This window comes from Hyaloscypha bicolor (assembly GCF_002865645.1).
Source record: "Hyaloscypha bicolor E unplaced genomic scaffold K444scaffold_184, whole genome shotgun sequence".
In the NCBI taxonomy this organism is placed as follows: Eukaryota; Fungi; Ascomycota; class Leotiomycetes; order Helotiales; family Hyaloscyphaceae; genus Hyaloscypha; species Hyaloscypha bicolor.
In genome coordinates, this window is record NW_020194686.1 from 390 (window position 1) to 139681 (window position 139292).

The 139292-nt window shown below is 36.6% G+C and overlaps 35 protein-coding genes across 35 annotated transcripts; 15 read left to right on the top strand and 20 right to left on the bottom strand.

The window, feature by feature from the left end:
- Nucleotides 1-8945: 8945 nt before the first annotated feature.
- Nucleotides 8946-10814, top strand: K444DRAFT_670494 (beta-lactamase/transpeptidase-like protein). Its single transcript, XM_024887634.1, has 6 exons — nt 8946-9284; nt 9342-9606; nt 9659-9767; nt 9823-9906; nt 9963-10454; nt 10529-10814. The coding sequence occupies exons 1-6, from the start codon at nt 9062-9064 to the stop codon at nt 10655-10657; spliced, it is 1302 nt and encodes a 433-aa protein (XP_024726887.1). The 5' UTR covers nt 8946-9061; the 3' UTR covers nt 10658-10814.
- A 275-nt stretch (nt 10815-11089) lies between these two features.
- Nucleotides 11090-11914, bottom strand: K444DRAFT_604416 (NAD(P)-binding protein; the record flags this gene model as incomplete). Its single annotated transcript, XM_024878809.1, has 1 exon — nt 11090-11914. The coding sequence occupies one exon, from the start codon at nt 11912-11914 to the stop codon at nt 11120-11122; it is 795 nt and encodes a 264-aa protein (XP_024726888.1). The 3' UTR covers nt 11090-11119.
- A 685-nt stretch (nt 11915-12599) lies between these two features.
- Nucleotides 12600-14774, bottom strand: K444DRAFT_548031 (DUF1446 domain-containing protein; the record flags this gene model as incomplete). The annotated part of the gene is made up of 6 exons (XM_024876343.1): nt 12600-13186; nt 13244-13590; nt 13642-14263; nt 14333-14515; nt 14568-14642; nt 14699-14774. The coding sequence occupies 6 exons, from the start codon at nt 14772-14774 to the stop codon at nt 12600-12602; spliced, it is 1890 nt and encodes a 629-aa protein (XP_024726889.1).
- Nucleotides 14775-15315: 541 nt separating this feature from the next.
- K444DRAFT_604420 (CoA-transferase family III) lies at nt 15316-17431 on the top strand. The gene is made up of 6 exons (XM_024878810.1): nt 15316-15637; nt 15699-15824; nt 15880-15971; nt 16029-16738; nt 16791-16952; nt 17012-17431. Exons 1-6 carry the CDS (start codon nt 15348-15350, stop codon nt 17369-17371), a joined length of 1740 nt encoding a protein of 579 aa, XP_024726890.1. The 5' UTR covers nt 15316-15347; the 3' UTR covers nt 17372-17431.
- A 718-nt stretch (nt 17432-18149) lies between these two features.
- On the top strand, nt 18150-20177 carry K444DRAFT_548181 (putative flavin-binding monooxygenase; the record flags this gene model as incomplete). The annotated part of the gene is made up of 5 exons (XM_024876356.1): nt 18150-18240; nt 18321-18440; nt 18525-18604; nt 18680-18998; nt 19060-20177. The coding sequence occupies 5 exons, from the start codon at nt 18150-18152 to the stop codon at nt 20175-20177; spliced, it is 1728 nt and encodes a 575-aa protein (XP_024726891.1).
- Nucleotides 20178-21204: 1027 nt separating this feature from the next.
- Nucleotides 21205-23865, top strand: K444DRAFT_648616 (trichothecene efflux pump; the record flags this gene model as incomplete). The annotated part of the gene is made up of 8 exons (XM_024885481.1): nt 21205-21508; nt 21581-21826; nt 21899-22048; nt 22125-22508; nt 22577-22635; nt 22691-22955; nt 23076-23459; nt 23804-23865. 8 exons carry the CDS (start codon nt 21205-21207, stop codon nt 23863-23865), a joined length of 1854 nt encoding a protein of 617 aa, XP_024726892.1.
- Nucleotides 23866-24207: 342 nt separating this feature from the next.
- On the bottom strand, nt 24208-25035 carry K444DRAFT_648617 (NAD(P)-binding protein; the record flags this gene model as incomplete). Its single annotated transcript, XM_024885482.1, has 2 exons — nt 24208-24568; nt 24602-25035. The coding sequence occupies 2 exons, from the start codon at nt 25033-25035 to the stop codon at nt 24208-24210; spliced, it is 795 nt and encodes a 264-aa protein (XP_024726893.1).
- Nucleotides 25036-25363: 328 nt separating this feature from the next.
- Nucleotides 25364-27848, bottom strand: K444DRAFT_670497 (uncharacterized protein; the record flags this gene model as incomplete). The annotated part of the gene is made up of 5 exons (XM_024887635.1): nt 25364-26369; nt 26441-27035; nt 27095-27145; nt 27197-27468; nt 27538-27848. The coding sequence occupies 5 exons, from the start codon at nt 27846-27848 to the stop codon at nt 25481-25483; spliced, it is 2118 nt and encodes a 705-aa protein (XP_024726894.1). The 3' UTR covers nt 25364-25480.
- Nucleotides 27849-30098: 2250 nt separating this feature from the next.
- K444DRAFT_548078 (uncharacterized protein) lies at nt 30099-32491 on the bottom strand (the record flags this gene model as incomplete). Its single annotated transcript, XM_024876348.1, has 7 exons — nt 30099-31072; nt 31122-31305; nt 31356-31457; nt 31505-31647; nt 31712-31982; nt 32041-32258; nt 32314-32491. 7 exons carry the CDS (start codon nt 32489-32491, stop codon nt 30099-30101), a joined length of 2070 nt encoding a protein of 689 aa, XP_024726895.1.
- Nucleotides 32492-33550: 1059 nt separating this feature from the next.
- On the top strand, nt 33551-36776 carry K444DRAFT_670498 (uncharacterized protein; the record flags this gene model as incomplete). The annotated part of the gene is made up of 9 exons (XM_024887636.1): nt 33551-33641; nt 33695-34005; nt 34064-34092; nt 34157-34613; nt 34672-35387; nt 35434-35688; nt 35749-36188; nt 36251-36484; nt 36545-36776. The coding sequence occupies 9 exons, from the start codon at nt 33551-33553 to the stop codon at nt 36637-36639; spliced, it is 2628 nt and encodes an 875-aa protein (XP_024726896.1). The 3' UTR covers nt 36640-36776.
- Nucleotides 36777-36884: 108 nt separating this feature from the next.
- On the bottom strand, nt 36885-37877 carry K444DRAFT_278678 (uncharacterized protein). Its single transcript, XM_024871544.1, has 2 exons — nt 37826-37877; nt 36885-37758 (listed from the first exon to the last, which is right to left on the bottom strand). Exon 2 carries the CDS (start codon nt 37555-37557, stop codon nt 37147-37149), a length of 411 nt encoding a protein of 136 aa, XP_024726897.1. The 5' UTR covers nt 37558-37758; nt 37826-37877; the 3' UTR covers nt 36885-37146.
- Nucleotides 37878-38603: 726 nt separating this feature from the next.
- On the top strand, nt 38604-39096 carry K444DRAFT_711266 (uncharacterized protein). The gene has a single exon (XM_024888240.1). The coding sequence runs from the start codon at nt 38665-38667 to the stop codon at nt 39010-39012; it is 348 nt and encodes a 115-aa protein (XP_024726898.1). The 5' UTR covers nt 38604-38664; the 3' UTR covers nt 39013-39096.
- Nucleotides 39097-43115: 4019 nt separating this feature from the next.
- Nucleotides 43116-44397, top strand: K444DRAFT_278696 (uncharacterized protein). The gene is made up of 4 exons (XM_024871545.1): nt 43116-43228; nt 43338-43755; nt 43800-44040; nt 44089-44397. Exons 1-3 carry the CDS (start codon nt 43170-43172, stop codon nt 43896-43898), a joined length of 576 nt encoding a protein of 191 aa, XP_024726899.1. The 5' UTR covers nt 43116-43169; the 3' UTR covers nt 43899-44040; nt 44089-44397.
- Nucleotides 44398-45352: 955 nt separating this feature from the next.
- K444DRAFT_670500 (uncharacterized protein) lies at nt 45353-48348 on the top strand (the record flags this gene model as incomplete). The annotated part of the gene is made up of 3 exons (XM_024887637.1): nt 45353-45795; nt 45847-48248; nt 48305-48348. 3 exons carry the CDS (start codon nt 45353-45355, stop codon nt 48346-48348), a joined length of 2889 nt encoding a protein of 962 aa, XP_024726900.1.
- A 370-nt stretch (nt 48349-48718) lies between these two features.
- Nucleotides 48719-49501, bottom strand: K444DRAFT_670501 (uncharacterized protein). Its single transcript, XM_024887638.1, has 2 exons — nt 49125-49501; nt 48719-49011 (listed from the first exon to the last, which is right to left on the bottom strand). The coding sequence occupies exons 1-2, from the start codon at nt 49347-49349 to the stop codon at nt 48730-48732; spliced, it is 507 nt and encodes a 168-aa protein (XP_024726901.1). The 5' UTR covers nt 49350-49501; the 3' UTR covers nt 48719-48729.
- An 865-nt stretch (nt 49502-50366) lies between these two features.
- Nucleotides 50367-52297, bottom strand: K444DRAFT_657653 (MFS general substrate transporter; the record flags this gene model as incomplete). Its single annotated transcript, XM_024886176.1, has 6 exons — nt 50367-51093; nt 51147-51292; nt 51372-51469; nt 51539-51700; nt 51757-52001; nt 52068-52297. The coding sequence occupies 6 exons, from the start codon at nt 52295-52297 to the stop codon at nt 50406-50408; spliced, it is 1569 nt and encodes a 522-aa protein (XP_024726902.1). The 3' UTR covers nt 50367-50405.
- Nucleotides 52298-61162: 8865 nt separating this feature from the next.
- K444DRAFT_548054 (ankyrin repeat protein) lies at nt 61163-61531 on the bottom strand (the record flags this gene model as incomplete). Its single annotated transcript, XM_024876345.1, has 1 exon — nt 61163-61531. A coding segment is annotated over one exon (369 nt), but the record flags the coding sequence as incomplete, so codon positions are not given.
- A 94-nt stretch (nt 61532-61625) lies between these two features.
- K444DRAFT_511107 (uncharacterized protein) lies at nt 61626-61910 on the bottom strand (the record flags this gene model as incomplete). Its single annotated transcript, XM_024873455.1, has 1 exon — nt 61626-61910. A coding segment is annotated over one exon (285 nt), but the record flags the coding sequence as incomplete, so codon positions are not given.
- An 8144-nt stretch (nt 61911-70054) lies between these two features.
- Nucleotides 70055-71098, bottom strand: K444DRAFT_670503 (uncharacterized protein). Its single transcript, XM_024887639.1, has 2 exons — nt 70684-71098; nt 70055-70589 (listed from the first exon to the last, which is right to left on the bottom strand). Exons 1-2 carry the CDS (start codon nt 70907-70909, stop codon nt 70210-70212), a joined length of 606 nt encoding a protein of 201 aa, XP_024726905.1. The 5' UTR covers nt 70910-71098; the 3' UTR covers nt 70055-70209.
- Nucleotides 71099-72658: 1560 nt separating this feature from the next.
- Nucleotides 72659-74903, bottom strand: K444DRAFT_657655 (uncharacterized protein; the record flags this gene model as incomplete). The annotated part of the gene is made up of 10 exons (XM_024886177.1): nt 74761-74903; nt 74618-74686; nt 74272-74563; nt 74152-74232; nt 73993-74037; nt 73471-73492; nt 73380-73431; nt 73326-73349; nt 72781-73196; nt 72659-72683 (listed from the first exon to the last, which is right to left on the bottom strand). Exons 1-10 carry the CDS (start codon nt 74818-74820, stop codon nt 72659-72661), a joined length of 1086 nt encoding a protein of 361 aa, XP_024726906.1. The 5' UTR covers nt 74821-74903.
- A 531-nt stretch (nt 74904-75434) lies between these two features.
- On the bottom strand, nt 75435-75814 carry K444DRAFT_622246 (uncharacterized protein; the record flags this gene model as incomplete). The annotated part of the gene is made up of 2 exons (XM_024882060.1): nt 75679-75814; nt 75435-75625 (listed from the first exon to the last, which is right to left on the bottom strand). The coding sequence occupies exons 1-2, from the start codon at nt 75722-75724 to the stop codon at nt 75438-75440; spliced, it is 234 nt and encodes a 77-aa protein (XP_024726907.1). The 5' UTR covers nt 75725-75814.
- Nucleotides 75815-77154: 1340 nt separating this feature from the next.
- K444DRAFT_711293 (uncharacterized protein) lies at nt 77155-78982 on the bottom strand (the record flags this gene model as incomplete). Its single annotated transcript, XM_024888241.1, has 5 exons — nt 77155-77326; nt 77378-77830; nt 77885-78140; nt 78186-78554; nt 78951-78982. 5 exons carry the CDS (start codon nt 78980-78982, stop codon nt 77159-77161), a joined length of 1278 nt encoding a protein of 425 aa, XP_024726908.1. The 3' UTR covers nt 77155-77158.
- Nucleotides 78983-110955: 31973 nt separating this feature from the next.
- On the bottom strand, nt 110956-111203 carry K444DRAFT_711295 (uncharacterized protein; the record flags this gene model as incomplete). Its single annotated transcript, XM_024888242.1, has 1 exon — nt 110956-111203. A coding segment is annotated over one exon (221 nt), but the record flags the coding sequence as incomplete, so codon positions are not given.
- A 590-nt stretch (nt 111204-111793) lies between these two features.
- On the top strand, nt 111794-112858 carry K444DRAFT_505672 (uncharacterized protein; the record flags this gene model as incomplete). Its single annotated transcript, XM_024873390.1, has 3 exons — nt 111794-111952; nt 112032-112182; nt 112239-112858. Coding segments are annotated over 3 exons (930 nt in total), but the record flags the coding sequence as incomplete, so codon positions are not given.
- A 1698-nt stretch (nt 112859-114556) lies between these two features.
- On the top strand, nt 114557-115272 carry K444DRAFT_278763 (uncharacterized protein). The gene has a single exon (XM_024871546.1). It carries the CDS (start codon nt 114703-114705, stop codon nt 115156-115158), a length of 456 nt encoding a protein of 151 aa, XP_024726911.1. The 5' UTR covers nt 114557-114702; the 3' UTR covers nt 115159-115272.
- Nucleotides 115273-116628: 1356 nt separating this feature from the next.
- On the bottom strand, nt 116629-118009 carry K444DRAFT_670505 (uncharacterized protein; the record flags this gene model as incomplete). The annotated part of the gene is made up of 4 exons (XM_024887640.1): nt 116629-117092; nt 117149-117293; nt 117848-117880; nt 117926-118009. 4 exons carry the CDS (start codon nt 118007-118009, stop codon nt 116629-116631), a joined length of 726 nt encoding a protein of 241 aa, XP_024726912.1.
- A 143-nt stretch (nt 118010-118152) lies between these two features.
- K444DRAFT_711298 (uncharacterized protein) lies at nt 118153-118906 on the bottom strand (the record flags this gene model as incomplete). Its single annotated transcript, XM_024888243.1, has 1 exon — nt 118153-118906. The coding sequence occupies one exon, from the start codon at nt 118904-118906 to the stop codon at nt 118382-118384; it is 525 nt and encodes a 174-aa protein (XP_024726913.1). The 3' UTR covers nt 118153-118381.
- A 978-nt stretch (nt 118907-119884) lies between these two features.
- On the bottom strand, nt 119885-121429 carry K444DRAFT_576684 (uncharacterized protein; the record flags this gene model as incomplete). Its single annotated transcript, XM_024877545.1, has 3 exons — nt 119885-120875; nt 120961-121013; nt 121064-121429. 3 exons carry the CDS (start codon nt 121427-121429, stop codon nt 120293-120295), a joined length of 1002 nt encoding a protein of 333 aa, XP_024726914.1. The 3' UTR covers nt 119885-120292.
- A 594-nt stretch (nt 121430-122023) lies between these two features.
- K444DRAFT_548186 (clp protease-like protein) lies at nt 122024-122795 on the top strand (the record flags this gene model as incomplete). Its single annotated transcript, XM_024876358.1, has 2 exons — nt 122024-122158; nt 122205-122795. The coding sequence occupies 2 exons, from the start codon at nt 122024-122026 to the stop codon at nt 122793-122795; spliced, it is 726 nt and encodes a 241-aa protein (XP_024726915.1).
- Nucleotides 122796-122894: 99 nt separating this feature from the next.
- On the bottom strand, nt 122895-123846 carry K444DRAFT_548189 (lysophospholipase-like protein; the record flags this gene model as incomplete). The annotated part of the gene is made up of 2 exons (XM_024876359.1): nt 122895-123731; nt 123781-123846. 2 exons carry the CDS (start codon nt 123844-123846, stop codon nt 122895-122897), a joined length of 903 nt encoding a protein of 300 aa, XP_024726916.1.
- Nucleotides 123847-124234: 388 nt separating this feature from the next.
- K444DRAFT_548034 (uncharacterized protein) lies at nt 124235-125426 on the top strand (the record flags this gene model as incomplete). The annotated part of the gene is made up of 2 exons (XM_024876344.1): nt 124235-124465; nt 124521-125426. Coding segments are annotated over 2 exons (1137 nt in total), but the record flags the coding sequence as incomplete, so codon positions are not given.
- Nucleotides 125427-125827: 401 nt separating this feature from the next.
- K444DRAFT_648626 (Metallo-dependent phosphatase) lies at nt 125828-127577 on the top strand (the record flags this gene model as incomplete). Its single annotated transcript, XM_024885483.1, has 3 exons — nt 125828-125842; nt 125897-126739; nt 126783-127577. 3 exons carry the CDS (start codon nt 125828-125830, stop codon nt 127575-127577), a joined length of 1653 nt encoding a protein of 550 aa, XP_024726918.1.
- An 858-nt stretch (nt 127578-128435) lies between these two features.
- On the top strand, nt 128436-129196 carry K444DRAFT_548123 (carbohydrate esterase family 5 protein; the record flags this gene model as incomplete). Its single annotated transcript, XM_024876353.1, has 3 exons — nt 128436-128669; nt 128718-128808; nt 128856-129196. 3 exons carry the CDS (start codon nt 128436-128438, stop codon nt 129194-129196), a joined length of 666 nt encoding a protein of 221 aa, XP_024726919.1.
- Nucleotides 129197-130702: 1506 nt separating this feature from the next.
- Nucleotides 130703-132589, top strand: K444DRAFT_638235 (uncharacterized protein; the record flags this gene model as incomplete). Its single annotated transcript, XM_024884225.1, has 4 exons — nt 130703-130839; nt 130890-131197; nt 131242-131583; nt 131631-132589. 4 exons carry the CDS (start codon nt 130703-130705, stop codon nt 132587-132589), a joined length of 1746 nt encoding a protein of 581 aa, XP_024726920.1.
- Nucleotides 132590-132710: 121 nt separating this feature from the next.
- On the bottom strand, nt 132711-134950 carry K444DRAFT_548086 (subtilisin-like protein; the record flags this gene model as incomplete). Its single annotated transcript, XM_024876350.1, has 6 exons — nt 132711-132783; nt 132837-132979; nt 133037-133886; nt 133936-134376; nt 134423-134686; nt 134739-134950. 6 exons carry the CDS (start codon nt 134948-134950, stop codon nt 132711-132713), a joined length of 1983 nt encoding a protein of 660 aa, XP_024726921.1.
- Nucleotides 134951-139292: the final 4342 nt, after the last annotated feature.

Sequence of the window (139292 nt, forward strand, 5' to 3'; positions counted from 1 at the left end):
AATATTAAAATCTAAACTATAATAATAATTAATTTTTATAAATAATTAATTAATTTATAATTATAAATTTAATAAAACTTTCTTTTTAAAAAAATATAATAAAAATATATAAAATATAATAAATTATATTTAAATTAATTTATTATTTATAATATTATTATAAAATATTTATTTAAATAAAAAAATATTAAATTATTATTAAAACTATATTCTAAGAAATAAGACTTATTTAAATAAAGCTTATATATAATATATTTATATAATATTTCTAATAACTAAATAATTATAAAATAAAATTAAATATTAAAAAAAAGCCTATTACGAGTTAGTAGCTATATATAGCCGAAAAGAAGGCAAATTAATAATAATTAGTCCAAGGGTTTATTAGTAATAATTGTTTCTATATTAGAAAACTCCTTATTTCTAGATACTAAGCCGGAATTCTCTCTGGCCTTACTAGCCGAAAACCTGAATATTATAATTAAGTTATTTGAACTAGAAAGGCTACTTTCCTTTATAGACTATTCTACTGCCGTATTATAAGCTATAATTAAGCCCGTAAGGGCTTTATATATCTAATATTATCTCTTATAAGATATCTCTAATAATCTAATATTTGATTAGTTAATTACAAATAAATAGATAAATAATAGGGATATTATACTCTTCTAGCTAATTAATCTTCTATACTAACTCGTTCTCTATAATATAACTAATTAACTTAATTACTTCTAGTACTTAACTAATTAATTCTCATATATTACTCGAGGAACTTATAGGAGCCCTGAGCCTTTTTATTAGGGGAGAAGTATTTTGAGAAAGGTATTTATACTTTAGAGTATATTATTCTTTAAGGGTCTAAATAAATAATTAGTTACTAATTTGGTTTATATATAGAAATAATTAGTATATATATTACTACCGAGCTAGTAATAATAAAGATAGTTAGATATCTTAACTATAAATATTACTTTTATTAGGTCGAGATCGGATAGCTCTTGAGCCTGCCTTTAATAATTCATACTAAGGATATAGTTATAGTCGGGTAAAAGCTTAAGTAGCTTATAGGTATTCTTCTAAAGTATAGCTAGTAGCTAGCTAATTATTAGTAAATAGTTTAGTAATAAGGAAATAATAAATAAATACTATTTATTAGTTCTTATAAATAATAAGAAAAGCGAATAGTATATATTAATATACTTTTATTTATTATCCTGGCTAATATAATAACTATATTATATATTATCTTTATTATAGATAAGAGAGATAAGATAACTAGTTAATAGTAATTAGTAAGATAATATATGGTATTACTAAAGGTAGACTTATATAAATAGCTTATTATAGGTATGGCTTCCCTGGCTAACTATAAAATTCTTCTTGAATATTCATATAAATATTAGATATAATATATATAAATATTTCTTTAGCAAGCTACTATTATTAATAAGATTACTATTAATTTAGCTCTAGCTAAAGAGCTATAAGTATATTAGTAAATTGCTTATAAATTACTATTAAATTATAAGTATATACCTTGTTTTTAATAGATATATAGGGGACTGGCCAAATAAGTACCGTACCCGTAGCAGGTAATAGGAGCTGGGTTAATAGTACTAATATTTTGGTGCCTTATAATAATTTATACTATTATAATAATCTATAAGTAGCCGGGGATTATAGAATATAATATAGTAAACCGGGAATAGATTATAGATTAATAGGCGGTAAACTAGGAGCAGAAAGCGGACTAGTAGGCGGCAAACCAGGAGCAGAAAGAGGACTAGTAGGCGGCGACCCAGGAGCAGAAAGAGAACTAGCAGGCGGCAACCTAGGAGCAGAAAGTAGACTAGTAAGTAGTAATAAAGGAATAGAAAGGGAACTAGCTGGTAGTAATAAAGAAGGAGGAAAAGAGTAAGTAACTTCTAATTAGGTATATACTATCCTATAAGCCTTATATATTACGTATATTATTTCCTCGAGATCCCTAATACTAGTATTCTATATAGACGGGGTAAGACTATATAGTATAGTAATAATAAGATATAAAAGAAAGAGAAAGATATCTTAAGAGATTCTATAATATATTTACTATTAGCTACTAATATATTAGTAAACTTGTATTATAAACTTATAATATTAGAAGATATATAGTAATTAAAGATAGTTTATTTAATAATAATAATATAATAATTCGGTATTAAAAAGGCCTAGAAGTAATTAATTATTAGTTAATAAATTATATAATATATAGTAATAATATTATAAAAGAAAAGGTTTAGAAAAATATACTAGAATATAAGAAATATATCCGTAAGCTACCGGGACTCCCTAAATAATTAATAGCGAATTAATAGTAAGAGTATATTAGATAAGAAATTAGAACTAGAAGAACTTATTCCGAAAAATATTTAAGAAAAAAGGAAAGAGTAATAGTATTAATAAATTAGGGTATATATATATATATATTAGTATTATAGGGTTTTATTAGTTATAGTTTATAGTCGGATATTAGCTTGTATTATATTCTTAGTTTATTATAAAGATATAAATTAGAAGCTTTATTTTTATTAGGGAACTTTATATAAAATAAAAGATATATATTTACTAGTAAATAGGCTACTAAGGACTAGTAATATACTACTAAGCGGGGTTTACTAAAAGGATAACTAGTTTATATATATTACTATAAATATATAAGCAGGCTCTTTTAAAGCCACTTTAATAATTAAATAAAGAATTAATAAATTATATTAAGTTTATACTTTATTACTATAATAAATAAAATAAATTAATATAAAATATAATACTAAATATTAGATTCTATAAAGTATTTAGTAAGTAAAACGGCCTTGAAATACTAGTAAATTACTAATATTTCTTTATTAAATTATTAGATTTTATCTAGATACTTAACTTACTACTATACCTGATATAAGAGATCTAGAGTTACCGAAATCACTGCCAAATCAGTATTAAATAGGGCAAGAATAGCTATATATTCTATAGATATCTGAGATAGTATATAGTATTCTATATCTCCTAGTATTATAAACTTCTAGTCTAGTATATACTAGTATTTCCTTAATAATTCGGGAAGGGCCTTATTATTACTATTAAGAGGCTCGTAATTAAAAATATCCTATTTCTCGTTATACTTATAACTATTCTCTTTCCTAAAGTCTATTTTAAATTATTACTACTTATAATATTACTCTATTATAAAAGTATTAGTTTGGGATATAAAATGCTTTAATAGCTAATTATAGGCAGGCTAATATTATAAGGGGAAGTTAATTATAGTTAGTAATAAGAAATTAATATTAAGGACTATATCTTGTCTTATTTATAATTAGGCCAGATAATAGTAATAAACTTATATTCAAAGAAATATATAATTACTATTATACTAAATGAACTTGGTTATAATTAGGCAAGAGAATAGCTAGTAAGTTACTATAAAGTATTTACTAATTAGTATATAAAACTTTTACTATTTAATTCTACTAATATAATATTCTATAATCTAATAGGTATAAAAGCTTAGGATATGAAATACCCGATCTTTCTAGCCTTTATAGTTCATTTCCCTAAAGCCCTATATATACTTTAGAAAATCTTAAATATATTTAGTCTTAGTCCGTTATATATCTATTATTGAAATAGACTACTTCTAATTATTAATAAAATACTCCCGAAAAGATACCTAATAAAACGTGATTTCTTTTTTATTTGCTTTTTCTTTAAACTCTGGTTTAATTATATCCTTAATAATAAAGAATATATTTATCTAATAAGTTTATATAATTATAATAAGAAAATATAACTAAATATATTATAAGTATTAAGGGTTATTTTTATAAAGCTCTAGCTAGTAATCTACTACCTCGATATATATTAGGCCTTCCTTAGATATAATAACCTCTTTCTAATTCTTGTAATATTTGTCCCGGATTATATTACTAGTATATATAATTTCATTAGAGAATTAGTTATAAAAAGCTAAGTAATCCTAATTAATTTGGTTAAGGTACTAATTATATTTATAAGTAGAAATACCTTCTTGGATACCTATTCCGAAAAGAGCCTTTCTCGAATATTGAAATATTATTTTCTAGAGATATTAAAATAATTTTGGACTTATAAAGACTAGTCCTATATTAAAAGTAAAAGGCAGTATTATAAGAAGTATAATTAAAACTTTATATTATTTATAAGGTATACTAAGTACTAGATTTATAATAGATATTTACTTAAAGGCTATTAAATATTTGAGAATATTTAGAGAAGTAAAATTAATCTAATATTTAATTAGCAACTTCTAAAAAAGTCGGTAATTAGTAGTAGTTAGCTAGTAATTCGAGTCCTAATTATTAGCTTCTTCTAAGTAAATTTTTAATTTATTAATAAAAGTAAAAGAAAAATAATACTCTTTATAAATACTAAAGAAATAATATATAATAAATATAAGTATATGGAATAGGCAAAAATGCCTTATAAAATAGATATTTTATATTTTTTTAAAAGTCTTTATAATACCCTTACTATATACCCGAATTATCTTATTAATATTTGGATCCCGGGCTAGTTCCTTTAAGAACTTACTAGTTAAAGGCTTATAATTTGCTATATTATATATTTCCTTAAAGCTATTATATATCTATAAGTATATCTAGCCTTAATAATACTTATAGTAATATTAGAAGATTACTAGTATTATATTAGTAATATCTCGGAATATAGTAATTATATAAAAAATAGGCTTTATAGACTTTCTATACTTGCCTAAGTTAGCCCATTTAGTAAAGGCCTTAAGATAATAGATATAAAGAAAATATATAGTCGGGATATATCTATTAGTATTAAGTAATTACTTAAGTAATATAAATTAGGTTAAGATAGTTTCTTTTATTAAATTAGTATAAATTCGGGACTAATCTAGTTTCGAAAAGTTAAGAACTAGAAATAGTATAGAAATAAAAGCATTTCATATTTCTAATAAAGTATTAGCCTTAAAGTTAAGTTTAGTATTCTTATTTAAAAAGTAAATATAAGTATTATAATATAGCTTATTACTATAAAGGGGAAGTTACCGAATAATATTATACTAAATTACTTATAATATATAACCTTAAATCATATAATAAAAAAGCATTACTTTAGCTTGAATATTATTATTATATATAGAACTAATATTCTCTTATTAGTATATCTCGGCTTTAAGTTTAGTATATTCCTAATTAAAAGAGATATACTAGTAACTTATTAGTAAAACGTTATAGAATATAGCTAGTAAAAGAATCTTATTAAACTAATATTAGAAAATAAAAAATGGGATACTACTACTATATCTAGGAAATATAGTCTTTTTTATAGGGTTTTATATAGAAAGAAAGAAAATATAAATACAAATATCCTTATAACTAATTATATAACTAAAGTAATAATAAGGCACTTTATAAAAGGCTATTTTCTGGACCTTGGGCTAGTCAGAATTTGTTATAGAATTAGTAATATTTATATATAAATATATAAAAGTAAAGATATTTTATTAAAAACAAGAATATAAGTTAACTTGAATTTCTTATTAGGTAAAAGAAAGGCAATTAGTATACCTATAAAAGCTATTAATATTATATTATCTTAAATCTTTATAGTAGTTTATCTAAGAGCAAAGTATATATAAATACGGGTAATAGTCTGAAATATTAGTTACTAGTTTAGTATTGTTTTCGTTATAATTCACTTATAATATATTAAAGTTAAGCTTATAAAGGGTACTATTATCTAAATCATTATTATTATTATCTATAACCTGGCTATTAGATAAATAGTTATTATTATTATTTATAATAAGACTAGTAAATATAGCTTACTAGTTAATATCCCTAATTATTATATATTCTTACTAGTTTATTATTTGCTCTAGATATAATAGTTTATTATTTTATTTACTAAGACTATAATTCGAAAGGAAATTACAGTATTATAGAAGTATAATATATTATTTAGTAAAATAAAAGAGATCTTATTTATTATTAGATTTGGTATATTACTTATTTATATATTCTTAGAAATTAAATAGATAATAAGCTAGCTCCGAAATATAGTTAATTAGTAGCCTATTAGGTCTAGTAATCTCGGCTTATAATTAAGCTTCTAATTTCGCCTCGTTCTTATTATTACTCTTACCCTTATCCTTAGTCTTAGTATCCTTATTATTAATAATTTAGTTATTCTTAGTATTATTATTATTCTTATTAATACTATTATTATTATCTAAATAAGGTATATTAGGGGTCTTTTCGGGAATAAAGTCGGGATTATTACTATTATTATTATTATTACCTGGAAGTAGTTAGTCCAGGAAATACCCGAGACTAGGCTAGTTACTATTTATGAAAAAGGAAATATTCGCCTGCGATTTGCTATATAGCTCCTGGCTATTAGGCTTTATTTTACTATTATATTCTGGGAAACTATTATTAAAATTATTAATACTATAATTACTATTATCTAGGGTTATATTATATAGTAAGAGATTATAATTTGGTAAGAGATCCCTATTCCGGTCTTATAAATTTAGAGGTTCCAGATTAGTATTCTAGTAAATAGTTAGTATTTAGAGAATAGATTATTAACTCCCTTAAGATTAACTAATAAGTTCTAATTCCTTATTACTTATATATTATAAATACCTAATCTTATAGGCTTTACCAAATTTATAGCTTATTTATATAGCAGGCTTTATAGAATATATATATATCTGCTCTTTATTTCTCGGTTATAAATGTCTAGAAGATTCGTATTTATAATAGATTTACGGGAATATAATTATTAATTCAGTAGTAATTAGTTAGAAAGTTATTATATTTTCGGAAGAGTTATAAGATAAGATAATACTTATAATACTTGGACTCAAATAAGGAGTCTTTTAGGTCTTACTAGGGATCTCTTAGGTTTCTCTATAATATTTACTATTAGGTAATTATTATTCAATATTTTGTTCTCGGATTCTTGTAAATAAGCGAATAGTAATTTCTTATTTAGTTAGTAATAACTTAGTACTTTGCCCTCAAATTCTAGTAGATTTATAAATAGCAGGCTCTTATATTATATAAGGCAGGCCTATACTCTATAATAAAAGTTTTATAGAATCGGATATAGATCTTTAATATCTAGTTAATAATTCTTATATATTTCGAGGTCAAATTAATAATATTTAGAAGCCGAGTAGCTCTATATTTAAAGTACTTATAGTATTTGAATATTCTTGAATATAGTAAAAAAGTAATATATATAAAGAGTTAGGCTATTATATAATTAGAGTTAAAGAGATTAGTATATCTAAGAAAGGAGGTTATAAAGAAGGAGGAGGTTATTAAGGAGAAAGTTATTAAAAAGGAGATTATTAAGGAGAAGATTACTAAATAGTATTTAAAGAAGCTAGGAAAAGGCATATATTAGTTATTAAATCTATAGCAAATAAAAGAAGCTTAAGGAAATATAAGTAAGTAAATAATAATTTATTAAATTAGGATCTAGAACTTGTTAATACTTTTCCTACTAGTATACTTATCTAGTTATATTACTTTTATATCTTGTTTCTTTCTTTTCTTTTTTACTTTTCTTTAGGTAAGGTATTTTTAGAGAATTAGATTTAGAAATAAAAGATTAAAATCCGGTAATAATTTGCTAAGAATTCGGGAGTAAAAGGCTATTAAAGAATTAGCTTATTTAGAAGTAATATCTAAAAAAATTATTATTAATTATACTAAGAGTAAAAGAAGTTTAGATTTAGGAAGCGCCTTTAGCCTTAACTTCTAAGTAAGTTCCAAACTCTTGGTAATAAATTTATTATATATATTATAATATATTAAATCCTAAAATATATACTTTTTATTATAATATATATAATTAATTTAGTACTTAATTTGTAGCCTTTTAGGGCCTTAAACTAATATAAAGAAAGTTATTAATAATATAATATTAGTTTTATTAAGATATATATATTATATATATTATGCTTTTTTGGCTCTTAATATATATATTCTTACTATAAAATTATAATTAATTTACTATATAACTAATATATAATATATAGCTATAACTTTTTAAAAACCTAGTAATATGTAATTATTTCGGTACCTAACTTATAGCTATTCGCCTGTTATTTATTAAGTTATTACCAATATTATATATATTATGCTTTTTTGGCTCTTAATATATATACTCTTACTATAAAATCGCAATTAATCTACTATATAACTAATATGTAATATATAGCTATAATCTTTTAAAAACCTGGTAATATATAATTATTTTGGTACCTAACTTATAGCTATTTGCCCGTTATTTATTGAGTTATTACCAATATTATATATATTACGCTTTTTTGGCTCTTAATATATATACTCTTGCTATGAAATCGTAATTAATCTGCTATATAACTAATACGTAATATATAGCTATAACCTTTTAAAAACCTGGTAATATGCGATTATTTCGGTACCTAACTTATAGCTATTCGCCCGTTATTTGATATCGAGTTATTAACTATATGATTTTGGTAAGGGAGCTTCTCGCTAATGTGTGTTTTTCAAAACCGCCTCGCTTACGTGCCCGCTTTTCAGGCATTTGACTGCTGTTCTATAGTAGTAAGTAGCCCGTATATATAGCCCTGAACCCCCTAAGTCACATGTACTAAATCCCTATGCCAGCTGAACCGATTACAGCTATACAGGGTATTAAGCTAGTGCACAGCCCCATGGCGTTCGGTTCCAGGGCTTACTAAGCCTATTAGGGGCCTCAGGCCCCTAATTTCAACACTCTTACTATAAGAAGAATTGGTCATCGAATCCATGCAACATCTCATCTGATCAGTGGGAGGGGAGCTTACAGAACGTCGGCCACGTCTACAAACTTCTTTAGTCATACCAAAAGATGCCGAAACGCCTTTGCACCATAGTACCGGAGCCCGATAGAGAAGAGAATTCTCCGAACAAGCCTTTAAACCAATAAACCAAAAACGCTCCATTCTCTGCAGATTCCAAGGCATTCCATGCATCTATTCTCTCACTTCAATACTGCTGGTATCAGTGTTTCAAAATTATTGAAGAATCATATCAAAATATTCTATTCAAATTCAGCAATTAGTGGCCGAGCAAGAAAGACAGCGACGAATAACATGGAAGCACTCACCAAATTTATCGATGAGAGCACCACTCCAGGTACCTCGACTTATGTGGCGCCTACAATTGTTGGCACCGTCATTGCTCCAGGCGGTATTTGATGAATTTCCAGCGCCTGAAAAGGTACGTAGAGTGACTGACTCCGCACAGGAAAGATTTTGTGGCAGCATGCAAGTGGTGTAGGTCATAAGGAAGGCGAGAGTGTCACAGCCGACTCGGTGTTCTGGCTAGCATCGCAATCGAAATTGATGTGCACGGTGGCGTCTCTGATAACAGTTGAGAGAGGCCTTATTGGATTGGATGACGATGTTGCAGAGATTCTTCCTGATCTAGCAGCCTTGGAAGTTCTGGATGGAGGAGAAGATGCCGATGGCATTCCGACCACGAAGCCGAGACAAAACAAGATTACTTTGAGGTAAGGCCTCGTGAACGGAGTACGTATGAGTCAGGTGTTGACTTGCAGCTAGGCTTCTGCTGTCTCATCAAAGTGGCGTAGGTTATGATGCCATGCCCTTTTCCATCTTCACATGGGCGCAGAAAACAGGGCTGGCTTTCACGACACTGGACTCTACACAAGTTGGTTCTGCCTGTCCAACAAAAGAAATAAGGTAGAATGGCTTACTGGTGATAGAAATCCATGAAGATTTGCCCATTAGCCTTCGAGCCTGGCACCAGTTGGTTATATGGGGCAGGTATCGACTGGGCTGGAGAATTGGTAGGGCAAAACAGTTCCCCTCTTACATCCAGAATGCTAAAAAGTGGCCTAAAAAGGTGGCTCGACTCAGTAAAACTACCCTTGAGGAGTTCTACAAAACCAATATCTGGAATCCTTTAGGTATGATAAAATCGACATATCATCCTACAAAATTCAGGGATAGCATCGTTCTTCCGTACCTCCGCAACGAAGTTGGCGAGCTCAAGCTCGAACCACTTCCCGTACCTATTGAGGCTCCTACTGAGACGGCCGACCATGGCGTCTGGAGCACTCCGAACGACTATGTGAAGCTGCTAGGTGCGCTCCTCGATGGTGGAGGACCAATCTTGAGCCAGAAATCGGTCGACGAGATCTTTACTCCGCAATGTTTGAATCCCGGTGCACTCATGGAGATGGTTCAAGGCCCTTATAAGCCGGCTCTTGGTCCCTCGATACCTGTGGATCAGAAGATAGATCATGGGCTGGCTGGGTTGATTAATCACACGGACTTTCCTGGTCGTCGACCACCTGGTGTCCTGCAGTGGTCAGGAATGCCAAATCTCATTTGGGTGAGTTTCTCCACCAACCTTTCGAATTTGCGTTGTGTTATAGATCATATCTGTGTTGCTAATCGAAGAGATAGTGGGTTGACCGAAAGACGGGTATCGCTGCAACGACGTTTTTGCAGCTCATGCCAGTTGGTGACACAATCGCTGGCGAATTTAATGTTCGTTTCGAAGAAGCCGTTTATCAGATTTTTGGGCCAAAGTGAAGCACTGAGTTCTCTGGCAGGGGAATGGGATATAGTGGGCGAGGGGCAAAATACACATGGTGGCTAGGAAATATCAATACGGGAAGCTGCAAATGAATTGTAGTACCCACTATATCCGTAGTTGACAGTGATCACCAGTAATTTATCTTATGCGAGCAAATTAAACCGCTGGCCAGGCATTCCCATAACGTTCAGATTCAATTTGAGACTTGCCTTGGACTCGGTTATGTAGCAATTGGCTCAAACCAATGCATCCCATGGCCATAATCTCATATTTGAATAAATACACTCAACGTAACTGTTAAGCTCAAATGGGTCGAGACTTTTATTATTTATGAAGTGATATGGATGTGATTAAAACCGACAATATATGATCTGATGTCGAAATGATGAATAGGAGAGACGAGCTCAACTGCAAATCTTTCAATAACTGCCCGCAGCAAAACACAGAGAATTCCTAATCTAAGGAAAGCCTCCATTAACGGGAATGACCTGGCCAGTAATGTACGATGAACCGTCACCCAGCAAGAACATGATCGTATCTGCCTGCTCCTCAGGCCGACCCAATCTGCCCAAAGGAATCATCGCCAATCCGGCTGTCAATGCCTCCCCCCTACCTTCTAGGTCAGACAGTTGCGCTCGCGCAAGTGGTGTGTCAGTCCCTCCAGGAGCAACAAGGTTGACTCGAATACCCTTGTGCGCCCAATCGAGAGACCATGAACGGGTGAGACCCAATACTGCATGCTTACTTGCCGTGTATGCCGTTAGCGTAGGCCAAGCGCACAGTGAGGCGCTGGATCCAATGTTGACGATGCTGGCACGCGTTCCCGAAGGAGGGGTCCCTGACCGACCAACATCGGGAGACTCCTTGTTCACCATCTCAAGAAAAGCGGTCGTTATGTTCCATGTCCCTATCACATTGACAGCCATAGTACGTTGGAAAGTCTCATCGCTTTGAATGTATCCATCGCCACCCGGGCAGATGCCCGCACTGTTGACGATGCCATCAATGCGAGGCGAGATGGCGGTGATGGCTTTGTAGAGCTCAGTCACGCTGCTGCGAGAGCTGACATCAATTGAGCCATGATAATGAACCGTCTCGAACAAGGCTTCGAACTCGGGGGGCGCAGAGGCCTTCAGGTCAATAGCGTGGACTATGGCAGATGCAACTGCGAGTTTCAAGACCAGTGCAAGTCCAATCCCAGAACCGCCTCCGGTGACGATGTAATGCTTCTGGGCAAAAAATGAGGTCGACATCACGAATGTTTGACGCTCGAATACCGAACTTTGGTGGCGATGTTGGTCTTCTGGAGTATAGGTGCGACAGGGTGACTCGTGTTAATCTGAGGATTGCTGGCAGATTTTGCAACGAGGTGAATCCATTGCAAAGATAATCTAGGATTCGTAACCTACTTGCCTTCTCAGTGCAGGCACTCAATGAGTCACATTAGATTAGTGATTAGAGGTCATTTAGTAAAGAGAGTGCTACTTAGTCACTAGATCAGTAGTCAGAAGAGTGGGGGTTCATAGTTGTGAGCACAACAAGTGCATAGTACTTCATATATGATGTCGGAACGCAATATCTGCATGTGATCCTGGGTAAAGCCATTGTCTCACTCGCGATGCGGGAGACTTCCGTCGAAGGACGCATAGAGTGGCGGCAGGACGTCGCAGCAGCCTGCTTCTTTCTTGACATTTCGTCGTGGGGTGAAATTGATGTTATGATATTTCAGCTGCTGGTGGTGATGGAATAACTTTCAGCAGATGACGTGGCACAACCCTGAATATCGGCCCTGGTGAAATTTCGAAAGACCTCGATTCAGAATGGAAGTACGAAATCCAGCTATAAATAGCTATTTCGCGGGAATTGAGGCAACTTCAAGATCATACTCAGATATCATCTAGAAACCCACCCTATGTCATCTCTCTTCTCAACTTCAATTTATGGCCCAGACCTGCAATTATGCATCAACACCTGCGGAACATCAACGACACGATCACGAATAAAATCTGCAAATCCCTTCCCCAGCGAATCCAAACGACTTGAACTGCTTACTCCTCGTCCCAGACATCCATAAATCACGAAGTGCACAGCCCAAATATGCGGAAATTCGACTCTTTCGATGAAGAACTCGTCGCTCCAATCTTTTGCCATGAGCTGCTTCATCCGACCAGTAGTAAGAAAGCTCCGAAACCATGGCCAAGCTCCCTCTTCTCGTACAAACAGACCGATATTGATATTAGATCCCTTATCACCTGAGCGTGCAAGAGCAATATCCCCCAGGCGTGCCTTTTTGGTTGGTCCGAACATGCGCAATTCTACTGGCGAAGTAGACTCGTAGTTCTCCCGAGGTAGGACTGTCTCGTACCGCGGTGGATGGCCGGCATTTGTCGAGCACTCAATCTGACCATCTGCCGAGAGGAACACGATCGACTCATCCAGATGATCTTGAGGAAATATTGCCGGGTAGAAGGCGACATAAGGTAGCGGTAGTGCCGTCCTTAGATCCAACGAGAGGTGAAAGCCTACTCATAGATGCCGGTTCTCAGTATACACATAAGAGCCGAGTCAAGGAATCTACGAACCTGAAAAATGCTGCATGCCGAACTCTCCGACCGTCTTGAGCAACCCAATTATGGTGTCTTGCGACTCAGCTTGCGCAAACAGACGGCAATAAGTCGTGCTACTCAACTGAGTCGATGGATCAGGCTCTCTGATCCCAATAATCTGAAACTCAAGGACTTCGAAAGCTTTCAGAAGGCCTCTTTTCTCCAGCCCGAACCGAATCTGTGCCTCATACAGCTGCCATTTTTGCTCTGTGGCAAAGCCGCATGCGTTCACCAAAACCTGCGACTGGTACCCACCTCGATAAAAGATGGCCAGTTTGGTTGTAGGTGGAGGGGGCTGGCCACGAATGCCGGTAACTTTGACCCTATGAAGGCTTGAGTGAGCTATTGTGACGATATGGGAGCTTGAAATTTACCTGTTGTTTCCCGCTTGTTCAATCTTCACCTCGCCGAGAATTGCAGCAACGTCACTGTTGAGGTAGATATTTCCCTGCAGTTCGTAAAGAAATTGACACTTAACTGTATCTACCGTGACCAAACCGTTAGTTTTCTCATGTTTGCAAACTATAAGTGTTCCGTCAATGGCAACCTCCACGATGGGAAATCCCAAATCAATCAAGCTCTCCATCTTTTCCTCATAGAATGCAGCGTAATTGGCGCCAGTGACATACGCAGAGCACTCGATCAAGTGACCAGCAATCAAACACTGTGCCAGTCGGTCATAGTCGGTGTCGCTCCACGAATGCCAATACCATGCAGCACCAACAACAAGTGATGCGTCAGAAACTCGGCCACAGATCACAATATCTGCCCCATGCTCTAAACCTTTCACTATGGCTCTAGCTCCTAGATATGCATTGGCTGACACTATGTATTTTTGCGATACATCGTCAAGGAATGTCTGTGCCAAAGGCACCAAATTTACGTTTGGATTTTCGGAGTCTAGGTGAGCAGGTGCCGTGACTTTGGTTTCAATTTCTTCCTTGACTGGCTCATAGAGGTCATCGCCTGCGACATACGCTACTTTGAGCCCCAGTCCTTGTTCCGTAATCATCGTAAGGTCAGTTTCCCGTTCATAGTTACATTTCTGGACGGCGGACAGCTAACTCACCAGCTTCACACACTCTTCAGCAAGCCCCTTAGGGTTGAGTGATCCGCCATTGATTATAATCTTGACGTTTTTCTGCGCAACACAATGTAGGCTTCCCTTGATTCCCTCAAGAGCAAAGGGTTCGTACCCAGGATGTTTGCCGCTTCGGTACGCCTCTGCATTCTCTGCAATGTTCATTTCTACCTATGTTCAACATGTCTGATTTCTTCCATTCTGAAAAACCACACTTACCAGCAAGATAATCTCCAGTGATGAAGTCAACGTCTCCAAGCTCGACCTGGCGGCGCATTTGATAGCCTGGGTCACCTATGGAGCCCGTTAATGGATTGATTGTATATGCGCCGACTCAATCAATAACCTACCACGCGCACCAGAACAATTGGCAATCCTAACAGACCGGGCCGCGCGACGCTGGAATCGAGTAGAGTAGTCCTCCATCGTGCTGTTTGTTGGCTCTAACGGTGGTAAGCTCCTACAAAACACGGAAAAAGGTCTTCTCAGGTTGGCTGCACGTCGAGTGCCATAACACCTTCCATGGACTTTATTTTTAATAACACCCTGCGTTTGGATCTTCCCGCGAGCCACTCACAGCAAGCGAAATTAGCCTAATCATTGCCTTGTTCCCATATTGGTGACAAGAAATCGGAACTCCACGAGTGACTAATTACATGGTTTGTCACACTTTGCTGTTGCTTTCCCCACAATCGCCTCGGCATGCAGTTATGTCGACTCCTTTCCAATGCAAATGGTGCACATCAATTATGCAGCAAAATCGGTGCTGCAATTTCTAAAAGGCATCCATAGATCTTCGAATTGGATAAGCTTTAACGTCCATATATCGGGGGGGTTCTCTACCTGCCAGTGCTGAGCCTTGTTGGAACTTGGTGTACCCTGGTACACGGTAGTTTACATACTGGATGTATATATAGAGTGCTTACCCCGCGTGAGCTGAGAAATCAAGTCATCAACCTCCAAAACATCGCAATAAGCTTCGAAGACCCCAGCAACATCATGACGACCAACACAACAAATCCACCACCAGAGTATTCCACGCCGGAGCAGGCTCGAGAAGTGTTTCTCAGAGGTTTGCTACATAATCCGCTTGTTGCCAAAGACCTTCCCGGCGAAGCAGCCCAGTGCAGTGCGAAAATCTCTTTCGAAGGCTCTTTAAAGCCATGCCTCCCAATAAACTGGCGCTTTGCCGAGAGTGTCTCAGCGTTGAAAGCTCTCGAAGCTACTATGCTCAACGTTCTCCTTCTAAGAAAATACAATGTCAAGCCATGTCGAGTCATTATAAACACGTAGGTTTCCTCAGTACGATGGGGGATAACAGCTCTTGTTCGCTAACTGACCGGTAAACAGAGATCATGCTCAGCTATTTTTCATGTCTACATTATTTTTCGATATTGATCCAGATGGACTACACCTCACACCTGCATCGCATTTTAAGCCTGGAGGTCTCGAGGCCTTTGAGAAGATCTTCCCAAGGTATGCCTTCTGATTCTTGCGCAAGCTGTCAACCTGAAGCTAACCAATTCTCCAGTTGGGACAAGGGAGACGCTCATAAGAAGCCACATCGTATTGCAGCAACAAATATATATCAGACAAAAGACGGCCGGTTTTATCATATTCATGGTATTTAAAGTCACGGACTCTGATCAAGCGAAAAATTGCTCACTTGAACTCCTACAGGCAGCATGAACCCCGATCCAACCATTGAAAGTTTTGCGCTCCCTCTTCAAAGAGAGGTGCAGACTTTGGCGGAGGCATATGAACCTTTCATGCAAGCAGTGTCGCAATTGACATCGGCCGAGCTGGATGAGCTTGAAAATGATAAATATCATCAGGCAGGAACCATATGTTGGACTACAGAAGAGTACTCTCAGAGTGAACACGGGAAGGCAAATGCACATGTTGGCCTATATGAAATTGATGAGTGTCCAAATCTTGCCCAGACGCCATGTTGGTGGCCTTCAATATCACAAACGTCCCCGAAGCGACCTCTGGCTGGTCTAAAGGTCGTCGATCTGACGAGGGTCATCGCTGCACCCGCTGTGGCAAGAGGGTTAGCAGAAATGGGTGCTAGTGTTATGAGGATCACATCTGCTAATCTCGTCGACTATTCAAACTTGCATTTGGACCTTAATTGGGGCAAGTGGAATTCGCTCCTGGACCTAAAAGCTAAAGAAGATCGAGAGAAATTGAGAGCACTTATTCTCGAAGCCGATATCGTCGTTCAAGGGTACCGACCTGGAGTGCTGGACAAATTCGGTTTCGGTGTGGACGGAATTATTGACCTTTGCAAAGGGCGAGAGCGTGGAATCATCGTTGTAAGAGAAAATTGTTACGGTTGGAATGGACCTTGGGCAGGAAGAAGTGGTTGGCAGCAGATAAGTGATGCTGTGAGTGCTCTCAGTCATTAGCGATTGTCGGCTAGAACTAACTCTCGAGAAGTGTTGCGGAATTTCCATGGAATTTGGCCGGGCGATGGGAAATGACGAGCCGGTCACGCCTGTTTTTCCAAACAGTGACTACTGTACAGGTATTATTGGAGTTGTCGCCGCAGTGGATGCTTTGATGAGGCGTGCTCAGAAAGGAGGGTCATATTGCGTTGATGTAAGTGCGAAGTGTAGAGAATATACCATGGCGGTCGGTGAACTGAGATTTTAATACAGGTCGCGTTGAATTATTACTCGCAATGGCTTGCAACTTCTTGCGGCGCGTACCCCACCGAGGTCTGGCAAGAAAATTGGGCAAAAAATGGAAGACCTGTATTCCGCCACTATCACGGCATGCCAGTCACGATACCGGCATTGATGAAACTGATCGTAGGCAAGCACGCAGAAGTGTTGCTGCGACCCGAGTTCTTTGAAGAAAGGCAATGTAACTCCATTGGTTACAAGATCAAGACTGTCAAGCCCATTCTACAATATGTGGACGGGGAAGTAGATCTGAAGTACAACGTTGGCACGAGGACGAATGGTGTTGACAAACCATACTGGCCTCAAGATCTCATGATAGAGATTGTACAGTAGACAGTTGGATATTGGTACCATTTGGTAGCAACCCAGGAAACCCAATCTAGAGTCGGCCAGGTTCATATGTCTCATCCCTCTGAGAACCGTCAGTAATATGACAATATGAATAACTAACATGAACACGATCGTCTCTATTGGTTTGCACATCATTGATCTGTGCCAGCCAGAGGCGCATTGTCATGGGCTGCCAAATCATATTAGGACTTTGTTGCAAGAAAAGTTAGAGTGAGCTAAGTTTATCGTCCAGCCGCGGTATGATTCATCCGCATGTCCCGTTTCCCCAAACTCAAGTGGGAGCTGTGCCTAGGCAAAAATGTGTGTTTGAGCCGAGATAATGGGGTCGTGCGGGGCATAGGCTACGGTTTCCGGCTCTCCGGAGAGATGACCAACAGAACAGTTGGTAATGAATATCTGTCTGCTGCACATTTCCCTGCACTACATCCTAATGTTCAGGGGCCCGGCAATTCCCCGCCTTGCCATGCCGCTGTCACGATGCAGGTGCATCTCAATCACATCAGTCTAGGCAAGCAACGCGAGTTACGCTGATAACCGTCAAATTGTCATATCGTCTCATCTTATCAAACGGTTTTCCAATGACCTGAGGGTAGTCTAGCTCTTTTTGTTCTTTCTGTTTGCCGATACTTACGATATCCTCCGTTTCTAAGCCCGCGCTGCTTCCTTCTCCTCTCGTTTATCCCGTTATCGCTTTATATAGATTGTGCAGACCTCACACACATAACTTTTCACAATTTGCAGCACTTCTTCCGCATCAAGAATGGAGCGTTCAGCAGACTGGCCTCGAAAGACAGTTGGGAACAATGACTTCACTGAATCAGATGCTGTGATCATCGGGGCTGGTTTTTCAGGTAAGTTGGTCAGCGGAAGAAAGAAGAACGTAAGATATCTGTCAGATACAGAATATTTTCATTTAACCCCCTTCATACAGGAATGTGCATTGCGATCAAGTTGATTGAGAAAGGAATTCGTCATTTCATCATCATCGAAAAGAGTGACGGCTTTGGTGGAACATGGAAAGACAACAAATACCCCGGAGCCTGCTGTGATAGTAAGATAACCCCTCTAAATATTAATCTACGGTTGTGGATTGGAGGTTTAGGATGAATGAATGAGCTCACGCATTTGTCTAAAGTTTTATCCCACCTCTACTGTTACTCTTTCGAACAGAACCCGAATTGGTCGAGGCTGTATCCTGGGCAGGAAGAGATCTTGGTAAGTTAACTTTGCTCGACTTTCTATAAAATTTCATGGTTCCTTAGTCAGCTAATGTAACTTCCAAACTCTCAGAATTACCAGAAGGCTGTTGCGTCCAAGTACGGCCTTTACCAACACGTCAGATTCAGCACTACCGCCAATGAAGCACATTGGGATAATGAGACGAAGAAGTGGAAGGTTTCCGTCAAAGTCTCGGGAGGTAAAGAGGCCGAATTTGGCAAGGCCTACATTTTGACAACGGACTTCCTGATTTCTGGCGTTGGTCAACTCAACGAGCCATACTCTCCTGACCTTCCAGGCTCTACCGACTTTCAGGGAAAGACGATGCATTCTGCGCGATGGGATTGGAGCTATAATTTCCGTGGGAAACGCGTTGCGATAATTGGGAATGGTAAGTTGAAAGTTTGATGAGAAACGCCACGTTGTGCCAGGTCTCTAAGTCTTTGGTTTAGGTGCGACCGCTATCCAGATTGTCCCCGAAGTAGCCAAGTGTGCATCACACCTGACCGTTTTCCAACGGACACCTAATTGGCTTATGCCAAGGATGGACCAAAACGTCTCTGAACTTAAGAAGAGCATGCTCCGGAACGTTCCTTTTCTACTTCGAAGAATGCGAGCGGATATCATGGACGGTCGAGAGTCATATTTTCAAGCAATAATCCAACGCCACTCCGCCGAATCTGCCGAGCTTACAAAGATGTGCGAAGGATACATGAAGACCCAGCTGGCGGATCGGCCTGATTTATGGTCGAAATTGACTCCAAACTATCCTCCTGGGTGCAAACGCCTTCTGCTCAGTGATGACTATTACCAGGCTCTACGTCTTCCGAATGTCAAATTAGAGACAAGGCGCATCCGGAGGCTAACACGAGATGGAATCCATGTATCTGTCCATGGAAGAGGAGAAGCGGAAGACTATCTCGATGTTGATCTCATTGTATACGCGACCGGCTTCCGAACCAAAGAATTCCTGTATCCCATGAAGGTATATGGCCTGCAAAATAGATCCACCGATGATATCTGGAAAAGTGGCGCCCGCGCTTTGTACGGGGTGAGCGTTGAGAGTCTCCCAAACTTCGCCATGGCATATGGGCCGAATACAAATCTGGGTCACAACTCCATCATTCTGATGATTGAAGCTCAAGCAAGGTTTATGGTCACCCTCATTGAGGTGGTAATCAAAGCACGGCAACAGGGCCAAACGTTGTCCATCACTCCCAAGGCTGCAAGAATCCAGAATTGGAATAAGAAACTTCAGAAAGAGTTGGTGACCTCTTCATTCGCAGACCCTCGATGCACCAGCTGGTACAAGACTGAAGATGGGCTCATTACGAACAACTGGAGCGGGACAGTGATAGAGTACCAGAAACTCTTGTCGAATATTGATTGGTCCGACTTTGAGCTTGAGGGAACTGCAGCTAAGAGACTAGCTGGAAGGAAGATTGAGATTGGACGGGTAGTAGAGGAGACATCAATTAGCTTCCGGACATTGGCCTTCATTATTTTGAGTGGGCTGGCTGTTGCAAGTGGTATTGTCTTGAAGTACAACCCTCGTACCAATTTCTTTTAAGGGTTGCGAGCGGAAATGATAGTAATAGACTGATCGGATGTTTCCACTCATAATACTGGGCGTTCAGACTGCGGGAATCAATCCAGCAGCTACATGTCATTGCTACCATATAATCATATAATGGTTCGGATCAAAAGGTAGTTTTCTGGCCCTTGTTAACTTAGAAATGCTTCATTCATGGTCGCATTTTCAGCGGCAAGGGTTCTACTTTTACCATGCCCAACTTGGTGTCACCTCGATCGTGACCACCCTTTGATTCGAATCGTATTCTCTATTCATACTCTTCCAAATTGTGAACCATACCCTCACGCTATTACATTTGATGACTTGATCAATCAGCAACCATCAACGACAAATGGTTGGGCAATGAAACCGGAACCTTTAAGGGTTATGCATCCAGAAGCCAATGTATTCCGGCTCCAACGCTTTCGAATCGGGACAATATCACATAAAGCTAGTTGCCTATCATTCGCACCCCATAGCTCGCCAACTATACTTCCTTCCGATCGGCAATTGAGTTCGTCAAGTCTCAGCTCCGGCAACTTTAACCATCCGCCACATCAAGCTGACTAAAGAATGGGTTTGTCAACCACTCTTCCTGTCACAGCATCCACGTTACAAATCCTAGTCACAGGCTTATCCAGATATGCTTAGTCGTAGATAGGCTTGCGTGCTACGAGCCTGCTACACTTTCTCAGTGAGCTCGGTTTTGCGGAAACAAAAGCGGGGTGATCAGAAAAATACCGGGTCGACGGGAGAACAAGTTCTGTCGGTGTCTATGTGAGTCAGGATCTGGGGAAAATATGGAAAAATGGACAGAATCTGGATGAGCTTGGGTCACAACCCCGCTTCTCAATTGCTTCCCAAGCCTTCTAAAGGTTGCAGCTCCTCTTGAGATCATCACTATAACCTCAAACATAGCTGCCCCAAGAATGTGAGAGTCTTTAGGCACTAGAGATAGGAGCAAGCACTTCCCTACTTCAACGACATTCAAAGAATCGATCTTCATATTCCTCATATATCTATCATGGCAGACCAAATTGCTCAAAAAGAAACTTTGCAAGATGCTCCAGCGACTCACCATCCTCATATACCTCATATTACCCACCTTACCCGCATCCCTCCTGCACAAAAGCGCGATGATACCGGGCATCAAGAAGATGTCAAGTATGCTCATCTCCTCGCAAAGGAGGAGAGCGATATTCCACCCGGATACTTCAGAAGCGTTCGGTTCCTTGGCACAATGATCTCAATGTCACTGACAGTTGTCTCATCCTACTTTGGATTTGCTGTCCCTGCCTCCGTACTCACGTACATTAATCTCGACATTGGTATGATACTTTCCGCCCTTCTTCCCCAGAGTCATATCATGCTCTTCATGGTAGACTAACACAGAGGATCAGGTCCTAGTCAAAACGCAAGCCTGTTTGTCATTGTCTGGACGATGTGCAATGCAATCAGTCTCTTGATCACAGGGCGTCTGTCGGACAAGTTCGGAAGACGATACTTTCTGCTCTTTGCTGGAGCCCTGGCCGTGATTGGCGGGATTGTTGCTTGTACTGCAAAGACGATGAATACTCTGATTGGTGCCAACGTTATCATTGGTATGGCTTCAGGTGTACACTCTTCCCAGTCATTGTTTACTGGAGGTCGGTTCCCCATGTTCGCTGTCTCAAGATTAATCCCACGTCCTGAATCCTCTTACCGACTCTTGTGACTAGAGCTTATTCCACATCGACATAAATTTATCGGCATTATGTTGATTTTGATTCCTATGGTGACCTCCACTGGGCTCGCAGCTTACATAGGCAGAGCGCTTGTCGAGACGCGTAGCTGGAGATGGATATATTATATTTACATCATGATAGTTGGTGAGTACATGGGTCGCTTAGATCCTCGATAGCACTTTTCAGTCTTGATCTTCTGTCTAACAACTCGGATACATAGGTTCTGGCTGGGTAATACAGATCGTCATGTACCACCCGGCTTCATTTGTTCAACTCCACGGTGGCTACCGATCAAAGGCAGAAGAATTCAAACGCGTAGATCATTTTGGTCTTCTCTTTCTCATTTCCGGGCTCACATTATTCTTGCTTGGAGTTTCGTGGGGTGGAAATCCTCAGCCATGGACCTCTGACAAAATTCTGAGCTTGATCATCACTGGTGGAGTAACCCTCATTATTTTCGGCGTCTACGAGGCCTATACATCTAGTCCGAATCCAATGGTCGACTTAACCCTGTTCAAGGACATCCGAGGATATTTATGCTTGAACATCGTGTCCATGGCTGCAGGTGCTATGTATATTGCACTGAGTGTCATATGGCCTCAACGTAAGTCTCAACTCTCACTCCTAAATCTTATTTCCATCGCCCCTCTTTTACTGACAAACCCACACCAGAGGTGTTCTTAGTATATAGTCCTTCAACCTCTGAGTGGCAATCTCAGGCTTGGATGAGCGTAAGCATTCCTTGATCGCTCGCTCAACGGTCCATTCCATTAAATTTATTTACAGACCACAATCGGTTGGGGAATCTGGGGTGGAATCGTTCTTCTCTTCCCTCTTGTCAATATCGTCAAGCATGTACGAAGGCAGATTTTAGGCCTTCTTATCTTGTCAGTCATCTTCACTGCTGCATTATCTCAAGTTGGACCAGGAGATAAGAAACAAGCAAACGCATTCTCGTTCTTGACTGCTCTCCCAATCGGATGGCTTGAAACAGGCACAACCATCATTGTGCAACTCGACGCTGCTGATGCGGATGTTGGGATGGTTTATGGTATATTCTCTTCGCTCTTCCTCTCGTCCCTGTGCCTCCTGCTTTCCGCTACTTGTTGCCCCTTCTAAGTCCTCCTATTCCTCACAACTTTGCCAAACCAAATGCTAATCGCCAACGTAGCTATTCTCTCCAGTCTCCGCTCCATCTCCGGCGCCACCTTCACAGCTGTCTTCACCGCGATCCTAAACTCCAAAGTAAAGTCCGGCATAGCCTCACAGGTCCCTATTGCAGCAATGGCAGCTGGTCTTCCAGAGGCCTCTTTACCCGCCCTCTTTGGAGCCATCGCCGCCCAGTCTACCGCAGCATTTGCAGCCGTTCCCGGCTTCACGCTTGAGGTCGAAGCCGCCGTCTCAAGCGCCCTTGTTGAAGCCTACTCTAGCGCCTTCAAGTACGTGTATTATACTGCACTAGCCATTGGCAGCGTGGCAATCATCGCAGCGGCGTTTTTGAAGGATTATGACCCTCTGATGACAGGACATTTGCCTAAGCAGGTTTATGCCTATGGTGAGAACGTGGCGATTGATTCTGATTTGGAGAAGAAAACTGGGAGCAAAGAGGCTGGAGCTGGCGTTTCTGGTGGTGCATGGGAGCCCGTTGAGCTTGTTCCTAGAGATGACTCGAAAGAGATTTAGGATTTGATTGGGATGATAGAATCACACCCGATTCAAGCCGCTGATGAGTGGCCGGGGTGGATCATGGAGAGAAGTGTCGGATAGCAGAGTGGCACATGCTGGGACATCCATTTTTTTGCGTCTGAAGTTCTAAGTTGAAATCCGTGATCAGACTGAAGGTATCTCTAGTCATTTCCAACCCTTAAACTAAGCTCCATTTGTACAATACGTGGTCAGTAACTAACAAGAAGAAACCGGATAAAATGGATACAACAGCATTCGAAGTTACGCAGGAATAGGATATGAACAATTTGACAACAAGAAAAGACGGTATGGACAGAATCATATTTTTATTAATAAAAGTTCATTCATTGGAAAATAGCTTGTATGTGCAGGTATCAAAATTCAACTGCAAGTACCAAAGTCAAAGCATCTCCATGAAGTTCATCCACTCCAGTTTCATTGACTATCAGTTGCTTTAGCAAGTGGACATAATTAAGGGTTCAAATAATATAAATTCTGATATTTAAAAACGGATGTTCTAGATAACGCTTAAATAGATCTTAAATAGAGCTAGTCCCTAGAGAGTGAGATGTGTGAAATATGCGAAAACACGCGATTTCCAACATGAGCAGGCTATCTCAAGGCCATCCACCATTAACCTTCAAAATCTGCCCCATAACATAACTCGCGTTATCACTCAACAAATAAACAATCGCATCAGCCAGCTCCTCCGGTTCCGCAAACCGCTTCATCGGAATAAAGTTATAAACCTCCCTCGACATATCTCCTCTCTCCCCATCATTAAACTGCGCCGCCGACAACGGCGTCCGCGTGCCACCAGGCGCAACAAGATTGACTCTCACACCATATGGCGCAAAATCCAAAGCCCAGGTGCGAGTCAGACCCAACACGGCGTGTTTGGACGCCGTGTAGGCCCCCAGAGTTTGAAACCCGTAGTATGAGGCACTGGAACCGACATTAACGATGCTGCAAATCCCACTGGAGCTGGGGGTCCAAGTGAAGGGCTCTGACGATAGGGAGGAAGGAGAGGTTTTCTGAATGTGCCGGAGCAGCTCGGTGGCCACATTCCAGGTTCCGGTTAAATTGACTGCGATAGTGCGTTGGAACGTCTCATCGTCTTCGAGAATCCCGCCGCTGGATGGGCAGATACCGGCGCTGTTGACGAGGCCGCTTATTTTTGGGGTGAGCTTGAGAATGCTTTTGAACGAGTTTTGGACTGAGGGGCGTGATGAAACGTCGGTGGAGGGATAAAAGTATACTTTTCCCATTGGGGTTATGTTGCTGGCTTGAATTAAGGATGGTGGAGGGGAGTCGGCGCGGTCTACTACATGAACAGTTGCTGAGCGTTGGAGGAGCTTATGCACTGTCGCAAGTCCTATACCGGAGAACCCACCCGAAACGACGTAAGCCCTATTTGCGAGGCTGTGAGGTATTGCTGCCGCCATGATGAAAGTCGTCGAAGAAGTTAACAAGGCGGATTAGAGGCAGCGATAGTGAGAGTTCTGAGGATAGGAGTCAAGGTTAGTGACCTTCCACTCCCTGGAACTTGGAGATAATATGTTAAGTATCTTCGTAAATCGCGGCAATGGGAAACGGAATGTGATTATATTACAAGGTCTCTAAGTAGTTGGGAAAGAGGGGCAGGAGAAGATACTTGTTCGAGTTATAATGCTTTGTCACGACTTGTGTAGTCATGCCTGAGGGCTAAAATTCAATCAATTGCTAATCATGCAGACCTCGCACTTTAAGGATAGACGATGTGCAATTTGTCATGTCCAGATTAAATCGATATTTATGAACAAGCTGCTTCTGAGGCAGGATAAGTTTCATTCTAAATAGAGAACCTTAGGCATACACGGGAAAATAATGTCACAAAACAGATCCTGACTCCTAAGCTAAATTTTGTAGAGCTTCTTGGTACACCACTTTCGTTGCCTCTGTCATTCGAATTGGTGCATCTGGTGGTGCGGTAGGAATTCGGTAGGATCTCCCTTTTGCAACGATCGCCTCATACCCCTCAAACTTCAGTTCTGGCCACTTCTCAAACAGGCCCGGATCAAATCGCCATGACTTGGCTGCATATAGGCGAATGTCATGCGACAGCTTCAGAACTAGCGCGGGTGTTGTGAGGATTTCAAGCAAGTTGAATGAGTTCGATCTGTCGTGATGGTGCGAATTTTGGTATTCGATCCGGTCATTCGGGGCAGAATATGGCGACATGCTGCTGAAAAGCAGATCCCGGAACGCATTTGTGGTGTCATCGAAACTCTGCCCAGCTTCATCATGTTGTGTATCGATGAAATCGGGTCCAGTCTCCAGAAAAGAAGAGTGGGCTTGAAACGCAGAACTACTCCTCATCAAAGATGAGCTGGCAGCATCAATAGCACTGTAAACGTTCCATATCCCAAAGTATGCCCTGACAGGGGGAGCCTGTGGTAAGATCCGGGAGAGATCGTTGACTTCAATCACGTAGCTGTTCATCATGTCGCACATGAGACGGTCCAGAACCACGCTGTGATTATAGTACATTATCACGCGATCTCTCAAATCAGCATAAGGAATCCAATCAATGATTGCAGAATGCGGCACAGTCAGCTGATCCTGAGTAGGTCTATAGTCAGGTAGCAGATTCTTATAAGTTTCGGCCGTGGGATGAATTCGCCAGAGGAGAATAGGTCCGATAATCTCTGGAACCTGGGATTTGAACCAGACGGAGTGCGTCCGCGGCCAGGCGTTAGCAATGAAAAGAGACATGATGGCAGTGCAGTGTTTGTAAGCTCTAAAGGATCATCTTGTCAGTAATGAAGAACCAAACTATATCAGATTAAGGGATAACGGCAGAGAACATACATCTGACGCGATATCTCGTCTGGTGCTACATCCAATTTGCAGCGGGCTTGCAGCTCAAGAGCTTCTACATGCTCAGAGAATATTGACGACTGTCCTGAATTGGGCGACAGGTGACCCATAGCTGATGAATTGGGGAAAAGTCCAGGAGGAAGCACGAGGCGTGTTTGTGATGGAACCATCGTGTATGGCATATACGTCCCTGCGTGGGGAGCGTTCATACCTATTGTATCTTGGTGGACTGGTACCAGGGCATCGTGGTGAGATGGATCGTTCACGGGACAGAAATCCAGCTCTGGAGATGGTTCATCCATAGGGACCGCGCTTCTCGACCCGGAATTTTCAAAGAGTTCAGCAATGAAATTCTCGAAAGCTAGGTTATTAGGGTCCGCTTGATCGATTGGCTCTTCGTAGAGCTCTTCGGGAATTGTTTGATTTACTTCTTCAGGGGCAATATCGCTGACCAGCATCTCAATCGGTTCTGGTGGCGTTGTTGCTGCTATGCTCATCGGAGGCTGTGATTCTGGAGGCGAACAAGGAGCGCTTGCGACCTCGTGAGGGCCTCTCGTGCTGTCACTGCTGGATGACCGTGGTTGCTCTACTCATACATCAGTGTTGGGTACCCACGTCAGCACCCTAGAGTTTATACTGTCATACCCTTGGGTGGCGGTCGATGCCTTTTTGATCGCATATCGTTCCCTCGACCACCTAGAAAGACGTTAGGTTAGGCGGAGTGAAATCGCTTGCAACGGCCTTTACTCATCTCCTCATCAGGCTCCAACTCTTCAGCGCCTTGCACGTTCAGGATTCTGCCAACTTCGGCACCGATGCAATTCAAAGCAACGGAGATCTTCAAAATTTGCGATCGGGCCTTCAACGCTGCACCTCGTAGCTCCGCAGCTTCTCGGATCAACGTCTGGTTCCTTTCACTTTCGGATTGAGCGGCATTTTTCGTTCGTTCCTCTAGCTCTTTGATATACATGGACTTGCGCTCGCGAAAATGTCTCTGTGATAAACGGTTACGAAGGCGCCTGAGAAAGACCAACGTGTGCGAGTCAGCCAAGTCCCCATTGCTTATTTCTCGAATTTTTTCAAGTTACCTTTTCGTGGTCTCATTTAATTCCTCCCAATTCTCGAACTCTGGAGCAGGTTCTGGTTCTATGGACCTTATTCGCTTCTGACGTGGGCGTGGCATGGTCCAGGAGTTTGTTTCGGCAACTATTTTGAGAAGTTCAGGTAAAATGCAAGTAAGGCCAAGGGAGAGAGGGAGAGAGGGAGAGGGATGGAAGAGAGAGAGAGAAGACGACGTGTGAAGGAAGAGAAGGATGTTGGCGAAGCCATGAAAAGCCAGCCAGCCGTCCCGAGGCACGGCACAGAGCGCACGCCTTCCCCAGACCCCACACCCCCGCATAGACGACCCCGCACCGTCAGGTCATTCTGCGGATCAGGGGACAGGAGGCGGGAGGGGAGGCGAGGCGAAGGGGTTTGTCACTAAAAGTTTAGTCATCGCTTAAGAACGTAGCGAATATCCCCTCCAGTTTCGGAATCATGTTGAAGTTGTGGGATGAAGTAGAGGATTCAAATATTTCCTGGTCTTGCCAAAGTTGTGGATAGAGACGGATCACACCGGACGCGGAATGGAGCAAAGAAGAAGCTGAAACAACGTAGGATCCTGTCAATCTGGACACAGATTTTTGCACCGCCGGCGAAGTTCGAACATTTCGAGATCATGCCAAAGTTGAGCATGGGAAGACTATTCTGGAGCAAAGCAGAAGCAGGAGCATCTCGGGATCATTTCAAAGCTAGGTTAGTCGCACACAGAGAAAACAAAGCCCGCTGCCTGCTGTGTCTTGCCCTCGTGAATACATCGAGCGACTGCCGTGATCTTGCAAAGACGTCGAGGATTCGCTGCGATCTTCCTCCGCCAATATATCGTTGGCTCGACGTATTCTGCCACCACTAAGATATGAAAGACCAAGTGTATTCTTCCTCCACAAAGACATCAAGGATTTGCTGGATTGTGTCTGCGCCAAGATGTCAAAGCCGGCTGTGTTCCTGCCCTGAAGATGCGAAAAAAATTAATTACCTTAATCAAATTAATCCTGAATACCTTAATTAATACATACGTGACCTCATTACGTGATAGACTAGCCTAATTAGGTAAGGATCTTGCTCTAGCGCTCCTAAATAGTCGGGAGAAAAGCTCGCTAAGTCAGCGCTAGAGCAAGATCCTTGCCTAATTGGATTAGTCTATCACGTGATGTGGTCACGTGTGTATTAATCAAGATCTTCATGAATATTCATGATTAGCTTAACTAATTCGTGAATAGAATATGATTAATGAGAATATTTCATGAATAGATTAGATTACTAGCCATTAATCTAATCTAATCTAATCATTTCTCACACTGTTGCTCCCGCTGCGTGCTGGACCAGAAAACTCCTCATGATCCTCCTTGAATTTTCTTTGCCTTCCGTCAACCTGCGCTGATAGCATAGTCTACCGCTCTGCTTTGCCATGGAGATTCCACGTACGCGTTCTTCTTGCCATCTTCCTTTTGTTGATATCTTCTGCCGCATTGACTTCGCTCGGAGCAGCGGAAAGCTGGGGCCAGAATGGGCAACGATTCCCCTCGCATTTCGGTGGGCGTACTGGCCTACTCATGGACTGTGGATGGCGCCTTCGGGATGCGGTGCAGTATCTTTTGGTCATTTTTTTTGAGGTCAGCGAGATATACAGAGCTGGGGAAGAGAACCGAACAAACGTATGAATGCTTCCCATAGTCCACTGCGAAGGCCCAAAGATCCTAAGCCATCAAACCCTCTTCATGCGCAAAGATTGTACGGTAAAAATTTTTGCGATTGCATTATTTCTATCCAGAATTGATATTGTTTACCATATATACATCGCTTTTAAAAAAGTCGATCGGCGACCCCTTCAAGCCCAGACAAATTTACAAGTTAATTAGAAAGCAATTAATTAGTGCTCTTATAGCTAAATCCAGGGCTAGTGAGGTCTATTCAAAGAGAATAACACTACAAACTAGCCAGGGAGCAGGTAGCGTGCCTCCTAGGGCATATAAGAAAGTAAAGCTTAGTAAAAAAAAAAAAGAGAGGTGTGTTTGCTGTCAGGGGCTGCGATTTACAGATTGACCTAAAAAATGAGTCGCACTAGCTCAAATTGCATCGAATCAAGGCAGGGAAAACACGAGGCATAATTCTATATATGGGTATAAGTAGTGCGATATGTATCTATATAAAAATTGTGGTTGTTTTGATATATTTCATAGATTAAGGTGGAATTGATGATTTTGATGGGGAAATCTAGCCCTTTGATTGGCCAGAATTAAGCGAAAACCAGTGTGCATGGGCCAAGGCGCCCCTGGCGGCAGCTGAACGGATAAGAGGCCACGAGGTACCCATTCCACGAAGAGGAGGATGATCAGACGTGAAGAGGCGACAACAACTTTTGAAAGCTTTGAAACCCCAAAAAAAGTATTTGATACTATTTTTTTTATCCATCATGTATCGCCAAAGGTATTCAATTTGATATTTTCAGCTTGTGCTATGCGACTAACATCGTTACAAGCGTCAGAGTTTTCCTCGCAGAACACGCACCCCCTCAGATTCAACACACAGCCCGTGATCCCCCACGCATTTTTCATGCGACAATTTCCGACATCACCGGCTTGCGCTTCACAGCATATCGAGGCTGCCGCACACCAATCCCCGACATCACTGGCTTGCGCCTCACCGTATGTCGAGGTTGCTGCGCTCCAATCTCATGAGGCGAGCTTCGTCCTAGTCCAGAACTAGTACGACTTTCCCATCCATCGTAAGGACTTATTCTCCCACATCCACTCATATCATCTTGTGGTGGAGGCGAGGCTGAGCCTCTAGTCGAATCTTCATATTTGTTGTCCGTTTCCTCAATCTGATCAATTCTCATCCCGACATCTCTTGTCCACTGCAAAGTTATGATTTCGAGGACTTGTGTTAGACCACTGCGGTCGTGCTTGAAGATCGGTTCTCGCTTCACGTGCAAAGTCATGCCTCCTCTTGCGGATCGAATGTGGATATATAGCCTGAACATTACCCAGTACAAGAAAGAGAAGGCAAGTAGGCATGCGGCGAGAAGCTGTCCAGCCCACCATTGTACTTTATTGTTCGTTCGAGTTGCGAAGGGAAATTTGGGATCAGGGACCCACATGAAGATGAAGGGGAAGAGAGCGCCAATAAAGAAGACCAAGGCTGAGATTTTGCTCACCCAAGGTAGGTTGAGTTGGGACTTCTCTGCCCAGCCAACACTCGGAGTAAAACGTAGACATAGCAATCCGAGGGCGATAAAGACGAAATACGCGACGTCAATGTTGTAAGTCCAAGCGATGGTAACATATGAGTATGCTGCTGTGGTAGAATACGGGACTGGTTGAAGGGCGAGGACGGGGACGATGACTACTATGGATGTAATGACCCAGTGCAAGGCTAAGGTGGCTACCGGGGTTTTCTCGTGATATATAGTCTTCGGAGTCGATTTTGTCTTTCGCTTGAAGAGACCACTGAGTGACAGGGAATAACTACCCGAAAATAGAAGCGAGTAGGGCAGGATCCCTTCCTTTGCGATCTCTTGCTTAACTATACGTTTGTTAGCAGCCGCTCTTTAAGCATTTGAGGTACTCATTACCTCGGGCTGCAGTAAAAGTAACGACGATGATATTCCCAAGTGCTGAGATGGCCTTGAGAACCGAAACAAAGGTAGCTAGATGTTTGGGGTTGGTCCACACTCGGCCTAAAGTACGAGTCATGAAGAGCCCCATAACATCAGCGCCGCCAGCTACAAAGAGAAGTTTTTTAGGAATAATGGCTGCCTAGATATGTTGTGTGAGCGGCTGCTCTTTGAGACGTAGCATGAGCTTACATAAAGGATATTGACAGCCATATATATCACAACGACTATAATAACTCCTGCGAATGACGCTCGAGGGAATATCTTTCGTGGCTCGCGAACTTCTGCGACAACCTAAGTTTGTTAGTAATTGAACATAAGTTGAAATTAGAAGGACGAACATAGTTGATTTGGTGGAATGAGCCATAGGGCAAAATGACATAGATGAATGCTTCGGCATAACGAAATGGTAATCGAGGACTGTTGTCAAAATTGAAAGAGGTCTTCAGATCGAAATTTTCTTTTGCCACATCGCGGTTAATCCCTATGAAAGCACTAAAGTAAGTGTTTATAAACTAAGCTTTTATTGCTATGCATCATAAACTTACATATCAATCCAATGACAATGACAAAAAGCAATATAAATAGCTTTAGCGTCCCGAGAAAGTTGTTCAACAAGATACCCCACTTTCTTGACAAAGCATGGAGTAAACAACAGAGAGTATTTGCCGCAATAGCGATTACGATGATTTTTCCAGGAGCTTGCTTAACATGGGCAGCGTCGAGAATATTAGTTGCAAAGGATACGGAGTTTGAAGCGGTGTTTTCCAGAATAATGAAAGTGATTCCGTACATGCATGTAGCGAGGAAAACAGGTCGCTTTAACATGTAGTTAAACTAAAGCAGTGGTTAGCCAAATGTGCTTTTAGCCTTCAACATTAGTGCTTGCGTAATTCAATCCATCTCCACTTCGGATAGCGGATATTTTCTCCCCAGTCCGTCCAAGCGGCCATCTCGGGATGGAAAGACCCAGCTCTACAAAAACAAAACAACCGGCCAGAGTTACAATAGCGCCAAGCATCCAGAGTATTAGGGATAGCCCGATGCTTTGTGTATTTAGAAACACAGCCGAAGCAGAACTGAAAATGCCGACACCTACAAAAGCTCTTTATTAGTTTGGGTTTCCCTCGGGAAATGGTCCACAACATACCAATCATTCTATTAAATATCAAACAGATAGTAGAGTAGTATCCCATACGCGCAGCTTCTTTTGGAAGCTCCGAAATGATTTTGGTGGGGTCTTGCTCTGCGTCCTGAAGCTCTCTCAAGTCGTTGGGGTCCAGGTCGGGGTCCCATTCTGTGTTGAATTGCGAATTGTCATATACCATGGCTGCATGATCTTGGCTGAAAGGGTAGGCCATGTTGAACCTCTGGTCTCTGTCACTGTTATTTTCAAGCGAAGTATATGCGGAATTCATCATGGGGAAGAACCATGAAATTGAACAAAATAGACCTGGGAACAGCGTACCAAGCGCATGGAAGCCTGAGGCGATGAGAAGCCACTTGAATGCAGTGTTGACCGAGAAGGGGGGGGGGGGGAGGCTGCATTGTCTTAACACTTGCCCCAATCGTTCATCGTTGGGCTTGAAAGCTGAAAGCCACCGCCTCTGCCTTTTCAAAAATAAAACACGGGAGCCAAACAAGAAACTCATTCGTGGAGTGCGAGGGCGTATCACAGCCGCCGAACTCCGTGGTCAAGAACTTGAGAACATCTGAGAGAAAGAGGGTTCTACACTCAACATGAGCTTCTCTGTTCAAATAGACGTCGATCGATCTATGTAATTAAGGGCCTCTTTGGCTCGCATTTATCGAGTGATATGCCTTTTTTACGCTAATAAATGTTCAATCGGTTTTCAAAAATACAGCTTTTCCGCGCTTGTCCAAAAGTGCGTGATATTTATGGCACACTTAAAGGCGCACGCATTTTGGGAATTTCTTTTGAAAGATGGAGTGTACACCTTCTTTTTCAGTGGTGCACTTTTAAATGCGAGCCTGAGTCAAACGGGCCTTAAGCATGATGCTCTCGCATTCCGACTCGAAGAAAACAAAAATGGGGCGGGAAGCTCCCCGTATCCCACAGAGATAACAGGGTGAGACAGACAACGGGCTGAAAGATCAGGCGACGGATGCGCCAAATTTACGGATCATGCCGCTACTGTAAATGTCCAGTAGGGCAGGTAACCGGCCAACAACCAACACATCAACGCCCGCGATAAGCCACGGAAAACAAAAGGAAAATCCCCACAGACTCCGCTGGCCGGAGCTCAGCCCCGCAACGCTGCGTCGAGGCTCGATGTTGACAGCGAGCTCCTCCGATGATCATACCTAATCTTAGCTTCCTCAACAAATCTTCGACTTCACCCGGCAGTCGTCTCCCCACACTCACAATGATCCCTGTCATCACCGAAGATGTCGTGGAGGCCTTGGCAACAGCTCAGAATATTCACAAAATCGCATTTCGATATGCTGACACCACAAGTTAGCTTCCTAACCAAGTCCACTCGAGTCACCAAAGTTGCTTACAGCTTCAGATCCATCCTATAAAGAGTTCGGAGAAGATATCAGGAAGCTTGCTATCAACCTAGACCTTCTTCTCAATGTTCTGCAACGAGCAGAGTACCAGGGTGGTCCTCCCAACCAAACAAGACAGAACCCAGGCCCTGGGGCCGAAGACCAAGTTCTAGGTGACTTTAAAGGAACGTTGAATGACTGCGAGATCCTATTAAATAATCAACGATTCTTCCAGAGAAGTGGAGGTTTTGTGAAGAATCTCTGCTGGTATTCACAGGTTGAACCTGAAGTTCGAAACATCAGAGAACGCATGACATGCCTCAACATCAAGGTACTTTCAATGTCGATCGAGACGTGAATGCCCCAGGATCAGACTGACAGATCTGAAGTTCTCTATCATCTTCAATATCCTTGATCCGTACGTGGCACGTTACTCTTGGCCCTTGGCCATCCCACATCCAAATGCATGCTGATTATTACAGTCAAGTGCTAGAAGATCGCTCCTTATATGTTGTTGATTTGACAGCTGATATCCTTAGTTGTGCAGAACAATTGGGACACCAAGTACATGAAGACGGGGGAAGCAGGGTCCGACTTAGTCAAGGACAAGGAAATGTTGTGATTCCACCCGAACTCGAGGATAAGTTCATGAGAACCACTCGACAGACAAATCCTGACCAGTTTAAAATGGATTATGGTCTAGATGCAGGCATCCGCTACTTTAATAGCATTACGAGGGTGGCAGATCATGCGACGCAAAGCGATATCATATATCATGTTGCGATCATTGGCTTGATGATGGCTCTTTGGCTCGTCAAGATTGTTAGAGGTTCTCGGGAGTACCACGCTACAAGAAGCTTGCCGTCCAATAATGCGTTTATGCGTCAGATGGACGATTGGGGAATGACAATTGAGAGATTCTTTGACCATTTCGAAGAGGTAAAGCCCTAACACATCTTAATAAAAGTGCTAGTATCTGCTCACATCCATGCTACAGATTTTGCAAGAGGCGATGCGACGTATCCTTGGTAGTCACTTAATTCTTCCTCCAACGATAGATCTATTAGCTCTTTTCGAAAGACAAAGACCTCTCGATCAAATAATCAATCCAATCGTGCATCTGCAACGAGCTCCACAACCCGAAGGCGCCAAGCAGTTTCCACTAAAGCAGCGAAGACTGGTCGAGATGGAAGATACATCGAAACCGAACAGGGAGGTAGAGCTATCGGTAGAACCACCAAGTCCTTGGAAAGACCGAACTCCACAATTTCAACAACCTCCACCACTTCAACCAACTCCACAGCTTCAACAACCTCCACCACTTCAACCAGCTCCACAGCTTCAACCAACTCCACAGCTTCAACAACCTCCACCACTTCAACCAGCTCCACAGCTTCAACAACCTCCACCACTTCAACAATCGCCACAGTTTCAGCAAGCAGATCAATATTCACGAAAAAAGCAAGCTCCAATCGAAATGGAAGACACTTCAATACCAAGCTGGGACCTAGAACGAGTACATCGTGACTTGAGAGAAAGGGGAACGTGGGTGCTCACGATTCCATTTCGAAACGTCACTAACTATACCAGGCTTCTCAAGAGTCCAGATCAAAACTACACCCAGACTTTGCGGATCCTGAGGCAGACAGAGTCGCACTCGAGCCTGGTGCTGATGATGACGCCTCTTTCGGAAGGCAGAGAGAAAGAAACAACGTTCGTACTAACATTTCCGTACCGTCTCTGAGCTCACTATCTACAGAGACAACTATGAGCTCGACAAGGTCCAGATTGTTCCATCTTACGCAATGCGGACCTGGACATCATCATCGCTAGAGCCTCAAACCATCCTTTTCCGCACAGATCACAGATCACCTCTCTCTCGAACACTTGTATTTCAACAAAAAAAAGGTTTGATTTTGGAGCACACTTGTGACGAAGATCATAAATTAAGGTTGAATTTAGACATGTTCGAATTTCAGCACAAGCTCACAGGGTATAATGTAGGATACGATGAGTGAGTGACACTAGCAATCCGTCCTATCTTGTTGAAAAACGTGAATTAACGCGGAAATAGAGCGCGGGTGCTCGCAACCTCACAAGAATCAACGCTACTTGGCGGCTCCAGTCGTCAAGACCTGTGCAGACTCCAACTTTGGTATGCACCAACTCCAAACCCCGAAGAAAACCTAGCCCTGCTATCACCTGCACCCCCTCCTGTATCTACGGCTCCTGGCTCGAAACGAACGTCTTGGTCGTCGAGATCCACTAGCTCCAGCTCTGGTAGCCGTACGAAAAGGCTGTCGACACCATCCATTTTCTCGATACGGTCATCCTCGTCGGGTCGAAGCTCTGTCGCTGTTGACCCGCCATCTTATACAGCCCCGACAAGTTCAAGGGTTGCTGTCCATACCGCGCCAATCGCGCCATGTGCTGTACTATTTGCACACAAAGCGCCTACACTGGCTGAAAAGTTGGAAGGAAGGGACGTCTCGAGGTCGTTCTTGGTCATCGAAAGTTAGGCTACCCCTTCTCCTGACCTGTCCCTTTTATAACCGATCGCACTGACACGCTTCAAGTTGAACCAGAAGTTACCGTAGAAGAGGAACAAAACGAGCAAGAAGAAATAGACCCAACATCTTTTCGTTGCGTCGTAGTGAGAAAATCATCCTATCTTCCAGCAAGAAGGTCACTCGAAACCAGCGATCCTGCGTTATGGGATCTTGCTGCTGTCGGTCTATATCAACGAGAAGCAGAGACAGTAGTTGTGAAGAAGCTGAAGCATATCATTCTTCAGTTTGATACCCAGAATGGTAAGTGACTGGCCTATGAAGAGCTTGCAGGTAACATAAAGTGATACGGGGTTTGGATAGATCTTACACAATTCATGACGAAATTCAATCAGCTCAAGGCTGTAGCGAATATAAAGTTAACGAAGTTCATACAGGCAACAGGAGAGAGGAAGTGAAGAGCTCTAACTACTGGGATCCAGGCTGGCGATGAATATGAGAAACTCGCTTAAAATGGGCGCTTGCTCATTTGAGCTCAAGGGTAACGTGTTCGAACCTGGGAGAAGAAAAGATGAAGAACAATATCAAGCATGGCAATAAAAACTCTTTCTGTGTAAGTATAGGACAACTGGGTACGCGCTCTGGGCTTTGTATCCGATCTGCATAATGTTCTGGGGAAGCTCCCAGAAGGTGCTTGACTCTCTCATCAAGATGTCTCTTCAAGTCTTGATAAATTATGGAGCTTAGGCATCCATCCGTGAAAGTATTGGCCATGATTTCATCAGGTCTCAAGATTAGAATGCGCATGCGCATTGAGGGGAGTCGTAGTTAAGTGTGAGTGCGCGTCGTCTCGTGAATCGCTCCTACAACCTGCGGCTTCCCTCTGAAGCCAGAGTCAGAATGAGCCATTACGTTTCAGCGAAAGAAAGAATTAATCCCGAGTCTATCAAGTGTGTATTAAGCGCCTACATTGTTGCTCCTGCTCCGGAAATTCCATCCACATCAAGTAATGCCGCCTCCTCCGAGTCGTTTTGCTTTACCAAGTTAATTGTGAGCTGAGTGTCTTTCGAATACACACGTAAGCCAATGACGGCTACCGCATTCCATGGGCTTGGTGATTCTTCCGAGGGAATTTCTTTAGCAAGCTTGGTTGCAGTTTCGGCAAATTTGTCGTCTCCTATTCCCTCACGGTTGCCCTCGCCTTTTTCACCGACCTTAGGCTCCTCCTTCTCCTCCTTCTTCTTACTCTCCGCCTTTCCCTCATCAAAACCACCCTTGGCATGGGCGATATCATAGTTCAGGCCAATTTGCCTCAGCTTCTGTGGGTTTCGATCTACATTTCTCTTCACTATGTCTTTAACAGAAGGCTTATCCATGCTCCTAGTTGCAGAAATTTTAGGCAGGATCTCGCATCTACCAAGTTCCAGACCAATTTCAGTAGAGACAGATCTCTTACCGGTGTAATTACCACGCACCCGGGCAGTGTATTCACCGGCCGCAGTATTTTCCTCTCGGAGAAGAAAATATAGATCGAATTTATATTGGCCTTCGAGGCCTCCGAAGTATCGACTATTGAGCTAGGAAAGGCGAATTAGTAATACAAATTCATGGATACGTGTACGCCAAGTTGAAATAGGGATTTACTTGTGAGAGGACTATAACCACTATGCCAGCTTTTTTGACCTCAACGACAAACTTAGTTGTCAAGTATCCGGAAACCCACGATACATGGACGCTTGTCTATTGCTGGATAACTAGCCAGTCGGTACCGAAGAGCCGCGTACGATGGAGAGCCGGAAATATGTAATACATGTCATCTTCACTTCTTTATATTAAGCTACGTTCGGACCACCCTTAACCGGTTGGCTCCCGGAACTCCTGGAAAAAAACTGGTCACGTGAGGAACACCAGAATCGCCCCCTTCTAGGGAATCGCGCATCGGAACGCGATTACGTCTAAATCCTTAGAGCTTAGCTTAGGATTATAGAGAGAATACTCGAGTACCTTTCTCTATATTTTAGTAGTTCTGAGATGCGAGGGGCTTTTATTATAATTTTTTAAAGCTCGGGGGAAAATCTAAAGCTAGCGGTTCCGTAGAAGGCACTAAGAAAAGAAATCCTGACCTTATATTACTTTTCTCTCTTTCTTCTCTTTATTACTATGGATTCTCCCCGCTTTTGTACTTCCTGTAGGTAAAACCGGCCTGCTTCTGACTTTATTACAGAGCGGGCTAAGCCATATAAAACTTGCTCTCACTATTGAGTTTGTATCCTTCCCCTTTTCTGGCTTAATTAACTAGTTAATAGGCCCGAAATACTACTAATCGTATCCAGCGGCGCCCTGCCTTATAAGAACTCGATCCGAATGTCCTCCCTACCTCCCGGCGACGACGACGGTTGATTACGGACGTCTCTGCGGACGAGCCAGCCCTATGGCGCTAGCGACGGATCCGTTAACCGTCCGTTGCGGCCCCAGTTCATATTATGGAGGACCCTCCTGCCGACCTACCTACTATATGGCCTCCTGCCTTCCTCTCCCGCTTCCGGCCAGCTCCCGTACATACGACTGGTCCGCTTACGGGTTACTATATAGCTTGCGGAGCCCTTTATTTTGGCTATACGGACGATTGCTTTGAGGCCTATTGCAAGAAGGGCGACGTAATACTTCCTCTGATCCGCAAGCCTCCTTTATACCTCTCTTACCTCTTTACGGGCAATAACCCGCTCTGTCGGGCCTTCCGGACGAATATCCGGGCATATAATTATGCTTTTGCCTTTACGTCAATTAGCTATAAGAAGGATACCCGGATCGACTTCTCCTGTAGGATCTAGTGCTTTCAGATCCATGGCGAGCTCTTCTACTTCCAAGGCCCGCTATAGCCCGCTTTATACGCCGAACCCTCCTTTATATAGCTCTTCTTTTATGATCCGCTCTTTGCAACTAATATACGGGCTACTAACTTCCCTTACTTAGATCGTATAGTTCTTTTATAGCTTACGGATATGCTTACGGATTATAATCCGTTTATTATGGTCTATAAGACAGCCCGCGAGCGTCTTGCAAGCTAGTAAACCGATTTCCGGATCTTACTTAACCCGCAAATGCGCTTAATTCTTGAGTCGGGCGCTAATCGTTATTATAAGAACCTCCTAACGAGTAACGAGGTTATAGCCCTTATCCCGGACGAGTATACGGATACAAGCCGCCGTAATCTGGTGCTTACGGTCCGCGAGGCAGGCCGCAAGCGTCCGTAAATGCATACGGTTAACGTTACATACGTAGCATATATGCCGCTCCACTACGTCTTACTCTTCCCGTATAGCGACCCGGGCTGGTACTACGGTTTGCAGTTATAGGACCGTAATAGGACCCGTTAGCGGATATGGCTAGAGTAGCGGGTCTTTTACCGGTACTACCTCTATATTCGTCCGGCCTTCTCCCCGCTCTTTTATACTGGCCGCCTCTTTTAGTAGTACGTTATTAATGCGTATATTGCCTGCGAGACTACCTCGCTTAACTGGCTCTGCTCATACTAGCAGAATATCCGTACGGACGTATATATAGGACTTGCGGATGCTCTAATCCGCAAGGATGTCCGTACGGGCAATATTAGCCGTCGCTTTATCCTCCCGTTAAGCTTTACGGGCAGTAATTGCTTTATATAGTAGCTCTTTTAAGACTTAATGGCTATTATATAATACTTTGGTAAGCCAAGCTTCTTTATTACCTTTACGGCTAACCCATACTAGCCTGAGATTACAGATTACCTCTTAAACGGGCAGTAAGCCATTAACCGTCCGGATCTCCTTTGCCAGGTCTTTATATTAAAGATAAGGGAGCTACTTGCGGACCTAAAGAATTACCTTTTTGGACTATATATAGGCCATATATATATGATTAAGTACCAGAAGCATGGCCTCCCGTATATGCACTTGCTCTTATTCCTTAGGAGGGAAGCCGTCTTCTTAACCCCCGATTTAGTTAACGAAGTTGTTTATACCGAGCTCCCAGACCCGTTATAGGATCCTACAGGCGAACTTATAACCGTAATAACTAGTCAGATGTCTTACGGACCATATGGCCTCGAAGATAATCCGAAAGCCCTGTATATGGTCCGTAAGACGCCTATAGCCCCGCTCGCATACTAGAAGAGGTTCCCCAAGGCGTTTGCGGCCACGATAATTATCCGCGAGAATAGGTATTCCGAATACCGGCGCCGGGATAACGGCTATACGTTTACGGTCCGCAAACCAGGCTTTCCAGGCCAGGAAGTCATCCGTAATAACCGCTGGGTCATTTCATATAACCCGTACCTTCTTTAGAAGTTCCGCTCCTATATTAACGTCGAGATTTGCGCTTCCGTATAAGCAATCAAGTATATTCACAAGTATGTCTATAAAGGAACGGACCGTATGACTATTATAGTCTCAGGAACGGATAATGAGATTACCTAATACCTTTAAGCTCGGTATATAGGCCCTATAGAGGCTTTCTGGCACCTGTTCGAGTACCTAATATACTAGGAGTTCCCCCCGGTCTAGCACTTGGCGATCCACCTCCCTGGGCAGTATACGGTCTGCTTTACGGACGACCTCTTACCCGAGCAAATCGCGGACCGGGCCGCAAATACCCGTTTGACCTTAATGGCTTTCTTTGAGTATAATACGATATACGAGGACGGCCGCTAGTACCTCTACTACGAGTTCCCATAGTACTTTATATAGGTTGCCAAGACCCGGATATAGAAGCGCCGTAAGCGAGGGTATAATATTGGCCGTATTTACTACTATAGCCCAGTTTCGGGCGAGCGGTTCTACTTACGGCTCTTACTAATGGTTATATACGGTCCGTAGTCCTTTGACGAGCTCTACTTGGTTGAGGGCGTCCGTTATCCTATGTACTATACTACCTGTATTACCTGCGGCTTGGTAGAGAATAATTAGGAGTGGTTCTAGTACTTTAACGAGGCTATTTTATTAATAACCGGCCATGGTTTACGGATGCTCTTTCTTATAGGCATTCGCTAGTAGCTAATTACGGATATACGAGTGATCTGGGACCGGTATAAGAAGCATTTCTGTAATGACTTGGCCCGCAAGCTAGCCTATGACCCGTTAATTGATTTCCCGCTGCCCTTGGTTAATCCTTACTATAATTACGGCCTCTTTTTGCTTGGTCTCGGCCTTGCGGATCTCTAGCAGACGCTTACGGATATTGCCCTGCCTAAGAATACCTTTGACTGGACCGTAAGCCACCGTATGGCTGATCTATGAGTTAATTATACTCATGAGACGTTACTGGCGACTATAATGCAAGCCTAGCTAAACGTGAACTAGTGCTCTTGCTTCTAGATAATTATGGCGGTAATTACGGACGATTCGCAGACTGCCTACTTCTACTTGTAAGGCCCGGGTAAGACCGGTAAGACATTCCTTTATAAGACCCTCTGCTACTATTACCGTGGCCAAGGTAAGGTAGTCCTGTATATGGCATTAACGGGTATCGCGGCTCTCCTTCTCCCGGACGGACGCACGTCTTACTCCTAGTTCCGGATCCTGCTCGAGCTTAATGAGTTGTCTATAAGTACGATTACCAAGACGAGCCGGCTCGGGGCTCTCTTGCGATCTACGGACCTGATTATCTGGGACGAGGTGCCTATATAGCACAAGTATTACTTTGAGGTAGTATACCGGCTAATGGTCGATTTATGATCGGTCGCGGATAATGTTCTCTTTAGAGGGGTGCCCGTAATTCTCGGGGGGGACTTTACCCAGATCTTACTAATGGTCCCATACGGTTCGCGGGCCGATATGGTACGGGCCTGCCTGTAGCGGATATAGATCTGGCTACGGCTCCGTTAGCTATTATTACGGATTAATATGCGGGTCCGTAATAACCTATCCGAGCAGGATTTTGTAGACTGGATTAGTAGTCTGCCGTATGACCTGTCTTTAAATAAGCAGATTACGCTCCCGCCTTTTATTCCGCATACCCAGTTAGTTACGGACCTAATTAATTACGTCTACCCGCAAGAGCGACTCTTGCGGGCCCCGCGCGATTACCAGGCCTTTAGCGGACGGGCAATCCTGTTAACCCTGAATAATACGGTCCGCAAGCTTAACTAAATGATCCTGGATATGCTCCCTGGCCAGGAACGGACGTATTTTATAGTAGATTCGGCCGATATAAACGAGGCGGATCCTGAGATTGCAGAATTATCTCCAGAGGTCTTATAGAGTATCTGTTTACCGGGTCTGCCCCTCTCCAAGCTATGACTCAAGATCGGTATACCCGTAATACTCTTGTGGAATCTCTGTCCGCAGGAAGGGCTTTGTAACGGGTTGCGGATATCGATTTATAGCTTTGGGAGGTTCTCGATTTGCGTACGGCTACTGGGTGGCGACTTTGACGGCTAGTTACGGACGATTCCACGGATCAAGCTCTAGTTAACGGATCAGTAACTGTCTTTTACGCTCTCCCGTAAGTAGTTTCCACTTGCTTTATCCTTTGCAATAACTATTAATAAGTTACAGGGCCAGTCGTTTGAGGCAGTGGGGGTGGATTTACGGTCCCCGGTCTTTTCTTACGGCCAGTTCTATGTGGCAGCCTTACGGGTGACCTTATAGGCAGGGCTTTGTATTCTTTTATCCCCTAATATAAACCGTATGAGTAATATAGTATACCCAGAAATATTATAAGGTCTTGCTTAGCTTTTGACTTACTTATAGCTGACTTTATATATTTATGGGCTATTTTTCTTCTTATATTGTCTATAAAGGGTCCGTAAAGAATCCGTACCTGATTTATATACTTAGCTAAAAGCCTTTATTATATTCCAAACTTACTCGGGACGAGTTTAGGGCAAAATTATTGCTAGCCCCGGAGCTTATATAGGGCCGCTAGCGATAATTTTAGCGAAGCGGCCCTAAACTCGTCTTCTATCTTACATTTTCGCTATTTTCCGGAGAAAACGGACGCTGTCACGTGAATGCGTCTGTGCGGGAACACCAAACTTCGGGAATACCAAAACTTTAGGCCCGCTCCACAGTTCAGGCTCCATTTCACAGGCTTTACAGGCTCCACAAGCTCTATAGACTTCACAGGTTCCACAGGCTCCCTTTTACAAGGTTTATAGGCTAATTCACAGGCTTTACAGGCTCCGCAGGCTCCCAATGAACACCCTTCCTTTAAACCGGCTACGCTGCTCCGGGTGCAAGTCCTTTCGCCCAATTACAAGCTTCCCTTTTCACGAGAACGGATATCGACTTTATACTTGCGAAATCTGCCTTATACGAAAGCACGACCAATACCGTAAAGCTACGGGCGAGTTTATACAAGAAAGGCACGACCGGCGGGTCTTACGGGCGAAGAGAGCAAAGCTACGGGCACAAAAGCGTGGGATATGGGATCCTGTGGACTTGGAGAAGGCATTAGCAGAAGGAGAAGCCCAAAGGGAGGCTTGGGACGAGTGGAGGGAGTTCCAGGCTCGATTACAAGACGACGAATGGCAGTGGGATAAAGAGGAGAAGCAGTGGGAGATAGAGCAAGAGAGGAAATGGGAAGAGAACGATCCGGTAAGAGCTTGCAAATAGTAAGTAGCGGGGCTAATATATAGTAGTTTACGGACGAGTATAAGAGGGGGAAGCAGGAGCAAGAGCAAGAGCAGGAGCAGGAGCAGGAGCAGGAGGAAGCGTGGTACTGGCTTACGGCTAGCTAATATTTGGAGATATAAAGGGAGGAAGGGCTTGCGGATAAAGAGGATATACCTACGGATGAAGAAGAAGGACCTGCGAATAAAGAGGAGGAACTTGCGGACGAAGAGGTATCTGTAAATTAATTTACAGACGAGCCTATGGCCCGTAAGTAGGAAAACCTGTCCGTAAATACTTACTAACCCTTTCCCTTAGAATACTGCTCTAGTTGTAATCAAAAACGCCCCCCTTCTGAATTTGGATACTTCTTTACGTGCTCTATATGCCGAAAACGGAAGCAAAAGTCAAACCGTTGACGTGGGATTTAAAGAAAGGAGCAAGCAAGGGTATCGAGACTTGAAAATAAGCCTATAAGAGACGAGCTTCAAAGACATATACAAGTACGTACTAGGGAATCGGGCGAGCAGGAGCTTAGAGAGGCAAGGGCAAGAGAACGCTACGGGTGTCTTATAAAAGACGATAGAAAACAGCCTTTAGAAGTTAATAATTATTTAAATAAAAGCCTTTAAAAGACTGTACGCTTATATGTTATATTAGTGCGAGCTTGCGAGCGCAATGTGGCTATAATTAAAGAAAAGGGAGGGGGGAAATTAAGAGAGAGCTTAATAAGTAAAAGTAAGGCTTAAAAGGGCCTATAAAAGGGGAGGGAGAGCTTTGCAAGTATAATTAAGGAGTATAGTAATTTATAAAAATAGAGAGAGAGCTTTATCCAATTAATCTCGAATCGAGATCAGGGCAAAATTAAAGACTGGCCCCGAAGCTTGCGTAGGGCCGCCAGGCTTTAATTTTAGCGAAGCGGCCCAGATCTCGTTGTAGCTCATCCAGAATTCACCTTCATTGCCGAAGCAATGGTTCAACTTTTTCATCCAGTAAGGCGTCCATTCTTTTGAACCATCACTCCATGGGCCGCTCCACTCGCCGATGCCGCCGACAAGCGACGTCCCCAGGGGTTCCTAGTGTTGAACTAGCTTAATAATCTAGGGTCACGTGCTTGCAATGTAAACCAAGTAAAACGTACCGAATTGACTGCTGTTCTACAGTGGTAAGTAGCCTGTTTATATAGCCCTGAACCCCCTAAATCACATGCACTAAACCCCTAAACCAGAGAGCCTTATACTGAATTATTCAACCTCAGCTAAACCGATTTAGCCTTACAGGGCATATTATGCCCGAAATCAACCTTATAGGGAATAATCTACTCAGTAATAAGCCTACAGCTTAAGCCCCATTAGTGCACAGCCCCTAAGGCTCTGTTCCAAGGCTTACTAAGCCCCCCCCCCCCCAAGGGGCCTCAGGCCCCTAATTTCAACATGGATTAAGCGAACCGCGATTTTAGCGTGTTTTGGGACCGTCTTTCTTCAGAAAGAATCGCACAACGCGAGTTCTTCCCTTCCTATAATACAAACTTGGTAACTCCTATTACCAACCTCATGCAAGATTAGCAAGTGCTTTCACTAATATGGCCGAGATCGTGGCAGCACTGAGTCTCGCTTCCAATATCGTCCAGTTCATTGATTTCGGCAGCAACGTTCTTGCGACTGGATACAGGCTGCACAAAAATAGGTCTGGCGGCTCCGATAACGTTCAAGAGATTAAATACGTCACATCAGCTATCCAGAGACTCGCCAAAAGCTTCACAGAATGTCTTCCCGATGACAGCGCAATAGGAGAGCTGTCACGTACAGAGGTTGAACTGCGAAAACTCGCAAACCAGTGTAGCGTTCTTGCGGAAGAGCTTCTATCTACGGTCAGCAAGATTGAAGTCCAAGGTCGATTAAAAAAATGGAATTCCTTTCGCGCTGCTCTGAAAAGTGTTCTCGCCGAGGAGAAAATCGCGAAGATACAGGGTCGTCTAGATAAGTTCAGGCAAGGGTTAATTCTTCATATTATCGCCTGTTTCCGGTGAGGGAGTCGCGTCCTCGAAGAGTAGTGATTGTCACTGATGATATTTAGTGATGACCTCAATGGATCTATAGCCATGCAAACTTCGTTGGCTTCATCGATGAAGAAATTCAATGCGAGTACTGAGTCAATCGGTGAACGCTTCTTGGAATTCATTAAAGAGAGCAAAATCTGGCAAGAAGGCTATGTCACAGATTGCGATAGATGGAGAACTGAAATTATGGAGGCTATTCATCGAGACAATAACGATTTTGCTGGACAAGTTTCGCTGAGCCATGGCAAGCAGGAGAAGCTGCTTTTAGGGAAGCTAATTAGACTTCTACAATTTGAAGAGATGACAGACCGTCATGAAAGAATTGCCGAAGCCTACGAAGAGACATTCCAATGGATATTCAACGGTGAAGACATGGATTCCGTAGAGGAATCAACTTGGAGCAACTTCCCAAAATGGTTGCAAGCAGAGTCGACTCTATACTGGATTACGGGAAAGGCTGGCTCCGGAAAATCAACTCTCATGAAGTATATCTATCAAGAGCCCCGCACATTCAGACATCTGGAAACTTGGTCTGCCGAAAGTCCCCTCGTGACGGCAGCGTTTTTCTTTTGGAACTCGGGCACACATATGCAAATGTCCTACAAAGGGTTGATGCAAACCCTGCTGCATCAAATACTGTGCAAGAAACCTGAACTGACTCCACAACTTCTACCTGAGCGTTGGGAAACTTACTGCTTTTTCGGCAACGATCTATATCACTTGACGGAAAAAGAATTACGGCGGGCGTTCGATAGACTGAAGATAGTTGAGGTATCCACAGCGAGGTTCTGCCTCTTCATCGATGGCCTGGACGAATTCGACGGAGATCACACAAAGCTAATCTCTTTCATAAAAGATCTAACGGGATCGCCAAACATCAAGGTTTGCGTCTCGAGCCGTCCATGGGTGGTCTTTCAGGATGCTTTTGAGTTGGAGCCAAGTCTAAGGCTCGAGGAACTCACCTACCCGGATATCATTCATTTTATCAAATCAACGTTCTCTAAGGATGATGGTTTCAGCGAACTCCAAAAACGTGAGCCAGTATATGCCAGTCAGCTTCTTGAAGATATTGCACATAAAGCCTCTGGGGTTTTTCTGTGGGTTCATGTCGTTGTGCAGTCACTTCTCGCTGGATTATCCAACGGCGACAGAGTATCTGACCTTCAACGCCGACTTCATTTTCTTCCACCGGACTTGAAGAATTTGTATCAAAAGATCCTAGACAGCCTCGACCCTTTTTATCTTGAGCATGCTTCTCAAATATTTCACATCATTCGAGTGGCAGAGAAGCCACCATCAATTCTTCTCCTGTCATTTGCAGACGAAGAACTGAATACGATTCTTGATTTGAAGTCTGCACCTTTGACGAGTGAAGAGAAAACGATAAGGGTTAATGTGATGGAGAGGCGGTTGAATAGCCGGTGTAAGGGGTTACTCGAAGTTGCCGGAATTATGGACGAGGACCCTTTCACTCGAACCCGCAGGGGATGTAGCCGGCGATTTGTCACAACTTCCACTGTACAATATCTGCATAGAACAGTGAAGGATTTTATTGAGGATCCTAAGATCTGGAATTGGCTCTTGGCATCAAGAAAAACATCGTACGACCCAAATTTTGCACTTTCGACTGCCTGGCTGGGATTCCTCAAAACTTGTGATCTCAATCCTTGTTTTCCTGACTTTGATCTTGATAAGAAGTTTTTTGACTTCGCAATGAGCAAGATTTGGGACAAGGTCGAGGATTGCTTGGGCTTCGCTATGCTCGTGGGGACCGAACAACAGCCAGTTCTAGTTCAACTGCTTGATGAGCTCGACTCTACTGCGTCACAGATCTCTGCGCATCTGCTGAACCTTAGTCAAGGTGATTCGTGGCGCATTCCTCAGAAGTTCTCGTGTACAGATCCACCAGGGCGTCCTCAAGTCTCCGTACACGCCACGGCACAAGGTGTCCTGCAGCCGCACTGGGCCTGTTCCTTGTACGACTCTCCAAACGACTTTGCTGGTCTTAGTTTCTTGTCAATTGCAGTTAGACTTGACCTCTTCGAGTACGTTAGAGCAAAAGTGCATCACGGATGCCTTGTGAAGCAGGATACAGGTGTCTGGCCTTTGTTACATGATTGTATTATACCGACCCAAACTAAATGCTTAAAACGGCTGCTGCCAGATAAGTATGCGCCGAATGGATTCCCTAACAGAAAGATGATCGAACTGCTCCTTGATAATGGAGCAGACCCAAACAAGGAGATTCCTGGCAAGCAGATCACGGTCTGGGAGCAATTTCTTTGGCAGGAGCAACGCAATAGCTTCACAAGATCACTAGGAAATTATCATAAGGAAAGCGTGTGGAGGCACCTCCTTGAGATTGTTCCGCTTTTGCTGCACGCTGGAGCAGATCAACGAGCATTATGGGATCATTCTCGTATGATTTCGCTGGGGAATTCTCAAGTTGGTGGAGTGCTGCAAGAATACTTGCAGTCGAACACGCAGTCTTGGTTCAGTTGGCCTTGGAAATCCACTGAGACTAAAGCAAGCCATTTGGCCAGAATGATACCATTGCGCATACCTAGGTCCTCTATCCAAAATGACAGGGATTGGAACATAAAAAATACTTGAATTGGGTAACGTTCAAGTCAATCAATTTGTTTCGAATTTGACGACTCCCAATTTCCGAGTGGACTTGAGACGGTGGATTCTATTCCTGGAGTAAAAACAAGTTGTAAAGCCAAAGATTTTGGACTGGAATCAAAATTCCAAAGGCGGTTAGAATTTCCATATAAAACTGGCGGACAAATCTAGCTCAGGTGGCACAGAAGATATTGTTTGAACATATAAATCTCTAGTAGTCCGCTCCAGAGAAAGCTTCGATATACCGGGAGCTCTACCCAAACTCCCATGTTCCATCATCTATCAGCGCTCTTGTCTGTCGTCAACGCCATCAAGGCGCGACTCATGGGGAGGATTTGTCCATTCTGATATTGTGCAACCTTGCGGTAGAACTTTTCCACCTTCTCGTGTATGACAGGCTGGAATTCTTCAATCTTCTTCACCGAGAACATAGGGCTCAAGGCCTTCCGCCGAAGCCGATGGAGATCATGATTTGTAGTCGAGAAAATGTCGCTGGAATATCCAAACCGTCCTGAGAAATAGGGGTATTTATCGCGCCGACCCGTACCGGAGTACAGCTACTCGAAGTAGTCGGGATCGTCGATATGGAGTTCTGTTGGTGTAATCCGAACGATTGGCCCTGTGCGATTCACCAGTGTCAGGGACAATCTGACAGTGTTGGGATGCGGACCACCATACCGTATTGCTTGTGTAGGCTCTGGATCTGGACTGTAAATTGCCCTTGCAAGATCACATCGTAGTAGAATTCGTACCAGTTGCTCAGGGCAGCAAGCTTCGGACCAGGATACCCCGCCAGTGGGCTCCAACAGAGGCGATACACGGCTGCCACGGCCACGGAAACGAGCAGCAGGAGCGATGGAAGAACGCAGAGCGTCAGCAGCGTCAGCATTGACATTCTGACAGGCGTATTGGTGCGCAGAATTGACGCCGTGGAGGTGGGGTAGCGTTGGCGGTGACTTGGTGCTGGGCGAAGCAACCAACTTCTTAAAGACGGAGATTCCGGTCAGAAGTAACTCGGAATATAAGGTTAGCGATATGTATCACCGTAGCTTGGTTTTTCAGGGGGGGAGCCGCCTTCATACTATTCATGGGTGAGTTATATTTCGGGTGGCCGGAAGCTTAATTGTCTCATAATGCAGGCTCAAGATGTCAAATGGATGGCAGGGGGTTCGCGTTCATAAGGCTTGAATTCAAGTGTAAAAGATTAATATTAAAGTTGTTTAAAGAATATAAAGCTATAAAGAAAAAGAATGTTTATATAACTCTTAAAGAGAGCCATACTAGATACGGAAAACACGTGATACGCATCTGACACATGAAGACTTGATACTTTTTGCACTTCTGCAGGAGACGAATGATATAACCAAAGCGATAAACGACATTGCGAAAATTATTCCTTTATACGCGTCGGTACAGAGCAGCGATGCTACGCCTCTTAGCAAACCAATTGCAATCTCTACTAAGACGTGAGATCATTGTGAAGATCACAGACTCACCTACAATCGAAGGCTTTCGAGCTAGAAATCTTAGAAACTTATAGAATCACCTTGACCGTGCGATCGAACAAAGCAGAAACCAACACATTGAACGGATCCGCGTGGCATCATCTAATCAATTAAAGAGCGGAGACTTGAACGTCAAGACATCGGACAGAAACGAAGCGGAAGCCTTGAAATAATTCGCAAACGATTGGGTCGACCGTATCGGAAGAGGCACGAGTATACGACTCACTACAGCATTCTGGCGCACGAGACCAGGACTAGCTCGATGGATATGGAGAAGCTTGACGACATTAGGGCTGAGCTATTGCTTGATTACAGATCTTTCATACCAAATGCAGACATTAAATACATTGGATGGCTGGCAAGAGCTGCGCTCACAAAGTCAGCCTCGACCATCATCGTCGAGTTCACTCCAGAAGACGCAAACAAGTCCATTGACGAGGCCTTATTTAGCAACATCCAAGTAACGTCCCTTTCCGAGAGTAATCATCAACGAAATTGAGACTGCCGTGCATTAGTGTACATACGCCCACGACCACGGCGCAGCCAAACAGAAACCACCATCCGCCCCTCATAGCATCCGAGCACGTTTCCAGAAATATTGGTAGAGCCTGTTCCGACAGCAACGCTCTCTGGCTCTCCGGCTGCCTGAGTATATCTTCAATTTCGCTTGGCGACAGTCCAAGACCAGAGTTGGTCAGACCACGCTCCAGATGATTGACGAAGATTGCCGCAAACGCAGTGATGCCAAAAGTGTCACCAGTGCTCTGCATGAAAATGCTCAGTCCGGTAACAGCAGCAAGATGATCTTGCGGCACGGCCACCTGTGCCGTGAGCAGCAACCCTGACATTAGGGCAGCTTGCGCCGCGCCAATGGTGAACATCTCAACGGCAGCCACGGCGCGGGGCGTTTGTGCATCCCACAGCGTCAATAGGCCTGTCCCGAGGATCAGAGCACCAGAGCCGACTATGGCGTTGATGCGTGATTTGCCAAAGCGGCTGGTGATCCAGCCTGCGATGGGCCCGCCAGTAGCAATGCCCAGCATGAGAGGGAGAAGCCGGACTCCGGAGAGCGTAGGCGAGTTGTCGGAGACCAGCTGGAAAAACTGTGGGAGGTTGTATATGAGTCCGAGCAAACTAGTGGTCTTGATTAGCGTGAGCAATTGCCTGGGTCAGACGAAGTAACCGACTTTGCACCGTAGAAGAATTGTCCAATGCACAGCACGACAGCGGTGCGGTTGCGTAGGAGCGGCAATGGAAACAAGGCGACCTTGGAGTGATGCTCTACGACGGTGAACACAGCGAAGCCAGCAAGCCCTCCCACTATTGTGCCTATCTATGACTTGACCACTTGCCCATGGGAAGGACCTGCCGCCCCAAGAGATTCCAAGCAGAAGGCAGCTGGTGCTTCCTACCAGCAGAACAGATCCCAGGAAGTCCATGCTCTTGAACTTCTCATTCCATGTCATCTGAGGAGGTGGGAGCTTAAGAACCAGAACGGATATCAAGAGACCTACACCAATGTGAGCTCAAATCGACAGCAAGTTGCTCCGCCGTGTGATGGGAACCTTGCGCAACTCACATATCGGCCCAATGCATAAATTGATCCAGAAGCACCATCTCCAAGTCACATACTCTGCGAAGGACCCGCCGAGGAGCGGTCCAGCAACATCTGCCACCGCCCAGGTGGCCAATATCGCCGAGATATACTTTCCAGCATCGCGCAGAGGCACCAGACCAGGGACTATGACCCATCAACCATTTTTAAGCCCGATGAGCATGTGGGACCTGACTTATAACTCACATTAACCAGGCCATAAATGCCACCGGAACCTATGCCTTGTATGACCCGCGACCAGATTAACATATCCATGGACTTGGAACTAGCGCAAAGGCCACTGCCGAGAATGAATACCGCATTTGCGAAGATGAAGGCTTCTCTCCGCCCAAAGTTATCGCTCAGCTTAGCATACAACGGTAGAGAGTTCGCAAAGGCGATGAAGAAACCCGTTGCAAGCCAGGAGGACTTATTATAGCTGCGAAATCTAGCAGGTGCGTTAGTTACAGTTCTGTTAAGTAACTCAAGAAGAGAGGAATTCTGCGATACGTACTCTGAGCTTATGGCCGGTGCCGCAGTGGCGACGATGTTGACATCAAGCGCCGATAGCAGCATCGAGACGATCAAACCCACCATGACAATCCAAAATTGAGCCAGTGTGAGGCTGGCCTTCGCTCCGGGTGTTGAGGGATCGTTGTTTGTTAAGTCGGCACTGGACTCACCGGTGGAGCCAAGGTGCGGGAAGTCCTTGAGAGGGTAGGTCTCTATGTTTGCCTCGTCCATGACAACGACTTGGTCCGATGGAACTTTTCGCTCGGATAACCGGTTCGATGGGCCGTTAATTAAGGGGGTATGTCTCTTTAGGTGGGTGTCCGTTTTTATTATCCTAAGAGGGACTTTCGAAGCAGCAAAAACTCACTTTATCCCCGTGTACGTTACGAGTCTTGGGCATTATGGTGGGGGGATGGGGGTGTTAGAAGGATCTATTATGCGTCAAAATTCAAGTCCACGGCTTAACTAGATGCTAAACTAGATATTACTAGCTGTTGCTAGGATGAGGGCACATGTTAGGGACTATGATGCTGTTTGTTGATACAACTGCTGGCTCAGGTTTCAAACCGCTATCTATTTAGATGTCAGGCCCAGGAGAGGTGGGCTGGGTGGCATACAATATTTCGCATAAGGTTAGATCTGCAGAGCCTAGTTCCTTCCTCATTCATAGGTAGATTAGGGGAAGATGCGAAGCAAGCATCACCACCCGTACCATACGCTGAAGGAGTGGCATGCGGGCCAGAGGGAAAAGCGGAAGAGGGAGAGGTGGGTGCCGTACTCGCTGCGCTGGGAAGGCGCTGGGTTTTCAAGGATCTTGCCACAGGTCTGTCCTTTACTTCTCTGCACCTGTGCTTATACTTTGTACTTCCACCAAGGTTCACGGATAGGGCCGTCGGCATGCCACAGGGGAAATAAATTTAGTTTCTCATTACTCATTACCTACTGACCTCGATGGTTCGCGCAGATCGTGCTCTCGGGCGCCGTTGCATCGCTCATTGGCGCCATGGCGCACTTTACGGGCGACAGCGTGTCCATGCACTCCCCTATTCTGTTCCCGATATTCACCTTTGCAGCACAAAGCTCACAACCCCGCCCGCAGATTCGTGGTCGGTTTGGCAATCACGTTCCGGATGCAGTCGTCGTACAATCGCTGGTGGGACGGTCGAATCCAATGGGACAAGCTGTCGGCGGACTCGCGCTCGTTCGCGCGCACCATCTTGTTACACGTGCCGCAACCCGCGTCGCTTGATGAAGCCGTGATGATCCAGGACGTTGCGAGGCGCACAGAGGTTATGTCACGGCCTGGACAAGCTGTGGAAGTGGAATGTGGTGTGTTTTGGTATAAATATGTATGAATGATGGTGCCCTAAGGGCGGTGAAGAAGCTATACGCCTGTGCGCAGCACGTGACAGGTTATCAGGTGCGTACATACGCTTGCCGTTGCTCTGAAGCACCATTTACGCGGGGAGCGAGACTGGAGCGAGTGCCGGGACCTGAAGCAGCTGTGCGCGCATCTTCCCAACGTGAGTACGAGTATCTGAGGCTCTTCCAGCCCGTCAAGGTAACGCCATACGAGTACTCCTTGTACTCCTTAGACAGCTGAACTGACACAACCACAGTACAACTACGCAGCGACAAACCATCCTCTCACAATAACGCTCCACCTGTCCGCCTACATCGACGAATACCGACGCACCACGCCCCCTATTATAATTTTAGTTTCGATTTAATTAGATCTAGCTGATAAGAATAGAGCTAATTCAATATAGCCTAATAATAAATCTACTAATAAAACTAGATAAGAAGAACCTAATAAGAGAAAAAAGCAAGCTGAGCTTAAGACTTCTAAGAAATAGCAAAAATCTAAATACTAGTTCAAGTATAAGACTAGTAAAATAGAGGAAAATAAAAAGGAAAGTAAAAAGAAATCCTTTATTCTAAAAAGAAAAATACTATCTAAAAAGACTTCTATATTTATATCTGGAACTAAAAAGCAGAAAACTAAGAATATTAAATCCAGAGAACTTAAAGATATCTAATATACTTATAAGATACTAGCTAAATAGAAATTAATACTTATTTAGTAAAATAAATATATTTTTAAGGAAATATATAATAGTATTTTAAGACCTATTTATAAGCGAGAATACTATAGAATTACTAATAAATTCTTTAAAGCTTTCTATATACTATATATTTAATAGCTTATTAATACTTTTTCTATTAATATAAGAAATATTAATAATATTAAGAACTCTCTAAAGCTAGTTACTAAAATCTATAAAGTTACTAAAGGCAAAAAGTATATTTCTATTACTTGAGTAAATAAGGAAATACAGGATTTCTTTTATAAAAACCGGGAAATTAAAAAATATAAATATAAGTACTATATTTTTAATTAATTCTATCTAAATCTATAGCTCTAATTCAATATTATAGTTTCTGTTCCTGAATCTAGTATTACTAATCTGGATATAAATAGTTATATTTATAAGAAAAATTACCTAAAATAAATTAAAAAGCTTAATATTTAAAAGCTTTTAATAAAAAATTAAAAAATACTATAGTTTTATTTCTAAAAAGATAATATATTAAAATATAAAGATTTAAATAATAGCTATTTTACCTTAATTTCTTAATTCTTAATAGTAGATCTATTAATATAGTTCGGATTTTATAAGATATTAAATAAGTATTCTATTTATCTAATTATTTACTTTTAGCTAGCCTAATATTATATTTCTAGAAATATTAATTATAATTAATATAAAGATAATACTAAAGATCTAGTTATTACTAAAGCTTTAAATAGTAAATTCTACTTTAGTAAAAAGTATTAGAATATTAGCTATATTTTTTTTATAAATTATAAAAAAATTATTACTTTTAATAAAAAGTTCTTTAAAAATATTAATTACTTTTCTATTTCTAATAAATTTAAGCCGGAAGTAATTAAGGAAATAGGCGAGTATTTACTAAAAATAATAGGAGAAAAGATTCTAAATATAGTTTATTTAATTAGATAAATAAATACCTTTAGCTAGGTAATCTATAAGTCTGAAATTATAAGTAAATATTAATTCTCGAATAATATATAAGTTAAAGAATAGCTTAATAATAATTTATTATTTAATAGGCCTTTTACTATAATTCTAATAAGTCTAGTTATTATTAAGAATAGAATATATAAAAATGAAGTCTCCTATAAGGTTATTAAAGCCTCTTATCTAGAGCTTTCTTCTTTTATTAAAGATTAATTCAAGAATACTATAAATAATACGAAATTTAAAAGAGCTATTTATTTGAAATATATTAGTATAATTTATAATATAATTTGCTATAATAAGCCTTCTTAATACCTAGTAATAAAGGCGGAAATTAAGTAATAATTAAAGGCAAATACTACTAAATATAAAGAACTATATCGGATTTAGTATAAGAATATAGCTAAACGGGTTTAGACTATTTTTAAATAAGTTTAGGAATATGAAATAAGACTATTTAAGAATAATAAGTTTTATTTTAGATATATTAAGGAGAAATTGGATTAGCTAATAAAGAAGAATCCTAATTATTTTATTATTTCGGATTCTAAATAAGATTTTTCTATTAGTTTTAGTATTTAGGAAATAAGTATAAATAAATAGAGGATCGGATATAATATAGTAGGCCATACTCTCTAAAAATCATATTATTTTAGCGGTTTTAAGATTTTGGTTATATAGTAAAAACTATGGCGTTTTATATATAACTTGCAAAAATCATATAAGAAAGCTAGTTTTTTTATAGTTCTAGAGAATAATCCCTTATAAGTATTTAATTAATTAAGCTTTTATATACTATATACTATTTATACTTTACTATTTATGCTTTTAATTTATTATTTTGCTATTAAGTTATGTTTTGCATTCTGGTATACTTTATGTGGGTTTTTGTCTTATTACAGTTTCCCTCCTATAGTATACGGGCCAGCCGCTGCTTTCAATGTCTATAAAAGTTTACACTCCCCTGCTACTCGACCTTCTTCCTCTTTAATCCTTTCCCAATATCCTCTCGCTCGGTTACAGGATCTTATTATATGCCGTCGACCCCTACCTGCGCAAACCCATCCCGAATAACCCCTCTGCCGCCCTTGCCATAGCTAAGAACGACGGTCCCGGCCGGTTTGAAGCCAGAATCCTTAATCTGCTACTATAGATTTAATACTCTCGACTATTGCAATAGTAATCACTTCTCTAGATAGTATTATGTTACCCGAGATATAAGCATAAGCTCTGCTTACAACTCTCTTCTCGCTATTATACTATTATAATTCTTATAGTAATACTCCCTCGGTAACTGTAATAGTAGAGGCTTGCGTTTAGTATTTCTTTTATATAATATAATCTGGCTAAGAGAAAAAATGCCTTATAATAATATAGCCGGCTTCTATCTAGCTATATTATAGTATTATATATTAAGAGAAGTATCTCAGTAAGTTTCCTTATATAGTAAATATAATAATATATATTATATATCTTAATCTGGGCTAATCTATAATAAAAAAACCTAATTTCTGCCAAATATAGCTATAGCAGGTAATAATCTATATAATAATAGTATTATTATAACTTCTGCTAAATATCCTATAGACCGAATATAAAATGCTAGTAATAAGAGAATGAATTATAAGCAGGTAGGCTAATATAGAAGATTATACGGAGGCAGGTTATATAACCTTAAAAGGAGCTTAATCTATTACTATTATATATTAGAAGAACGGATCTAGTAATTTTAAAGGCTATTTCAAGGATCTTTTAACTCCAGGATACTACTATAACAGAATTATAAGCGCTACCAGAATAGATATAATATAATCGACTTTATAAAGTCTCAATTCTATAAAGGAAAGGTTATTCGGGCTCAGCTATATAGAGATAGCTATAAGCTTTATAGAATAGATATAGTGAATTGAATTTCGAATAGGATTAGACTAATTACAGGCCAATTTCTCGATCTTTAGTAAAGCCGAGAAAGGCTAGGAATTATATAATAAACAAGTCCTGGTAAAAACCTGAAGGAGTTGAGATTTTATATAAAGAACCAGATTAATTTCAGGATAGTATACGGGAATTACGAGTAGTAAAGCTAATATATAGACGAGACTAGTCCAATTCCAATAAACAAGCGCTTACGGGTTATTACTTAAGCCGTTTAATCCTTTTCTCTCCCCTCTCTATTAAATATTTCATATATTCTCAAACTTATTTGCTTTCTACCCACTTCGTTTTGTAATAGCTGCTCTTAAAAGTATATAATTTGTATAATTTGTATTTCCTTTATTAAATCTACTATTCTATAACGGAAATACTTTCTGGCCTTCTAAACCCAGCCATTCAAACCGTTTACTCGATACCAGTAGCAGCCAGAAAATATATAGACCTGTGGCTACTTCTTCCCGTTTAAGTCAAATTAAGGCAGATAGAAATACGGTAGCAAGAGCTAAAGATATATAAAAAAGCTATACCAAAAGTGAAATCATTCTAATCTATTAATCTAGATTATAAGTGCGTTCCTGCTAATAATAATAACGAATCAAATAACGATTTTCTATCTCTCGAGAAGCTTTCGGGCTATTTTATATTAGAAGATCTTGACTGAGGCCTCAAAGATCGGGTCTACTATTTAGTATCTAGAATAGCTAGCTCTTTCCGGGGTTGGACTATAAGTCAACTGAATATAATTAGAATCGGGCGAATATTAGAATAGTAGTCGAGATAGATATACCGGCTGTTTTTTATACTCAGAAGCGGCCCGCTAATTATATGCAGATTAGCTAGTAATTCTCGATAATAACGACCTAGATAAGGCAGGTACTAGGGATCAGACCAAAGGCGCTTCCGGTAATATTAAACGGGATACAAGTCTGTAAAACGCCTTTACAACCTCAGAACTCGCTTCGGCGCCGACAGAGTCTATTAATACATTCGGTCCATAGTATGGCATTAAGGAGCCAGCCCTAGGGCTCGGGTCTTCTGAGCCGTATAGTATGCCTTCTGCTCCCGTATAAGCCCAACCCAAGACCCTCCCCTAATCCCCCAAGCCACTATAAGATCAGAGTAACCAGTAAGGTATTAATAATATTACTCAGAGTATGTTAGTAGAGTCTGCGCCCCACTCCCTCTCCAGGCTTCCCGATAGCGGCAATAATAGATAGACTAATAAGAGTATGGCTAAACTAGAGAAAGAACTTGGGTTGGCTTTAAAAGAGTAAGGGGATTCACCATTTGCCAGTATATCTACCTCCCCAAGTCCTTACTCAGTCGAGGCACTACAGGACAAGATCCAGAGTCGAGAATATAGCGAAACCACCGGTGGCAGACCAGAAGAGCTACAAAATGCTTCTTGATATGGTATCCCAGCTCAGGGCCTTGAGTAGTGGGAGTAGCGGGAGACTCAGGTAGTAGTAGAAATACTAGAGAGGAGGGAACTTGGGGTAGAAGAGCTAGTAGGAGAAGCGGGAAGGGTAGAGATACGGCAGTAAGGGGAGCTTGCAGGGCGGCTAGCTCTAGGTAATTAGCAGAACTTAGTAGAGGTAGACAATATAGACGATCCTCTGGATAAAGAGGCTACCGAGGCTCTGCTAATCATATAACTAGAGATCGATAATTACTATTTTCGACTCTATAGAATATATATCTAGTAGCTTACTAGACGCCAGATAAAGACAACCTAGTATTGAGTTATATAGAGTAAATATCTAAATAGGTCTAATTCTTGAATTAATAAAGATAATATATAGATATTAATTCTATGGCTGCTTTATAAGCAATTTCTCTAAAACTTAGCCTTATAGATAAAAAGAAATATTATACGAGTTTACTATATATACTATAGCAAATATAGTAAAGGCAAGAACATTTTTGAATATAGTATATAGTTAATAAGCTCTTTACCTAAATTATTAAAGTTTAACTATAAATCTTATTTAGTTCTATATTACTTACTAAGCTTAAAGATAACTAGTTATATTATAAGTATCCTATCTTGGAAATTTTAAGAAATAGTTTACTAATAGAATATATCTCAAATAGTGTCTTCTACTAATTTCTTAAGCCTAGTATAGTCTAAGGCCTATCCCAAGTATATAGCAACTCTAATTAATAAGAAGTACTACTATATTTCAAGAGCCTTTTAAAGTTCCTTTATTATATTTACTTTATAAAACCTGGTATAAAGTATTAATCCTGTAATATAAAAGCAGGAAAAGAAACAGAGGTATTAAGACTTATATAGTAGCGAAATCCTCTATTTCATAAATACTAATAATAATTATAATACCTATAATACTAATAATAAGAACCTATAACCTGTAAAGCGACGAAAGCCATATATAGTACCTGCTATAGCTTTAATTATCTACTATAGATATATTTTAGAGCTTCTACCCGAATAGTCTCGCTTTCTTATAGTACTATTAACCGCCAGACTTGAGATTAATAATATATAGCCCCAGGCTAATAATGAATATTTATTAACCTTTATTAATAAGAGCTATTAATATATCTTATAAATTTCTCGGAGTTTATCTATTATAGAAGGGAAACTATAATAAGACAAAAACCCATATAAAGTATACCAGAGTGCAAAACATAACTTAATAGTAAAATAATAAATTAAAAGCATAAATAGTAAAGTATAAATAGTATATAGTATATAAAAGCTTAATTAATTAAATACTCAGGAGGGATTATTCTCTAAAACTATAGAAAAACCAGCTTTCTTATATAATTTCCGCAAGTTATATATAAAAGGCCGTAGCCTTTACTATATAACTAAAACCTCAAAATCGCCAAAATAATATGATTTTTGGAGAGTACGGCCTGCCGTACCATACTATAGTAATAAAGGCAGTATTAGTTACCGAGTATTAGGAATAGCTCTTCCAAGGCTTCCTTAAATATACCAGGATCGGAAATAATATAATTTATAATCTTGAGTTTAAACTACTATTAATCTCGGAATACTTTTGTTTACTAATTAATTCCGTAGTACTAGATATTAATTATGACTCTGCTATATATTCCAAGATATATCAAGTACTATTAAAGCTAAAGAGAAACAAGGTTTTATAGATAAAAGAGAAAGATATAATATTCCTCCGGATATAGAATAAAGACTATTTATAGGAATATATCTTTACTGCCCTCCCTAGCCAGAGTAAAGGGACTATCCGGGTATACTATTCGACAAAATTTAAAAAGCGACCTCATACAGGGGCCGGCCGTTCTTGAACTAGAGGAGCGGCCACCGCTTTATTAACGTTAGGGCTCCTGTATCGGAGAAGGTTAAACCGTCAAGCAGCGGCGATAATAACGATTCAAGTAATGGCGATCCTGAGTCTAGCAGCGACTATGACGGATGTTCGAGCGAGGCCGAGCAGGACCGTTTGAGCACGAGTAAACAGAGCCAATGGCCAGACCTGGACAAGCAGTTCTTGCTGGCATATAAAGAAAGAGGGCAAGTCTTGGGACTAGATCTTCGGCAAGTTCCCAGACAGGACACCGGCTGGAGTACGCACGCGCTGGACCATGGTACAGCGAGCAGCTCTGCTGGGACGAATATCTAATGAGGGCCTCGTCCTTCTATTGGCCAGTCCCACCGCGGGAGCAGGTGCGGCCGAGGGAAGCGGCGTTCAGAGGGAGGATGGGGGGGGGGATCAAATTCATGGGTGACACGTCACAAAAGAAAATGAAGAGGTTGACATCGGAAGAAAACATGAGGCGCAACAACTGTAACCACTTGGCACACTGTCCAATTCCTTTGCCAAGTCCAAGGTCAATCAATATCCCTTTCGGTTCTCTTTTAGTGGCAGCTTCGGTAATAATAATATTATTTTCAGAAATATCCAGATGAAAAAGTGACATTCGGTTCCCCTAACTAATGCTCATAGCCAGCAAATATAGGCTCTCGAGTTCCGGAGCTAATAGCACTGCATTTCATTCGACTAAGCGCTTCGGAGGATGAAATTCGAAGTATCCAACACGTGTAAAGTGTTATTATAGTCTTGAGCAAGATAAAGGTCATTTGAAACCCATCCGTTACTTGCGAAACTATCTATTTACAAGCTGACATTTTGGTAATCTTATCATGTCCATTTTGCTTCGCTATCGAAAGAAGAGTATTCCCATTTTCGTCTATAAGGCTAGGGTCCGCCCCTGCTTGTAATAATAGCCTAACGATATCGTGGTATCCGGATGCAGCGGCCCAAAAGATAGGAGGGCGACCAGTTGTGCTTTGCGAATTGACGTCGACAAGTTTAGTACTGAGTAGTATTTGAACTACTTTGAGATGACCACGTGTTGCGGAAATCCAAAGTGGAGAGACATGCCGAAGACTTTTGAGATCAGGTTCGACCCCTTCTGCTAATAGCTTCCGTATCGCATCCTCCTTCCCAAACTTTGCTGCGTTATATAACTGGGCAATTAACAGTCGCCTTTGGAAGGGAAAATCTTGAAATGCCCCTCAAAGATTTTCAGGACCTTCTCTTGACCGCATGTCACTGCTGCCTTTGCGGCTTCTCTGTGATGGCCACGTCCGCCCCTCGCTGCTCGAGCAAGAGCGTTATCACCTCTTTCCCCCTCATATAATTCCCCGCCGCTGCCTTCACAACCTCTTCTGTAATCACCACGTCCGCCCCTCGCTGCTCGAGCAAGAGCGTCATCACCTCCTCACCGCTCTCTTCATTCCCCGCCGCTGCTACCACCACCGCTTCTGTGATTACCGTGAGACAATTTCCAATTAGCATCGGAATCACACCACAACTGCCATGCCTCACAGCAACCTGTAAAGGTGTCCTGCCCTGGTTGTTAGTTAAGTCATCTCGGAGCTTCACCCGATTTCCTGCGATTTCCTCTAAATCAAAGCAGGATGCAATAAAAAGAGTTCTGTCCTCGTAAGCTGCAGTGTCTTTTAATTTCTCGCGTAGTCCCCTTCCGATCGAGGAACCATTAAACCGGTCCTCAATTTGACGAGCCCATATAATAATGGCTGATCTTGGATCTGACTCGTGAGAGAGGAAATAATAGAGAAGGCCCTTGAGTTCGCCGGTAGTCCTTTAATTAACTGCTAATCACTTCACTTCACTTCTTTATATTATCGTACGTTTGGACCACCCTTAAGCAGTTGGCTCTCGGGGCTCCTGGAAAAAAACTGGTCACGTAAGGAACACCAGAATCGCCCCCTTCTGGGGAATCGCATATCGGAACGCAATTACATCCAAATCCTTAGAGCTTAGCTTAGGATTATAAAGAGAATACTCGAGTATCTTTCTCTATATTTTAGTAGTTCTGAGATATAAGGGGCTTTTATTATAATTTTTTAAAGCTCGGGGGGAAATCTGAAGCTAGCGGTTCCGTAAAAAGCACTAAGAAAAGAAATCCTGACCTTATATTACTTTCCTCTTTTTCTTCTCTTTATTACTATAGATCCTCCCCGCTTTTATACTTCCTATAGGCAAAACTGGCCTGCTTCTGACTTTATTATAGAGTAGACTAAGCCATATAAAACTTGCTTTTATTATCGAGTTTATATCCTTTCCCTTTTCTGGCTTAATTAACTAGTTAATAGGCCCGAAATACTACTAATTATATTTAGTAGTACCCTGTCTTATAAGAACTCGATCCAAATACCCTTTCTATTTCCCGGTAATAATAATAATTAATTATAGATATCTCTATAGACGAGCTAGCCTTATGGCACTAGTAATAGATCCGTTAATCGTCTATTACGGCCCCAGTTTATATTATAGAGAATCCTCCTGCCGACCTATTTACTATATAGCCTCTTGCCTTTCTCTTTTACTTCCGGCTAGCTATTATATATATAACTAGTCTGCTTACGGGTTATTATATAACTTGCAGAGCCCTTTATTTTAGCTATATAAATAATTACTTTAAGGCCTATTATAAGAAGAACAATATAATATTTCCTCTAATTCACAAGTCTCCTTTATACTTCTCTTACCTCTTTATAAATAATAACCCGCTTTACTAAGCCTTCCGGACAAATATCCGAATATATAATTATACTTTTATTTTTATATTAATTAGTTATAAGAAAGATACCCGGATTAACTTCTTTTATAAAATCTAGTACTTTTAGATCTATAGTAAGCTCTTCTACTTTTAAGGCCTGCTATAGCCTGCTTTATATATTAAATCCTTCTTTATATAACTAATCTATAGGCTACTAACTTCTTTTACTTAAATTATATAATTCTTTTATAATTTACAAATATATTTACAAATTATAATTCGTTTATTATAATCTATAAAATAGTCTATAAGTATCTTATAAGCTAATAAACCGATTTCCGGGTCTTATTTAATCTATAAATATACTTAATTCTTAAATTAGATATTAATTATTATTATAAGAATCTTCTAATAAGTAATAAGGTTATAGCCCTTATTCCGGACAAGTATATAGATATAAGCTATTATAATCTAGTATTTATAGTTTATAAGGCAGGTTATAAATATCTATAAATATATATAATATATATATTATTCTATTATATTTTATTTTTCTCATATAGTAACCCGGGCTAGTATTATAATTTATAGTTATAAGATTATAATAGAACTCATTAGTAGATATAGCTAGAATAATAAGTCTTTTACTAGTATTATTTCTATATTTATCTGGCCTTTTTCTTGCTTTTTTATACTAGTTATCTCTTTTAGTAATATATTATTAATATATATATTACTTATAAAACTACTTTACTCGACTAGCTCTATTTATATTAGTAAAATATTCGTATAAATATATATATAAGACTTATAAATATTCTAATTTATAAGAATATTTATATAAGTAATGTTATCTATTATATTGTTTTTCTATTAAGCTTTATAGATAGTAATTATTTTATATAATAGCTCTTTTAAGACTTAATAGCTATTATATAATACTTTAGTAAGCTAAGCTTTTTTATTACTTTTATAGCTAATTTATACTAGCCTAAAATTATAAATTACTTTTTAAATAAATAGTAAACTATTAATTATTCGGATTTCCTTTACTAGATCTTTATATTAAAAATAAGAAAGCTATTTATAGACTTAAAGAATTATCTTTTTAGATTATATATAAGCTATATATATATAATTAAATACTAGAAATATAGCCTTTTATATATATATTTGTTTTTATTTTTTAAGAAAAAAGCCGTTTTTTTAATTCCCGATTTAATTAATAAAGTTATTTATATTAAGCTCCTAAATCTATTATAGGATTCTATAGGCGAACTTATAATTATAGTAACTAGTCAAATATTTTACGAATTATATAGCCTTAAAAATAATCCGAAAGCCCTATATATAATTTATAAAATGTCTATAGCCCTACTTATATACTAGAAAAGATTTCCTAAAACATTTATAGCTATAATAATTATTTATAAGAATAGATATCTTGAATACTAATACTAGAATAATAGTTATATATTTATAGTTTATAAATCAGGCTTTCTAGACTAGAAAGTCATTTATAATAATTATTAGATTATTTTATATAACTTATATCTTTTTTAGAAGTTCTATTCCTATATTAATATTAAGATTTATATTTTTATATAAGTAATTAAGTATATCTATAAATATATTTATAAAGAAACGGATTATATAACTATTATAGTTTTAAGAATAAATAATAAGATTATCTAATACTTTTAAGCTTAATATATAAGTCCTATAAAAGCTTTCTAGTACCTATTCGAATACCTAATATATTAGGAGTTCTTTTTAGTCTAGTATTTAATAATTTACCTTTTTAAGTAATATATAATCTGCTTTATAAATAATTTCTTACTCGAGTAAATTATAAATAGAGCTATAAATACCTGTTTGATTTTAATAGCCTTTTTTAAATATAATATAATATATAAGAATAATTACTAGTATTTATATTATAAGTTCCTATAATACTTTATATAAATTACTAAGACCCGGATATAGAAGTATTATAAGCGAGAATATAATATTAGCTATATCTATTATTATAGCCTAGTTTCGGGCAAGCGGTTCTATTTATAGCTCTTATTAATAGTTATATATAGTTTATAATTCTTTAATAAGCTTTATTTAATTAAGGGTATTTATTATCTTATATACTATAATGGCAGGAATAAAGCAATGAAATAATACTCAAAGATTTATAATTCCAATATCTTACAGAATCTAAAGTTAAGGAAAAAAGGAGTAAGATATGGCAGTGGATAAGTAGGTATGGCCAAGACTACCGAAACGCCGAGCTTTGGAAGCGAGCTTGGTTTGAATCATAGCTTGGAACCTTAGCTGAAACCGACCCCTTAGCTGAAACTACGTTCGTATTAACCATGTAACACTAGCCGTTACATATACTATATTACCTGTATTACTTGCGGTTTAGTAAAAAACAATCGGAAATAGTTCTAGTATTTTAATAAGGCTATCTGATTAATAATTAGCTATAGTTTATAAATACTTTTTCTTATAGGTATTTATTAGTAACTAATTATAAATATATAAGTAATCTGGAACTAATATAAGAAGTATTTCTATAATAACTTAGTCTATAAGCTCGCCTATAACCCATTAATTAACTTCCTGCTATTTTTAATTAATTCTTATTATAATTATAGCCTCTTTTTACTTGGTTTTAGTTTTATAGTTTTATAGATTTCTAGTAAATACTTATAAATATTACCTTATCTAAAAATACTTTTAATTAGATTATAAGCTATTATATAGCTAATCTATAGATTAATTATATTTGTAAGATATTACTAGTAATTATAATATAAGCCTAACTAAATATAAACTAATACTCTTATTTCTAGATAATTCTAGTAGTAATTATAGATAATTTATAAATAACTTACTTCTATTTATAAGACCCGAGCGGAACTAGTAAAATATTTCTTTATAAGACCTTCTATTACTATTACTATAGCTAAGATAAAGTTATTCTATATATAGTATTAATAAATATTATGGCTTTTCTTTTTCCGAATAGATATATATCTTATTTCTAGTTCCAAATCCTGTTTAAGCTTAATAAATTATTTGTAAATATAATTATTAAAACAAGCTAGCTCGGGGTACTCTTATAATCTATAAACCTAATTATCTGAAATAAGATATTTATATAATATAAGTATTATTTTAAGATAATATATTATCTAATAATTAATTTATAATTAGTTATAAATAATATTTTCTTTAAAGAAGTATCTGTAATTCTTGAAAGAAACTTTACCTAGATTTTACTAATAGTTCTATATAATTTATAAGCTAATATAATATAAGCCTGCCTATAATAAATATAGATCTAGCTATAGCTCTATTAGTTATTATTATGAATTAATATACGGGTTTAATATAACTTGTCTAAATAGGATTTTATAAACTAGATTAATAGTTTTCTATATAACCTATTTCTAAATAAGTAAATTATATTCCTGTTTTTTATTCCGTATACCGGATTAGTTACAGACCTAATTAATTATATCTATTTATAAGACTAACTCTTATAAGTCCTATATAATTACTAGGTCTTTAGTAAATAAATAATTCTATTAATCCTAAATAATATAATTTATAAGTTTAACTAAATAATCTTAAATATATTTTCTGGCCAGAAATAAATATATTTTATAATAGATTTAGCTAATATAAATAAAACAGATCTTAAGATTACTAAATTATCTCCAAAAGTCTTATAAAGTATCTATTTACCGGATCTATTTCTTTTTAAGCTATAATTTAAGATTACTATATCTATAATATTCTTATAGAATCTTTATTTATAGAAAGGATTTTATAACGGGTTATAGATATTAATATATAGCTTTAAGAGATTCTCGATTCGAATATAGCTACTAAATAGTAATTTTAATAGCTAATTACGAATAATTCCACGAATTAAGCTCTAGTTTATAAATTAGTAATTATATTTTATACTTTCTTCTAAGTAGTTTCTATTTATTTTATTCTTTATAATAATTATTAATAAGTTATAAGGCTAGTTATTTAAGGTAATAGAAGTAGATTTATAATTACTAGTTTTTTCTTATAGCTAGTTCTATATAGCGGCCTTATAAGTAATCTTATAGATAAGGCTTTATATTCTTTTATTTCCTAATATAAATTATATAAGTAATATAATATATCTAGAAATATTATAAGGTCTTACTTAGCTTTTAACTTACTTACAGGTAACTTTATATATTTATAGACTATTTTTCTTCTTATATTATTTATAAAGAATCTGTATCTAATTTATATGTTTAGCTAAAAGCCTTTATTATATTTTAAACTTATTCGAGACAAGTTTAGGGCAAAATTATTACTAGCCCCGGAGCTTATATAAGGCTACTAGTAATAATTTTTGTAAAGCGGCCCTAAACTCATATAATATATTATCTAATAAGGAAAAAGTAAAACAGAATTCTAAAAGAAAATATAGGCCCCAAGCTAGTTGAATTATAGAAGATCTATATCTAGATAAATACTATCTATTATATAATTTATTAGAGTTTAAGTTTCGAATAGTTTAAAGAAATTAGCTAGTACTTTAGATAAGTTAGAATACTATTTATAAAAGATTTCAAATAATTCTTTAAATTAGATATAGAAGATTTCCTTAATTAGATCCGAGCTCCGTTTCTTCTTTTTAATAAGCTTTTAATACTTAATTAAACTTAGATAAAGACGTTTTCTAGAAGAGATTAAGGATATAAAACAAGGTATTCTTAATATACGAAAAGAGGGCTTATAAAAAGTATATTAGAAGATTAGTTAAGTAAATTAGGAAAGAGAATTAAGGGATTTGAAATAAGAGAATAAAGGAAAGAGAAAGAGGGAATTTAGAGATAGATATTTCAATTTCAAGTTTAGAGAAAATAATATATTATACTAGTTTAATATTATATAGAATTATAAAGAGCTATATTTTAATACTAGCCTTAGTTTTTATTAGTAAATATAGCCTAAAGTTTTAATTAGTTACAGGCTATTTATAGAAATAAAATTACTAATTATATTATAAAATATCTCAAAGTAATAATATAATAATAATTAAAAAGAATTTTATAAATAGAATATAATTATAGGTTAGTAATTAATTTATAAAAGATATACTATATTATTATTACTATTATTACTAAAATATAAACGGAATATAATATATATTTTATTTCTAACCTTATTTATCTTTTTTTAATAATATATAATATAAATAATACTAAAATATATTAGCTTCTATAATACTAGATAAGATAAAATTAATCTATAACTCTCTTATAATCTCTCTTGCCTTTTTTTATATTTATTATTCTAACTAATTAAAAATAGTAAATAAAATTATAGCTTAATATATAAAGAAAGAAAGAATAAAAAAGTAATAAAAGCAGATAAGAATCTTTATATATATTATAGTATAGCAAGCCATACTTTCTAAAAATCATATTATTTTAGCGGTTTTGAAATTTTAGTTATATAATAAAGGCCGCGGCCTTTTATATATAACTTGCGGGAATTATATAAGAAAGCTAGTTTTTCTATAGTTCTAGAGAATAATTCTTTCTTAGTATTTAATTAATTAAGCTTTTATATACTATATACTATTTATGCTTTTGACCTTATTATTTTATTATTAAGTTACGTTTTGTACTCTGGTATACTTTATATAGGTTTTTGTCTTATTATAGTTTCTCTCCTATAATATAGTATTGCCTTTTAATACTAGCCTTTATAAAACCGATCCAGAACTCCGGATTATCCTATTTATATATATATCATAAGGAGAATAGTGGTATAATATATAAAGAAGGAAAGAATAGAAAAAGATAGAGGAGATTAAAGGCTTTTATTCCGGATATCTTCTTTTAATAATATACTTGTAATTCTCTAGTACTTTTAGGGTTAATTATTAAGATCTTAATAATATATATCTCTAACTAGCCTTTTTTCTCAATATATATAGTATTATTCTCAAAGTATAATATTATACTTAACTTCTATATAATACTTGTTGTATTGAGAATTACTAAATTGGGGCTAGCGCGATCGCTCTGCTTAGTCAGGATCTGTATACTTACTTCCTGAAGCTTCACACTTCACTCAAGATCTTTTCTAGCTAATTCAATTAACTCTTTTACCATTCAATGCAACTCCCTACTCTGTGATCTTTACGTGTATTAATACTTGAATTAAATCACGGTTTTAAGAACCAGCCTAGCAGCCTCGTATACCGGATAGTAATAGGCGACCGTCGGTCCTAGCTTCTTATATAAGTAGCTCTCGATATAGTCTATTATCTTTGCGGGCCGGGAGAAGGTCTTCTTCTTCGTCTTACCGGCATAAAAAAAGAATATACTGAGTCTTCTCGCAGATCAGGGGAAAGGGCTCTGGATCTGGAGACAATTTACTCGAAGAATATTTTAGGGGTAATGCTTTGCTAGCGGACTGGTAGCTGGAGTGATCGCTGGAGCTCTCGCGGCTCGGGACAGAGTAAGGTTTAGGCCGTGGCGTCTCCCGCTGAAAACAGAGTGCCACCATCAGATCAACCGCGCGAATCCGGCATCGGACGATGTCTTCCGGACTCAAGTCCTTAGGGAAGCAGTAGAGGACTTCCTGTAGCCGCGTCCGTTCAGGGAGTTAGTAATGGATAACGGGTTCCACATAATCGGCGGTCTCGATCTTGTTTAGCTGTCTTAATTCTTCATTATAAATGCGGTAGAAATACTGTCGCCGGAATGCCTTCTTGATGTCTTCCTCCCACTTCTTAGTCGCACTTCTGATCATTTGACCGAGCTTCTGGTGTCTCTTCCCATTCTCCGTCTTTTTCGCCAGGTAGAGGAATCACCGAGGAGGCTAACTCCGAAAGCGTATATCCTACTCCTCTACCAAGACCAGAAGCATGGAACAAGTCATCACGATCGAGAGTGAAGAAAGCTTCAGTAGAAAATCATATTACTGTTTGTTAAGAACTCCTTCCGTGATCGACGCCCAATCAACGCAGATGTGTTACCACCTACCCACGCACACATCATTTAACCGAGTGACCCCCTTTTTCCCCAAGCACATCCACAGTCTCCGTACCGTGCCACCCACCACTTAACAATACAACTTCCCATTAACATCTTGTGTCAAGAACCCGCTGACGCCAAAGGGGTCTGGATTCCCATTGTCCAACACGGTAGTCGGTGCTCCGCCGCCAGCCTGAGGATTATTCATTGCTTGCAGTAGCTGAAAGCCGATGCTGTCTGTCAAGTTGTAGCCAAGAGTGACATCCGTGGGAAGGTTGGGTGAGGAGTAGAGTGTGCAGGATCGACGACCTGAGTCCTTAGCGGGGTTATTGGTGTGTTTGAAGACCCAGTTTGTGCAGGTGGTTGGGGCGCTGAGGCAGAGGCTGATGCAGTCGCAGGCTGTCTTGACCGTGGGGAAGAAAATGTCGACTTCGGTAACGACGCCAGTCATATCGATGCCTTGGAAGTCTGCGTTTGTGAGTTAGCAAGTAGGTTCAAGATTATAGAAGAAGAAGAAGAAGGATAGACGAGCAAGGAGGTAGAGAAGAGTTAAAGGACGTACAACGAACGCATCCACCTCGGAAGTTGGGTGGAGTCGTCAGGGTTGGGAATTGCTTAGTTGTGATTTCACTCTTGCAGATGGCCCCTTCCCAGCGGGAGTTGGAATCTTTGAAGATGTTGAAACTGTCGTCCATGTCATTGTAGTCATGGTCGCCGTTACGTTCCACGACTGCGGCGGTGAGAGCTCCGGACAGGAGGAGAAGGGGTGTAAGGGTGATGAAATGCATTGTGTTTGACTTTCGATTGAAGAGAATGAAGTATTATTGATTAATATAATTGAGGAGAAAGTGTGTGAATGGGATTCTTTCGAGGTGATGATGTAGCTATGGAATGAAGAGCGGAATGCTCGTTCTTATAAGTATCGAATTCTCCTCGGCCCGGTTGGGATAGAGATACATATCAACGGTAGCATCGTGGCTGGCGGAGAGAACGAGAATCCATTATCGTGGCTTATTTTGAGTTCGCTGACAGCACCTGTGCCAACGTTCATGAGGAGATTGCTTCGTCTGAAGTCGTCCCAACATTGGGCTGCAGCCCAGCTGCTGCGCCCACCGCCATTCCAACTCAGCTGCCAATCTTGTCGAAGAGGAAATAAGCACAACAGCATGAATGACATAAAGTAATACAATGATTGGAACGCCTCATCACGGGATCATGAGGTTCTTGCATGCAGAAACTGACAAATATTGAGGAAGCAACTTAAATTTCGAGAGAGCCGTTGGAGGCGTTTGGCGTAACGCTGAATACGAACGTGGCTGCACGCAGACCCTCGAAATAGGCCTAGAGCCGCGGGCATAACCTTGAAAGAGGGGTCAGGCCCTGGCTGCCAATATTCTTATTTTGAGTTTCCTGGGGAAATTTCTGAGTGAGGTGTCAGATGGGCTTGGCCGGAGAGGGGTTTTCAGCTCGACAGCCCTCTTGCATGCAGGTGCTTTTTGACAGCGCCACTAGTCGGGAGGGAGATTACTTCCGGGTACTCCGTAACGGCTGCAAGTGGACGCATTCGGCACGTGAATAAAGTTTTGGCTACAGCTGATCGATCGATGAAGCCTAAGATCCAAATGGCTCGAATGATGAGATGTTCCATCAGCGTCTTGCCTGGATCTGTGGTGATGTGAAGCCGCTAAGGATTACTTTCAATATTAATTACTTGCAGGCCGATAAGCGATTGCTTCAGCTTCACTGAAGATAATTTTAGATAAAGCTTGATGAGCTTGATGATCCTGCAGGATCCGTGTTAGGCCGGAAAATTTAGGGCTGCCGGGGTGCCGAGCCCCTAAGCAAACCGCAGCAAAGCATGTGCTGGACAAGTCACTCGCAGGCGAAAAGAAGAACATGCGTTTTCGGGATCAAGAGGATCTAGCATCCTAGCAGACACACCAAATATTAATATATCCCACTGAGAGATCAAGAACCATCAAGTATCGCGACGGTGTGGAATGCGCTGCAGACTGACCATTACTGCCGAGAAGGATGAGGAGGCACTTCCGGAAGGATGGAGACCCGATAGGACTTTCTCTCGTGTCGAATGAATCACAGATACGATATATCAAACCTTGATAATATTTGAAGAAAGATGATTATTATGAGGAGGAAATTCCGGCTCAAAATCTACAAATAAAACTATAGTAACTACTCATACGAGCATCTTACTTGAAGAAGGCAGATGATAAGGTAAGCTATGAAAATAGTCACTTTTCAATGGGAAGAGGATTGCAATAAAGAAGAGTGTAGGTGGGGTGAGTATTGGACTCATAAAATCTTAGGATACTAGGGTTCACTAATATTAGAATTGAGAAGCTGCCAGTGACTAACTCCTCGAAGCAGACTTCAAAGTACCTGGATGATCCCCGTGGAGTTAACCACTGTCTCGTAGTTTATTGTCTCGAAAAAAAAAAAACCTGGCTTAGAGATAACATCGTTGTCCAACTCGTGATTGTCTATTCCTCTACAGTTAGAAGAGATAAAAATAACTTTTACCCAAGTTGAAATAAATGCATCCTAGAATATGGTTAGAACGTGGATCCTGGCCAAGTGGTTTCTAAAATAGCTAGCACGAGATGAAATACTTATGAAACATAGAAAACTAGTTACTTACCAATCAGTAGGGGATCCGGACTCAACTGCTTCTGCAGCGTATAACGCCGGCGGGACCCTCGCCTGCCTCGCTATCTCACGCAGACACCAGATAGCACACTGTCGGGCCGGCGGCGGCGACCCCCTCTCCGCCACCATGGTCAGCGGCCAGATCAAAAAGCGTACGGCTAGAGCAAAGGTCGAACCATCCTTGTTAAGGAAATGCGGTATACTCGCGAGTATATTAGTTACGACCTGGGTGCGGTTGATTTCAGCTACGGCCTGAAGAGCTTCTATATCAATATCTTTGTAGTATCGGAATATCTCAGGATTATCCTGCTCCTTGGCTCTCGCAACAAACTTGGCAAAGTGCCAGACTACCTTATTTATAAATAACCGTATAAGCCGGAGAATATTCCAGTACCGGGCCGTACGGTACTCGGGATATTGGTGGGTAATGCCTTAATATGCCTATAGTGGAGTCGTATGTTATGGCATGGCATGGTAGCACTAGCTGTCTAATAGCATATCCGTCAGTATCCGTATCTCTTTATCCAGTAGTAGCACTTTATAAATTACTCCGGCTATACTCTATACCGGGGTATGTTTGCCTAATTTCACTTTCAAGCTAACCATTTTGTCAAGTAACGGGCCAAGCCGCATAAGAGGCATCCTGAAATCGAGAAAGGGCTTAGCTTACTCGTAAAGATACAAGAACTCGTCCGGTATAGGGACTTCCCGTTAGAGATAGTATATTAAAGGATTAATTACATTAATCAAATTAATTAATTAATATAATTCAGATTTTTTTTGATTAGATTAGAATAATTAATTAATCTATTATATAACTATAGTAAATTACTATTTACTTAATAAGTATTAAGTAACTAAGGCATCTATTAAATAGCCCTGGTTAAATTAAGCTAGGGCTTATATAATAGTAGCTATATACTAGCTTTTAATAATAATAAACTAGTTATTCTCCTATATTTTTCCTTTTTTAATTTAGCTTCGGATTGCTTACTCAGTATTACCGCCCCTGATTAGTATAGTACTAGAGCTAGAGCGGGCAGGAGTATTACCAGATTAGGCTAGTACGGTTATATATAGGATCACATATATATTAATATATAAATAGAATATAATTAATAAATATATTTCGTAATTAGATTAGATTAATGGCCATTAATCTAATCTAATCTAATTATTTAATACACTAGTTAGAGACAGCTACTGCGGATATTATTATATATCTGCAAGAATAGCCGTTTGCCGAGTTCTGTTTTTAATTGCTTTGTATCTCGCAGTCGGATAAGCTAAACGGCTCCGAGTATATATATTATCCAGGTTACGGGTAATTAACGGCTAGAGAACATAATGCCCTTATATAAACCTAGTATAAGGACAGAAATAAGGCTGCTATTAAGGATAGCTGTATTTAGCGAAGCAAGAATTATGTTTATTTGGGTGAGGGCTCTCGAGCAGTATATACGGGTATTATTTATAAGTTAACTATTGCCAATATAAAGCGAGAGGCTTGCAAATAAGGCAGCCAGGACGGTTAAGAAAACAGAATCCTGCTCGGTTAATACTGCGGGGTTATCTATCTCAGTTATATAGTAAAATGGCGACCCTCGGATATAAGATAACATGAAATAACCGATAGCCAAATCTTTATATAGAGGCGTAAGAGAAGATGACGGCGAGGGTATAACATAAGTGTTCACTTCAGTAATAGCAATCGATTCATGCTCATGCGTTTGGTTCGGAGGGATTGGAAGATAGGGCTCCCCGTTCTTTTCCCACTAGACTTACCTAGCTATTGACTCGGACTCATCTTTGAAGAGGAGCAGTGCCACGTTCCTGTAACCGAAACAAATAATGGATTTACGTATGCATTGGGTGCAAGATGGCCGGATGCGATTACACTGTATTATATAAGGTGTTAAGAGAGTGCTTTTTAGGAAGAAAGGTAAAAATAAAGGCTTTTGAAGGAACTTACTCTCAATCTTCCCTTTCGGCAGGGATCACAAGCGTCCGATGGGCGGCCGTGGAACGGCATGGCGGATATTGACCAATTGCGATCTTCACTCAGGGTCTGGTCTCGCCGAGGACGGAAGGCCTGGGTGAGCGGCTCAAGATCTGGTTGGGCGTTGTGATATGAATTGAGCAAGCTCACGGGCTGCGGGAAAAGTGATGGACCATAGGGATCGTAGGGCTGTCACTAGCCAGGAACGAGACAAGGACCAAAAGAGGGGGGGGCCTTTCGTGCATGTCCCAGAATATATATAATTTTCTGAGTCAAAGATCAATAACATTGAGAGCAGCATATCCTGGTCTCAGCTGAAAGCTCAAGGGTTTGGTTCTCAAGGATTCCCTTGATATCTCATTCTGTAGTCGTGTTCGGGGCGCTGAGCGGAGATTCTTCAAGTAGGGGGCTGTTCTATGTCGCTGTCCTCGTCCTGGCGGCTAGGTCGTCTTTTCAGCTGCCGACTGATCCTGGCCCTACCGTCCATGGTAGGGGGAGGCGTGATGTAGAAAGAAGGTTTCGCTCGCTCCGGACCCCCGCACTTTTAGCGTCGAGACGCCCCCCAAATTAGGAAAAGCCGGCCTTGGCCCTGCGACTGAAACGTCCAACTCCGATTCTGCACCCTCAATTCAGCTTGGTTCAATCATCACTCACCTGGCTCCAGAAACAATCGCAGATAAGCAGGGAGAGGACGCAATGAACGCTGCGTACATCCAGATACCGAAAGGATCACCGAACGAGGTGATGTCGCCACCAATGAGAGAGGGGAAAAGGGTTACCAGGGATGGCGTTGAAGATGTTGTGGCTGCAGTGATGGGCGTCCATGGAGAACAACAAGGCAGGTCGTCCTTCGCCGTTGTCTCAGCTGTGGGCTGAATGGGATTGAGATAGTATTCTCTAGGATGACAAGCGTCTCCAATTGATGGTGTTCATCCATCCCGTTCAGAAATTGGCCATAGCTATGTATTGGAATACGGTGTACTGCTTTGACCTCCTTGGCACTCTCCTCCTATGAGTCACGGGACTCTATCACATGATGGTTGACACATCTGTCTCCTTTGTTGCCTATTGCTGCCTATTGCATGTAGATACTGTGGGAGGGAAACTGCGACAAGACAAAAACCCACATAAAGTACACCAGAGCGCAAAACGTGACTTGCAGCAAAATAACAAGATCAAAATCGTAAACAGTAAAGTATAAATAGTATATAGTATATAAAAGCTTAATTAATTAAATATTGAGGAGGGATTATTCTCTAGGACTATAGAAAAACCAGTTTTCTTATATAATTCCCGCAAGTCACGTGCAAAAGGCCACAGCCTTTGCCATATAACCAAATCCTTAAAACCGCCAAAATAATATGATTTTTGGAGAGTATAGCTTGCCGTACTATATCCGACCTCCCATTTATTTGTACTTGTTCCCTAAGTACCAAAACCAATAGAAAAATCCTATTCAGAGTCCGAAATAATAAAATAATTAGGATCCTCTTTTATTAGCTAATCTAATTTATTCTTAATATACTTAAAATAAGATTTATTACTCTTAAATAGTCTTATTTTGTATTCCCGAACTTGCTTAAAAGTAATCCAAACCCGCTTAGTTATATTCTTATACTAAATCCAATATAGTTCTCTATGTCGACTATATTTTGCAAAACAATCGTGAAAGTGTCGACGCTTAGGAGGGATTAGCAAGGGAAGAGAAGAGGAGAATTGAAGTGTGATTGTAGGTAATGAGAATATATAGATGTAAAACCTTCATTTCAAATATCAAGAAATCGAGAGTATAATTGATTTTCGAGTACGACGAGGAGAAGCTCGGCGAGGTCTGGCTGGACCCGCTGCCGCTGCCGCTGCCAGAGTCTCAGCCGCCTGCTGCTGTTTACTCACTTGGTCTGGATGATGTGAGAGCACCATAGCGTGCACCTATTTTCTTGCTGGGGCACAAAACTGATGCGACTTAGTAGTCAGACCCAGTACGCGGAGTCAGGGTCGTGGAGTGAGAGGGACCGATGAACTTGAGGCGCACTAACATAAGAATGAGGGCGTTGAGAATAGTAAGCGGGATACATTTGGGGGGCGGTCGGTTGAGTAGATGATTCCGTATAAGTTCATGATGTTTTAGTAACGTGAATGTTTGTAAAAATATGGGAGCATGGCGTCGGAGAAACAAAACTGTGTAACCAAAAAATTGTGGAAGTAGGAATACCCCAATGCCACGCTTTGTTTATTATCAACCACGGTTTATTTTTCTTTATTAACCAAATAAAAAATATGCAAATCCGTTCCGTCAAATCGAGTTGCCAAAGGAAGCAAATCACCTTATAGTCATGAATACTGACAAGACATTTGAGACAATCCTACCTTTCTACCTTGTCTCTCCTAGTCGCTTGACCAATATGTCGTCTAGGAAATCGATGGCAGCATCAACGTCTGGGATTTCTTCACTTTCGAGTACGGACTTTCCTGCTGTCATCACCAGCCGCTCTGGTGCAGTAAGTAAGGTTGCACACGCACAGTGAGTGTGTCGGAAGATCTGTTCAATGTCAATCCTAACTGAGCTCTGAATTAAGTTTGCAAGACTTACGCGCATTCTCCGGACGATCTTCTCCATCTCGGCTTCAATTACGCTGTCCCCTGAGCGCTTCGCCTGTTGACGGAAGCTGTGTTTCCTCACCGAATCACTGAAGTCGCGTTGCCGCACGGGAATATATCCCTCTCTATTCTGGTCGGTGAGATAACACTCAAGTCCTAGGAAAGCGTCGATGATATGGCAGAACGGTAGTTGGTTTCCAGATAGTACGTCGTATTCGAAATAAACGCCGTCAATGAGCTCGCCTGCTGCCCATCCTTGAAATCCTTGGCAATACGCCATCCAAATGCTCCGAGAAATTTTAGAATCTACTAAAGTATCGTAATATATTTTGATCGGTTGCCGGAGGAGTCTTTCTATTATGTGTAGCGAGGCGACGTAAGCTCCCTTATTGTCTGTCTCATATTGAAAGATGGAATTGACAACATGGTAATACACTGGTGAGGCCTTTGGAATTGATCAGCTAGCCAAATTTTTCCATGAGCCTGTCTGATCACTTACAGCTTTTTCTATAGCCGGAAAGACATGTCCAAAGTGATATTCGGCAGTCCTGGTGACTTCAGACATATCCTCATTGATTAGATATACTATTTGATCCCGATCGTTAAAGTTACAGAAATAGTTTGATGTCACGTTGCCTCCCTGTGAATAGAGTCCGAAGTGTCGACAGAGGCAGCGCCAAGTAATTTCGAGCTCAACCGGTATGTCAATAATCTTCTCCTCTTGAGCTGCTTTTACAATTGGTATTGTCCCCCACCTACTTCTGTTAGCGAGGGCGATCAATCCGCTATCGCAATCTTACCTGAAAGCATGACGAGACAGAGCAATGCACGCATAAAACCCATTGTATGCTTTTAAATCAAAACCGACACATGAACCAGCTTCCATATCTGATAATAGTGTAGCTACATCGGCAATGACTATGCGGTCTTGCAGAAGCATACGCATTCGGGCGCGGTAGTCCTGACATCGCCGATAATTGGACGAATCATTTGGCAATACCGTTGCGCAGGACAATGTTGGCACAAGCTGTAGGTAAATCTCATGGTAAGGGCGCAGCGGCTCCGGCCATGAGTTCCCATGATTTGTTTGAGGTGGCCAGTTTCCGGCACCATCGAAAACAACCAGATCTTGAAGATATCCTGCTGTCTCATGATCGTCGCTGATAAGTCTGATCTGGTCCAGAATGCGTTCCTCGGTGTGGACATTTAACGGTGCCTCTGTCAATCCGGGTTGGCTTCTATTGACGAGGTCACTTATAGCTGTCCAGTATTTGGCACTCTGTGTTAATATCACCTTGAAGAACGAATTAATTGACACACTGCTCAAGTGAGCGAGAAAAGTCGAGGGTTCGGTCTTCGACATGATTTAGTAAGGACGGAGGAATCAAACCAGAATCCAGTTAATGTTACGAGCCAAAGGACTTTATTATTTGTACTGTTTTCAATACACTCACCTATCGGGGGAATTCTGTCAGTTCCAACTCATTTGAACTAGAGGCAGGTACTGGCTGGCAGTGAATTACTGATAGAGTTATTGGCTAGAAGACCTTGGCCCGACAACGCACAGCAATTCTCTACATAGCGCCATGTAGTCCATTCTTATGTGTCCCTATTGGTGTATTTGCAAGCTAAGCGCCACCGAACACTTTTATACAGGCCGCTCAATAGTGAAATCCGATCCGGTACAGGGGTGTTACCTTTATCGCGCAACCCTAGCACGTCTAACGCCAAGTTTTGGTGTTACGCAATACAAGTCCCTTTGTATACAAATATTTACGTAATGATACAAGATTCGGTACCAACATTCCACCCAGTAAGCGATTTCGCCAGCCTGCCCTTTGAGACATGTCAGAGGTCAGGTGACTGTCTGCTCATATCAGCTTTGCTAGCTATATAAAGGCTAGCTGTCTTGTAATTAGACTCAAACTTATAATAAAGTCACTCGTACGGTTATCTGCCCTGAATTGCTTTTCCAGGAAGACATACGCACGGCCCTCAGTTCAGGCCTGATTACGAAGATCACGGGCATAAAGTATCGGGAATACAGGGCATTATTTTATGAAGGCCACTAAATGCCCTGTAAGGTCTTACTTTAATCTCCCTGTAGCTAGTCCTAGTCCCCTGTAAGCCCCTATCCCTTCGTCGGCCATCAACTGTCCACGCTAGCAAGGGTGTGCTTCCCGCACTACAGGGGGGGCTCGCTTGGCTCCCGTAGCATAATATTTATGTACCTTTGCATATAAATTTATTAGTAATCTATATCGCATGGATGAAATCGCGTCCAGGAGTCCCCCACCACTTACGCGTGCATGCAATGAGCGATTCTCCCAGCCCGCCTTCTAGCCCACTTTTAGGGCCTACGGGTGGAAAATATTCCCAATTACTTGAAAATATACTCCTTAGACTTGGACTAATTACAGACGTCCATTTTGAGCCTTTTCAGCCCGAACCTAAGTAGTCCGTACGAGCGATTCTACCTCTTACCTTCCCTCCAAAGCCACACCCATTCGATTACTTTAGCCTGTTCTTTACTCCCGAGCTCTTTCAGACGATTACTACGAATACCAATTAATATGCGAGCCTCCAGAGAATATATATAGCGGAGGAAAGGGCCCGGGAATAGACAGATCTATTAGTAGAGAAGTTATATGTATTTCTCGGCGCTATTATATATATGGGAGTCTATTATGGGAGGGAAACTGTGACAAGACAAAAACCCACATAAAGTATACCAGAGTACAAAACGTAACTTAATAGTAAAATAACAAGATTAAAAGCGTAAATAGTAAAGTATAAATAGTATATAGTATACAAAAGCTTAATTAATTAAATACTGAAGAGGGATTATTCTCTAGAACAATAAAAAAACTAGCTTTCTTATATGATTTCCGCAAGTCATATATAAAAGACTATAGCCTTTACTATATAACTAAAACCTTAAAACCGCTAAAATAATATAATTTTTAGAGAGTATAGCCTGCTATATTATATCCGACCTCCTATTTATTTATACTTATTTCCTAAGTACTAAAACTAATAGAAAAATCCTATTTAGAGTTCGAAATAATAAAATAATTAGAATTCTTCTCTATTAGCTAATTTAATTTCTCCTTAATATATCTAAAATAAGATCTATTACCCTTAAATAGTTTTATTTTATATTTCCGAACTTATTTAAAGGTAATTCGAATTTACTTAATATAAGAAGAAAACTATAATAAGATAAAAACTTATATAAAAAATACTAGAATATAAAACATAACTTAATAATAAAATAATAAATTAAAAGTATAAATAATAAAATATAAATAATAAAGTATATATAGTATATAATATATAAAAGCTTATTTAATTAAATATTATAAGAGGGAAACTATAATAAGACAAAAACCTATATAAAGTATATTAGAGTATAAAACGTGACTTAATAGCAAAATAATAAATTAAAAGTATAAATAATAAAGTATAAATAGTATATAGTATATAAAAGCTTAATTAATTAAATACTTATAAGGGATTATTCTCTAGAACTATAGAAAATCTAGCTTCCTTATGTGATTTCCGCAAGTTATATATAAAAGGCCACGGCCTTGCCATGTAACCTAAACCTCAAAACCGCCAAAATAATATAATTTTTAAAAAGTATAGCCTGCTATACTATATTCTCTTATTTATTTGTATTTATTCTCTAAGTACTAAAAATAATAGAAAAATCCTATTTAGAGTCTAATATAATAAAATAATTAGAATTCTTCTTTATTAGCTAATCTAATTTTTCTTTTATATACCTAAAATAAGACTTATTACTCTTAAATAGTTATATTTCATATTCCCGAACTTATTTAAAGGTAATCCGAATCTGTTTAATTATATTCTTATACTAAATCTAATATAGTTCTTTATATTAATTAGTATTTACTTTTAATTATTACTTAATTTCTGCCTTTATTACTAGATATTAAGAAGGCTTATTATAATAAATTATATTATAAATTATACTAATATACTCTAAATAAATAGCTTCTTTAAATTTCGTATTATTTATAGTATTTTTAAATTAATCTTTAATAGGAAAAGAAAGCTCTAGATAAGAAGCTTTAATAACTTTATAAGAGACTTTATTTTCGTATATTTTATTCTTAATAGTAATTAGACTTATTAAAATTATAATAAAAGGCCTATTAAGTAGTAAATTATTATTAAGCTATTCTTTAGCTTTTATATTATTCGAGAATTACTACTTACTTATAATTTCAGACTTATAGATTACCTAGCTAAAGGTATTTATTTGTCTAGTTAAATAAATTATATTTAAAGTCTTTTCTCTTATTACTTTTAGTAAATACTCGCCTATTTCTTTAGCTATTTCCGGCTCAAATTTATTAGAAATAGAGAAGTAATTAATATTCTTAAAGAACTTCTTACTTAAAGTAGTAGCCTTCTTATAATTTATAAAAAACATATAGCTAATATTCTAATATTCTTTACTAAGGTAGAATTCGCTATTTAAAGCTTTAGTAATAGCCAAATCTTTAATATTTCCTTTATACTAATTATAATTAATATTTCCAGAAATATAGTATCTAGCTAGCTAAAAATTAGTAACTAGGTAAATAAAATACTTATTTAATACCTTATAAAATCCGAGCTATATTAATAGATCTGCTATTAAGAGTTAAGAGACTAAGATAAAATAGCTATTATCTAAATCTTTATATTTTAATATATTATCTTTTTAGAAATAAAACTATAATATCTCTATTTTTTTTTATTAAGAGCTTTTAAATACTAAGCTTTTTAATTTACTTTAGGTAATTCTTCTTATAAATATAACTATTTATATCTAAATTAGTAGTACTAGACTTAGAAATAGAAACTATAGTATTAAATTATAGTTATAAATTTGGGTAAAATTAATAAGATATATAATACTTATATTTATATTTCTTAATTTTCTAGATCTTAAAAAAGAAATCCTATATCTCTTTATTTATTTAAGTAATAAAAATATACTTCTTATCTTTAGTAATTTTATAGATCTTAATAACTAGCTTTAGAATATTCTTAATATCTTATATATTAATAAAGAAAATATTAGTAAGCTACTAAATATATATTATATAGAGAGCTTTAAGAAATTTATTAGTAATTCTATAATATTCTTGCTTATAAATAAGTCTTAAAATACTATTATATATCTTTTTAAAAATATATTCATTTTACTAAATAAGTATTAACTTTTATTTAGCTAGTATTTTATAGATATATTAGATATCTTCTTTAAGTTTCCCGAACTTAATATTCTTAATCTTTTATTTTTCGGTTCTAGATATAAATATAGAAGTCTTTCTAAATAGTATCTTTCTCTTTAAAATAAATAGTTCTTTTTTATTTAATTCTTCGTTTTTCTTAATTTTACTAGCCTTATATTTAGACTAGTACTCAGATTTTTACTATCTTTTAGGAATTTTAGACTTAGCTTATTTTCCTTTCTTATTAGGTTCTTCTTATCTAGAAATACTAGTTTTACTAGTCTTACTAGTAAATTTATTACTAGGCTATATTAAATTAGCTTTATTCTTATTAGCTAGATCTAATTAAATTAAAGCTAAAATTATAATAGGGGTCTATTTTTTAGGCTTATTTCGGAAAGTAAGAAAAGGCTTATTACTATAAATTTCCTTAATTAGAATTCCGGAAATATTAAAGATATATTATTTAGCTTTAAGATTATTAGCTAATAGTAGTTTAAAAACCAATTCTCTAGGTTCTAAAATAGCTTTAGTATACTTAAGTATCTTAGTAATATCTAATTTAGTAAATATACTAATATTCTAATATTTCTTATTCTTAATATATTCTAAAATAGCTTTATTAATTAACTAAATAGCTTTATATACTAAAGCTTTTATCTTAAAAAAATATATATAACATTTTATAAATATTTTTACTAAAATTATTATAAATATTATTAATATATTAACTAAAGGCTTTATTATATAATATAATTCTATTCTACTTCTTGATTTCTAGATTATTTATTATAATCTTAATCTTATTAAGCTTTTCTTATTTGCCTTTAGAAATGCCTTTAATAATATTCTCGAATTTCCTATTATTAGCTTTTTCTTAGTTAATTCTAGTCTAGTTCCGTTTCTAATAAAGGTTTTCTATTTTAAAAGCTTATTATATATACTATTTAGTTTATTTAGGATATTTATATTAAATTCAGTAATTATAGCTATTTTTTCTAGTATTAGTAGGCTTTCTATAACTGCCCAAGCCTCTTTAATATTCTAAACTTTAATACTATTAATCTATAGGCTTTTAATAATACTATAGCTTATAAGAACTAGCTATTATACTTTATTAGCTTAAAAAATCTATTTTTTAGTTATTTTATTATTCTTAATAAGTTATAAAGATATTATTAGTATAATAGTTATAGGTTATAGAATTAAAAGTTCTCGAAATTATAAGAATTTCTTTTAAATACCTTCTAAAATAAAGAATAAATTAGAATAGACTTGAATTATATAAAGATATTATATATATTCGAGTTTTTTCTTTTTTCCTAGTAAGAAAATAAAGCTAAAATAGTAATATATATAATAAGGAAAGTAGGTATAATAATTAAATATATTTAAGGTAATATAATTATAAATTATAAATAATTATAAAAAATAAAATATAGAATTAGGCTTTTATTATAAAAAAGAATATAAATATAAATATTTAAAGAAATATAATCTAGAAAATAATTAAGGCAGGTTAAACTAAATAGTAATAATAAGAAAATAAGAAAGTAATATAATATAAATATAAATATAGTAATAATATCTAAAATATTAGAATATAAAAGAAAATAATAAAAAATTTATAATATAAGTATATTCTAATTTCTTATTTATTTAGAAATATCTCTATTAACTCCAAGAATAGTATAAAAGAAAAGAAATAATATAGGAAATATATAGAAAATATAGTATATAAATATACTAAAAATATTAGGAAAGTATAAAATAAGTATTAATAGAAAAGAAGTCAAAATAATAGAATTAAGAAATAATTTAGAATAAAATATTACTTTTTCTAAAACTAATTTATATCTTTTCCGAAAGCTAATTATATTTATTTAGTATTTATTAAAATTAATTTTATATAATATAAAACTATTTAGTTAGCTAGAACTTTAAAATAATATTTATATTTATAAAAGTAATATTAAAGATATTAAAATATATTAAAAAAAGAATTATAAGATAATATAAATAGGATTTATAGTATTATTATTAAAGTTAATATAGAATATAAAAAGATTAGGTATTTTAAATTAGTATTAAAGATATAGGAATTATTTAAATAATATTTAATAATAAGAAATAGGTTAATAGTAAGAATTAGTAAATTATACTAGTTTTTTAAAGAAATAATTAGTTTCTAGTAATAAAATAATATCTTAATTAAGGAATGAATTCTATATAAAAAAAGTTCTTTTTATATAAAAATGAGAATATATAATATATTAACTAAGTCTTAATATAATTTTTAAAAATAGCTATAGTTATATTAAAGAAGAAATAGGTTTTCTAGTATAAAATAGGCTTTAAATAAGCAGATCTAATTTATCTAATATCTAAGAAATTCCTAGAATTATATATTATTAAATATTTTCAGAAATAATTATTAAATTTAATAAAGTTTTTCTTTTCTTTTATAAGATTCCTAGTTTGGCTATTTCGTTTATATAGGACTTCTAATTAGGAAATTTATTTAGATATTATAAATAAACTTATAATAGTAGTTTAAATTAAAGTTAAGATCTATAGATATTATAGTTAAGCTTTAGACTAATATAAGCTATAAGAATAGCTAATTAAAAAAGTAAATAAAGCTTTTAAAAGATTTCTAGCTTAATAAAAGATATATAAAAGGCTCTCTTTCTTTTTCTTTTCTTTTCCTAATTCCGTATATAATTATTATTTATTATTATAATTCGGAATTAAGAGTTTATAAAATAATTTTTTAATTCTCTATTTATTTTTATATTAAAAGAAATACTTTATATTTAATTCTTAAGATCTAGTAATATAATCTCATATTAAGAATATTATCTAGTAATAATAATTAGATAATAATAAGAAATAAGTAATAGTAAAGCTTATCCGATTTCCAGAATAGTAATCTAATAATAATATTCTCTAAAGATTATAAATAATAATTAGAAAAAAAAAGAAAAAAAAATATAAAGAATTAAAAATAATAAGCTTTATTTCAGGTTAAGAAAAGCTTTTATTATTAGATATTTCTTTTTAGTTTTTAGTAAAGGAAATATATTTTATTTTTTCTAATTTTAGTAATTCTAAAATATATATAATAATATTAGTAGCTTTTTTAATCTCCTAAGTACTATTTTGCTTATAATATTTTATAGCTATTTCCTTTTCTAGTTCTATATCTATTTTGAAATATTTATTTATAGATATATATTTATTATTAACTTTATTTTTAGGAAAGTACTAGAATTTATTTCTTTTAATAAATTATTTAAATTAATTTCTGGTATATATTTTTTAGAATATAATATTATTAAGCTTTTCTAATATATAGTATTTTTTTAGTTAATCTATATACTTTATTTTATATAGCTAAACTAGTAATATAATAGCTTTATATTTCTTAACTTGTTTTAATTTATTAATTTAATATTATATATAAAAACTAGATTCTTTTTGAAAATGAACTTTAAATAAATCTAATAAATAGTATTAAATTACTTCTTTTTCTTTTAGTATCTTTTATTTTTTTTTATTCTGGCTTCTTTAATATTTTTATTTCTTATTTATATTTGTTTTATATATATTTCTAGAAATATTTCTTTATTATAGACTTTATTTTATTTAAGTATTTTCTAGATTAGAAAATATATTTCTATAAATAATATAGCTTCTTTATTATAAATTATATAAAAGAAAGTAAATTTAATTAGTAAATAGAATATATAATAGTAAATTAATCTAAGACTTCTTTCTATTTATTATAAGTATAATAAATACTTAAATAATTAGTTAATATCTTCTTTTAATTATATTATTTCTTTTAGGATTATAGGCCAAAATAATAATTCTATTAATTTCTAGCTTATTAAGTTTCTAAATTATTACTTCTTTAAATTCTAATTCGCTATTTGCTTTAAGCTAGCTAAATAAACTTAGTAATCTTTTTACTAATTAGGTTCTTTAAAGATCTAGCTTTAACTTATTCTAAGAAATTATTTCTAGTAATAACTAATAAGTTATATTCTTTATAATTTAGTAATTTAATTATATTAATTCTAAAGTAATAGAAAAGAAATATAGCTTTTATTAAATATAGAACTTCTTATTATTTTCTTTTATTCTTATATTAATAGATTTTATAAATATTAATATATTTCCGTATATAGTTATAGTAACTTTTCTAGTAATAATAGCTAGCTACTAAGTAAAAAGTATTTTCTTTTCTAGTATATCTAATCTTATTATATAGTTCTTTAATAATAATCTCTCTTTATTCTTGATTATTAATAATAAGTTAAAATAAACATATTTTAGATATAATTCTCTATAGTAATTAATTTCTTATATTATAATTTAAAGCTTTTTTATTTAATTTTTAAAACTTGATTCTAGATATTTTTTCTAGTCTAAAAAATATTATAAGATATTATATAATATTCTAGTATTATTCGAAATAGCTATTATCTAAGGAATTTAATAAAATAATCGGATTATTAAATAAAGTATAAAAGTTAGTATTATTATTTACTATTTTATTAGAGATTATATATAAAAAACTATAGCCTTTATTATATAATTTCTGGATATTATTATTTTTTAATATTTCTAATTTATTTCTAGATATAATAAGGCTTTAATTATTAATCTCTAGTAATTAAATACTATTATCTAAATATCTAATAAAGGTTTTAGGAATCTAATTCCTTAAAATAGTATTATATAACTAAATCGGGACTATTTCTTTTAACTAAACTTTCTATCTAATAGATATTATTCTAATAATATTAAGTTCTATTACTAACTATTTATTAATATTCTTATTATAGGTATTTTAATAATTCATTAGTAGTAGTATATTTAGTTTCTTTAATATACTTAACTTTAAAGTTAAATAATTAAATTTATACTAGCTAGTAAATAATTAGAATTCTAGGAAAATCTATAGCTGCTTTATTTAGCTATATAATAAGTATATTAGTATCTAGTTTAAAAATAAAATAAACTTTATATAGCTAGAATTATACTTTCTATAAATACTTTACTAGCTCTTAATATTTTTTCTTAATAATATTATATTTCTATTTAGTATTATTCTAGATTTTAAACTTATATTATATAATTCTCTTTTTCTCTTTATTATTATATTAATTAAGAATTCTGTATTATTTATCTAGGCTAATATTTATTATTAATATAATTATTTCCTAACTTTCTAATAAATTATAATATAATTTATAAAGTATTAAGTAATAATAAGCTTTTCTTAAAGAATTCATATAGTTTATATTTATTTATTATTCTAGTTTTATATTATATCTTTCCTTATTAAATAGTAAATAGATTTAGTAATAATTATAAAGCCTTTAATCTAAATATAGTAATAAATAATAATTCTAATAAATGCCTTATTTTTAGTTATATTATTATAATATTTCTATTTCAAGATCTTAATAATTTCTAAGCTTAAAAAGCTTCTTCTAAATACTTTATAAATAAAGCTAATTATAATTATATTATTATAATAGAACTATAATTTTTTTTCTAATACTAGCTCTAGCTTATTTAATTCTATCTAAGGTTATATTTAGGTTTTAAAGATATTTAAATATAAAATACTAAATGCCAGATAAAATAAACTATTTATTATAGTTTATATAAGGTCTCTTAACTCTAATATTATTAATAAATAGTATAGTAATTTTAGGAAATAGATTTTCTAAAATAGTTATAATAACTCATATAAACTATATAATAGAATTAGTAGCTTCCTAAGGTAATATAGTTATTCTTAATAGTTTTAGAAGTATTATAAATATAGTTAAATCTCTATTATAAGTATTTAGTATAAGTTAATTATATCCGGAAAAGAAATTAATTAGAAAAATATAAATATATCTAGTAAATTCTTCTAAGATCTTATTAGTGAATAGAAATAGATTAGTATTTTATAGAATTACTAAATTTATCTTTATTATAGTATTAATTAGTTTATAAGTTCTAGTAACTTTCTTTATAACTAAGAACTATAAATTCTGGTAAAATCTATTATATTTTTTAAAAATTTTATAATCTAGGTATTCTAATAGTATTTTTATTATTACTAGTACTAGAGCTTTAGAATATAGGAAATTCTTCTTTTACTAGGCCTTATATTTAATAGTCTTAATTAGAATAAATAAGCTAATATTCTTATAAACTTTTCCTATTTCTTTCTAATTAAATATAATTATATTTTCTTAATTAATTATTAATTCTTGAAATATAGCTAGTATTATATAGTAACTATATACTAGTTATATATAGGCCTATATAACCATATTTACTATATTTAAGCTCTGGCCACCCGTGCTATATCTCCTTTCCTTTCTCTATTAAATATATACTACTTATACCTATATTTACTATAATAAATAGTAGTAATACTTATTAGTTCGATTTAATTAGGAGTCTCCTTACTCTCGATTACCTGCGGATCTTTACTAGTAGAGCCCTCTAAAGCTCTGCTCTAATTAGTTAATCTCTTAATTGAGCCATTAATTAGAAACTATTAATTTAGCTAGTATAGCCTGTTTATTAATAATACTACTATAATATTACTATGCCTCCCAAAGCTTCTGCTACCAAATTAAAGGCTCCCGAATATTAACCTGTAATTTCCTCTAATCCTGACAAATCAGGGCTATTAGAATAGCTAGCTATAGCTATCTCTGACCAAGGGATTAGTATTCAAATACTATAACAAATAGATAACGAAGCGTTTAGTAAATACTAATTTAATACTATTAATTCGATTATTAAATCTGCTATTAATTAAGCTATTCAGGACGAGTTAATTCCCTCTATATAAGAAATAATTATAATTTAGCTAATATAATTATAATCGCGATTCTAAACTATATCTCCTACTCTAGCTCCCGCTCCTACTCCTCCTACTATTAAATAGCTATTATTAGCTTCTTAATAGCTCCCTTTTTCTTTAGACGAATTCGAATACCCTTATTTCGATTATTAATTGCCTCCTTCTTCTTCCAAACTCGAAAGCATTAGCCTCTTTAAACTACCTATCTATATATACTTGCCTGAGCTACTAACCTATAAAGGCAAATACCTAATTTACTATAACGTTTTCAACTTCGTTAATGCTTTATACTTGAGTATAGAGGATATTTATATAAATGGATAGTAAATATACTGCTTATAGGGCTCTGCTATAACTTGATAGACTACGGAACTATTAGATTTATAGAGACGTCTCTTAAAATAGTCGTCTTTGGAGATCATTTCCCAGACTCTTATTAATTGGTTTAAGATACCAGCTTCTACTACTCTTAATTAGGTTAATAAGACCTATTTTGCATACCTCTAAATATGTAATGGGATATATATTTTAGAATATCTAGCTATATGTTTCTGCCTTGCTAGATATACTGGTTTTATGTCCGAATTCCATGTTATTCTAATAGTATGGAATATACTAGATCCCCAGATTAGGCTAGCCTTGGATACTCTATTAATTAGTACTACCAGAGCCTAATTAATAGCAAATGCGAATTCTGAATAGTTAACCATATATGACCTAGTAACCAGATTCAAGGCACCGCTAGTCCCAGCTTTAATAACGTTACTAAAGCCTCCTGTTTCCTCTTTATTAAAACCCTCTGGTCCCTATATCTCTCGTCTATATGCCCCTGCTCCAAAGCAACTTGATAATAAGGTATATATGGTAGTAGTGGCCGGGAATAGGGTATATCAGGATTCCTATAGCTAGAATAGATATCTATAGTACGAAGATAACCCGGCAGAATTACCTAATCGGGATAGAGAGGTTAGATAAGGCTATATTTTGGGTCTTGGGTGTAATTAGGCTGTTTTTGAGCTTTTGGGTAGAAATTATTCGATTTTTTAATCTTTTCATAAAGTTGGCCCGTATATATATATAGAGGACTATGTAATTCTCTCTTTTTTGGGGGGCATATGTTATATGGCAACTATATACTAGTTATATACAGGCCTACGTAACCATATTTACTATATTTAAGCTCTAGCTACCCGTATTATACCTTCTTTTCTCTCTCTATTAAATATATACTACTTATACCCGCATTTACTATAATAGCTAGTTTCTTTTTCTAAAACTAATTACTAATATCTAATTATTTAAGATATTCCGGAATAAGTTATAAATCTCTTAAAATAGCTAATATTTTTAATAAAAAATAGTTCTTATATTTCCTAATATATTTCTATAAATATTCTCTAGTTTTAAATTTTTTAAACTAGTTCGGATATTTACTTAGGCCTTTTCTAGTTTTATTATTAGTATTTATTAGTTAAATCTTCTTATTTCTTATTTTATATATTCCTATAACTAGAAATAAACTATAATTATTATCTTTTTTTTTAAAAGCTATAGCTATTTTCTCTAGTATTTTTTTTATTTAATCTCTAGAGTTTATAATTTTTCTATTTAGCTTTTTTCTAGTTAAATATAAAGAGTGCCTTTTTATCTAGTATTTTAATATATCTTTCTTTAGCTCTTATATATTTCAGAATTCTTTCTAGTTTTAGGTTTTATATTTCTTAGCTTTAGGAATATATTTCTTTATTATTAGGAAATACTACTTTATTTTTTCTTTAGAAATATCTTTATTTAATACTCTTTTTATTTACTTTTTTATTAAATCCGGAACTACTTTTAATAATACTTTAATTAGAGCTTTTTCTACTTTAGTTTCCCTAAAAATATTATTAATTTCCTAAATTCCTGAACTTAAAATAAAAAAATTTATAAAAAATCCTAGTATTTTCTTATTTCTCCTAATATTATTACTAATTATAATACTAGACTTTATTTTTCCTTTTTATATTTAGTTTCTTATTCTATATTACTTAATTCCTTAATTCTAGAAACTTAATATTCTTAAATTATTATTTTCTTCTATTTCCCGGTATTTTTTAAAAACAAAATAATTATAATAATATAGGTATTCTAGTTATCTTTAGAATTAGTAAATATTTTATTTTATAAACTATTACTTTTATATATAATTTTTATTTTTATTTTTACTAAGAATAATTAACTAAGTAAAAATTTTAAAACTTTTTAACTAGAAAAAAAATATTTTTATATCCTATTCTATTTATAATCTTAGCTCTAAGCTTTATTATTTCTATAAATCCAAATTTAGTTCTAGTAATAATAAATATTTAATAATTTATAATATTATATATTACTTTATTAATATTTCTAGAAATCTTTTTAGAGAAAATATTAACTTTAGTTCTAATATTAATTATTTCTTTATATTTAATACTTTCTTAAGATTCTCAAAATATAAATTAGAGATATAAAGATTATATAATATATTTATAAGCTAGTAATATTTAAATATTATTATTATTATTCTTAAATTAAATAATTCTATTAATATTAAATATTTAAACTAGTATTTCTAATTCTTTAAATATTTTATTTATTATATAAGCTATAGCTATTAGTTTTATAAATTTACTAGTATATCTAATTATATTTAATATAATAGTATTTCCTATCTATAAAATAATAAAATAATAAATATTATTCTTAATTTACTAATTCTAAAATATAATAACTAGATCTAGTATTCTTAAGATATTAATAAATATTTTTATTTCTTTTTAAGTTTTTAGAAATAAAATAGTTATTTTCTTTAGTAATTCTATTAGAATATTATTAATTTTAGGAATCCTATATTTATTATAATTAAAAGTATACTAGATTTCTAATTTATTTTATTTATTTCCGGAAATATTAATATTTATATTTTTAGCTAAGCTATTTCCTTATTTATTATTTTTTGAAATAGTATTTTTCTAACTTTTTATATAAAATAGCTTTTTTTATTATTTTAGTTTATTTTTAGAAAACTTCTTTAGCTATTTCTATCTTTTTTCTTTTTTTCCTTAATAAGGAACCTGTTATAATATTAATAGAAATACTATTTATAGCTAAATCTTAATATTATTTATTAATTCCAGAATCTAAAATATTAGTAATTCTAATATAATTTCCTCTAAAATAAAGTATCTATTTAAATTCTTTAGATATAACTTATTTACTTTTATATATAAATCCCGGTTAGCTAGTTTTCTCTTTTTTTTCTTATTTAGTAAATTAGGTATTTCCTATTAATCTCTAGATATTTTTAGGTTAAATATTTAAATTATAATTAAATTCTTCTTTTCGGATTTAGGAAATAATTTAGTTAAACTACTAGTATTTACTAATAAGGAAAAAGAAAATACTTTCTTATTTAGGCTTAAATAGCTCTTTATATTATTTTTTTATTAAATAAATAAATATATTTATAATTTATAAGTTCTTTTATTAGTAAATAATAGAACTAAAAAATATAAATATATTTTAGATTAATATTATTATTTTCATTTCTATTATAATACTTATAATAAATTTATTTTTTTAGTTCTAGGTTTATATTATGGGCTATATTAATTTAAGTAATATTCTCTAATTATATTTAAAACTAACTTTCTCTAGAATATAATTATTTAGATTCTTTATTTATTTTAGCTTAATTATTATAGCTATTATAATATTCTTTATAACCTTTATTATAACTTCTAGTATATTTTCCCTAAAGACTCGAATTATATTTACTAGACTATTAATACTATTATATTTACTATAATTAGCTAGATTATATAAATAGGCTATAAATACTTTCTCGAATTATAATAATAGTTATATTAAGTTATTTTTATAAGTTCTTTTAAGTTATAATAGTAATAAATAGTTTTTCTAAACTTTTTATTAGCTAATTAATATTATTTCTTTTAGGTTTACTACTTTTAATAAGTTTTATATAATTAGTTATAGGCTATATTCTTTTCTTATTTATATTTATAATAGCTTCTAAAAATATAATAGAAGAAACTAATAAAGAATAATCGTTTTCTAGTTTAGAAACCATATTATAAATTATTATATTCAAGTATTCTTATTTAAATCTAAATGTATTTGGGTTATTAGTAATATTAAAATAGTATTTCTTTTCTTTATACTAATAAAATATTACTATTTTCTTATATATCTTATTATATTTATAAATTTGAAGTTTATATTCTTAAGAATATAATCTCTTACTAGAATAAATAATTCTCTTATAAATTCTCGGTATTAAGTAATTTTATTTATTTCTTTCCTTTTTAATAACTTCTTTAATATTTTATTAAATATATTAATATAAAACTTAAAAAAGATTTCTTTATTCTAGACTTATATAATAATCTAATTAAGAAAGTTATAGCTAATTTTAAGTATTTTCTAGTTATATTCTCGGAATTCTTTTAATAAAGCTTTAAAAAACTTGGTTTTCTAATAATTTTCTGGGTTATTAGTATAATACTCTAGTATAGCTTTAATCTAATTCTTATAAATAAGAGAAATATAATAGATAATTCTTTTTTTCTTAATATTATTAGAAATATAATAGTTCTTATATATATTTATATATTATTCTAAGAATATAGAAATATTACTTTCCTAAAACTATAATATTTCAGGAGCTTTTATAAATAATAAGTTTAAATCCGGTATTAATATATACTTGTTTTTAGCTATATTAATCTTAATAATTTCTTCTATAATTAATTATAAAATTTCTATATCTGAAACTTCTATTAATAAGGTTTCTAAAAAGCTAATTTCTTATTTAAATATATTTTTTAGTTTAGGAACCGGAATTAGAAAAAAACTAGTTAATAATAATAGATATAATCGAGATTCGAGTTTTATTATTAGTAATAATAAGATAATAGCTTTTCTAATCTTATTTCTATTATTTATATTTTCTTTCCTATTCTTTTAGCTTAATACTTATATTATTTTTCCTTAATTTTATTAAACTAGATATATTTAATAATATTATTAAAAATAATAATAAAAATAATAAATATAATTTTACTAATTCTTTTAACTTTTCTGAATTCTCTTTTCTTTTTCTATTTAGTATTCTTTTCTTTTTTTAGAAGCTTTTCTAGATTATCTATATAATTTCTTATTTCTAATTTCTATTTATTATTTTATTTAAATTTAAAAGTATTTCCTAATTCGGGTATTTTCTTTAGATTTAGAAATAAGCTTTATTATTAAGATTAAAGCTATTTTAATTCCGGCTTTTATTATAACTAAAAATAATATATAAATTAATAATATAACTTTATTTCTAAATACTAAAGTCTATTTCTAGCTAAGATCTAATTTATATTATTTTAGTATAATATTTCTTATTCTATTTCTTTTACTTTTTTTCTTTCTATAATTAGTCTATATTTCTATTATTCTTATATATTATATTAGTAACTATATCTTATAGCTAACCTATATCTAAATTACTAGATATATTAGAAATTAATATAAGATACTAAGATTAATATTTATATATTTTTAATATTTTGGCCTTAGGCTTAAAGTATTATAATAGCTTTTTTTCTCCCTAATTTACTAAGCTAATAATTCGCCTTATAGATATTTCTTAGAATTTTATAAGAGTATTACCTTAACTATAAAGTTTTGATTTCCTTATATTACTTATTATAAAATATATAAAAGAGAAACTATAATAAAACAAGAACTCATATAAAGTATACTAGAATATAAAACGTAACTTAATAATAAAATAATAAATTAAAAGTATAAATAGTATATATTATATAAAAGCTTAATTAATTAAATACTTATAAGGAATTATTTTCTAGGATTATAGAAAATCTAGTTTTCTTATATAATTTCTATAAATTATATATAAAAGACTATAGTCTTTATTATATAACCTAAATCTCAAAACTACTAAAATAATACAATTTTTAAAAAATATAACCTGTTATATTATAATACTCAAGAAGAATTATTTTCTAGAATTATAAAAAAACTAGCTTTCTTATATAATTTCTATAAATTATATATAAAAGACTATAGCCTTTATTATATAACTAAAATCTTAAAACCGCTAAAATAATATAACTTTTAGAGAATCTAGCTTATTATACTATATCTAATCTCTTATTTATTTATACTTATATCCTAAATACTAAAAATAATAGAAAAATTCTATTTAGAATCCGAAATAATAAAATAATTAGGATTCTCTTTTATTAACTAATCTAATTTTTCTTTAATATACCTAAAATAAAATTTATTATCTTTAAATAGTTTTATTTCATATTTCAGAACTTATTTAAAGGTAATCTGAATTTATTTAGCTATATTTTTATACTAAATCTAATATAATTCTCTATATTAATTAATATTTGCTTTTAATTATTACTTAATTTCTGCCTTTATTACTAGGTATTAAAGAAACTTATTATAGCGAATTATATTATAAATTATACTAATATACTTTAAATAGATAGCTTCTTTAAATTTTATATTATTTATAATATCTTTAAATTAATATTTAATAAAAGAAAAAAACTCTAGATAAAAGGCTTTAATAACTTTATAAGAAACTTTATTTTTATATATTCTATTTTTAATAATAACTAGACTCATTAGAATTATAGTAAAAGGCCTATTAAATAGCAAATTATTATTAAATTATTCTTTGGCTTTTATATTATTCAAGAATTATTACTTTCCTATAATTCCAGACTTATAAATTACTTAGCTAAAGGCATTTATTTATCTAGTTAAATAGACTATATTTGAAGTCTTTTTTCCTATTACCTTTAATAAATACTTATTTATTTCCTTTACTATTTCCGGCTTAAATTTATTAGAAATAAAGAAATAATTAATATTTTTAAAAAAACTTATTATTAAAAATAATAGCCTTTTTATAATTTATAAGAAAAATATAACTAATATTCTAATACTTTTTACTAAAATAGAATTTGCTATTTAAAGCTTTAGTAATAGCTAGATCTTTAGTATTACCTTTATATTAATTATAATTAATATTTCTAGAAATATAATATTAGACTAGCTAAAGGTAAATAACTAGGTAAATAGAATACTTATTTAATACCTTATAAAATCCGAGCTATATTAATAGATTTACTATTAAGAGTTAAGAGACTAAAATAAAGTAATTATTATCTAGATTTCTATATTTTATTATATTATTATTTTGAAAATAAAATTATAGTATTTCTATTTCTTATATTAAAAGCTTTTAAATATTAAGCTTTTTAATTTATTTCAGGTAATTTTTCTTATAAATATAACTATTTATATTTAGATTAATAGTATTAGACTTAAAAATAGAAACTATAATATTGAATTAGAGCTATAGATTTGAGTAAAATTAATTAGAAATATAATATTTATTTTTATAGTTTTTAATTTCCTAGGTTTCAAAAAAAAATTCTATATTTTCTTATTTATTTAAATAATAGAAATATACTTTTTGCTTTTAGTAACTTTATAAATCTTAGTTACTAGCTTTAGAATATTCTTAATATTCTTAATATTATTAATATTAATAGAGAAAATATTAGTAAGTTACTAAATATATATTATATAGGAAGCTTTAAGGAATTTATTAGTAACCCTATAATATCCTTGATTATAAATAGGTCCTAAAATACTATTATATATTTCCTTAAAAATATATTTATTTTATTAAGTAAATATTAATTTCTATTTAGCTAGTATTTTATAAATATACTAGATATTTTTAATTTCTCCGGATTTAATATCCTTAATCTTTTACTTTTTAATTCTAGATATAAATATAAAAGTTTTTTAAAATAATATCTTTTCTTTTAAAATAAAGAGTTCTTTTTTATTTATTTATTTTTTATTTTCCTCTATTTTACTAGTTTTATATTTAGATTAGTATTCGGATTTTTATTATTTATTAGAAGTTTTAGGTTTAGCTTATTTTTTTTCTTACTAAATTCTTCTTATCTAATTATATTAGTTCTATTAGTTTTACTAATAGATTTATTATTAGGCTATATCGAATTAGCTCTATTCTTATTAGCTAGATCTAATTAAATCGAAACTAAAATTATAATAGAAATTTATTCTTTAGACTTATTTCAGAAAGTAGAAAAAAGCTTATTACTATAAACTTCTTTAATTAAAATTCCGGAATTATTAAAAATATATTATTTAGCCTTAAGATTATTAGCTACTAATAATTTAAAAACTAATTCTTTAGATTCCGAAATAGTTTTAATATACTTAAATATTTTAGTAATATCTGATTTAGTAAATATACTAGTATTCTAATACTTCTTATTCTTAATATACTCTAAAATAGCTTTATTAATTAACTAAATAGCTTTATATACTAAAGCTTTTATTTTAAAAAGGAAATATATCTTTTTATAAATATTTTTATTAAGGTTATTATAGATATTATTAATATATTAGCTAAAAGCTTTATTATATAGTATAATTTCATTCTAATTCTTGGTTTCTAGACTATTTACTATAGTTTTAATCTTATTAAGCTTTTCTTATTTATCTTTAGAAATGCCTTTAATAATATTCTCGAATTTCCTATTATTAGTTTAGTAGTTCTTTAGTTTCTTTTTAGTTAATTCCAGTCTAATTTTATCTCTAATAAAAGTCTTTTATTTTAAGAGCTTATTATATATTCTATTTAGTTTATCTAGAATATTTGTATTAAATTTAGTAATTATAATTATCTTTTCTAATATTAATAAGTTTTTTATAATTATTTAAGTTCTCTTAATACTCTGAATTTTAATACTATTAATTTATAAGCTTTTAATAATATTATAAAGTAATATTTATATTTATAAAAGTAATATTAAAGGTTTTAGAAGTTATAAAAAAAAGAATTATAAAATAATATAAATAGAATTTATAATACTATTATTAAATTCAGAATAATTAATATTAAAATTAATATAAAATATAAAAGATTAGATATTCTAAATTAGTATTAAAAATATAGAATTAAAGATATTTTCTTAATTATTTAGATAATAAGAAATAATAAGAAATAAATTAATAATAAGAATTAGTAAATTATATTAGCTTTTTAAAAAAGTAATTAGTTTCTAGTAATAAGATAATATTATAATTAGAAAATGAATTCTATATAGGAAAAGTTCTTTTTATATAAAAATAGAAATATATAATATATTAACTAAGCCTTAATATATATTTTAAATATAGCTATAATTATATAAGAAGGAAAATAAACTAGATATAAAATTAGCTTTAAATAGATAAATCTAGTTTATTTAATATTCGAAAAATTCCTAGAATTATATATTATTAAATATCTTCGGAAATAATTATTAGATTTAATAAGATTTCCCTTTTTTTATAAGGCTTTTAATTCAGCTATTTTATTTATATATAATTCCTAATTAAGAAGTTTATTTAAATATTATAAGTAAATTTATAATAGTAATTTAAGTTAAAATCAAGATCTATAAATATTATAATTAAGCTTTAGACTAGTATAAACTATAAGAATAGCTAGCTAAAAAAGTAAATAGAGCTTCTAAAAGATTTCTTATTTAATTAAAAATATATAAAAGGCCTTTTTTCTTTTTTTATTCTTTTTTTTATTTATATATAATTACTATTTATATTATAAGAACTTTTTGGAAAGTACTATAGTTCGGAATTAAAAGTTTATAAGGTAATTCCTTAATTTTCTATTTATTTTTATATTAAAAGAAATATTTTATATTTAATTTCTAAGATCTAATAATAGAATTTTATATTAAAAATATTATCTAATAATAATAATTAAATAATAGTAAAAAATAAGTAATAGTAAAGCTTATCTAATTTCTAGAATAGTAATCTAATATTAATATTCTTTAAAAATTATAAATAATAATTAGAAGAAAAAAATAAAAGATATATAAAGAATTAAAAGTAATAAGCTTTATTTTAGATTAAAAAAAGTTCCTATTATTAGATACTTTCTTCTATTTCTCTATAAGGAAATATATTTTACTTTTTCTAATTCTAATAATTCTAGAATATATATAATAATATTAGTAGTTTTCTCGATTTCCTAAATATTTTTTTATTTATAGTATTTTATAATTTTTTTCTTCTAATTTTATATCTGTTTTAAAATATTTATTTATAGATATATATTTATTATTAACTTTATTTTTAGAAAAGTACTAGAATTCATTTCTTTTAATAAATTATTTAAATTAATTTCTGGTATATATTTTTTAAAATATAGTATTATTAAGTTTTTCTAATATATAGTATTCTTTTAGTTAATCTATATACCTTATTCTATATAGGCCAAGCTAATAGTATAATAGTTTTATATTTCTTAATTTATCTTAATCTATTAATTTAATATTATATATAAAAACTAGATTCTTTTTAAAAATAGACTTTAAATAAATCTAATAAATAGTATTAAATTACTTCTTTTTCTTTTAGTATCTTTTTTTATTTTTATTCTGGTTTCTTTAATATTTTTATTTCTTATTTATATTTATTTTATATATATTTCTAGAAATATTTCTTTATTATAGACTTTATTTTATTTAAGTATTTTCTAAATTAGAAAATATATTTCTATAAATAATATAGCTTTTTTATTATAGACCATATAAAAGGAAATAAATTTAATTAGTCTATATATAATAACTCGATTAGTAAATAGAATATATAATAATAAATCTATTTAAGGTTTCTTTATTTATTATAAATATAATAAATACTTAAATAATTAGTTAATATTCTTTTAAAATTATATTATTTCTTTTAAAATTATAGGCTAAAATAATAATTCTATTAATTCCTAGCTTATTAAGTTTTTAAATTACTATTTCTTTGAATTTCAATCTACTATTTATTTTAAGCTATTTAAATAAATTATATTTATAAATAATTTCTTTCTAAATAAATTTAGTAATTTTTTTACTAGTTAGATTCTTTAAAAATCTAGTTTTAACTTATTCTAAAAAGTTATTTCTAGTAATAATTAATAAGTTATATTTTTTATAGTCTAGTAGTTTAATTATATTAATTTCAAGGTAATAGAAAAGAAATATAGCTTTTATTAAATATAAAGCTTTTTTTTATTTTATTTTATTCTTATATTAATAGACTTTATAAATATTAATATTTTTTTATATATAGTTATAATAATTCTTCTAGTAATAATAGCTAGCTATTAAATAAAAAGTATTTTTCTTTCTAGTATATCTAATCTTATTATATAGCTCTTTAATAATTATTTTCCTTTATTCTTAATTATTAATAATAAATTAAAATGAATATATTTTAGATATAATTCTTTATAGTAATTAATTTCTTATATTATAATTTAAAGTTTCTTTATTTAATTTTTAAAACTCGGTTCCAGATATTTCTTCTAGTTTAGAAAGTATTATAAAGTATTATATAATATTCTAGTATTATTTAAAATAGCTATTATTTAAGAGATCTAGTAAAATAGTCGGATTATTAAATAAAATATAGAAGTTAGTATTATTATTTATTATTTTACTAGAGTTATATATAAAAAATTATAGCTTTTACTATATAATTTCTAAATATTATTATTTTTTAATATTACTAATTTACTTCTAGATATAATAAGGCTTTAATTATTAATCTCTAGTAACTAGATACTATTATTCAAATATCTAGTAAAAGTCTTGGAAATCTAATTCCTTAAAATAATATTATATAACTAAATTAGAACTCTTTTCTTTAATTAAACTTTCTATTTAATAGATATTATTCTAATAATATTAAGCTCTATTACTAACTATTTATTAATATTCTTATTATCTTTAATATTACCTTTTTATTATAGGTATCTTAATAATTTATTAATAGTAATATATTTAGTTTCTTTAATATACTTGATTTTAAAATTAAATAATTAAATTTATACTAGCTAGTAAATAACTAGAGTTCTAGGAAAATCTATAGATATTTTATTTAGTTATATAATAAATATATTAGTATCTAGTTTAAAAATAAAACAAATTTTATATAGCTAGAATTATACTTTTTATAAATACTTTATTAGCTCTTAGTATTTTCTTTTAGTAATATTATATTTCTATTTAGTATTATTCTAGATTTTAGACTTATATTATATAACTTTCTTTTTCTTTTTATTATTATATTAATTAAGAATTCCGTTCTATTTATTTAGGCTAATATTTATTACTAATATAATTATTCTCTAATTTTCTAATAAATTATAATATAATTTATAAAATATTAAAATAATAATAAGTTTTTTTTAAAGAATTCATATAGTTTATATTTATTTATTATCCTAGTTCTATATTATATCTTTTCTTATTAAGTAATAAATAGGTTTAGTAATAATTATAAAGCCTTTAATCTAAATATAATAATAAATAATAATTCTAATAAATGCCTTGCCTTTAGTTATATTATTATAATATTTCTATTTTAAGATCTTAGTAATTTCTAAGCTTAAAAGGCTTTTTTTAAATACTTTATAAATAAAGCTAATAATAACTATACTATTATAATAGAACTATAATTTTTCTCTAATACTAGTTCTGGTTTATTTAACTTTATCTAAAATTATATTTAGGTTTTAAAAATATTTAAATATAAAATATTAAATACTAAATGAAATAAGCTATTTATTATAATTTATATAAGGTTTCTTAATTCTAATATTATTAATAAATAATATAGTAATTTTAGGAAATAGATTTTCTAGAATAATTATAATAACTTATATAAATTATATAATAGAATTAGTAATTCTTTAAAATAGTATAATTATTTTTAATAGTTCTAGAAGTATTATAAATATAGTTAAATCTTTATTATAAGTATCTAGTATAAATTAATTATATCCGGAAAAAAAACTTAATTAAAGAAATATAAATATATTTAGTAAATTCTTTTAAGATTTTATTAGTAAATAGAAGTAAATTAGTATTTTATAAGATTATTAAATTTATTTTTATAGTAGTATTAATTAGTTTATAAATCCCAGTAATCTTTTTTATAACTAAGAATTATAAATTCTAATAAGATCTATTATATTTCTTAAGAATTTTATAATTTAGGTATTTTAATAATATTTTTATTATTACTAGTTTTAGAGTTTTGGGATATAGGAAATTATTTTTTTACTAGGCCTTATATTTAATAGTTTTAATTAGAATAAGTAGGCTAATATTTTTATAAACTTTTTCAATTTTTTTCTAATTAAATATAATTATATCTTTTTAAAGCTAGTTTCTAGTATCTAATTATTTAAGATATTTCGAAATAAGATATAAATTTCTTAAAATAGCTAATATTTTTAATAAAAGATAATTCTTATATTTCCTAATATATTTCTATAAATATTTTCTAGCTTTAGATTTCTTAAACTAGTTTAGATATTTATTAGAGCCTTTTCTAGTTCTATTATTAGTATTTACTAGTTAAATTTTTTTATTTTTTATTTTATATATTTCTATAACTAGAAATAGATTATAATTATTATTTTTTTCTTTAAATATTATAGCTATTTTCTCTAATATTTATTTTATTTAATCTCTGGAATTTATAATTTTTCTATTTAGTTCTTTTTTATTTAGATATAAAAAATATCTTTTTATTTAATATCCTAATATTTTTTTTTAAATCTTTATATATTCCAGAATTCTTTTTAGTTTTAGGTTCTATATTCTTTAGCTTTAGAAATATATTTCTTTATTATTAGGAAATACTATTTTATTTCTTTTTTAAAAATATCTTTATTTAATATTCTTTTTATTTCTTTTTCTATTAAATCCGAAACTATTCTTAATAATATTCTAATTAAAGCCTTTTCTATTTTAGTTTCTTTAAAAATATTATTAATTTCCTAAATTCCTAAATCTAAAAGAAAAGAATTAGTAAGAAATTCCGGTATTTTTCTATTTCTTCTAATATTACTATTAGTTATAATATCAGACTTTATTTCTTCTTTTTCTTTTTAGTTTCCTATTCTATATTATTTAATTTTTTAATTCTAGGAACTTAATATTTTTAAATTATTATTTTCTTTTATTTCCCGGTATTTTTTTAAAAATAGAATAATTATAATAATATAAGTATTCTAGTTATTTTTAGAACTAGTAAATCTTTTATTTTATAAATTATTATTTTTATATATAATATTTATTTTTATTTTTATTAAAAATAATTAACTAAATAGAATCTTTAAAGCTTTTTTAACTAGGAAAAATATATTTTTATATTTTATTTTATTTATAATTTTAGTTCTAAGCTTTATTATTTTTATAAATTCAAATTTAATTTTAGTAATAATAAATATTTAATAATTTATAGTATTATATATTATTTTACTAATATTTCTAAAAATCTTTTTAGAAAGAATATTAATTTTAGTTCTAATATTAATTATTTCTTTATATTTAATATTTTCTTAAGGATTTCGAAATATAAATTAGAGATATAAAAGTTATATAATATATTTATAAGCTAGTAAGATCCGAATATTAATACTATTATTTTTAAATTAAATAATTTTATTAGTATTAGATATCTAAACTAGTATTTCTAATTCCTTAAATATTTTATTTATTATATAAGCTATAGTTACTAGCTCTATAAATCTCCTAATATATTTAATTATATTTAATATAATAGTATTTCCTATTTATAAAATAATAAAATAGAGAATATTATTCTTAATTTATTAGTTCTAAAATATAATAGCTAAATCTAGTATTTTTAAAATATTAATAAGTATTCTTATTTCTTTTTAAGTTTTTAGAAATAAAATAGTTATTTTTTTTAGTAGTCTTATTAAAATATTATTAATTTTAGGAATTCTATACTTATTATAATTAAGAATATATTAAGTTCCTAGTTTATTTTATTTTTTTCCGGAAGTATTAATATCTATATTTTTAGCTAGGCTATTTCTTTATTTATTATTTCTTAGAATAGTATTTTTCTAGTCTTTTATATAAAATAGCTTTTCTTTTATTCTAGCTTATTTTCGGAAAATCTTTTTAGCTATTTCTATTTCTTTTTTCTTTCTTTTTAATAAAAAACCTATTATAATATTAATAAAAATACTATTTATAGCCAAATTTTAATACTATTTATTAATTCTAGAATCTAAAATATTAGTAATTCTAATATAATTTCTTCTAAGATAAAGTAGCTATTTAGATTCTTTAAATATAACTTATTTACTTTTATATATAAATTCTAATTACCTAGTTCTCTTTTCTTTTTCTTGCCTAGTAAACTAAATATTTTCTATTAATTTCTAGATATTTTTAAATTAAATATTTAAATTATAATTAAATTCTTTTTTTAAAATTTGGGAAATAATTTAGTTAAACTATTAGTATTTATTAGTAAGAAAAAAGGAAATACTTTCTTATTTAGGCTTAAATAGTTCTTTATATTATCTTTTATTAAATTAGTAAATATATTTATAATTTATAAGCTTTTTTATTAGTAAGTAATAAAACTAAGAAATATAAATATATTTTAAATTAATATTATTATTCTTGTTTCTATTATAATATTTATAATAAATTTATTCTTTTAGTTCTAGGTTTATATTATAGATTATATTAATTAAAATAGTATTTTCTAATTATATTTGAAATTAACTTTTTCTGAAATATAATTATTTAGATTCTTTATTTATTTTAGCTTAATTATTATAACTTCTAATATATTTTTCCTAAAAACCCGAATTATATTTACTTAACTATTAATATTATTATATTTATTATAACTAGCTAAATTATATAAATAAGCTATAGATATTCTTTCGAATTATAATAATAGCTATATTAAGCTATTTCTATAAGTTTTCTTAAATTATAGTAATAATAAATAGTTTTTCTAGATTTCTTATTAGCTAATTAATATTATTTCCTTTAGATTTATTACTTTTAGTAAATTTTATATAATTAGTTATAGGCTAGATTCTTTTTTTACTTATATTTATAATAGCTTTAAGAAATATAATAAAAGAAACTAGTAAAAAGTAATTATATTATAGATTATTATATTTAAATATTCTTATTTAAATCTAGATATATATAGGTTATTAGTAATATTAAAATACTATTTCTTTTTTTTATATTAATAGAATATTATTACTTTTTTATATATTTTACTATATTTATAAACTTAAAGTTTATATTTTTAAGAATATAATTTCTTATTAAAATAAATAATTCTTTTATAAATTCTCGGTATTAAGTAATTTTATTTATTTCTTTTCTTTTTAATAACTTTTTTAATATTTTATTAAATATATTAATATAAGACTTAGAAAAGATCTTATTATTTTAGATTTATATAATAATTTAATTAAGAAAGTTATAGCTAATTTTAAGTATTTTCTAGTTATATTCTCGGAATTCCTTTAATAAGGTCTTAAAAAACTTAGTTTCCTAATAATTTTCTAGGTTATTAGTATAATACTCTAGTATAACTTTAATTTAATTCTTATAAATAAAGAGATATAATAAATAGTTCTTTCTTTTTTAGTATTATTAGAAATATAATAGTTCTTATATATATTTATATATTATTCTAAGAATATAGAAATATTATTTCCTTAAAACTATAATATTTTAAATACTTTTATAAATAATAAGTTTAAATCCGGTATTAATATATACTTGTTTTTAGCTATATTAATCTTAATAATTTCTTCTATAATTAATTATAAAATTTCTATATCTGAAACTTCTATTAATAAGATTTCTAAAGAACTAATTTTTTATTTAAATATATTTTTTAATTTAAGAATCGAAATTTGAAAAAAAAAAAACTAGTTAATAATAATAAATATAATTTAAATTCAAGTTTTAATATTAGTAATAATAAAATAATAGCTTTTCTAGTTTTATTTCTATTATTTATATTCTTTTTTTTATTAGCTTAATATCTATAATATTTTTCTTTAATTTTACTAAACTAGATATATCTAATAATACTATTAAAGATAATAATAAAAATAATAAATATAATTTTACTAATTTTTCTGACTTTTTTAAATTCTTTTCTTTTTCTAAAAGCTTTTCTAGATTATTTATATAATTTCTTATTTCTAATTTTATTTTAATTCTTATTTCTAATTTCTATTTACTATTTTATTTGAAATTAAAAGTATTTCTTTTTTTAAATATTTTTTCTAAACTTAAAAATAAGCTTTTTTATTAAAACTAATATTATTTCTATTTTAATTTTTATTATAACTAAAAATAATATATATATTAATAATATAACTTTATTTCTAAATATTAAAATCTATTTCTAATTAAGATCTAATTTATATTATTTTAATATAATATTTCTTATTTTATTTTATTTATTTTTTTTCTTTTATAATTAGCTTCTATTTTTATTATTTCTATATATTATACTAGTAATTATATCTTATAACTAATCTGTATTTAAATTACTAGATATATTAGAAATTAATATAAGATATTAAGATTAATATTTATATATTCTTAATATTTTGGCTTTAGGCTTAAGATATTATAATAGCTCTTTTTTTTTCTTCTAAATTTACTAAACTAATAATCCGCCTTATAAATATCTTTTAGAACTTTATAAGAATATTATTTTAATTATAAAGTTTTAATTTTTCCTATATTATTTATTATAAAATATATAAAAAAGAAACTATAATAAAATAAAAACTTATATAAACTATATTAGAATATAAAATGTAATAAAATAATAAAATAATAAAATAATAAAATAATAAGATTAAAAATATAAATAGTAAAGTATAAATAGTATATAATATATAAAAGCTTAATTAATTAAATATTAAAAAGTAATTATTTTCTAGAATTATAGAAAAACTAGCTTATTTATATAATTTCTATAAATTATATATAAAAGACTATAGCTTTTATTATATAACTAAAATCTTAAAACTAATAAAATAATATAATTTTTAGAAAGTATAGCCTATTATATTATATTATATTAAGTCTCAAATTAAGATATACTAGAATTCAGACTTTAGTAAAGGTTCTTTATATTTAATTATAAGCTATATATTATATATTTACTTTTAATAAATTAAATAATATTATTATATTTTATATTTTATAAATAATAAATAAAATAAGAATTATTTATCTTTTAATAAAATCTAGTAATATAAGCTTAAATTTTTTACTTTCTTTATTTAAGCTTTCTTTTAATAATATTACTTGCTTTTATGTAAAATAAATATTAATAAGCTTATAATTCAATATTTTAGAAGATATATTTCTTTAATTTTTATTCTATTATTCTTTTATTTATTATTTTACTAATTAATTACTTTAGATTCTTATATATATATAAGATACCCAAGAAGCTAATTAAATAAAAATATAAGATTTATAGAATTACGAATTATAAATATATATATAATTAAACTTAAAGCTTAAAAGAAAAGAAATTATAAAAAATAGTTTTCTATTTTACTTTTATAACTATTAGTTCTTTTATATAAAATCTAGTACTTTCTTTTCAATATTACTATTTAATAATATATTTTAATAATTACTTTATTTCTATATTCTTATTTTTAGAGCTATAAGTCTATAAATTCGATATTATAAATACTATTTGCTTATATAAGCTATTTTCTTCTAATTTATTAGTAATTAAAAATCGATTTATTAAAAAGCTAAAATAGAATATATTTCTTATTATAATAGTTTAAGATATATTTTATATAGCTTAGTAAAATAATAGTATTATTCTAGCTTTAAATAATATTTATATTATAAATAAGGCAAAGAACTTTTATAAAAAAAAAAGAAGGCATTCTATAAAGATATTTATAAATAGGCGAATTATATAAAATGTTTTTAATAATTTATTAATAAAAGAGCTTCTAATTCCTTATTTTATTAATAATTATAATTAAAATATAAGATATATAAATTTTATAAATTAATTTAGAGAGGTATATAAGACCTATAGAACTATTTTTAGAAATTAGTAGCCCTTGTTTTATTAGCTAATTAATATAACCTATATTAATAAATATAAGCTATATTAATTATATATAAAATAAAGGCATTCTTTTATATATTTATAATTCAGAATCGAGCTTTATTATAAGCTTTTAGAATATTCTAAAAAGGTAAAGCTATAGAGCTTGCAAATAGAATTAGAAAGTAAAAGAGTATTTAATTCTAATCTCTAGTATTTATATTATTAGAAAAAGTATATTATTAAAGATATATATATATATAATATATATATAAATAAAGATACTAAAAGATTCTTGGGAAAGCTATAAAAAAGAGGGCAAACTAGTTAATAGGAAAATATATATTCTATAAGATAAGCTTATATAAAAAGAAGAAATACTAGATATAATTTTATTTCTTTTATATAGATTACTAATAAATTTATATAAAGAATATAGCTAAAAGTCTTATAATTATAAGAGGGTATATTATTTATTAAAGAGATATATTATAAAAGCAGGAATAGTTTAAGAGGAAATACTAGTATATCTTAATTAGTATTATCTAACTTAATCTAGATTTCTTATTCTTTTCCTAGTATTTTCTTATACTTATTACCTCTTTTATAATTAATTATTTTCTTTATATATTCTAGAATTCTCTTTATTTACTTCTGAATCTTTAATTATAAAAGCTTTTTCTAATATTTTAACTAGTTTTTTTTTAATTATTTTTTATTATTTACTATATTTTTCTTTATTATTTATCTCTTTATTCAAAACTAGTAAAGCTTAATTATATTAAGGTCTAGCGAATTAGCTAGCCAAATTAGCTTTATAATTTCCTATAAATTATAAATTATAGCCTAGTAATAATATATATATATCGGGATATTATTCTCTTAAATAATTATATTAGAATAAGCTAGCTTATATTTCTTTATAAAAGGCAAGAGCTTTTTCTCAAGAATTACTCTCTAATATCTATACTAATTAATTCCTTTATAATAAGCCCTTTTTTCTAATATGCTAGTTTTAATATATTATTTTTAATATATTATTTTTATTTTGGTTTTATTTCTTTTACTTTTTTTAAAAGCTTTACTTTTTTTATTACTATCTCAAGCTCTTATTTCTCTCTCTTTCCTGTCTTATTTTTCTTATTCTCCTTATTTATGTATTTCTTTGCCTTTTTCTTCTCTTTTATTATTTTCTTTTCTTAAATATAGTATAGTTTCTTCTTATTATATATAAAATAGCCTCAAAATATAAATTATATAAAGCCCTTCTAATAATAATAAATATAATAATATTTATAAGCCTCTTTACTTATTCTCTATACTTTTATATAACTTCTTTACTTTTCCCAAATTATACTTGTTTTATCTAACTAAATTATATTTTTCTAATTTTTAAATATCTAGTTCTTATAATTCAAATACTATTCTAATCTTTTTAACTTATTCTTATTTATTAAGCCTGGTTTTATAATAGGCTTATAAGGCTTATAGCCCTTATAGCACAGAATTCGGTAAACTATATATATAGAGATTCCTTTATAAACGAGGAAAGAAACGAGATTAGTAATTACTTAAGTAAATAATTAACGAATAGTCGAGTTTTTTGAAATTATATTAATTACTTGCTTTTCTACCTCTCGTATAATCTTCTTTGGTCTACTGGCTTGTAGTGTGTCCTCTATATTTACAAGGAGAATTATAGGGCTTGTTTTGGGAGTATAGCCTCGTTTCTTGGCTCTCTTCTTAATTCGTCTAATTATAGATTTGTTCAAACCAGTTTTGCTTATGATTTCTGTAATTAGACGCTTTAACTAAAGCATTGTAAGCGCTTGCGTGCGTATGGCAGGGTCGTATGGCTTATTTGGGGCCATTGTAAGATTTAATGGAGAGGATAAAGTGGGTAAAAAGAGAGATGATAAAGTAGAAAAAAGGATAATTGGGTAAAAAGGGGATTTGGAATGGCCTAATTAGGAAGGACAGGGGCCCCTGCCACCCCCCTGCCACCCCCTTGCAGTGGCGTACGCCAGTTGCAAGACTTTTGGCCGCATTCTCCGTATGTAAAGGTATATAAATATTATGCTACAGGAGCCAAGCGAGCCCCCCCTGTAGTGCGGGAAGTACACCCTTGCTAGCGTGGACAGTTGATGGCCGATGAAGGGATAAGTTTACTAAAAGTGCCTTGAGGCTTAATATGGGCTTATGCAGCTTGACAGGTACTGAACGCCCCCAAACGCCCATAAATATAGGCGAGTCCACTAATTAGTAGCGAGTAAAGGGGGGATAATTAACCCTAATGCACACCTCTCTATACACACTTTGTTCTGAATTCTAATAAAGATTATAAAGATACTTTGGCCAGGAAACTCACCTAATCTCAATGCAATTGAGAAAGCCTGGTTTTGGATGAAAAAGGAGACTACCAAGCGGGGACCTACTAGTAATAGAAAGAAGCTGAGAGTAAGATGGGAGAAATGCTGGGAAGACCTTCCCCAGAGCAAGATTCAAGAGTGGATTGCAGCAATTCCTGATTATGTAAAGGAGATAAGGGGGGAATAAGTATAAAGAAGGTAGGGACAAGGGCCAAGAGAAAGTGATTATATATTAGATAGTTATTTTTATAAGATAGAATCGAACTGATCAAAAAATAATCGAAATCGGAGGTTTAGCGAGGTAAGCCACATTTCAGGGGACCCTTACAGGGCTTACAGGGAACTAGGACTAGCTACAGGGAGATTAAAGTAAGACCTTACAGGGCATTTAGTGGCCTTCATAAAATAATGCCCTGTATTCCCGATACTTTATGCCGTGATCTTCGTACACATAAATGATTCCCAATCTGACATAAGACTGCAGAGGCGTCAGCATTTGAGCTATCGTTTGGAATCATTTTGGAATTCCCTCAATCTACGAATGCGGCATCGAGCTTCAGCCGCTGGGCCACGGATCAATTAATTCAAATTGCTCGAGGGCGGCAAAAAGTGTATATATATTCCGCCTCGCAAAGTCATTATCAGCCTTTTGTCAGAGGTGACTTTTAATTTCTATTGAGTTTCCAAAAACAACAAATATAGAACTAACAATGAAATTTTATATTTCGTTTCTATTAGGCTGTCAGCTATCAGCTATTCTGGCTCTCCCAGTAGCCAAGTCTTCATTGGGCATCAATCGAGTTCTCTACTTTCTCGACAATGACGCAGCAGGCAATTCTATTGTTTCGGCTCAAATTTCAAACCGAGATGGAACACTGTCTTCTGCAGTTAAAACACCTACAGGCGGGAATGGTCTGCCGCAATTGGCCGCTGTGTCGCAGGACTCTGTGGTTGTTTCCGGCAATGTATAAACCCAATTGACCTTTCGCTTACTGTCGTCTCTATGTTTGACAAGAGATTTCTAACGCCAGGATTACTTTCTAGTATCTGTTCAATATCAATGCCGGAAGCAATACTGTATCATTATTCGGCATAAATCCTTCGAATCCTCTACATCCATATCTTATTGGAGAACCTGCCCCTTCATTGGGTCATATTCCAGTCTCAGTGACTTACTCTCAGGAGTTAAATATGGGTCAGTTATTATACAGTTTATTTCTGCGGTATGATGATCTGACTTGATGCTTTTAGCTTGCGTGGTAAACGGCGGCGATGTTGCAGGAGTGGCCTGCTTCTCAGTCGATTCAAAGAGGGGACTTCGTAACTTGGGCCCTCTACGATCAATCCCACAACCCCCGGGTGCTGCTCCACCACCCGTGGGACCTCTGATCATCACTGGTGATATAACTTTTGATTCCTCCTCCTCCGCACTGTTCACAACTGTTATGAGTGCCAATGGTGGTCCGGGGTCCTTATACGCCTATCCTGTCATCGATCGTCAGGTTAGCCATACTCTAGTCAACAACACTGTCGATGCTCTCACGATACCCTTCAGTCTGAACTTCTTGGGCTCCGATAATAAATTAATCGTCACGAATCCTCACAATGGATCGCCTGGTGCTGCACTTTTGGACATCTCCCCTTCACTACAAATCGTCGACGAAAAGCTCATCACTATCCCGGGACAAGAAGCATCGTGTTGGGTTGCAGAAGCTCTAGAATACGATACGCTCTTTATTATGGACGCAGCAAGGCCGACAATAACCATTGTGGATTCTAGAGATGGCGCGATTAAGGGACAGTTCAGCTTTGAAACACCCGCGGCTGGAGCCATGGATACCAAAGTTGATCGGAACACTCTCTACACTATCACGGATCCTTTCGCCAGTAACCTCACACTTATAGCCTCACCGCAGATTCTTGTGTATGATATCACTTCTGTGATAGAAAATGGAACTCCCAAACAGATTCAAAGTTTTGATATCTTCAGCGAAGTGGGGCAAATTCCAGATTTAATGGGCCTTGCTATATATCCAGCGATTGACTGAGGGTCACGAGTCTTTTCAGCATAATCCTCTTTAATCAGTATCTATTATGACTATCCCTATATCACTTCTCTGCATGTTAAGTTTCTCGCCTGAGGTTGCAACCCTGTGTCGAGGTGCTGGTGGATACGCTTTAGTCAAGAATAATATATTACTCGTGTTGTTCTTCATGCCCAGTTGTCCCCAAGTTTTCATATTTATTAAATCGCAACATCAAGAGATTCAGGTCTAGTCCTTTTCTCGATAATTATAACTTATTAACTTGTAAAAAGGCCTTCTTATATAACTAAACTCTACCCCTGCCTCTAACCAAACTCCAACGTTTCCATACTCACTACGAACACCACGTTAGAAAGTCCGGCTCACTAATCAGAAGGCCACATCTCACCTGTAGACTACATCTAGCAGGCCCTGCGGGCCACCGAGCTTTACTCCTATATAGCGATCAATACGAACTGAGGAACAGAATATCCCTCCCACCACACGATTCCAACCTGCGGAAATTGGCCTACCTTTAGAAACTTTCTATTCCAAATCGCCCTGAATGCCGGAGGAGATGGATGATTTCCCTCAGCCTTTAAGGCTTTGAATTGCGACTTAGGAGGTGCATTTGATCTCTTTCCAAGTTCCAGCACTATCTCCTCTTGCAGGTCTTTCGCACTCTCCTTACTTCTCTCTCCTCTCTCCCCTCTCCCCTCTCTCGTTCGCTAATAAATCGCTTGCTTAAAAAAAGCAGAGTTGAGCAAAAGGCAAGAAGAGCCTCAACTATGCATCTCCTTCCTCGAAGAGTTCTTCAAACGAAAACGCAGTGAGACCTAGACGGCCAGATGTGAAGGACTACGATTCTCCAATAGCACTAGGCAATGCATGGGAGTAGATAAGCTTCTTGCGGACTTGCAAGCACCTCAGACTTCAATTGCATGTGAGGATGGACTTCAGGATGTTGAGGTACTGAGATAACATTGCTGAGAGCTGTAAATGGGAGATAGATCAGCAATGCATACTGCTGTAAATTTATACAAGCGTAACTGAGGAGCCCTAGACACAATAATTGGTAGGTGATGAACCGTTGCAAGTGAGATGCCTTGCAATAGATGAGTATTGACGAACGAGACGTCGTTAAGAATCTCCAACCCCACGAAAGGCACGGACTTTCATTCCGCCGAATCACGGGACCCAGACTCAGAACGTGGGAGAACGTTGGTAATACCAATTATGTTTTCCACCACCTTCCCAAAAGCCCTTCAATTCATCCAGAATACACTCAATCCCCTTAATATCCCCCATGCAGCTCCCTCAGAACCAAGACTCTCCAGCCCAGCAAACTCGTCCTCTCAGTACCTTTTCCAACACTCCCTTAACAGCCCGCCGCTCTGAACCTTCCCGAACGCCGCCATAAAGAACCCCTTGTCGCGATACCCAGCCTCGCCGCTCCGCTCAGAAAAGAAACAAGAGACTCCCCCCCCCTTCCTTTCCTTTCAGTAAGGACATAATCCCCACTGCCCTCGTCTCCATCTCCATCTCCATCTACCTCTCAATCTAGCGGTGTGACACTGCTCCGTTCTCCAGCCAGCACTCCCGTCACGGTGCTTATCTCGCATAGAACCCGTTGAGCCTTGCGTCTCACGGCTCACGGCTCACGCCCTGCAGTGCCACCACCGCCATCAAAGATGTTAGGCGTCCCCGCTGGAGGCGGCGCGAGCAGGAGGAAAAAGGGGCTGATGTACTCCATGGGGAATGTATGTTTTTCTCCCATCATTACATCACTTGATCTGATCCCGTTTGCCCATCCCGTTTTTTGTCTGCCATTTCTTTCGCGCTTGCAAGTGCAGCTTTCCATTGTTGCCGCTCAACACGTGCGAGATGCAGCGTCGCGTATGGCTACGACTGGCTGCGCACGTTTGACGAGCGGTGAAGGGTATGGAGGGTCCGGCAACGCAAGTAGCAGCCCGTGGACCCGACTCGGCGCAATGGCTCTAGATCCAGGAACCCGAGGTTGTACAGAAGTCCCTCAGCTTTGGGCAGGAGGCCACATGAGGCAGTTTCTGCATCGGGTACTGGACCTAGTGAGTGGTCCAATTGGATACCCAAAGCCGGGCAGAAGTACTCGCTCTATGACCTGGTGATGGAATCTCCTGATGGACTATTGTCGAAGAGAGGCATATGATTTGTCCCTTGGTACCTTCGGGTGAGCATTGATGGACCCGAGGCGCTGTCTAGCTGCAGGGTCTGACAAAGGGACTGCTTCGAAGCATGGGGGAGAAGCAGAACCCCCACAGTTAAAGCTGCACCTGATGCTCAGATACTTCTGGGCTTGAAACTCAATTGCGTTGCCTTCGACCTGAAGCTTCAATTCATTGTACTTCTTGCTTTCTATATACTTTTTCGCGAGCAAGACGTTCTGGACTCTCGTCTCTCTGTGCTGCGTTGTCGTTTTTGGAGGGGCAGATCTCCTTGAACCTACTTGAACCTATGTAGACAGAAATGAATAACCTCAGTATTCTCAGACAACATTTCCCCAAATTCGCTTCCAAGCTGGTTAGTTAGCATCGCCGCTCTGCTTAGACGCTCCTCACCTTGGCCCTACCTTGATTGCTTTAGGCAGCTGCCGAATGATGGATTCGAACCAGGTGGCTACTGTCACTGGCGAACGCTTCTCGCAGCTGCTTTTTCAATGCGACGGTTTCCATGGGACCAATTACCATTTCGAGAATTCTTCTATTGACACTAATCTCCTGAGTGAGACGTCAGCTAGTCGGGCAATGATGCGCTGTACCACATTGTCTGATTATGAAATGTGTGCCTCGCATGCAGAGACTTATCAGAGACTCAAAACAAACTCTTAGAAAGTATCATCGCAAACTACTTATATTTTAATGGGCCCAATTAACTAGGCCCCTGGGACTGCAACCCACCCAGGAACGGTCTGAAGTGTTCATGATACGAAGAACGATCTTGACTAAAATACTCCCATTCTTGGGTCTGACCGTTTCGCAAGCTGTGTAATTCACGTGCCCGACGCAGCTTCACGAGGGCCCGGCTCTGAGAGAATTCGTTCATTTAAAACGCCTGGCGGTGTCGAGAGACTCCCTTGTGGGGGATGGGGTAAATGAAGAGCCGCAGCCTTTGCATGAGACGTACCACCAAATTTGGAAGAAGCATGGATCCAATTAGACTATGGAGACGCCTATGATGATAGACAGCAGTCGTTCTTAAAGCAAGGCCTACGGGGAATTGCAATGAACAAAGAACAGTGTTGTCCATCCTTAAAAAATCTTGTGTTGTGGCAAAGGGATGCCCAATATGGTGTTTATCCGGATGAATATCAAGCAGAGGCTGGTAGGATTTTGGACGCACTGTACGTATTATTCTTTAAAACTTCCCTGGGCGCTTGCTGACACGAACAATATACAGCAGCCTAGTTTCCACATTCCAGGAAGTGGGGATTCGATTCGACTTTACTTTCGGCAACCCAACTAAGTTTGGAGCTTCGAATCTGATGAATTAGAAAGAATAGGAGTTGAAAATCCGACTTTTTGCATTCTGCTAAAGCATGCCACTCAGGCCTGAGTCCAAATCTAAATTTAATTCGAGGTTTAATTTGGAATTGGCAAGCCTTGACGCCTCGACCAGTATAAAGATGACTCTCGACTGAGCTGGCTCTCTGGTGACATTCTAGCGCAGCGTAGAGGCGGGTTTTGGGGGCGAGCGGAACAAGATGTCGTGGCCTCGGATCTGGCGCGCCGCGGATGAAGGTCCATAGCCATAGCACCGACACTGTCGTGCAATGGCTCGCGCGAAGGGAGGGCGTGTATGGAATTCGACGTCGAAGCTCCTTGTTCGGCAAGCCGCAAGCGTAGAGCCGTCTCAGGGGAGTCACCAATATCGTGCCACCCATCGGAACTGGAAGGAGGGGCCGGAGTTGTCGAGTCGACGGCATTATCTGGGCTATCAAAAAGACCCGCGCCTCGCCCTGTACTTTCAGCACAAAGATTAACGTCATCGACTTCGGCTTCGGAGGCACTCGAGTTGTCATCTCCCTGCAGGACAATTAGATCTTCTACACAAGGTTAGAAAACCTGGTCGTCTATTTCGACGAGGATAGTGGGCGCTCACGTAGACTCCTGCCTGAGTTATCGCCTGGTGCAAACCCGTTATGGTCGATGGAGCCGCCCCTCTCCTTAGCAGTTGCCTCCTTAACTCCGAGACCTGTCTTGTCCTGTCTTGTCCGGTCCTCCGCTACGAAGCCCTGCTCTTGTAGCTTGGTAAGCAGCAGTTCTTGGATTGTGGGAAGGTCACGATCGTCATTATGTGACTTGGAGGGAGCACATAAGAGAGCTGGCCTTCTCATAGTTCTAGACAAGCAACCTTCTTTCCTGACCATCAATTGATGCTTTTGCAATCGTACACTGCTCCTGTTTTGCCGCGCATTTCTTGCTTTTGGTATTTAGTCTCGTTCTGCTCTCTGGCTTACTTTACGTGGGTTTTGTTCTCGTCGCGGTTTCCCTCCCATAATATTATTGCAGTATTAAGAAGCTTTAATTTACTTAGGAATATTAATTTTATATTAAGTCGAGTTATAACAATTTAAAGTCCTTTATTTTTGGTTATTTTAATAAATACCATGCTTTTATAAATATAAATAGATTAAAGAATATATGAAAGCTACGACTATTACTCAAACCGTTTTCATTTATGCTTATGTGCTATTTGAACATTCAAATTAGACCTGCAGATATTGACGAATCATTTCAAGGCCCATCAAATCTCCTTCCTTTGTCCCCATCAATTCTAAACTAACGAAACCCCACGTACGCTCTCCACTAAAGCCAACGGCCCACAAATTGCCTTCAATATCTAGAAGCATATTCCTCGGGCATACATTGCCCATACCACCGCTATCCCGTGCAGCTGCCCGATGATATTCTTGACTTGACTAGCCCAATCCTCTCGTTGGAGCTTCGACACCCCGTCCATGTTGTCTCTCAAATCACTCAAGTCGGACAATGGCGAGCCTGGAGTTATATAGCCCGTCAGGAAGCCAATCACGGTCCCCGATTGCTGGTTGGTAGTAACGAGACCTTCGAGCCTTGGTACTCGGATTCAATTAGCAAGCCCAGCAACCTGGATCCTCTGTAACATTTGGCAATTGCGGCCAATTGCTGCGTGTTCAAATCCGCGACCTGTTGCCTTACAGAATTGGGTCCGATTATCTGCAAGCACTTTATACGCTCTTCCTGGCACAATTGTTTCCAGGATCTTAATATGCGATACATCAAACGCGGGTAAGTCTCCATGTATGCCTGATATGTCTTGATGCTCAAAGGAAAGCGCGGGTGGGGTGAACTCTTATCGATGAATCAAGGATGCGTTGCCATCTACCGTTATCATCTGAAACCAAAAGCGTTTCGGGTTCAGTGCTTCTCTTAGCGTGGTCGTGGATCCATCTAGGGGATTTGGTCCCGCAAGGTCTTGAAATAATTGGCTGCCTATAGTAAAAATCAAATCCTCGATCTCGTACAATGTTCGCATGCCTGCCGCATCAAGTATCCCATCGTCAGTCACTCCTGCGTTCAACTTTTGAAGATAGACCGACTCAATTGAATCGGGTACGTTGTAGCCTGGTAACGGCCCGGGGCCAGCGGGGTATTTTGATGCAAAGGCGCCAGGATCGAAGCCATACCGGAGAAGTGTAGGCGTCGTCGTCGAGGATTCCGGAAGCAACTCCACCACAAATTGGCAGTTACTATACGCTAGCGTGATCACGCACGGCCTGTTTTTCCCGACTCGCGCGCTGCGAAGCTCTATGTCAAGAGGCGATAGAGGTAGTGCCGGGGCGGCGCCGGTTAGAGAAGAGCGTCCTTGTTGCGACATTGTAAAAAGACTAGAGTAGATTGGTTGTTTGGGAAAAGCAGAACAGATAAAGCAGATTTGTTGAATTGAGTATAAATAAGTTGGAGGATTTGGTTCTTTATATAGAAATCAATCCCTTGCAAGCTATATATCTGTGCGCATTACAATCACATCAAAATAGCGCATATTTGTCTTTAATATGCAGATATATGCAACTTTGCGTATATTAGGCCAAGGCTTCCAGTTAACATTGCGTACGTACGATTTAATTATCGAATCTGGTTTCCAGCTGACGTTCTCACATACCACCAACACGCCTGCATACGCCCGCATGCCACTAACACCTGCATCGGCATCGCATACCAGCAACACCCGCAACACCCACATGGCCCTCGCCTCCCAGCAATACCTACTGTATTTGGCCCCCTGGACCCCGCATACCACTATCATCTGCACAACCTTCCCGTGCCACTAATTGCGAGCTTTGCCGTACGTGGTCATTGTGGCAACGGTTTCTACTTACTGACCGTTTAATTTCGGACCAGATGTTGGACCAAAGCTGGGGTCATATGTGCCCGATATTCCTGCGGTTGCTCTCCAAGGGCAAGTTCCACAACGTTGGTCCTAACGTTGGGCATAACGCCGATGGAGGTATCCTTTCACAGTGCCATATGGTCAAACACAGGATGGGTTCGCTTTGGCAATTCAGGCCATCTTCTCAACTGCAAATAATTCGACGGTTTCGTACATCACAGATGACTCTACCCACCCATTTTCAACGGGAGTTATCGGTACGCGTCTGAGATTGAACGCACCTGGATTGCGATCTCAGACTTCTTAGTTGGGTGCAATGCTAATATCCTAGCTTCCAAATTGAAGCCAGGCTATGCATACCTATTTTCTGTGCCTCCGGCAATGCACGGAGGGGATGTTCCAAACACATTCTTCAATGTGGTTAACCTCCACAATTGACGAGGGACTTCCATTCAATGGGACAGTGGCTAAGGTACTCCAGTGATACTTAACCAACTTTGCTATGACAGGGAAACCCACTGCAGAAGGGTGCCAGGACTTTCTGACGTATGGACAGAATGCTACATTGAGGACTATCGATCTCACGGGTCTTGGGACCCGAATGAGAGACTCTGTGGGGCGGTGCCGCAATGCAAATTCTGGGAAGAGGGCCCGTACTATACGTAGGAGAAAGCTTGTCCTCCACAATAGAACGACTTTGAAGAAGCCAATGAATTGATATTGAAACTGCAAACGATGATTTTTGAAATGCAACTGATTGAAAGCGCCTCCGACGCCGCTTGGGATATTGCAAAAAAGGAAGTAGGTTGAAGCTTGTAGAGACGCAGGATGTTGTGACTGCAAACAATGAAGCTGAGACTCGTTTGATTTTGATCATCGTCCACTCTGGTCCTCTTGTTCTCTCGTAAATCCCTCGTCTTCCTCGTCCTCGGCGTCATCTTCCTCGTCGTCATCCTCTTCGCTCTCGCCATCAAGGCCCTGCATCTGTGGTTCTTCAAAATCCCTGTATAATTCACGATACTCAGCCAAGTAACCCTGCAGCTTCCAAAGTTGCATCTCCAAATCTACAACATACTGTTTCTGCCTAAGCACCACGACCTCTCTCTCAAAGATGCTACTAGGAAGTTTCTCCCGTAACTCAGCAAGCTTATCCTTCCCGAGCAATCTTCGTAAATTATGCACCGGTACCTTTCTGGTTTTGCTCTCCTCTTTTCTACCGGTAGGAACGTCCAAAGTTGCAAATTCGGGAGGAATCTCTCGGCCTTCATCCAACTCCCCGTCCCCACCAGTCCAAAGGAATGCTCCAACCTGTGGTTTGGCCAGCGCGTCCTCCCACCCTGAACACCCTACGACATAACCCCTCTTTGAGTTTGTCACGCGCACAAAGTCTTCCAATATTCTTCGCCGCATGAGATTCAGCACGAACTCATGCATGTCGCTTCTCCAGCGTGCGGTACTGAGAAATTTTCCTGCATCCCTGGAATGTCTATATCGGTCTGGTATGAAGCGTGTAGGTGGGCCATCAGAGGGCATTATCATACCCCGCCTTCTCGCGAGGCCTTTCATCCTTTTGGTCTGTTTTCTTCCATATCCCCTCGGGTCTTGCATTGCGCGAATAGTGTGCTGAGAGGCGATGGTGTACACAGAGTAACCTAGAACAGCAGTGGACTCTGCACTAATCTGTTGGGTTTGACTTGTGTGTACTTTTTCCTCCTTCGGTTCCAAGTCGGCATCTATCTCTTTCTCTGAAACTGTTGGTCCCTTATATTTCGCCAAGCTCTTCGGAACATACCACGGGCTCCCCGTCTCCGGATGCTCCATCAAGTTGAAATCTTGGAGGAAGAACGAAGGCAAGGCATTGTATGTCAATGCACATCTGCGGAGCGGCGTGGCCAGAGCTCGAGCATAAGGATTCTTACCAAGGATTTGCTGGAGGAGTTCGGGATTCTTGCTGGGTCGCGCCTTTCGTTCAACATATTTCTCTTTTGCTGCGATGACATCTGGGTCCATCAATGGTGATACAGGGAGCGGCGGGCGCTGGTGAATAATTGGTGGAGATGTATTCTCGACCGCCGCGGCGGCTGCTGGTTCACCATGGGGCGCTGCAGGGAGAAGATTGTATGTAGTTGTTTGAGTGTCTTCGGGGAAAGGTTCGTGTGGCGCTATCGGGGGATGGTGATTCTGCTCTTCTGTAACAGGTGCAGGCGGCGGGGACGCAGCATACCGAAGGGTGTGCGGTCGGAGAATGGCTGCAGGTTTCCATCTTGAGAGGAGGCTGAGAATCCTGGCGCTGTCGACATCTTGAGAGGGGGATTGGGTTGCAGATGTAGAAGTTGAGTAGAGTCGATTGGTAGCTGCGAGCCACCTCGAGGTGGTGCTACCGGTTGGGGTTATGCACTTGTTCATAACACATGCCTCAGACCTGGTCGGGTGTACACAGGAGAGGATGGTTTCGTTGATGGTAGTGTTTGAAGAAAGACTGCATGTCGCCTCGGATAAAAGATCAAGCGAGTTCGCGCTTCCTCAATCGCGTCTTCCGAGCGCCAAGGTCAAGCAGACCTTCCATCATGACTCGGTCATAACACCAATTGACGACAACTCGATATGTTTGCGACTAGGGTTCTACGGGCGCCAGCTCGAGATGCCCTCAGAACTGGCTTGCGATGCTTCTCCTCCATACCCGCGCAATCGGATCCGCCCAAAGCCTGGACACCAATTCCGTATATCACAGAAACCATTGTATGCCTCCATTCCCTACCCGACGAATCTCCTGTTGACCGACCAGGGAGGAGGCTGGAGAACCTCTGATATCTTCTCCAAGCTCCTCCAAGAACGAATCATCTGCCTCAATGGCGAGGTGAACGAAACCCTGTCTGCTGCAATCGTCGCACAGCTTCTCTACCTCGAATCAGACGCTCCCGAGAAAGCAATTACATTATACATCAATTCCCCTGGTGGGTCGGTCACTGCTGGGCTAGCTATCTATGACACGATGACATATATCCGGTCTCCGGTGTCCACTGTCTGCGTGGGCCAAGCAGCTTCGATGGGATCACTATTATTGTGCGGAGGAGAGAAGGGAAAGAGATTCTGCCTGCCGCATAGCAGTGTTATGGTTCATCAACCGAGTGGAGGGTACTTTGGGCAGGCCAGTGATATTGCGATCCACGCACAGGAGATACTGAGGGTCCGGAAGAAATTGAACGAGATTTTCAGACGGCATTTGACGAAAGAGCATACCCTCGAGGATATCGAGAGATTGATGGAACGAGACAAGTTTCTAAGTGCCGAGGAAGCGCTGGAGATGGGGATAGTGGATGAGATACTAGACCGGAGGATCAAGGACGAGGAGAGGAAGGAAGATAGTTCAACATGATTAAAATTTGGTCGAAATCGTCAATCGGGGGATATATGATAAGGCGTACAAAACTATAATTTTCCCAAGGTAATCCCAACTCCAAATCCATCATCCAATTCAAAGCTTTGCCTTCACCTCCTCAGGTCCACTTCGGGCCAATATCCAATCTCCAACATCCTTAGCGAAGACCGACCGATTGTCCGGCAGATCGCAATGCAGCATGTGGGACCATCCCTCATAGGTCTTGAATGTCTTGTCCTCCAGCTGGGTCTGCCTCTCGAACCACTTTTTGCTTGCTGGATAACTTGTGCCTTTGTCATCGGTTCCATGCCCAAGCCAGAGGCTCTTCACTCCCTTATTCAGGGTGGCCTTGCCTTGGCTCAGCGCCTCCGCCCTGTCCAGCATCCCAGCAAGGCCTCCAAATGTCCCGATATCATGCAAAAGCTTGTCTGCCTTGATTGACTTGACAACTTCCGGATCTCTTGTCAAGTCCTCCGGGGACAGAGCTGACAATCGTTGTTTATGCGGCATTACTCTACCGATGATGCGCCCAAAGAATACGACAACTGGACTTGGTTCGTAGCCCTTCGGAAAAGCAATAAACGGACTCTCCAAAACCCACCCTCTGATATCCTTCATCAAGTCTGTGTATTGTGGATCCGAAGCCAGCGTCAAAGCTTCCCCGCCTCCCATCGAATGGCCCAAGACAAAGAGAGGTACGGATGAAGGCAATTGTGACTTGATCACCGAGACGATGTCAGAGGTGACGAGAGATGTTGGCCCGGTAAGGCCTTTTTCGGAGTCTTTGTGTACAGAGCGTCCCCAACCACGCTGGTCGAAGCCAAACACTTCGATGCCGCGTGCAGCAAGGGAGGGAAAGAGTTCGTAGTATCGATTGCAGTGGTCGCTGAAGCCGTGGATGAAGACGACCTTGGCAATTGGTTCTCCGTCAGGCTGACAACTTTATTAGCGGAGCTTACAGGGCAGGAGGTGGGCTCCTAACCTTCCATGTCTTCGTGTACAGGGACATGTCCCCAATTTGGTGGGTTCCTTCGACTTCGGTGGGCATTTTAACGTTGGTCTATCCGTCAGTTGAGATATCCAGCAGTGTCCGGAGAGGAGAATAGAGGAATGAGAGCAACGAGGTTGAGGGTCTGGAGCACGGGAGACTGACTGACTTTCTCGGCCGACCCTTGCTTCCCAACCCCAGTTGATGCATATGGAAGCGGCCGCTAGCTTGGAAGGTAATTTTCCCATGTGAATTTCCGAGCTCGACCCGGATCAACAAAATCCAAATGTCAACCTATCGACCACTTTCATCAAGGACTCTACGAAACAGTCTTGGAGTTGGCAGCTCAGCATGTTCAACATGCAGTCGTCGATTATACTCCAAAAGGGAGATCAAAGGTAGGTTCTGCGCCAAGTTTCACTAATTCTTTATCTAATATCCTGTGGAAAATGACATTGTTCTGTTGAAGAACATCCACAATTCGACCTCTACTCCAGTCCTGAGCAATCGCCTACGTGCCGGAAAGAAGATAGAGCTTGTCAGGGATTCCATCTCCCACGATGACATTCTCGGCAAAGGACTCCGTGACTTGGTATCGTCGAAGAAGCGGATCAACTATCGAATATCAGAACCAACATTGGCCGAATACACGGATCTCTCTCCGCGACTAGTAACGCCAGTCAGTCACCCAAAAATATAGTCGCAGATATATTTCTCTGACCACATCGCAGTAGATTTACTCCCAAGATGCGAATTTGATCGTCTCCCTACTCGACCTTAATCCTGCCGTCCCAGACCCGAGCACCTCGATACTTGATCGATTCGAGATATTTGAAGCCGGCACCGGTCACGGAGCATTGACGTTGAACCTTGCAAGAGCCATACATGGCGCGAATACAGCTGCGCCAAATATTCCAGAGGAGGATGAGACAGCAGAGATATCCCCCGACAGGGTGGAAGCAAGAGAGGCGTACAAAGAGTGGCGAACAAATCGAAGAGCAGTGATCCATACACTCGATTGTTCCAGCCGACACTCTGCACACGCCAAAACAGTTGTGAAGAACTTCCGCCATGGGATGTATTATCCACACATTGACTTCCATGTTGGGAGTATCGATGACTACCTCACACCACGTTTGGTAGAATCTAGTGGCGCCCCATTCCTAGAGTATACGATCCTTGATCTGCCAGATATAACCCACTTTTTCGACATTGTTGGCAAAGCTTTGAAACCGAATGGTACCTTGATTACGTTCTATCCAAGCATAACGCAAATTAATACCGGTATCACCTTTGCGAGGCAAAGACACTTACCTTTGTTCCTGGAAAAGGTGGTGGAAGTCGGAGGTGCTGTTGGAGTGGGTGGAAGGGAATGGGATGTCCGACCTGTGAAGCCAAGAGCCTTGTTGGAAGCCAAAGTTGAAGGTACGAAGCAGTCTAGATATCTCGAAGAAGGCCGAGATATCCTAGGAGGTCCCGTGGAAGATTTGGGAGAACTTCTAGCAAAAACCTTAGTTAGTAAGAATCCAGTCTCTGATGACAATGGGTGGGAAATGGTCTGTCGGCCAAAGGTTGGGATCAGAATTTCCGGCGGAGGCTTCGTGGGTGTATGGAGGAGAATGTCAGGTACCAGTATATGATTAGCATGTCTAAAATGTATTTGTAACTGTACAACATTACATCTTGCCCATAGAAATGATTTCAAATGCCGCGCCTCGCCGGCAAGAACAGGGGCGCTGATCACGAGGCGAAATCGTCGCTTGTATTCCCACAGGGGCGGATCTAGTTCTAGCCTCCGCTAAGGTTAGCGCGAGATCCCCAGATTTCCCACGTCAAGAGCTTGAGATTGCAACTGCAACCATAAAAGGAAAAGGAGTCAACACCCTCCAGCTTCCCAGTCCTCCGCCGCATTCGAGAGCGCAAACAATCCGAAACATGCCCGCCTAACGCAGCTACGGATGGAACAACCATATCAACGAGCATCATTTAGCTGCAGTGCAGTTGCTTCCACTTCTTCAAGTGCTTGCAGCGAATCGTCACGATGACGAGGAGAATCGTATGCCCTGCCTTCGGTCTGGCCTGAAGATGGATACTAATATGCAATCGCCAGGTTCGTACGATGTGTCAAGTGGCAGCTTTTGCCTTCTTCTCCCTCGTCGTTGTCTACTTCATCGACAACCGCTATCGAGTTCTACCTTCAGCGCTGCACAACGCGTTACCCGCGCACCACCCAGGCCTCATAGTGACAGATATAACAATCAAATCCTGCTCGAGCCTAAGTATATTCAGTACGTGTAAGCTCGATGCGGATGTCTGGCATCGGATCGAGAAGGACCTATACTTGGGGAGCGGCTGGGTGAACAGCGCATACGTGCATGTCAAGCGCAAGAAGGAAGAAGACATATTGCCCGATGACCAAGTGATCTTGGATGTTACGGTTGGGCGACTGGATCCTGCGCAGGGCGTGAAGGGGGAGGCAAACGAGAAATGGGAGGGCAGACCTAATGGAATATGGTTGAAACAGGCCGCGAAACGGCATGCGAAGGGCTCAAACCAAATCATCACCTCCGTGGACGTGCTATTTGGTGCAGATGCGGTGGATCCAAGGGATGGCTGGCAGATGGCGGGAACGCCGCTACTCCTTGAAAACAGTGGAGAGGGGCAAGAGGCCAGACTAAGCATAAGGCGCGGGAAGAAGGCGCCCCATTCGAGACCAATACCAAAGGTCAATGAGAATGGGAGATTTAAGATCATGCAAGCGGCAGACTTGCATTTAAGTACTGGGACGGGACTTTGCAGAGATGAGATGCCGCCAACACCCAAGGGAGAGAAGTGCGAAGCTGACCCAAGGACGTTGGAGTTCGTGGGTCGACTTCTCGACCAGGAGAAACCAGACTTGGTTATCTTAAGTGGGGACCAAATCAATGGGGATACCGCTCCCGACGCGCAGACTGTAAGCTGGGTTCAATCTTCTCCGACATCTACTAACTTCACAGGCGATCTTCAAATATGCAGAACTGTTCATTGCACGCAAAATCCCCTTTGCCACGATCTTTGGGAATCATGACGACGAAGGGAAATCATCCCTCCCTCGCGCAGGACAAATGTCCCTCATCGAGTCCCTCCCGTACTCTCTGTCGGTCGCAGGGCCGGAAGAAATCGAGGGAGTTGGAAACTACTACGTCGAAGTTCTCGCTCGTGGAAGCTCCAAACATTCAGCTCTTACTGTATACCTACTCGATACGCACGCATACTCCCCTGACGAACACAACTTCAAGGGTTACGATTGGATAAAGAAGAATCAAATAGAATGGTTCAAGAATACCGCGCAAGGATTGAAGAAAGAGCATGCAGGGTATACAGGCATACACATGGATCTTTCATTCATCCATATTCCACTACCCGAATATCGGGACGACAAACTTCCCAAGAAGGGGGAATGGAGAGAGGGCGTCACGGCACCCGTCTTCAACACTGGATTCCGGGATGCATTAGTTGATGAAGGAGTGTTGATGGTTAGCTGCGGCCACGATCACGCCAATGAATATTGCGCATTGAGCAGCCACGATGACGGCAAGCCAGCTCTTTGGATGTGTTATGCGGGTGGTGCCGGATTTGGTGGATATGGTGGGTATGGAGGATACCACAGGAGGATACGATTCTTCGATATCGATGTGAACGAGGCGAGGATAACGACGTATAAGCGAGTCGAGTACGGGGACCTCGAAAAAAGGATCGACGAACAGATAATTGTCGATGGTGGCAGACCAGCCAGGCTTCAGGAGGAGTAAATATCAAGTTAGATTCTGGCCGGGCAGACAACGAGAGGGTGCATATTACCCCGGTTGGGAGCAGCGTTCGGAGCCTGGCACGGCGTAGGATGACGGGATGACTTTGCTTCATCACTTGTATCTTGCGAAGTAGTGGTCTGTACAGTCATAATGCCACTCTTTCATCCAAAGCTCAAGTGAAGCAGTCACTTTGCCACCTTCCCTCTCAGTCCGTCATAAGAATAACTTAATGGAGTGTGGTTGATTTCGCACAGATGCGATTGGCTTCGCTAAGATTGATTTGAGTTCTTCACGACTTCGTTCCAGTTTCAAACTGTCCACTCGCGTCGATCTCCCGTAACAAGTCCCTCGAAACGTGCCGTGCAACAATCAATTAATCCAATTGCAATATATCAATAAATCAACCATTTCTCTCATTGTGGGACTAGTGCTCAAGTCGTGGAGTTCCGATTGGACTCGATTCCAACTAGTCTTCGAAGGCCGAGCATCGCCACAATTTCACGCTTCATCTGATGTCCCGAGACTTCACAACGTCAATTTGCACCGAGGCATGATGTAGGTCCCCTCCGTTCAAGAATCCGAGCCCGAGGCTTTTGATAAAAGAGACTCGGGATATAAAGCACGTGGCCTCGAAGCTTGTTTTTGACACGATCCCCCCTTTTCGTTTTTTACCTTCTTCCCCGCATTTTACTCGCAGGGCGAGGAATCTTAATAATGAGAAGCTTCATACTACTCAGCTTCGGGCTGAGCCTATCTGCACTCTGTATCGCTTCGCCGGCCGCCAATGACAAATACTCGCTTCAGAGCAGAGCTGGCAACTCATTGGCAGCGAATACAACATGTGCCTCCGGCGTCCATATGATCGTTGCCCGGGCAAGCACCGAAGCACCTGGTGAGGGAATCATTGGAGCAGTAGCTACACACGTCCAGCAGTCTGTTCCCGGGTCAGACGCCGAGGCTGTTGATTACCCTGCTACGCTCACCGATTATCTCAATTCTGAGGCGTCGGGGGTTGCCGCCATGACGAAGCTGATCCAGTCATATGTTGCAAGGTGCCCAAACTCGAAGATTGCTTTGTTGGGATACTCACAGGTATTTTGTTATGCGATAGGTGAGGGTTACGTGCTGATGCGCGGTCAGGGTGCTCAAGTAGTAGGCGATGTCCTTTGCGGCACTGGTGAAAAGTTCTTCAACAGGACATCAGCCCTCTCAGGCTCGCTCTCAAAAAACAGTATCTATATCTTTCGTTTCCTCTTTCCCTAGCTAACTCGCCCCCAGTCGTTGCCGTAGTGCAAATGGGCGATCCGTCCCATGTCCCCGGTCTCCCGCAAGATGTGGGAAATAGCACCAAAGCTGGTATATTTCCACGCAACAACACTGCCTCTTGTGCGAGCATGGCGAGCATGACGCAGTCGTACTGCAATGCCAACGATACGTTTTGTGACAGTGGGAGCAGTATACCGGTTCATCTCAGCTACGTGAAGGTGTATGGGACCCAGGCGGCAAAGTTCATCGTTGATAAGGTTGGGACGAGTAATGGGACCAGCACCGGGACAACGAACGGGAATGCAACGCCGACTGGGACACCAAAAGCTAATGAAGGTGGTGCAACGAGGTGAGTCGATGATGTTGATGTTTGAAGGACTGTTGACTAATCTTGTTGGCTTGTTAGGTCCAATGTCTATTCCTTCGTTTGTTCTGCGGCAACCATTGCGCTATTTCCCCTTTTGATATAATATATATATTAGGCTTCTATCACCTAGCTCTATCAACAGTATTGAAGAGACCGGGGAAACCTATTTAAAGGACCGCGGGGAAAGAACTTCGTAACCGTCTTCAACAACTTGATCCTCCCTCCTCACCCCTCCAACCCAATATCCTCCTCAACTAGATAGCGCATCATCTTCATTTCTTCCCAACCTTACTGGGCCCTTCCTCTTTAATCTATTCCACATCATCAAGAATTTTTCACTTCTTAGAAGTGATCTTCCTCGGTCGGTATGCAGCATGAAACTCTTGCAATATGATCCTAGGTGTCGACTTCGGCGCTGCTGAACTGGGAACTTGCGGCTGAGATAGCCTGTTTTTGGTTTTGTGGCTAAGATTGATGGCCGGGTGGTGCGACTGAGTCTGTGTTCAGGGACTCGAGGGAAGAGCGGGGTCCGTGATGATATGGCCGAGGTGGATGACTGTATTAGTGCGCGGCCGGGATGCGAAGTATTTGTCTATTTGTACCATGGCCCAGATGTCGAACGATTGAGCAGTCAGTTCCCTCGAACGAAAATTGGGGGTGAGGCCCACAAGCTTCATCTTTCCGAAAGGGCTGCACGTTGTGTGAGGCTGAGAGGCTCAAATGCGGGGGGGGACCATCTGAGATGCTGGATGTATCCGCATTCATATTCGTGCAGGAATCTCAGTAGCAGCATCACGGGAAACTCATAAACACAGCCTATGAGGGCTTGTGGTGGGCGTTCGATGGTGGGCCGCATTTCAGCCCTTGGGGCTAGTTTCAGCCTCTCCCAAAAGCATAACGAGTAAGAACCTGATGTGCCACCGCGCTTCCCGCTTCCCGCTTGCATAATTCGCCTTACAAATCTGTGCCGCACCCTACGAAAAAGTTAAGCACTAATTTTTCAATACCTATAGCCTATAATTTAGCGACCGTGGCCCTACAATTTAGCAACAAGAAGCCTATAATTATGAGTCTTCCTTTTCCTCGCAGCCTTCAACGCTCAAAATTCGCTTTCCGCTTCTCGCTTTCCACTTTTTACTTTCACTCGCCCATTCCCCCCCCCCCCCCCTTCCCTCTCTACTCCTCTACTACGATTCAAGAATCCTTTTTAACACTCTTTAAGTCTATTATAATAATTAGTAGTAAGGAGACCTGAATTAGGTAGAGTAAGGTTATGAATATAAGTAGAAGAGCGGACGATTTTTGGCGAGGTGAATTATGTAAGCGGAAGCGCGTCGGCACAATCACGTTCTTACGGCTTTCCGTAAGCCTCCCTGGCGGACTAGTGCGTACACCCAAACATATTAGGCGCTGCTGCTCTCTGTCGCGAGCAACTTCATTTTTTTTGGATCTCAGCACTCACAAAGCTCCACAGCCTTACCCTCAATGAACCATGACTGCAACGACTCCTGAGAACGTCCTTCAAGAAACAGTTAAAGAATATCAGTACTTTCAGCCCGAGCTCATCCAAATCATCGCCAGTGAAAATATCTACGATGAAGACCGGCAGCAGCCTTGGGAAATCGACGAGTAACAAGTCTAACCCTAATTTTATGATACATTCTAATCATTCGATAAAGCCGAGACAAACCATACATTAAACACGTCAAAGCATTGTCCTCGTCGTGGCGTCACCTCCAATTACTGGCCGATTTCATGCAAGTCGGCACCACACCTCTGCGGTGGAAGGATTTGCAAACCGGAAAATGGTCCAAAGACAAACCCTTCAATCGACAGGAACGGATCTCAAGAACAAAAGTTACCCGACTGGATTATCATGAAGGATCTAACAAACCAAGACGAAAAGACATCACATCGTCCGCGAAATTGAGAGAAGCTCTCGAGGAGCAAGCGCTAGAAAATGGTCCGGGCAGAGAAAATTCAGACTGTTAGTTGTCGAGGACCTCTCGAGCGACGTGATTGAGCTGCTAGGTGCTCATTACGATGTTGAACCGGCTTTTTTCCGAGACCAGATTGTTGATTACGCCTGGTACAATACACGTGATCGCTGGATGGATCCCCCGAGACTGGATGTCGCTGCGAGGCGGCAGCGGTGGCTTCAGATTCGTTTCCCAAGTTCAAGATATTTTGAAAACCAACTTCGTTTCAAAGAAGGCTGCGACCAGTTTGAGTCATTCAACGTTTACAGAAGACTTGAAGACGATATCAACAACACCGGCGTTTGGGATGCGGAGAAAGCAATTGTTGGGCTGTCGAGAACCAGAGCAGCATTTTGGATAGCCAAAGAGGAAACCCATATCGAGGGGGCTGTTGGTACGTGTGAAGGTGACTTCAGATTTCCGGTGCTGACTGAGGTCCAGGTATTTTATTAGTTGATCCAATAGCAAAGACCGGATTTCCTCTATGGCATGGCTACCGCAACTGGGAAGACACCCCCAGCATGAAAGACCTGGAAAAACTGGAAGGAAAGATGCCGCCGCCCGGTCCAACACGCAAGTCATTCTTTGGTGATCTGATATACTGGCTTGAGAAGCCAGAGGCTTTCGGACCATCTCTCCCCACTTACCCCGGAGCTGACATGCACATCCCAATCCAAGCCCTTCTCTTCTTGATATGTGGGGAATGGCTCACAATTGCGGAATACATCCAAACACGCCTCGCCCAGGTGGAGTGGGAGATCTCTTTCCCTGAACACTTTCTCAACACCGGAGAGACAATTGATGTTGCCCTGAAGAAGTTACATATTTGGAGGAGACTTGTTCCTCTCTATCATCGCATGCTTACAGAGACTCTTCAGCGCGTTTTCAGTTTTCCTTGCCATACAGGTGCAGCATCCACCGTTGACAGCTTGAGGAGTCTACAAGATTCAAATTCATACGCTGCAGATCGCAAGGCTGCTTCTAGCCAGTGCCAATGTCCCCTCCATCAACAAACACCCAGTCAGTCAGGATCCATCACCGCCCTGCGCGAAGACTTCGTCCGACTCCGCATATCCATGGAGGAATTTGAGAAGCGCATAGATCGCCTTACTTCGGTCGTCACAGCCAGCATCTCCATAGACGACTCACATCGTGGATTGAAAGACACGACGAACGTCACGAGATTGACATGGCTAGCGACGTGCTTCATCCCTCTGAGCTTAACAGCAACTGTCTTTTCTATGCAGCAATACATTGCCAATATTCGGTATATCATTGGGTGGTACTTCTTGACTTCCTTGCTGCTAGTGTTTGTGACCATTGGGGGTGCGTTTGCTTTGACTGGATCTGTGGCGGACATCTTTCGGGTTTCGAAAAACAAGAAGGGCAAAGATTCGTGAAATGTACTATACGAAGGTCGCACTCAGAGTAATTGAGGAATCAATTTTACATTAATATCTAGCCCGTGCAATTCTATCGTTTTCTATGATGGCATGAATCAATGACCGTGTTGTTGTGTATTCATGGCAGAGACAAGAACAAAGCCAACATCTTGGGATAGTTTGGTGTGCCCAACCCAGTTGCTGGATCCCACCTATATCACCGTTAGCAACGAAACAAGTTTGCTTGGACACGAAGAAGACTCACCCCTTGACAGCATGGAATCCTTGAGTACCACATCCAAGATTAGTGCCCAAAGTAATATCGTTCAAGACTTCGTCGTTCCGGTACAATGTTGGGTTCACAAAACCAACAGGGCCTTTGCCAATAGCAGCTCGTTCCTCATTGAGCTGGAGGCGAAAGTTAGTGAAAGATGATGATGGAATTCAGAACCTGGCGCAGCTTACCAAAGTCAAAACGGAAGCAAACAGAGGCGACGCCAAACTTGAGCCATAAAAATGGTACAGAGTGCTGTCAAGGTAGGACGGGAAGTGCGCTCCGTTGGCAGAAACATCCGGATAGGCTCTGCCGATTCTATTGTAGATACCAGTCGTCGTGTTGACATTCACATTCAACTCAGAGTAATATGGATAGGTTAAGTGCGCGCGATGGAAGTAAGTTTCGACGTGGCCATCTTGATACGTTGGGCGAGGGAAGTAGTTGGAAAAGCCGCCAGCCGAGGAGAAATTGACAGCTGTGCCACCCAAGTTATCCTGCATGACAGTCTCGGGATCGTAAACACTTCCGTTCGCCTGAAGTTGGCTTCCGCCGACTGAGGTCACGTACGGGCATCCAGAGGGGTATTGAGGGTTGAAGATGAGGCCTTCGGCGCCAAGGCAACCAGTTGTGCCCGGAGTGTTGATATCTCCCGGAAAGGAAGCCACGCCGTAATCTCCAGATGCGAAGAGAATGGAGTGTCCTTGAAGGCCGAGTTTCATAAACTCATTGCATTGGCGGAGCACGTATGGGGCTGGAAGATCGGCTTCTGCTTGGCCATAGGATGCTGAAATGACCTTTGTAGGAGTGTAGACACCACATTGAAGCTGGCCCATGTATCCTCCGGGAACGTTGTGTGGGTAGACTGCATCGTAGGTTGGGTCGTTTCCGGTCTCACCGTTTGAGGTGTAGGTGCAGTATGATCCATCGAGGGCGTCGAGGAAGGTGTTGAAGACATTAGTGGTTGCTACTTCTTTAGGTTCGTATATATCATCGTCTGTCTGGTAAAGAGTAACCGTCTGCGGATAGATGAGAGAAGTTCTGAAGAATACGTCAGTGAGTTCATAGTGAAGTACTACAGTCTACTCACGCCATCTCGATATCAATATTCGCCTCGCCAGAATTGAGAACACTTGAAGCAGGAACGGAATATGAAGCTCCATCAATGGTTGCATTGATGGGGAAAGTTCCTTGAGGAACGTAAGTGGCATATTTCGCGAAATATGCATCGACATCGGATTCGGCAAAGTAACTCCCTTGTTGGTACAATCCAAGAGAGTTGTCTCCGGTTGCCTTGGTCGCATCTGGAATGCTGTATAAAGCCTTGATACAAGTCGGTGTCATTTGCGTGCTGCAGTTGGCAAGTGAAGATGGAACTGGCGTGGCATCCTCGACCTGGACGCGGAGGGGCGACTTTACTGCCCATGGTGATCCACGTTTGGTGTAAACTGTCCGCTTCACCACCGGAGTGAGCTTGACGCCAGGAGTGATGTAGTCGATGTGAGGGGTAAGATGCTCCGGAAGGTGATACCTGTTCTGGTCAGAAAAAGGCGAATTGCGTAGGAGGCATCGCGTACTTATCACACCCAACTCGAGTCTTCGGGCTACTTTGATGCTCGTGTTCATAGAACTCTGTTTGAAACAGTTCTTCCGCTTCCTCTACAGTGACATCGACGGCGACCCATCCTTTGTTCTCGGAATGGACAATTCGAGCTCCGTGGATGCCAAAGTCGGTAAGCCATTCCTTGATGTTGGCGACGGTTTCTTCTTCTGGTGCAAACATGTCGTGAACCTCCTGAGGGGTCCAATGCTTGCCGAATTTCTCGGAATCGGGATCGGATCTAGGTGTTCGTTAGTTTCCTTGTACAAGTCATCAGTTGAGAGCACACTAACACCTCCATAAGGTAGTCATAACCCTTCTCCAAATTGGTTTGGGTCAAGCCAATTCGCATTGGAATCACAGCAGTCTTCTCGATGCGGGCTCCCTTGACCCAATCTCTCGGGGGCATGGACCTCTCCTCGTGGAGAACATGCTTGAGAGGGGCAGGAGCTGCATTGATGAGAGCCGCAATGGCAGTGACGACGGTGATCTTGACGAACATCATGGAGCTTGACCCTGTGATGCAGCTCTCCAGAAAACCGGGAGGGGAGCTTCTCTTTATCCCAAGGGTTAAACTTGGGTGCAACTGCAAGGCGGACCCAAAACTTGTCCATCATAGACTTGTATGCGCAAGGGAGCAACTTCTGGGTGGCGGGGCAGGAACGACCGGCATGCGCTCCGAAAACTGCAGGTGGCCATTGCAGAAAACAGGAAGTTGGCATGTGGAAAGAAGAGCTGAGGAGGCACAAGCTTAGCTGTACGAGGCAGGTCGTCGTTGCTATGGGTGGGAGTCTTATCTGCAATTTCATGAAGCTTATATTCTTCTCCGCAAATGATTGCGTCAAACGACAGAGCTTGCCCTGTTCGACCGCCGCAGCCCCTGTAGAATGAGGGGTTTCCTGGCGACCAGCTTCCTGAACAGGCTTGGTCGACAAGCGCGATCAGCACTTCTAATTTGGCCCCTCAGACAAGTCAGGAACAACGCATTTAACCCCACCAATAATATAATAATATCAGATATTACAGGTCACAGCATTAGGGCTGCACCTTCCCTTTGCGAGTGATACGATATCCCGCGTCACCTCCATTTGAGCTTCCCTTCCACATTTGACGAAAAGGCCACAATTCATCAGTTATTCTATATAGAGGCGTTCGCTGGAGTTTATCCTGAGTCGAGACCAGACCAATTTTTGTGCGACATGAGGTGTGGAACGCCAACCCCGACTCGTCCCTGTTCTTCGTCGTGCTACAGTTCGCCTCACAGGGCAACTGCGCCCCCAAGTCGTCAACGTCAAGATGGTTCAAGAATTATGTGCGTGAGACGTGGCAAAAACGTCGCTCCTGCCACTTGAACGCGAAGCAGTAGCTTTAAAGTTCTCGACGGAGGAAATGCCGAGTGGAAACCCTTCCCTCATTTTAGTAGCACACTGGAACCGATATTTGGAAATTTTCTTGCATAGAGCGAAATGGCTCTTGGGTTCGTCACGAGATTTCCGCAAGCTTGCGGGAACTGATGAGCTGAGGGTGTATTTTGTTCGAAGCTAAACACTTTCTTGTCAGTCTCTATTGCTGCAAAGGGAGGTTTTATCAGACAAAACGACTTCAGTCATTTTGTACTTTCAATTTTGATACACTAAATCTAGAGGAATTACAAGTATGGAAGAAAAGTTATTAATGACGTCCCGTTCTGGTCGCTAATAACAAGACCCAGAGCATTTGAAACTAATCGCGAGGTTTCCACCAATTTCGCCTATTTCCCTAAAAATAGGCGAGGTACACCCAAAAGCAAATTTCAGCGAAACACAAGTTATTTGTATAGGAATTGCCTGAATTGCTACTGCAAAGTGACCTCAACCCATTTCTCCACGACAGATTTGATCCAAAATGCCTACCCCTTCTGCAGGTATCGAGAAACGATTATAGCAAGCTATTAAAGCTATTTGCACGGGTCAAATTAATACCTTTCCGCAAGCTGCGAAGTACTATTATATCGACTAGGACCTTTTGATTGCCCGCTCCCACGGAAGACCTACGAACCATATAAAGGGGAGGCAAAATAAGAAGCTTACGGAGGAGGAGAACTAATCTTTGAGGCGATATTACGAGCGGTATATTATTGCAGGAGATCCCCTAGAGAGATACCATATTAAGGCAGTAGCTAATAGTATTTGTTATGTTATAGGAAAGAAGCCTATATTAAAGCCTTGGTTAATATAATGGATAAAACGAAATCCAGATCTCCTAAAGAAGAAGAAATCGAAATCCCTAGCTACTAAACGGAAAGTAACCTATGAAATTGAGGAGATTCGCGAATACTTTCGGAGGTTTAAGAAGGCAAGGGATAAGTACGAGATTAAGCCAGAGAACTACTAGAATTTCAATAAAACGGGATAGCGGATTAGGTCTTTAAAAGAATATATTATCTTTATATTTCCTAATATTACTACGGTTTATATATCTAATCCAGATATTGTAATACGGCAGGCCGTACTCGTTAAAAATCATATTGTTTTGGCGGTTTTGAGGTTTAGGTCACATAGTAAAGGCTGCGGCCTTTTGCACGTGACTTGCGGAAATCATATAAGAAAGCTGGTTTTTCTATAGACTTAGAGAATAATCTCTTATGAGTATTTAATTAATTAAGCTTTTATATACTATATACTATTTATGCTTTACTATTTATACTTTTAATTTATTATTTTACTATTAAGTCACGTTTTGCGTTCTAGTATACTTTATATGGGTTTTTGTCTTATTATAGTTTCCCTCTCATATATTTTATAGTAAGTAATACAGGAAGAATAGAAACTTTATAATTAAGGTAATACTCTTATAAAGTTCTAAGAAATGTCTATAAAGCGGATTATTAGCTTAGTAAGTTAGGGAAGAAAAGAGCTATTATAATGCCTTAAGCCTAAGGCTAAAATGTTAAGGATATATAAGTATTAATTTTAGTATCTTATATTAATTTCCGATATACCTAGTAACTTAAATATAGGTTAGTTATAAGATATAGTTACTAGTATAATATATAGGGGTAATAGAAATAGAGACTAATTATAAAAGAAAAAGAAATAGAAGAAATAGAATAAGAAATATTATATAAAGATAATTTAAGTTAGACCTTAGTTAGAAACAGACTTTAGTACTTGGAAATAAAGTTATATTATTAATTTATATATTATTTTTAGTTATAGTAAAGACCGGAATAGAGATAGTACTAGTTTTAGTAAAAAAGCTTATTCCTAAGTCCGGAAAAAATACCTAAAAGAAAGAGTATCTTTAAATTTAAGTAAAATAGTAAACTAGAATTAGAAATAAGAATTAAAAAGAAATTAGAAATAAGAAATTATATAAATAAACTAGAGAAGCTTCTAAAGAAATAAATAAATACTAAGTAAAGAAATAAAAGAAAAATTAAAAAAATTAAAAAAATTAAAAAAATTATATTTATTATTTTTATTATTACCTTTAATAGTATTAATAAATATATCTAGTTTAGCGAAATTAAGGAAAAGTACTATAGGTATTAAGCTAAAAGAATAGGAAAGAAAGTATAAGTAATAGAAATAAAACTAAAAAAGCTATTATCTTATTATTATTAATACTAAAACTCGAACCTTAACTATATTTATTATTATTAACTAGTTTCTCTCTTATTCTGGTTCTTAAATTAAAAGATATACTTAAATAAGAAATTAGCTCTTTAGGAACTTTATTAGTAGAAGTCTCAGATATAAAAACTTTATAATTAATTATAAAAGAAATTATTAAGATTAATATAACCGAGAATAAGTATATACTAGTACCAGGTTTAAACCTATTACTTATAGGAGCTTCTAGAATACTATAGTTTTAGGGAAGTAATATTTTTATATTCTTAAAATAATATATAAATATATATAAAAACTATTATATTCCTAATAATACTAAAAGAAAGAGAATTATTTATTATATCTCTCTTATTTATAAGAATTAGATTAAGGCTATACTAGAATACTATATTAATAATCCAGGAAATTATTAGAAAACCAAGTTCTTTAAGGCCTTACTAAAGAAATTCCGAGAATATAACTAGGAAATACTTAAAATTAGCTATAACTTTCTTAATTAAATTATTATATAAGCCCAGAATAAAGAAATCTCTTTTAAGTCTTATATTAATATATTTAATAAAATATTAAAGAAGTTATTAAAAAGAAAAGAAATAGATAAAATTACTTAGTACCGAGAATTTATAAAGAAATTATTTATTCTAGTAAAAGATTATATTCTTAAAAATACAAACTTTGAGCCTATAAATATTTCTATCTATAAATATAGTAAGATATATAAGAAGATAGTAATATTCTATTAGTATAAAAAGAAGAAATACCGTTTTAATATTACTACTAATCTATATTACGAAACCGGGCTCTGGGCTTGGAAAGCAGGTAAAGTAGCTCTTAATTCGAGGATTCTAAACTAAGAAAGAAAGCTCGTATATATAGGAGCTTTAGTATTCTAAATACTAGCTAGCCGCATGTATTATTATATAATTACATAATACTAAATTTACTAGTAAAGCGGTAAAGTATAATAATCTAGACATATTTAGACTTAGATAAAAATACTTAAATATAATAGTTTATAATATAATTCCTAAGCCAGAAAATAGTTATTCTTTACTAGTTCTTTTTATTATATTTCCTAAAGCTACTATAAATATAAGTAAGAAAAGAACCTAGCCTATAGCTAATTATATAAAACCTACTAAAAGTAGTAAACCCAAGGAAAATAATATTAACTAGCTAGTAAGAAGTCTAGAAAAACTATTTATTATTATTATAACTTAAGAGAACTTATAA

Bases quoted from the DNA above. Each gene is read 5' to 3' on its own strand.
- K444DRAFT_670494 (XM_024887634.1), top strand. From the start codon at position 9,062: ATGCATCTATTCTCTCACTTCAATACTGCTGGTATCAGTGTTTCAAAA. The intron at 9,607-9,658 runs GTAAGGCCTCGT...ACTTGCAGCTAG, and splicing joins CAAAACAAGATTACTTTGAG to GCTTCTGCTGTCTCATCAAA. The intron at 10,455-10,528 runs GTGAGTTTCTCC...TCGAAGAGATAG, and splicing joins GAATGCCAAATCTCATTTGG to TGGGTTGACCGAAAGACGGG.
- K444DRAFT_604420 (XM_024878810.1), top strand. From the start codon at position 15,348: ATGACGACCAACACAACAAATCCACCACCAGAGTATTCCACGCCGGAG. The intron at 16,739-16,790 runs GTGAGTGCTCTC...ACTCTCGAGAAG, and splicing joins GGCAGCAGATAAGTGATGCT to TGTTGCGGAATTTCCATGGA. The intron at 16,953-17,011 runs GTAAGTGCGAAG...ATTTTAATACAG, and splicing joins GAGGGTCATATTGCGTTGAT to GTCGCGTTGAATTATTACTC.
- K444DRAFT_278678 (XM_024871544.1), bottom strand. From the start codon at position 37,557: ATGGATAAGCCTTCTGTTAAAGACATAGTGAAGAGAAATGTAGATCGA.
- K444DRAFT_711266 (XM_024888240.1), top strand. From the start codon at position 38,665: ATGGAGGACCCTCCTGCCGACCTACCTACTATATGGCCTCCTGCCTTC.
- K444DRAFT_278696 (XM_024871545.1), top strand. From the start codon at position 43,170: ATGCGTCTGTGCGGGAACACCAAACTTCGGGAATACCAAAACTTTAGG. The intron at 43,229-43,337 runs GTTCAGGCTCCA...CAGGCTTTACAG, and splicing joins AACTTTAGGCCCGCTCCACA to GCTCCGCAGGCTCCCAATGA. The intron at 43,756-43,799 runs GTAAGAGCTTGC...AATATATAGTAG, and splicing joins AATGGGAAGAGAACGATCCG to TTTACGGACGAGTATAAGAG.
- K444DRAFT_670501 (XM_024887638.1), bottom strand. From the start codon at position 49,349: ATGTCAATGCTGACGCTGCTGACGCTCTGCGTTCTTCCATCGCTCCTG. The intron at 49,012-49,124 runs GTCCGCATCCCA...TACTTCGAGTAG, and splicing joins ACAAGCAATACGGTATGGTG to CTGTACTCCGGTACGGGTCG.
- K444DRAFT_670503 (XM_024887639.1), bottom strand. From the start codon at position 70,909: ATGCATTTCATCACCCTTACACCCCTTCTCCTCCTGTCCGGAGCTCTC. The intron at 70,590-70,683 runs GTACGTCCTTTA...TCACAAACGCAG, and splicing joins CCGAGGTGGATGCGTTCGTT to ACTTCCAAGGCATCGATATG.
- K444DRAFT_278763 (XM_024871546.1), top strand. From the start codon at position 114,703: ATGTTAGGCGTCCCCGCTGGAGGCGGCGCGAGCAGGAGGAAAAAGGGG.